Genomic DNA, 142,634 nt, shown 5'->3' on the forward strand with positions numbered 1-142,634 from the left:
TATCCAGGCCACTGAGGTGCTTAACAAACTGGCCATAATTTTTTTTGTGTGTGTGTGATTTAAGTTTGATGTGGAAACACTATTTTGTGAGACATATTGTTTGATAGTACTTCAAAATGTTTAGTGGGCACTTCTCTGTAACAAGTAAACTTGAAGCCATAGATTCCATTTTTACTGCATGTCTGATACACAGAATATATGTATTTGATAAATGTGTGTGTACCTATAATGCACAGCCGACACATGCCATGTAGAACTGTATGTAGTGTGTAATGTGCAAACACATCAGGACACATATTTAATCATTCAGAAGAAAAAATGTTCTCCACACTCTTCATTAACATTAATTTCTAGATATTTAGGGTTAGTTTATGGTTCCTAAGTGATAGACACATTCTTAGGAAATGTCATGAAGTGATTCTTTTTAAGTTTTTATATATGCCAAGTATTTGTCAAAACAAGTGTCAGCTGTTCTCTGCTGTTGTACATGCTTACGCTATGGAACCCTCCTTATTCTCTGTGTTCTTATTAACAAATAAATGATCCACTATTTTGTCTCCTAATACTCTGCATAAACCACCCTTACCGCTTTTCAGATGGCCTGTTGATGTGGAATAATTACTAGGTGTTTTCCAATGACATTCTGTTGGTTAATTAAATGTGAACAGTCTGCATGTTGTTTGTTTAACTGTCCTGGTTCCTGTAAGTAAGAATGTCCTTGTCTTGCCCTGACTGGAGAACGGCACCGCTGTATCGCAGGTGGGAAGGAAGAGGGAAACAAGGGGACTGTTCCTGTAACTGGCACTGACTTCTGATTCGGGTCATCTCAGATCAAATTCCAGTTACTACAAAGCCTTCAGCTGTGACTTTAACCAAATCCTTTTGTTCACTGTAGGTCTCTCAGAGATTGGACTCTTTTAGAATGGGGACTGACTCTTATTTTATGCCTTGGAAACAGGGCTGAGATTTTCCTGAGCTACTTTGCATCCTCCTTCAATGAAAAGAAAAAAAAGAAAAAAAAACCAGCAAGATTTCACTGAAGTACAAATGTTTCACTGAAACAGATAATTTCACGGTACTTCAGGTATTTATCATGTCTAACAAAGTGTCAGCACGACCCCCCGCCTGTATTAATGCCCCGAGGGTGTAAGCGCTGTTGAGCGTCCCTCACACGCTCCGGGCACAGCAGGCCCGTAGGTAGGCGGCCGGCCGGGCGGCCCGCTCCCGCTCCCTTCTGCCGCTCCCGCTCCCTTCTCCCGCTCCGCAGTGGATCGTGCCGTCCACACTAATCAGCAGCGGCTCCCGTCATTAAAGGGGCCGCCGCACCCTTCTCATTTCCCAGAGGAGGGGGCCCGGGTGTTCCGTCCCCGGGGATTCCGCAGCTCGGCACAGTCTGACCGGGGCCGCTCCGCCACCCTTTGTGCTGCAGGCTGCTTTAACCCCTTCTGCGCCCTTCAGAGTTGCAGCAGAGGCTTGTGGGGAATAATCCCAGCTGGTCCAGATTATTATTTATCGCTGATTTTGCAAAAGAAATTTACTTGTCTGATTGCCTTTTCATCCACACATTGTCCTTATCTGCACAGCATCTTGTTCTGACCTCCCTTCCTTCTCATCCCATGTCTCTTTCTAGCAGCCACAAAAAAATCCTTGCCTGTGATTCCTGCCCTTTTGTTTGGATTAAGCAGCTATTATTCCCCTTGTTTGAATACCATTTCTGCAAATTGTTAAACTTGTTGATCCAACCTAGGTAAGGCCCATATCTTTACCCTTTTGCTTTTCAGCCTTTCCTCAGTCTAATGACTTGCCTCTGCTGTTCATCCATCTGTTTTTACATGACCCTGGCAATCCTTTCACTTCCTTGCCTTGGTTTCACACGCAATTCACGGATGCGAACTGGCTTTGTATATTCATATAACACTGCTTTTAAAGGATTATGCTTACTGAGAGTGTAGAGAGTTTTCCTTTGTTAAAATCATTAGTTAAAGCCCATTATAAAGTTAATGGTGCAGTAAAGCCTAGAAACTAAGTCCTTTCTCTAAGCATGATTATTATATAGGTAATGCAGTGCTGTTTGCAAAATATGGTCTTTAATTAGAGGGTCTTCCTCTGCTAGAGCTGTCCTCACATCTTGCTCTCTGAGTTATCCTCTTGTTGAGCCCCTGTGATATATGGCCAGGGCAAGACCTGCCCTGGAGTTTGCTGGATGATACAAACTCTGATTTTCCAAGTACTTTCACATATGCCAAGAAAATTTTTACCTGCTGAATGATTAGAGAACTTAATTTCTGGGTGGAAACCATCACTGACGAATTTCAACTTGGTTAAGATCTGACACACTGCAGAACTTGAAGCTCTTACATATTATACTGAAATTATGAACTTTGACCTTTTGAACATTTCATGCCACAGATTTTTTAACATGCAGTGGATAAAACCATAGAATAAATTAGTATGAAAAGGTCTCATTTAGGTCAACTACTGTGCACTAAATGGTCAACTTCAAAGCTAGAAGGGCCATTTATAGATATCTTCTGAAGATCTCCAAGAATGATATTACTCAGTCTCTCTTGGCACTTCCTAATGACTGAATCACCCTCATAGAGAGAATGATTTTTTCCTTGAATGTAGCTGAAATTTTCCTTGGTGCAACCTGAATGTTGTCACTTGTCTTTTGCAGTGCCTATAGTGATGAACCTAGATGTCACTTCTGTGGAGGAGCTGCTTAATCTTTTCTGAATTGTGGCCATTCCAGTCTTCTCTGAAATTAGTAAGCAATCTCATAATTTCCTTTCTAATGAATTTTCCCTGTTGACAAATACCCAAAGTTATACTATCAAAATCTGTCCATTTCCCCAATTCATACAGTACTGACAGACAGATAAATTGATAAATGTTTCTGATATAATTAAGTTTTACTAGCAGGCAATTTAGGTCAAAGCTTTAATATAAACTGAGTTGTTATCTAAGGGCCCTGCAGAGAGACTGCTGCTGCACTGATGTCATGGGCCAGTTTAAAATTCAGTTGCTTGCAAAGGAGTCCTGCCATATCCCTTTTCCATTGTCCACTTGTTCCAGTCCCCTTCATTGCACCAGCATTCAGGATGTCGCCTGGACCTAAGTGGGGCTCTCCTGTGTCAGCATGGCATGGAGGCATCTCAAGCTGCTTATACAGCTGTACTGATGGACTCAGAGCTCTATATCCTTTCTGTGGCCCTGGGAGATAGTGAGGGTTAGTATCTCTGTGCCAGTTTATCCTTATGTGGAGCAGTGGTAATGACAGGAACCAATATCAGTAATGCATTGTGAGATATGCAAGTAACGGTGGCAAGGAAGTGGGAAGTGTTTGTATTTATATGGAAACAATTTCTTCTACAGTCTTGTTGGAACCCAGGAAATTCCTCTGGCTGCCCTGGAGGACTCGAGCCCCTGCCCGGGGGGCTCAGAGACCTTGGCACAGAGCCCAAGACCCCTGTGCCTTTGATCTTGACCCATGGAAAAACGATTACCAACCTTTATATGAAGAATTACAAGTCAAAAGAGTTTAAGTAGAATAATAGTTAGTTTGTCACAGGGTGAAAAATAGATTTTTTGAGGTTTTTAGAATGGGGATTCAGAGGACAAGATGGAGGAATCTGGTCATGTCCAGCCTTTCTCCATCTTTTTCTTGGCCTCCATCTTCTATTGTGATGTTGGCACTTTTAGATTGGTTTAGAGTAGAAGCTCGCTGTCTAACATAGGTGATAGGTATTGGAAAGCAATTGTAAATATTATAGTTTGTACTATAAAAAGATAACACGACCTCTGAGGGGGCAAAGTGCCTCTGACTGTCTTGCTGAGTGGACCTTGGCAGGCCAGGAGAAATAATTTTATAGGGAAGATACAATAAACAACCTTGAGACCGAGAAATGAAGAGCTCTGACTCCTTCTTCGACCGCTGGGCTGGGAAAAGAGACTTTCTAATGCATCTCGGGGTCACTATGACCAGCAGAGATTCTGAGAGAGTCTTTGCAGACAAATGGGAAGACCCAGTCAGTTTATAATCAAAGGGTGATTTAAAGCTTGTATGAAGGGCAGAGTGTTATAATTGTATTGATCAGGTTATGAATAATACTAATTTTTAGTATATAATACTAAATTGTATGCAGCATATAAATTGTATATATATTATATAATATGAATAATACTAAATTGTAAGATACCAAAATAGTCATACAGTTAGTCCAGTAAGAGTCTAATATTCTAAAAAATATAAATAAATCTATGCTCCTGTGTCTGTAGGTAGATGCACAGGTGTATCTACTGCTAACTGAAAAGCCAAAAATTACTGTTTTCTAATATTTATAATTCTGAATTTCTTAATGTTATTGAGTTTTACCATGTCTTGTTTTTAGTCTACTTCACTGGAAATAAATCTTACTTTAAACAGTCTGTCTGTGCCTTATATACCTGTGTACCATTATTCCTTTGTAACCTCTGGAATAGCTCTCTTTTACCAAAATTAGGGTATCACAGTCTCAAAGATAATTTGTTGATTTGATAATTTTCACAAAATTATGTTCTGATAACTTGATAATTATCACTTTGATAATTATCTCATCGAGCCTTTTTTTCTGTTATCTCAGAGACCTTTAAATTTAATTTAAATGGCCAACGAGGAAAAAAGATCCAAAGGAGGGAAAGGTTTCAAAGTGAACCTCATCAAAGATCCAGCACAAGAGATGGGTCTTGTAACTGCTCCAACAGCCTCAATTAGAGTTCTTGGACCTGGAACAACTGCACAAAACAAATCTTTGGGTATTTGTTGTTATTCCATCCATAGAACTTGGTGGTTCCAATGCTCATACGAAAACAAAAAGGTGATGAATTTTTCTTAATTTAAATTAAAACTTTCCCAGCCTGCAGAATTGTGGAGAAATGCTTGACAAAGCTTGATCTTTAAAGTTTTGAAAGTGAGAAGATAGTTGAAAACAACCAGAGTACCCTCTTAAAAAGTGTTGCTGGTCTTCAGGAGTTTTACTCATAACTGTAGTTGCAATACCAACGTTTTCTATTTGGCATTTTATTTTTAATGTAATTTCAGGATATTCTTCACTACTTCTGGTAAAATTCCTGCAGACATTTTTTTCAAAAGATGGGAAAAGTTAAATGGGGCAGAAAAGCCATGATGACCTACTGTTTGAGCACTCTGGCTGGTTGTTTTTTTTTTAATTTGTCTCTGTGGTGATTCTGGCACAGCTATGGTCATGGGAAGAATTAACACAACAAACTACTGTGATGTTTGAGGTGACACAGCAGGAGGATCCCCAGCAAACTGATGGCACTGGGATGATTCAGGGTGAGTTACAACAGTGTAAAATGGAGCAGTTAATTTGTCCTGGGATTTCAACCTAATTTTGCTGGGAGGCAGATCTAGAACATTCACACAGTTGTGGGCAGTAGCCCTCTACAAAGGCAAAATGCTTTAAATGCCTTGACCCAGGTCTGCCAGAACTCATTTTACCTTTGCCTAAGGCTGGTACCACGTAAGAATCCTTTAATTATCTACAAAAATTGTGACTGAAGAATCATTCCAACCCACAGATCAGTCTCATGATTCATGATTACCAAAAGCATCTACAGAAAGTACCATGTCATCCTGTCCCCTTAAATTATCCTCTCCTGTGCCTTTGCTATGGGACTAAATCAGTACTACGTAATCATGTTTCAGATTTTTCCAGTCTTCTACTTCCCCTTCCTGCTCTGATCTATACACATGAATTGGCATGACCCAGTTCACTGTCACCAAATAACAGTCATTATACTTGAGAAGACTAGGAAAATGTGCTTTTCTCTGGTTAAAAAAAAAAAAAAACAACAGAAAAAAACCAAAAAACCAAACCTAACAAAACCAAAAAACCTTCTTTCATTTTTAAAGGTCATCCCTGCAGGTCTGAGATTAGAAGCGCAGGGAGCAGGATGTGGATGTACAGAACTGCCTGTCTTCCACCTCTGGAGCTGCCAGTCTGTCCCCTTCTGCCAGGGCAAATCTTCTCTGCTTAAGAGCACAGCTGCTCCACAGGCTGGCAGTTCAATCGACAATGATCTCTAGTTTCAAGTGTGACAGCACCGACCTGCTCGATCTCCATTCAGCTGCAGGTGGGGGCAGCGGAAGAGAAAGGGAGGGAGGGAGAGGGAGGACACTGCAACCTACGTGAATAATTGATAGTGCAAGGAAGGGAGAGCAGCTGGGTTCCCTGTCTCCATCTGCTCACCAGCTGGGGATGAGAGATCCTTGCTCAGGTAGGGAATGAACAGCTTAGCTGCTTTTATTCTCGTCTTGCCTGCAATGCCAATTAAAAATATTTTGCATCTAGAAGGAATGGGAGCAAAGAGAGGTGGGGGAGGGTTGATCTAGATCTTCTCTGCTGCTTGTGTGGCGTTGTGTAATGATAGAGTTTGGGGCAGTTTCAGCCTCATCAGGGAAAGTGTGTGTGCTTTTTAGAAGACATTGTGCTATTCTGCATTGTGTAGAGAAGCAGTTGCAGAGAGAGAAATGGAGAGTGGAGGTGGGGAGAGCGGATGTCTGTGTAGGAAATGAAACAAACTAAAGGGATGGGGGGGCATGAGAGAGGGTCTGCCCAGACTCAAAGGAATCCCACCCTGATTATGTCAGTCCTGGACATAAAATGAGGAGTCCAAGTGCACTGCGGGAGGTGCTGTCTGTGCACACCCGGTGCTATATTTAGAAACTGTGTGCATAGATCTGTGGAAACAGCTGATGTGAGAACATGTGTGTTTCTGTCTGTGGATGCAGCTATGAGTTTGTGTAATATTGAAGTAAAACTTCAAAAAATACAGGTTTTGCCCTGAAGAGTTTACCCTTGAAGGATATACTGCTGTGTTTATGTGGTACTGCGCAGCTTCCGTGGAGCTGCTGATGTTCTTACAATGACTCAATTAACAGAATTGCAGGGACCAGTTTCTGTGTTACAGCTAATACAGACTTCTCCTATGTGAGCAAGAGAAAATGCTAGTGACATGAAACACACTGAAAAAATCTGCTAACAAAAATAGGAAAATACATAGCAAAAGGTATAGACAGCAATTACTGTAATACATATATTAATGTGCCTACAAGGATACCTGAAAGAACAAAAATTTATATCCCAGTCTCTAAACCACGTCATCACTATAAAATGCATAATGATCCATGCAGGTACGGACACATATAGGGATTAAAATCTGAGACTGTAAGTACACTGTATTAGTCATATAAGAACACAAGTATTAATAGGAGCTGAATCTACTTACTACAACAGAAGGCTTATAATAGGGAATATTTTTGTACCAGCAGGGTAAATAGTAACAATCGCTGGCTTGATTGTAAGTTGAGGAACAGAAAGCAGTCCTGTGATTTGCTTACATGTGATTTATTCATATTGCTATTGCTAAAGGAAGTTAATTAGAACAGTAATTAGGGTATTTAATAATTGTTTGCTGTTTTGCTTATGCATGTTGAGGGCTTTGTACACAACTGGAGTTACACAGAAGGTTAGGTAAAGCTGTGAGGCATCTATATGAAAGCTGAGTTCAGTGTGGTTTTGTATGTGAACAAAGTTGGCTCTTGTCTGTAGTGGCAAGCTGCCGAAGAACAAGAATGGCAGAAAGACCTGAGCCTCTCTGTATGCTTTGCTTTCACCATGGCCAGGCTTGATAGCGCTGCTGATAATGACCCTGAGATGGGGGAGGGCAGTAGTTACTGCTGGCAGCCCTCTCTAACAGCAAAAAATAATGTCTCTTCCTCCTTCCTAGATGCAGCAGAAATGGCAAGCTTGGCTCTTTGCCTTGGTCCAGTCACATCTCTACTCAGAGATTCAGGTGAATGAGTAAGACCTGCTTGTGCAGAGAGCAGCTGCTCTATTCAGTGCCCTGGCTCCATTTAGGAGGCATTTGAGTTGGAGTGAGGATGTAAGAATTGGCCCATGCATCAGATCTTCTGGGGAATTACAAAAGGTAGACAGAAGGAAATTGAGTCACCTTGTCTCTATGCAAGTTACTAAAAACAGCAAGTGGACCCTTTCTTTGTCAATTCAAAGTCATCACCTATCTTTGATTCCTTACTTGTTACAGTCTCTTTGCTCTCCCACAGATCCTTGAAGTCCCCATAATCATTTCTATCTAGGTCTTTTCAAGCGTAGAATTTATAGGAGGCATAAGGATGAAAATGGTGCATTCATCCCCAAAACTTTGAAATAACTCCTTGCTCTCTGCATTTTTCTTTTTCCCCCCATCTCTATCTGCTAGCTCATATTTTCTGCCTGGTTTGTCTGCATACTGTTTGCACTCTTCCTTACATCTTTTCCTAGCTCTCTGGCAAATTCTGCCTCCTATTCTGTGTTTCCTTATGTCTTCTTCATTAGTTAGGAAAAACCTAGTGTGAGGCTGACATTTGGCATAAGGCTGTAGTTGCTGTTTTTATAGGTCTTGATGTAAAGAGAATAAATGACATCATCCTGTGGAATGAAAGTGAGAAGCACAGGGAAAGAAAAAAAAACGTGTCCAGAAGAACTCTGTGTTGTCATTTAAACGCAGGTATATTCATATTCTTTCTATAGCAGACCATGTTCTTATGCTCAATTGTTTTTCTTTTTAATCAGGAATGACAATCTGTTGATGAGTGAATGGAAATACATGTGATTAAGGCATTTGTGACCTCTGAAAAATTGAGCCTCCCTAGTTTACACATTGCATCAAGGAGCTATTTCATAAGGGGTGCAGAGCCAAATTTCTGCGGTCCTTGATGTATGTCAGATCCAAATGACACGGATTTGGATTTAGTGGATGCAGTATCTTCCTAGCCTTCCCTTTAAAAGAATGGGGATTTGTGGAGAACTGCTTTGATGCTCACTTTCCTCACTGGACATTGAGAGCCTGAAGATGTGATGTTGTTCTACAGCAGAGTTGAATAAGTGAAACCCGTCTGCTGTCCCTGTCTAACGCCGCGCTTGTGTTACCCACACACAACCTGGAGAGCAGCGTCCCCGGCTCGGCTGTCCCAGCAGCCGCTCCTGCACGCTGTGCTGCATCCACGGGCTCCCACAGCGGGGGCTCCAGGGGAACCGCTCTGCCACAGCGGAGGAGGGGCAGAAGCCATCACCCCATCCCCCCTTGTCTCCTCGTCCTCCATCCCTCCTCCTCCTCCCCTCCGTGCTCTCCGGGGCCGCTGCCCGCCGGGCCCGGGCCCGGCCGTGCGGGTCCCTTCCCTTTCTATCCGGTGAATCCCGACCCGAGAGGAAGAGGAGGGGTGGGGGCGGGAGCCGGGGCTTCGCGGGGGGCCGGCAGGGAGCCTGTGCCCTTCTTCATGGCGAGGTCGGGGGAGAGCAAGCTCCCGAGGAGGGAACCGGGGAGCTGACTCAGCGGAGCAGTCCAGCATGTTTTCCCGGGAGCACGGCTTCCCTGCCGGAGCTAGCGGAGGGTAGGTACCGCCACCGGGACCGGTGCCGGCGGCAGTGGGGCCTGGGGCCCTGCCTTTCCCGGGCAGCCCGGGGACGGGGCAGGGCAGCGGCTGCCGGCGTTGGGATCGCAGTGCTGGAGCTGCCGGAAGAGCCCTGGCGGGTTGGCTGGAAGGGCGGAGACCCGGGAATGGGGAAGGCGATGGCCGTGCCCAGCCAGGCAGGTCCGGCTCTGGCTGTGGGCCCGGCCCTCGCTGCTCCCTCCCTCCGGCCCCGCTCCGGCCGCGGGAGGCGGGCCGTGGGGCGGCCGCGGTGCCCCTCTCCCTGGAAGGAAAGAGGGAGGCTCGGCAAGCTTTCTCCTGCCGTCCCGGGAGTGGGGGACCTCTCCTCTTGGGACTTCTCAGGAGGTGGGAGTGCGGGTTGGATGGCAAGATTAAATTCCCCCTGGAGTTCTCCTTTCTCCTGGCCCGCAAGGAGAGCTGGCGGGGAGAGTTCTCCGGGCCCTCCCGCTACCCTGCCCACCTCTTTGTGCGTGCACGAAGTCCTGAGCGCGGGCTGCCCACGAGTGGGAGCGGTGCCCCCCACGGGAGCTGCCCGGCAGCCAGAGGTGGGAGAGAGGTTCCTTGCAGGATGTCAAAAGTCTGTGGGCAGAAAGTTTGTGACCAGCTGAGAGCAAACTGCCTCTCATCTCTAGTGGTATCTTCCTAGTTCTGCTTCAATAATTCCTTCTCTTGAGCTCTAGGAATCCATGTGTAAGCAATTTTCAAAGCTGTATAGGGGTTCTGAGAGTAGGGCTATTCGTGTCATGTTTTCAGCTGTCTCCACCGAATAGCTGACAAATGTATGTGGTAAAGCAAATGCACCTTTCTAAGGCAGAAATAAGGGAGTGAAGGGCAGAAGCTGTCACTCAAGAGAAGTGGTTGCCCAGAGTTTTCCTTATGAGCATTTCAGGCCTGCTCTTGTCTCACATTACCTTCAGTTCTTCTGAATTGCCTGTCCCTTCTAGTGAGGGATTTAAAAATCATATTAGTGTCTCCCTGCAAGAAACTCTTATCAGGCTGGGACACCAGTTATTATGCTCACTGTTGCTCCACAGATAGCTGCAAATCACGCTGTGGTGTTTCTCCTATTGGAAGGCTTCCAGATGAGCAGAAGTATTTACAACAGCTATACACCTGCTTCCCTGTGAACTTTCAGGAAAACAGTTGTCTTAGGATTTGGGGCACTTGCCTTTTAGAGTGCAACAAATCCCCATTTGCTGTGGAATATATTTATGAAAGGGTGTATGAAATTCTGTCCAATTTGTGGTTTTTTTAGAGCAGATACTTGCATTGACTTGGTTATTGAACTGGCTCAGCTACAGCAGATAGCAATGATTTTGAAAGCTGGGTAGAGAGATCCTATCACTGAAATAGCAGAGGATGCTGCAAGACAGAATACAAGGCATGAGCAGAGTTGTAGTGGCTTAGAGATGTACAAAAGTTCTTGTTCCGTTTCAGAATTGAGAGTGGAATTTATCAATGGATCAGCAGTACCTAGATTTAGTTTGACTGCCTGCTTGAAATTAGTGTACTGGTTAGTGTCACTAGCAAATCCCAGTCTAGCCTTCAGCATTTTCTAGGCCCTATGCTTCCCCTTATTGCCATTTCCTAAGAATAAAGCTTCAGCAAGTATACATTTGCACATAAATATTCCTCTCCCAATCTGCAGAATTGCTTTCCTTTTTCAGAAGGATGACGTTCTTTTTTGTGGTCAAGGAGTTTAAAGTTCCAATTTGAAAAGAAGTATGTTCCCTTTTTATAATACAGTCTAGTGCTTTTCATTCCAGAAGTTCAAAGTTCCAGAAATAGAATGTGGACTTCAAAGTTATAATTACAATAGCACCAAATTTTTGTGATATTTTCTAAAAGATAATGTAAAATCTAAGGCATTCTCTTGGATTTTCAAAGGCCTGTGGCATATTCCTAATTTGGGATAATTACAGAATTGTGAACATCCCTGAATCTACAGTAAGGCTGGTGATTTTGGCATTTACTGGACTCATTTGGTCAATAGAACTGTGCTAGGATTCAATGGTAAAGAACAGTTTCTGCCTGAAGTTTTCCAGTCAGTCCAGAGTGTTGAGATGATTTTATGGTTAGAGGACAGGGGCAGGACTGGCCACACTGACCATGTAGGATTTCCATGATGCAGATGTGTATTTAACTCCTCTGAATGATGCAGCATTCACCTCAGTGACATGCCAAAGAAAACACTAGCATGAAACACGGCCCCAGGACATCCAGTTACACAAAAGGTTCTATTGTTACACTTCTTTCTGAAAAAGAGAATTTATCAAATTAAACTTGTGCCTTTTTAGGGCTTACAGAAAAGAATCTTCAGATTTTTAAGAGACAGGGAAAATGTTTCATGTACTGCCTTGGACATAAATTTTGCTCATCCCAAACATTCTTCAAGAAAATGAAGAGGATGATAAATAAAGCATGTATTAGTATAGTATTAATATTAATTTAAAATACATTTGCCATCAAACTATTTCAATATTTATTTGAGGTTGTCAGGACTAACTCCTGCATCTTCCCTCGCAGACATTTTATGGCATTAATTTCTGGATGCATTATACAGATCTCTCTCATTTGAATTTCAGGAGAAAATTGTGGGATGGAAGCATTGTGTGTTGATGAGCCCATATGCAAGTTAAATTATGCCATTGGGCCACTAAAATGAATTGTGAATTGTCAGAGAACTGGTGAGCATTAGGATTCTTGGAGCTTGTGACAGAGTAGTTTCAAGATTACAGAAATAAGTGGTACCTCCATAAAAGAGGGAATGTAGCCACTGCTTTCAAAGCAAGGGTCTGCATGACCACTCTCCTAGCATGGAAGCAGCAGCAGTCGTGCATCCAATAGCTACAGGACAGCAATTCTTGATTGCCTTGTAGGATTATTATGTGCCTTGTATGATGGATGCATGGCCAGTGGTGAGTGGTGTCTCTCAGGCTCTTGGACTCTTGTCTTGGGACTGGTGATCTTTGATATCTTTATCAGTGATGCAGGCAGTGGCACTGAGTGCACCCTCAGCAGGTTTGCAGGTGACACAGAACTGAGGGGTGTGGCTGACACAACAGAAGAAGGGACCATCCAGAGACACCCGTACAAACTTCAGAAGTGGTGGTCCTGTGAGAATCTCATGAAGTTCAACAAGTCCAAGTGCAATGTGCTGCACCTGGTTTGGGGCAGTCCCAGGTACGGGCACAGGCTGGGAGATGAACTCATTGAGAGCAGCCCCGTGGAGAAGGACTTGGAGGTTCTGGTAGATGAAGAGCTGGGCATGAGCCTGCAGTGTGCGCTTACAGCCCGGAAAGCCAAATGTACCCTGGGCTGCATCACAAGAGGAGTGGCCAGCAGGCTGAGAGAGGTGATTTTCCCTCTCTGCTCTGCTCTTGTGAGTATACATGTGGTATACTGCATCCAGCTCTGGGGTCCCCAGCACAAGAGAAATGTGAACCTCCCAGAATAGGTCTAGAGGAGGCCACAAAGATGTTCTGAGGGCTGGAGCTCCTACAAATATAGGCTGAGAGAGCTGGGGTTGTTCAGCTTGGAGAAAAGAAGAATCTAGTACTTAGAAGGAGCTTATTTAAAAGGGAGAGTGACTTTTACAGGACAGGTAGTAACAGGACAATGGGCAATGGTTTTAAACTAAAAGAGAAGAGATTCGTATTACATATTAGGAAGAAATAGGATAGAAAGAAGAAAGAGGATAGCAAAGCACTGGAACAGGTTGCCCAAGCTGTGGGTGGCCCACCTCTAGAAGTGTTCAAGGCCAGGTTGGATGGGCCCTGAGCAATCTGATGTAGTGGCTGACATCTGGCAGAGGGGTTGGGACTAGATGGTCTTTAAGGTCACTTCCAACCCAAACTGTTCTGTGATTCTGTGACCACCTAATAATCATTTTCATGATTTTAATACAAAGTGGATGAGTCCTGTGTCCTGTAAACCTGTGCATAGTTCCCAGCCCCACCTATGTGGCCTTCACCATGACTTAACCCCAGTTGTGACTGCTAGTAAAAACTGTGAGAGGTGTGGAATGTTCATAAACTAACAGTAGGAGAGGTGCAGCTGGCTATGGGGCTGGCTGTAGTGCCTTGGGCAATGCCAGATATGTCTTGTGAACTACAGTGTAGTATTTGTGTTGCTTTTTATTTTCTCTTCTATAAAATCAAATAAAGTCCTGCCGCTCTTTGTACCCACTGCTGCTCCAGCAGGGACCGTAGTAATAATATATTTTCCATAGCAGATGTGCAGACAAAGCTCACCTAATCTCCATGCTGCTGTACCAGCAGTGGTAACACAAAACAGTGCCTGCATCTCTGCAGGGTGTTACCGGTTCTGTTCTAGTGCCATCGCTGTTATGCTCCTGTCTTTGAGATTAATACCCAGGCTGTGGCAACTGGGGCTGTCCTTTTGGTGCTGATTTCAGTGATGGCTCAGAACTGCTTTCATCCTTTTTAATGCAGTTCTGTTTTGAGATCTGATTACAAGGCTTCTTATGAGATGTGTCTTAATTCTGCTCCAAATCCATGATGGAAGAGGAACTTGGCAAAGAAAAATCATTCAGCACTTCCATGACAGTTGTGAGGAAAATATTGTTATGTGAGCAGAGACAGAGCAGTCAGAAGCCAGAAAATTTTGCTGTTACATCCAGGATGTTTGAAAGTGGCAAGTGGTAAATTCAGCCACCTCAGGGATTCTCATAGGTAATGACAGCTTCCTTATAGGCAAGAAACGGCCTGGGGAGAGGAATAGTATGCAGAGGGCAAAGGAGGCACTGCAGGCAAGCACTGACATCTTGAATTCTCTTTAAGATTTAATTTTTTCTTTCTTTTGTTTTTCTCTTCCACCTCTGTCTGTTGCAGGAAGTCTGAGGAGGCGGTGCAGGGTTTTAGTGATGTTATAGACTCTCCCACTGAAGGCTTTCCATGTGTCCTCACTCCTGCTGTCCCCAACAAGGTAAAAGCAGTCCATGTTTGGCTCAGGGTTGGTGTATGCTTTGAGTTATGTGTGCAGAGGAATTGACTGAAATCAAGCTTGTGTGCATGTATGTCTTACAGCTGTAGTTGCCTCCCTCTGTGAGAATCCTAAACTTGCTAATTTGACCAGTTCTTATGCTATTCTATCTCAAGTCAACCTGACCCATTGAAACAGAGAAATTCCTGATACTTGACTGACCTGGATTCAGGTCAAGCTTTTGCAACACAAGCAGAAGACAATTTGGCCACTTGTGTTCTCCATGCTACAAATTAAGGAAGAACAATTTCATCAGGTCTTCAGCAAGCAAATAGTTTCTTTGCCAAAATATGGAAGGAGCTGTTGGCTCCTTCAATATCTGGGTTACCACAGAAGATAATGTTAGCTTCTGCAAATGTCAAATTGTTTTTCTGTGTTGTCTTTTCCTTTTCACAGACTGTGGACTTGTTTGAGATGATTGAAAAAATGCAGGTAAGGAGAAGTAATTCTGTCAAACTTTGGGATCTCTTAATTTTTTGTAGCAAACAAATAATCAGCTACTATTTGTCCTGTTGCTTCACTCAAAATTTCCTTTGTTGTGGGCTTACAGAATGTTTAGGGCTTCTAGGCTCAATCTCTTACTCTTCAATGGGATTTCAAAAGCATTTTTCTGTGTTCATTTTTCCATGTCAGCATGATGGAAGCAATAGACACAGGTTATTATAATCCTGTCTGTTCTTTTCAGAAGTGTGATTCTGAGAGAAAATCAAAGTTGCAGTAAGTTATCTCTGGCATCTTCTTCAGGAAACTCTGTTCTGCTGGGTAGCAGATATAATGACAGGTGATTAATGGGATGTTAACCTAACTGCATTTAGCAAGGTCAGACAGTTTAATAAATAACTACTGGAGGTCCTGTCTTTAACTTGTGCAAGAAGGAGGGACTCTGGCTTAATTCTTACACAGAAATACATGCATTTGGCTGCATATATTTTGTTATAAACTTAAAACAGGGCAGAGTTGTTTTTTTCCCCCTTTTACTGAATCAGATAAAGACATAATAATATGTTATATGTGTTAAATACCTAGCAGTGAAGTCTTCATATTTTTCAGATTATGTGTTCTCAGAGCATCCTTGCAGTATTTTCCCTGAGTGGTGCACCTTCTTTAAAGTGCTGGGGTTAACCTTGACCTAGCATAACACATAACATGGCACATAACTCCTGCCTTTTATTATGTACAGGAATTAAACTTACCAAAACAAATTAACTTCTTTTCTGGAATTTGAGTGATCAAATTATGAATATGAGGAAAATGTCAGAATTTGGTGAGACTACAACGGTGAGGAGATGGACGGTAGCGGCAAAATGCTGAATTTAGAGTTATGAGACTGAAGTACTTTTTGGCAGACTGGAGAGGAGGATGGGAGGGAGGGGCTGAAGGTGTATCTGCCATGTATTCATGCATCCATGTATTCTGTGCAGACAGACACAGACCTTGCAACCACTGCACTGACATCCATACTGTGTTTGGGATGTGTTCTCAGTGCTTTAGATTAGCAAGCTCTGTAAGTGTGCCTGGCTCATTTAACTGCAGGAAAGTAAGCTTGAGCAAGCAGTGCTGCTTCAATTCAAGCACATGTTCAAAGGCCGTGATAGTCCTTCCCAGGCCTTTAGAAATATGGATAAGGATGAGTCCCTACCAGGTGTCCCTCAGTGGAAGACTGGTGCTTAAGATTGTTAGTGTTTCAGCTTACCATGTGGAAAATCTGACTGGATTTGCACCTCTTTAGTTAGAGAGATAGCAGGGAGCTGATGGGAATCTCTAAGGCATGCAGTCTGCCTAATTTTGCATCTATGATGTTTTCTTAGCTGCCCACTATCAAGACTTTATAGCTTTTTTTTTTAAATTTAATCTTGTTTTGTCACCGAAGATGCACTAGGAGAATCATTAACTGCCATTTCAGTATAACAGATTTTTTTGAAAGTTAAGTGTTTTCCAAAAGAAAAAAAATTCTAATACTTATTATCTTTGTTTAGATTTTTACTAATTCTTTATTTTCTTTTGTTTGTTTTTGCTTTCCCTTTCCTTCCATTTGACTGTGACTGTCGTTTACATTTGTTGAATCATTCTTGTAAACAAAATCTGGGATTTTCCTTAGCAATCAAAGTGAGTGAAAACCAAAGCAGGAGACTTGAACATTTCTTCTGTAAAATAACAACAAAAAAGCCTCAGGATAGCATTGATTATTGAATACTTTACTATTGGATTGAAATATAATTGTTGGACTAAAAATTAGGAAAGCCATTTCACATTCTGTGTGATAAATTAACAGGTAAAGTTTTACTCTCTTTTTACACTGAAACAAATCCCAAGATCTGGGAAAGGAGTTTACCATTTTTTTCCCTTTCTCATTTTCTTTTTGTTTTTCTTTTTCTCTTCAATTTTGTTAATAATTTCTTGGAAATAAATGGCCTACGGGCCACTTTGTTCTGTGCTTACAGATCTAGTGAAGTCACTGTATATACTCTCTTAAGGACATTTAGTTACATGTTGATCCTTGATTGCTTTGCAGTGCAGGCAATTGAAAAACAAGGAAATTTTATTTCATCCAGTAAGCTCAGATATTTCAGGTCTTCGTATGTTTGCATAGCCAGTCCCCTTCACTTGACTGCTTTTGTTCACTCCCTCTGTTCTGCATTCTTACAATTTCTGCATATTCAGTTTTATTTTCTCACAAGTACTTTCATGGGTTTTTTCCCTGTGTCCCCTTTTGTATCCCAGTTGTCTGTTTTGAACTAGTCTCCTCAAGGCACTGCTCTTTCCCCATAAAATATGTGCATTATCTTAGCATTGTTATGCTACATTGGACCCTGACTCTGGGTCTGGACACCTTTTCCTCTGTCATTCGTTCTTTCATCCTGGTCAGGCCACGTGTTTACCCTGTGCAAGACCTTGGGCATATGAGATTCTCAGGCTGATATGAGCTTCCCAGAGTGATGCTGTGTCCAGTTAGCTACCCAGAGAAAATGGCAGTGCTGCAAGCCAAACCAGCTCAAGCCAGAAGGATGGTGTCTCAAAGGGTGGCTGAGACCGCTGCATTTTATTCCTCTCCCTTTTGAGGAATGATAGTAATCATCAAGCAGTTGTTCAGCCCATGCTTTGACTCTTCAGCAACTTGGGCTGCACATTTCTTGTGGTCCTGGTTACCCTTTAAAGTAAAGCTTTGGACTGTACAGCCCAGGGTTGCATTACTCTTACCTTAAGCTTTGCTCTAGAGGAGAAGCTGGTAGATTTAAACTTGTCTTCAGCTTCCAGGCTACCAGAAGCTTCCTTAACAGTGCTGAGTCTTGGAATCTGCTGGTACAGTCCTTTGCTCTCTGTAGAGGCTCTGATACAGAGCTCCTTTACAGCAGCCCAGAAAGTTTTCCCTCAGGCTTGCTGAGATACTGGTCTCCTACCAGGACCTCCTTTGAAACTGGAAAATTCTTGCAGTTATCAGATCTGCCAAAAATGCCAAGGAAGGAGAGAGAAATATTAGAAGATTGCAGTTTCCCAATCTCCATTTCTATCCCAGTACTTCCCCCAGTTTGTTGTGGAAGTCTGTGGCTGTTTTGTACCTGTGTGTCCATCATGCCTCAGCCCTGTTTTGACAGTGCGCAGGACTTTCTGGTAGTGACAGGACTTTCCGTCTCTTTTCCAAATCCCTGTTTCAGCACCTGGTCTTCCTTGTGATCTTCAGCTCAGTAGGTTGACAACTGAAACTCGAGACCACATCAACAAAGCACTTATTAGCACTTACATTCCATGAACTCAACTTTTTCACCTTTACAACTTCCCTAAATGCAAAATGGTTACTAACTACTTCTGCTAAAGATAAAGGTCACTTGTCAACCTGTGTTCCATCTTAATTTCATAACTTACCACATCCTGGTAATTGGTTATTCATCTTGTCAATGCTGTGTACTGACATCACAATTCAAAACATATTCTAAAGGTTTCCTATGAAGAACATTTCCAGGCTGGTATTTGTTTAGTCTCCATTGTTGAAAATACAAAAGGAAAACAATTTTTTAGGGGAGGGTATGTAACTTATGTAACTGACTTTAAACTCAGCTTTTGTAGTTTGATCTTGTGTCACCCTGTAGACAGCATGTGAAGCTTCTTTCTCCTAGTAGAGCTAAGGAAAACAATTTGGTTTTTTGTTACTTGCTCATCGTTCCTTGCTCACTTTACTGTGTTTCTATATTTAACCAATTAAAAGTTGTTGTTACTGCTACTTTTTGTGATTGAGCTCAGCTTCAGACTTCTGAAGAATGATCTCATGCATCTACTGTTAGTCTCCCTTACCCTGGAGTTGGCCATACTGTTTTACTTCTGATTTTTCTAAGAGTATTTTAAAGGTGTTAAGCATTTGTTATGTACTCAAGATCTGGCTCCTCATGATTTCATGAAGGTTTAAGTTTTTTTTATGGCTCCTTCTTAGGTTCTTTTAATAAACTTTCTCATTTTCCTAAAACCTTGTTTTTATGTGAAGTAGATGTGTTGGGTTTTTTTCTTTCCTTTTTTTTTTCCATTTGTTGCTCCTGCAAAGAGCATCCTGATTATTATGAATCCTCAGTAGTAAGGTTGCTGTTGCTCAGTGTTAGTGGTACTATGCTAGCAGTTTTTGCACCCTGTACAGCTGGAGCATTGCCCAAAACTTCTGTTCCTGAGTCTCCTAAGTCTCCACTGCAGAGCTCCTCTGAGATTTACCTATTTCTACCAGAATCTATTTGACAAGCTAGTTCCACTGTAGAATATGTGCACAGGCAGGGCTGTTAGAAATCCAATCCTGCTTATTTTCACGACAAAGTTAAGAGCTGCTTATCCTATCTGGAATCCCTGATTAGCCACGCCAGTAACTGATGGTATATAAAAATGAAGTCTCAGCATCGTGTTCCAGCATGGGAGTTACAAGATTTAGGTGACAGTAGTTGAATGCTCAGGTAGTGTGTGTAAGAGAAACCTGTGTTTTAAATTCTGGTCCTCACCTTCCTATCTGATGATGCAAATTCTGCTTCTTACTGTTCTGTCTGTGATGCCCACTTGGACTATGGCCTGTTGACCCTCATATCTTCTGGTCTGGGCCTCTGCTCAGTCTGTGTTGGGACTCTCCTCACTGAGATTGTCCTATTCCTCTGTGCTTCTGCTGCAGAGGTGTGGTGGAAGTGAGATACTTTGCCATGGTGAGGAGGCAGAGGGTAGAATAACCTTAAGGAGGAGATTCAAGTCTGGATGCCAGCTCCTGATTCAGGAGGAAATAAGGCAGCCTTTTGCCCTGTTTTTTCAACCCACCTCATAGTCATTCCATTTTTTCTTTTTGTTGCTTAGGATAGGAAGGAAGGTAGCAAGGACAGATTAGAGAATCAAGTAAGAAAATCAGTTTGGGAGGTTGTTTTTAATATCTGCCAGTTGTCTGCTTTTTAAGAGGTGTAAGCTTGGGGGTAGTTTTTCAGTTTTAATGCCAGATTAGGGGACTGACCAAGTTCTAGCTTTACTTTTCCTTTTTATTCCAATCTTCCAAAGTTGCTTAAATCGGCAGATTTTATAGAGGGATAAAATATGCATATTGAGGATATGGAGAAGGACACAGAGGGTAAGTGAAACAGACATGCTGAAATACAGGATTCACTGTCTGTGACTTTATGTTTCCAGGGGAGTCGTCTGGATGAACAAAGGTGTTCCCTTCCAGCTCCTCTCAAGGTCAGGCCAAGTTGTTGTTGCCTCCTAAATTGCTGAGAATGGCAGATAATTACTGACCTGGCTTGCAGTGTACTTTCATACTGGAATGAACAGGGAGTCTGCAAACATCCAAAAAACACATGCTTGCCTTTTTTATTTTCTTTTTTTTTCCTAGTTGCTCCAGAAGAGAATGAAAGTATGTAGCTGAAATAGAATTAACTTTTCCTTTTTCCAATTTAAGTGGCTCCAATAAGAGTTTATTGTTATTAAAAGTGTTAGTTTTGACTAAGTAATTTCTTAAATTTATTCAGTTTAAGAGCTGTAATAATATTTATGAAACCACATAGTATTTATTTCAGTAATCTGCTTGATGACTCAGAGATGCTACTAGAAAGTTTATCTGTTTTGCCAGTATTAAAACAGCAAGAACAGATTCCTATCTTTAAATCCTCAAGTTGAGGATTAAACTCCACTTCTTCAGTCTCAGCTCAGGCCTATTAACCTTAAAATCAAACCTGACCTTGACTTTTATCTTGGGATGACCTATAAAATAGCTACATCGAGAATTGATACAGCTTTACTCTGATGGAGATAGTCAGTGCTGTTTGTGGTGATGGAGGGGGCATCCAGCTGGCATAAATTGGCTCAGTTACTGCGTCTGTTCTCTGAGTCACACCTCGGCCTTGCTCAGATGAATACCACAGAGCAGCCATGGAGATGACACAGCCTCAATCTCACTGTAAATAACAGCACCTTTTCTGCCATTCCTACTGTCATCCCTTGTCAGCAGAAGGACAGAGGCTAAAGTGTGAAATGAAAGGAGAGAGGCTGCCACCCCTAACCACATCAAATTTGCCTATAGTTTGGCCACTTCCTCATTTTGCATGCCTGTATTCCCTGTAGTTTGGAGGAGGAGGGTGGGTAGAATCTGGCTCCTAAGTTTATTGTTCACAGAGTTCTTTATTATAATGCTGAGACCTTGGAAATGGAGTCTAACCTTAAGTCCTGAAGTAAAATTCTAAGGATGACCCAGGGCAGAGTAGAAGCTGAGGGCACAGTTTGCACAGAGAGCATAACACCTTTAAAGATGTCACATGTTTTTGCTAATGGCCTGTTCTGATTTCAGACAGAAGAGGAGTATATTCCTTATCCCAGCATCCATGAGGTGAGTTAGTACTGCTCTCTCCTCTCTCTGTTTGTCCTTGGATTTCATTGTTTTTTCAGCTTATTAGCTTTCCAGCTTACAGACCTGTCAGTTTTAATGCTTTCTGTCCTTCTGAATAGGTATTACAGAAAGGGTGGCCATATCCTCTCATTATCCTACCCCAGTTTGGGGGTTACTGGATTGAAGGGACCAGCCACAACCTCTCCAGCTTGAGTCCAACTCTGTCTGATGTACCCTTTTCCTGGAGTGGTAAAGTGAAACTGGAAAGTGACCCTACAGCCAAGCTGTACCGCAAACATTTTCTGGGAAAGGTAAGGGTGACCTTCAGAGCCTTCTTTGCCCACCCAGCCACAAGGCTGAAATGTTTCTCGGGCTTTTTTTGGTGGACTTAAAAATGTCTGCACTGCTGCTGCATTTCAGTTCCTTATGATGCCTTGAGCTGATGTAAATGAGGTACATACTAAGATACGGTCTGTAGTGTTTCAATTGGTTTTGTCTCCTTGTGAAATGTGCATCATCCTGTGCATTAATAGAAAGATTTGCATGGGAAATGCTTTTATTTAGTTAAGAAGGTCTTTTGAGGCTCCTATACGGATACCAACCTTGGGATAACAAGTGGACAGAAGTGTAATAGTATTGGAAGTGGAAATGGCATTATTTTTATAGGGGACTTCAGCACTGACAGTGCAAGCTCCTCAGTAGGAAGCAGACAGTCCTTTTCCCTCAGTATATGGTCATTACAAAATGTATGTGATGAAACCACACCATGTGTTTTATAGTTGTTGATACAAGTGAGTTTGGTGCTAAATGTTCCATGAATTTAAAAATTCCAGTTTGACACATAGGGAAACAGAGCAAGGCCTCATGAAGTGAATGTTTGCTGGCCAGCCATTAAGGTCCATCTGGGTGGGCCTGTTTAGGGAATTGGCTGATTACCAGACTGAATCTCCAGGATGATATTAGCCGTAAAGAACAAGTGAGAAACACACATGATGTTTTTTGAGATTTGGTTCATGGCATCAGGAGATAAGAAAGCTTGACAAGAATGCTCACACTGCATCTTACTCAGTGATCTCCCTTAGTGACAGCTGAATAAGTTCAAAACCAGGAGTAGGTGCTGCTTTGCACAATGCTGGGGACCTGTTCTGCAGTAGTTATTCTTGTCAGAGTGATCTTCTGTTCCAAAACAGTGGAAGATTATTAATATGATTTATAAATAATTAGGGAAAAAAAGGAAGCCTTCCTGGAGGCTTCCCCTCAAGACTCACAGATCTGCTGTGCAATCTGCTAATGGACATTTATCCTGTAACCTTCTGGAAGCTTTCAGTATGCCAACTGTAATTATTTTTCTGTCATGGTAAATTTAGGGTTGTGCTTGAATGCTTCCAGAGCCAGTCAGGACAAGAGGTAAATTTGGATATGGTTTTTCACTCCAATTGTAGGATTCACTGCTGATCTGATATCACAAAACAGTTGAGGTTGGAAGGGGCCTCTGGGGCTTATCTTGTCCAGACTCCTGCTCAAGCAAGGCCATATCATCATTGTTTCTTCCAAGTGAGATCCAGAACTTCCTCTATTGTGGAGCTTTGCATTTGCAAAGTGCCCAACCGTTAGCGCCTCTGTACTACAGAAAAACTCTCTCCTATATTCTTCCTTTTCTGGCGTCCTGTGTTTTATTCTTTGCCTTAGCTGACACAAATATGTGTCCGTGTTCAGTTAAACATGCAAGTTTTTGAGCAAGCCAGTGTCAGAAAAGATCAAGGTGAACAGGAGTCTTGTGTTACTGAAAACTCTACCCATGGCTAGAAAACTTCCCCCATGGTTTAAAAACGTAGTTAAGGAGAGAGCTCAGAGCTTTTCCACTAGAAGAGTATTTCTACAGTGCAACGTTAGCAGTGATTTTGATGCTGTGTTGGATCTTTTTCTTGTTGGTAACATGGGAAGGTTATTTCAACAATGTCAGGAAAGGTCTCTTTCATGCTTTGAATAACAGCAAACAGTTCTTAGCTGAAGAAGAGTCTGAAAGCATCACATGATGGGAGAGGCATAGCCAGTGGTTTAGGTAATATCCTTTAAGCAAGACAGGAGATCAAAGTATTGTGTGGTACTACAGACTTTTAAGTGCATGTCTGTGTTGTGGATGTGTGTATGTAGATTGCTCAAATGTGAACAATTCTGTGATAATTTTTACAGAGTATCTTACAGCAGACCCTATAAAACAACAATCAAAAGAAGTGCTAGAACATTCAGTTCCTTTTCCTTGCCTCATGATCTGTATTTTATATGACAATTACACAGTAAGATTTATTTAGCCTTTAGGATAAAGGCTGTAAAATCTTATGTCTTATACTGCGGGAATAATTTGATGTCTATGTTGTTTTTCAAGGCTGTAATAAAGAGAAATAGCCTGAAGCCAGGAAGGATTTAATAAACGTGTGCATTGTAACTGCCAGTCAAATAAACTTAGGGTCCAGTTTCTCAAGCATTTGAAGCTCTCAGTGCTGAGGGAGGAGCTTTCTTGCTATGCATTCATATGTAATCATGTATTTCTCCTTTATGCTGTCCTTTCTTTGTGCTGGTTAAAGTTGCTGCAGATGGCAGATGTCTTAGTAGTTTTAGAGCTTCTTGGGCAAACTGTCAGCATTCCTTGTGTTTTCTGTTAGTCTTTTCCCTTGGCCCATGGAAGATACTTAATTGTTTTTAGAGAGATCTATTTGAAATCCAGAACTACTTTTCAGACTATATTAAATGTTACAGAAACTGCTTCTGTGGCTGAACAGATTTGTACTTAATACATAGATCATCTTGGCTCCAGGGTATCCTGTCATCACTGACTTGCAGTCTTCAGTATCAACTGCAAAGCCTTTTGATGGTTCATCTCTAACTTCAGGACAGCTAACAATAAAGGCTGCTGTCCACTGCAGGAATATGAGTCTGATGTGTGTTGCCTGTGTGTTTGTACAGAGAAAGAAAATCATAAGGAGTAAATTATAGGTTTAGTCATACATACGATTGCTCAGATCTCAATTTAAACCTCATATCTTGGTTCAGGATCAAGCTACATAGCCAAATTCAGTTGTTTTAACATCTCCACTAATTCTGGTACCCATTCCCCTGTGAGGACTGCACCCATTTGTGCAGCTCTGCCTGGCTATGTCAGCTGCAGAGCTGATGGCCCAGTCTCCAAAGCAATTGAGATCCCCAGTATCAGACCTGCTGGCGTCTGGCTTAGAAGTCTCATCAAAAGGCATCTTAATTTCTGGTTCTGATTTTTGTTGGCATTATGCCCTCTTTTTCCTTAACAGGCTGTCTTGGCCATCCAGCCTGGCATTTGACTTCTTTGGTTTAAGGATTTGGATTCTAGACTTCCAACTGACCATGGAACATGGTCTTGCTTTGCTCCTTGAGTCTGTCTGTTCCTCAGCTACTCTGTCTTTCTGCCCTTGGTCACAGTGACTTACTGCACCTGATTCTTGTTCACATCCCAAGAATCTGTTAGTATCCTGAAACTCATGGTCAGGGGAAATTAACTGTCCTGTGTGGCTTCCTTTGATTTTAGCTTTTTTTCCCATGTACTGTCACTGACCAGTGTGACAAATCACACTGGACTTCTGTGATTTGAACACTGCAGCTAGAGGCCATATTATTCTGTTTACCTCTTGGCTGCTCTTAGACCTTACCTTTTTCAGATTGCCTTGTTTGATCAGCCATGGAACCTTTTGCCCAATATGAGGGCAGTTCTGGGTGTTGGGTGTTTTCTGTCTCAAAGAGGGGGTGAAGACAATGACATCTTTAATATTTGAAAAAGTTAGCTACATCATCACATTTTGGTTTAGGGTAGTGACTGTAGTCTTACTTATTCCTGTTTTTTGTTTCAAAGACAGGATTGGTTTATGTCTGTTAGCTTCAAGTTGGATGGGTCCACACAGATATCAGAGTATTTCACTAGATGTATCTTTATTTCTGACAGTGAGTCATAACAATGACTTATACAAAAAAGTCATACAAACTATGAATTTTGCTTTTAGACAGTGAAAGACAATCTTACCAGTGTTTTGAGAGAAGTTTTAATCCATCAGAGCCAGAGCAGACCTCCTAGGCATACTCCTAGGCATGTATATATTCTATATATTCTAGGCAAAAGACTGAGGAAGGAACTGACAGACTAGCAACCATTTTTTATCAGATTACACTTTGCTCCCACTGAGTTCTTCACTAATTTATTGTGCCTGGATTATTCCTTTCACAGAACATATTCCAAATCATGCAAGTTTTGACTGTACAACTGAAGACAACTTGCTGTCCCACTTCAGTGTCATGCATGAGGATGCTTTTCCCCTAGGATGATGGGAGTGATCAAGGCATTTCTGCACGATTTCACCTTAATGTTATTTTCATTCACATCCTGTGTCAAAAGGCTTTAACCTCTTGAGGTTAGAGATTATATAGTAATATGTATGATATAGCAATATACAAAATATACATTGCTGTACCTAGGCCACTGGAACATGGCTGTGTACCCAGGAGAAATGTATGGCCACAGCCACTTACAAATAGAGACTGTTTGCAGTATCTTTCATTGTTTGACTGCATGACTGTTCCAGGCACGCTCCACTAAAGCTCTGGCAGTGTTAGTGGCACTGCTGAGACCAGTCTTCATCTGCAAAACCTCTTTGCTTACTGACTGTATCCTTCCTGACATGTGAGCACTCTTGGAGTTCAGCCATTCACCATAATCCTGCCATTGCTCTTTAGATAGAGAATTTCCATGACCACATCCAGTTGAATGTCTGGTAGACACTGCTTAGTCAAGCAGAACCTGAATGGATGCAGGGAAAGTCCATGAAGGATACAATTTTATTTACAAGAAACTCAATTTCTTCAAAACTTGTTGCAGAATGTTCTAATACTATTCCCTCTCAGGAGCCCTTGTGATGTTGGACAGGTGAGGAGGAACTGAACTGACTGGATGCACTTTGACTGATATGCTCATGCACTGATGTTCAAGTGGGCTGGAAGACAATATACACACATCTGGAAACATGCTACTCCTAGTTGAATTAAAAATTAGCTAATCTTGAGTGACAGGTTGTGTGCAAAAAGAACAACTTGGAAAGCTTCTCCAGGAAGTGTGTTGGGGATAATGCATTTTGGTTTCCTATTTGCAGGAGCACCAGAACTTTTACTCCAGTGACATGTCCTTGGGCTACCTAGTACTTTCTGTGAAGTATGAACAGATTGAGAAACAGGAAAATCTCCGCCTGTTGCTGAGGTAACAGTGCCTGTTATTGGAGTGTGTGCTGCTGTGCTGTCTCTTGTGTTACCTTGCACTCCCTCTGCATAGATATGGTTGGGAATTTCATGTCTTTCTTCTGGAGAGAAAAGAAACTGCAAAAAAACCTTTGAGCTTTTTTTTCTTGCCTTCTGCTCTTGAGTTGCTCTCAGCAGTTTCCTTAAAGAAGATGATGTGGTGCTTACAGGTGCATCTTTCCAGTACCTGTGTGGAAAATACCTGCTCTTCCCTCAAATAGAAAGTTTTTCTGTTTATTCTGTCTACTTAGAGACATGTGAGTATACCCTAGGAGAATTTGGATTCCCTAATGGAGGACAGCCTAGCCCAGGCTTTGTACTTGAGACTAAGGTTCCCTTGAAGGTGATCTAGAACATCCCCTAGATTCCCAGGGCAGCCTATGAAGCCATAACCCTTGGAGAGGGTTATGAAGAGAGACATTACCTAGAGAGAGCTGCTGGATGAGCTACAGGAAGAACAGAGAAGCATCTTGTGTAGGTGAGAGGCCACTGGAGAGAAGCTTTTTACCACACTATGGGCTGGATGCACTCCCTGTAGGCAATGATACTGGAGCCAGGTGATGTACAGTTGCTACTGACAAGGATTTGTCCAGGACTGAGGGGCAAAAATGATTCCATAGGAATCAGCTACAAGAAAATCACTGGTGGGTTTTCTCCAGGGTCTGCAGAGAATGCTTCAGACTGCCAGCAGTAATCTGGGAATAAAGAGACAGCCTGTTTGTGAGCTGTGCCTGGGAATGTTTTTCTTCCTATGTGGAAGAGACCAGGGAAGAACAAAAGGCTAGTTATTCCTCTATTAAGATATTTTATTCTATGCAATACTTTTTGCTCAATAGCTTGTTTATAATGCTTTGAAGAGGCTTTTGACAGCCCAGTATTTCTTCTTCCTTAGAAAGATATTTCTCCTTAAATACACATACAAAGAGGAAGGCAGCTTTCCTCTGTTGGCTTTCTGGAGCAATGCTACACTAGTTTCTACCTCCTTTACTTTGCACAGATCTGCTTTCCTAGCTGCTTCTAACAGACCTTTTAGCAATCTTTCAAGCCCTCACTGATCATGGGAATCTCTTATTATTCTGTGTCCAAGAATTGTATTTTGACATTTGGATTTCTGTGAAAGAAAACTAGGGAGGATGGGGAGGGGGAAGCAGAATACTTCTTCAAGGCAGACAGGAGTGCAAAGGAGGAAAGACACCAAGGAATCCTGTTTTGTCTTCCTCTGATCACCACAACAAGTGATGGGTAGTAAGAAGTGAAAATACCTTGCTTTTCCAGTGATTCTATGCACCACAATTAAAATTAAGCCTCTGGAATTAACTGCTTTAACAATACTCTGGAGGAATGGCTACTCTTTCTTTAAAGATCCAGTGTTGCTTGTGTCTCCCTTCAGCCATCAGTCTCTAATGCCTTTTTTGTTCTATGTCAGGACTCGTACTGGCACCAAACATGATCTTATTCCAATTTCCTGTCTGAATGAATTTCCCAATGCTGTTCAGATGGCAAAGGTGAGATTCATGCTTGCCTATTTTTCTTAAGGCCTCATTCTTCAAGTTATTTTCACCTCTGTCCTTCCATTTCCCTCTTTTTCTACTATTCACCAGTAGAACTGTTATATAGTTCCCTCTTACCCTTCCATTTTGCCACCTTTTCTTTCTCTTCTGATTTTACCTCAGAATTTTTGCCTGAAGGGGCTCCTGTCAGATAATTATATACAGTACCTACACTGTCATGCCTGCAACAAGCCAGGGCACATGATAATCACACTTCTGTTTCCCTGTCTCTTTCACTCAACAGCTACTGTGTGAGGATGTGAACGTTGAACGCTTCTTTCCTGTCCTCTATCCCAAGGTAGTGTGTTCTGTTATGTCTGTATATCACTTTTCCATCAAGGTCTGGCTAATGACATCCAGGTGACAGTTTCTGTTTTCATTACTTCAGGCTTCACAGCTTATTGTTGCATTTGATGAACACGTCATAAGCAATAACTTCAAATTTGGGGTCATCTACCAAAAACCTGGACAGGTAAGACCCCTCAGATCCCGTGGTACTTGGGGCAAAATGAAGAGAGTCAGTTTTCCTAGCTTAAAGGATGTAATAACAAGGTCTGCACTGTCCAGAAGCAATGGCATGGAGGCAGCAGTGTTTGTGCAGTGCCATGGTTCCCTTGGCATGCCTCTTCCACCTGCAGTGTCTCTGGCAGTATAGGCTTTGTGAATTTCTGAATTCTAGCTCTAACCCTCATGGCAGCTTGGGGCTGAGGCACAGGATCCCAGCACCATGGGGGGGCTCAGATCAGAATCAGAAATGTATTCAAGCAGAGATGTTTGTTGGTTGAACTGTCTATAGAAATTACTGCCTGTTCTTTGTACTCCTTGTGCTTCTTACTACTTCTGCTTTCCTTCTGTAGACAACTGAAGAAGAAGTCTTCAGTAACACAGTAGAGAGTCAGGGTTTCCTGGAGTTCCTGGATTTCCTTGGTGACAAGATTCAGCTGCAGGATTTCCGTGGGTGCGTACACAGAGCAGCTGGAAAGCCAGATTAAGTTAGGGAACATCATGTGGTCGTAGACTGTGACCCTGTTGCAGCTCAGCTTCCAGAGAAGTGCTGTGTCTTCTGAATCCCAGTGCAGGTGAAGAAACCCCAGATACTTTTGTCAGCATAATGTCTGGGAACTAGTTGGAGCTTAGGTCTCTGCTGGTATTTTGATTTAAAGGTCTCCTGATATCTCAATCTGACCCATAGCATTAGCAAAGAATAATTTTACTTGGCAGTGCAAATACAAGTTTGTTTCATAGTGGTATGGGGCAGTATTGTTTCAGGCTCTTTCTCTGAGGCATCACATCCCTTCTGTAGTTCTAACATACAGAGTGTGTTTCTCAGAGGAATGCCAAAAAAGGTAGCTACTTTGAGGATCACTGGTTTAACTTCATGGCTTTTAACAAGCTGGTATGTTCACCAGCACAAACATGGTGCAGCTTCAGTCATTGCGTTGCTTTGGGGAAGACTTGGTGCCTCATTATCATTGCTTTCCTAAAAATCACCTTTGATAGTTCTTATGTAGTACTGTTACTGATGCTGTCTGTCTTCTCTCTGCTCTCTCATTCCTGCACTGCCTGACCTGTGGCGTGGTGTGGATTTGCTCAGGTTCCGGGGAGGCTTGGATGTTACCAGAGGTCAAACAGGCACCGAGTCAGTCTATACAAATTTCCGGGGGAAGGAGATCATGTTTCACGTGTCCACAAAGCTGCCCTTCACTGAGGGAGATTCCCAGCAGGTATCAGAAGGAGGAGTAAGGATTACAACAGCGTGGCTGGGAGAGGAGGGCTATTTGAAGAAGGACTGCATAGAGGGGAGAATGACTGACTGTATAGTGTTGGGAATTATGGCTGGAGTAATGGCAAAAGTAGTGATGAGGGGTTTGGTGAACAGATGGTTTTGTGATGTTTGGCAGACTGGTGTCGTAGGTCCCATCATAGTGTTCTGCTCTTTTTCACCTGCCTTCTCTCTTCATTATTTCTTTCCTCTCCAGCTTCAGCGGAAGCGTCACATTGGGAATGATATTGTAGCCATCATTTTCCAGGATGAAAGCACACCTTTTGTCCCTGATATGATTGCTTCTAATTTCCTTCATGCTTATGTGGTAGTTCAGCTCACTCATAGCACCACTGGGGACACTCTCTACAAGGTAACCAGGATCAATAGATTAGCCTGTACCGATTTTGGTCCTTGATGTGGAAACGGGTTCTTGGGCCTTTGGGAGAGGTGCAGATTTAGTCAGATGTCATCCTGATTTCTTGAGTGTCTACACCTGAAAGCTGAGTTAAGTGGTATGCTTTTCTAAGTAGCTGAATTATTTCTGAAGCTTAAAACTTTGGAATTGAAGCAGAAAGAATTCAGGTAAAAATTTTTGTTTACATCACAGAGCCCGAGCCATAATTGATTGCACTTTGGGGGTTGTCTTGCTTACATTGTGTAAGTCAGGTAAAATTCATGTCTACATTGCCCATGCTGCACAGCACAGTGCTTGCAGCTTGCACTGCCTGAGGCTGCAGGTCAGATAAAGCTGGTTGACCTAGCTATGGAATTCAAGCCCGCTACACCTGCTTTTGGGGATTCCAGAGCTGATGCCCATCTGGCAGGGATGTGTTACCTGTTAGGGCCTTCCAGCTGAAAGAATCCCTGCTAGAGCCCAGATTAATTATCTGCGGCCTTTGGACACAGCTTGTTCTCTCTCTGACATGTCTCTATGGATATCTGTATAACTTTATGTTCAACTTTCATTGATGCTGAGAGAGCAGAAAATACAAAGAAACTCGGATTTGCGATGGATTTTCCATTGTAGAAACATTTTAATCCCAAGTGGCATGTGTTGTATTATGTAGAGATTTTGAAATGGTGGTGATGAGTCCTTATCCCTTGGAGGTCTACAGGTACACCAAGAATATTGTAATTGGACAGTATCCCCATCATTAGGACAGTATCCCCATCTCCTCTTCCACCAAGAGGGTGTTGGTGGTGGAGCTGGCTCCTTCCCTTTTTCTCTATGCTTTGGGTAGCAAGGCTTTCATTACAAACCAGCTGGGGTTCCAGTTCTCCTCTTGCTCTCTGTTTTGTAGGGCACAAAAATTCACTGGACTTTTAAATGACAAGGAAAGAGCTGGGAAAACTTGCTATTTGTTGTGTGTCTTCCTGCCATTGTTTTCATCTTTGCCTGTCTGCAGTACGTTTTTTTGTTTGTTGTTGTTAGTGTAATAGGGCTGCTTCATTCCATAAAGAAGAAATCTTCCCAATAATCACCCTAGAGCCAATGCAGAGTTTTCTATAAAGGCTTTTCTAAAGGGGCTTTAACTGATGCTGCCTTGAGAGCACTGTAGTACACAAAAGACTGCCATTTGAAAGATTTCTTTGCCATCCCTTGTTCCATTTACTTAAGCTTTAGTGCATCCCGTTAAATTGGAGTATTAATGAAATTTATTTCACAGAATCAATTTTTGCAATCAGAAAAATAAAAATGCAAAGCAGGATTTTAACTGGTAGATATCTATTAGGAGAGAGATGGAGGCTTTGTAATTGGGGAAGGAAGGTGGCCTAAAATGTGAGAAGTCTTAATTAAATCCAGAGCCCATTTCCTTCTTCCTCTTATTAAACTCACACCTCTCAGTGGCTCTGTGACATTTATTTGTTGTTTTGGCAGTTGTGGTTGCTAGGACATTATTCCCTCTTGTATGAAAGGACAAATAATGGTTTTGTTTCATCTCAAACACGACAAAAAAACCCCTGTGAAGTATTGTGAAGTATTGTATGTATTTGATAAGATAGCTACATATAATTATGGGTAAGTGCTGTGAAGAAACAAGTGACAGTGTAAAAATTGGACTGCATTACAGTTACTTCTTTAGACGTTGGTATGTCAGGTGGGAGCATGCTGAAAATAAAACAAATGAAACCTATCTCTTACTGGCAAAATGCATTTCCATGTTTACCATCTGTGACTCCCAGAGGCAGAGGCACTGAGATACTCCCCTCAGTGTGCAGCGTATCTCCATCAAGGATTCTGTGTAAAAAACAATAGGTCAGTACAACCACACTGACAAAGGTTCTTTAGTGGAGGTTAATCTTGCAGGCTGAATAGGAGCATTTGTTTGTTCCTAAATATACTGGTTATAGTAGTTATTATTTAAAATATTTTTTAAAGAGCAGTCAGTTCAGCTTTTTTTACTGCTCTTTACTGTGTGCACATCTAGCTGGCTGAGTATCTGAGAGATAAATGAGCACATCCTTCCACTGAGTTCAGGAACAGAAGGATGCACAGGACACTATATTACATCTCATTTTTATAAGTAAATTATTTAGGAGGAATCAGATCTATCATAGTAGTTTGATGGTCTCACTTGTGTTCTGATACTCCTTTTTTTCTCCTTTTATTATTTCAGGTTTCAGTCACAGCCCGAGATGATGTCCCCTTCTTTGGACCGCCGCTGCCAAATCCAGCCATATTTAAAAAGGTTTGTTTCTCTGGTCCAGTGTTAGTTGGCAGGGAACACACACTTGTGTTCTGAGTTGGTATTGTCAGTCTGGCTAGAGCACTTTGGAGGTCCAAAGAGTAGTAAGCAGAGCTTTTATAATGGGATATTTTTACTAGCGTTTTGATCTCCTGTTTAGTCTAGTCTTCATCTTGTGTTGCAGAGTGCAGAGTTTCGTGAATTCCTTCTGGTCAAGCTCATCAACGCCGAGTACAGCTGCTACCGAGCTGAGAAATTTGCTAAATTAGAGGTGGGTCTTTTACCTACCTGCTTCAATTAAAAATAATACTTATTATCAGAAAAAGAAAATAAAGTAAAATTTCTGACTTCTAGTTTTGTGTTGTTTAAGAAAGGAAGATGAAATGTGATTTTCTACTCAGTTTTGGGATATTTACTTCATATTTCTTAGAAGGTGTGATAGAATATGAACGGGTACACTTTAATATAAAGATCTAATCCTCAAGTAAGGATGGGAATGTGATGCATATATTTTGCTGGAGGAAATTCTGTATTAGCTGAAATGCAGTATTATGCTGCAGGATGCATGCTGATATCACTGATTTTTGGTTTAAGGTACCACAATTCTTTTCCTGCCTCTGCTGTTATCTGATCTAGAAAAAAAACATGTCTCTATTTCATCATCTGTAAAGAAGTGTCCTTTATGATTTGCTTTAGACAGAGCTTGAAGGGGCTGGATATTACTGCTATATATTCTGTAACTATGCAGTTAAAGTCACTTCATACTGTTTAAAGTGATTTTCATGTGGTTTTGTTGTCATTGTTGGTCTTTTGGAGTTTCTTGTTTGCTTCTTGGGGTTTTTTTTAAGATGGATGGGAGACATTAAAAAAACAGGAAAAAAATCTCTCAGCTCTCAATAAAAGCTGTTCTGATTCCGAATGTTGATGCAGGAAAGAACACGGAGTGCCCTCTTGGAGAGCCTTTTTGAGGAGCTGCAGCTTCGCAGCCGCAGCATGATGGGGTTGCCTGTAGGGGAGGATGACAAGATAGAGAATGGCAGTGGGGGCTTCCTCGAGAACTTCAAGGTGAGCCTTTCTACATACCTGCAGTGTGGTCTAGAATTCCATACTGGCCCTTAGAAGCCAAACTCTTAATGCTTTGTGCTGGTGTCGTGTCATATGTGATTTATTCCATGACTTACAGAAGAAGGAGTCAGTGTTTGCAAGAGAAATTGTAAAAACTAGGAGCAAGGGGCTTTCCGTTCCTACAGCAGATCTCTTTCAATTCATTTTCATTATAACTGAAAGAATTGCAGGAGTCACTGCAAAAGTTTCTAACTTATCTCTGAGTGTACTGTCTAGAAAAACGGTGGTGCTTTCCTTACCCTCTCAAAGCCAGAGTTAATTTACCTTTTTCAGTGTATATGGCATGTTAGGGGGTTTTTATTGTTGATTTTTTTAAATAAACCAGGTGACAGAACTTTCTTTTAGAAGTGATAAAGATAATTCATGTGAGAAAGCAAAGGTTTTGTATGATTGGGAAACTGAGTTTTGAACTAGTTATACAGAGAGAATCTTTATTGCTTTCCTATTCTATCTACTTTCCCTTTTCCACTTAATATGGGAAGTGCCTTGCCACCTCTTTTATATAATAAGTTATCTCTTTGGAAAGAGAGATGTGTTACAAATAGCATTTCTTTAGATGACTTTATGGCTTTATATGGTGGGTCAATTAGAGATATTAAAGTCTGTAAAACTAACCTGTTCACAAATAGGTTTGGTAGCTGTGTGTGTAGCTTTGGTCTGCATTATTTGGATGCTTTGGTGAGGGTTATGTTTTTACATACAAACTGCCTTTGCTGCTAACCATTAATTTTAACACATCCATGTCTTACACTAATTTTTTCAAAGTGTCCTTTTATGACTTCTGGCAGATGCTGGGATTTGCACATCATGTACACCGATGATATTTGTAAATTGCTGGAAAAGGCTGAGTTAAATTAGAAAATGGCTTTTTAAAATGCTGCAGATTTTGACATGGCTGCTTTCCATTGAAACCAGAACGCAAGTTCATATGAGGCTGAACCTTACAGCCTTGAACAGGAGTTTGACTTTGTGTTTTATAGCCTGTTCTGGATAGGACTGCTCCAGGTGATGCTGTATAATCCGGTGTGCAGGGATACTGGTAGGAAACCTCTATTCATTGCAATAGGAGAAGGGAAGTGAAACTAGAGAATATACTTAATGAAGAGTTCTTCCCAGAGCTCCATGAATCAGCTAGGACCAATCTAAGGTGCTGCCTTCTAGGAGTTAGGATCTGTGTGGTTCTGGTGTCAGTCTGTCACAACTTCCCACTCAATCTGTGGTGCTTCTCACACTACCCTATCGTGTGCATGTCTATATGTGTATATCTGTGTTTGTCTGTTTCCCTGCCTCCCTCCTGTTCAGCGGGTGATCAGAGGCCGCAGCCAGAGCCTGGATACCATGGGGATATCCATGAGAAAGCAGCAGCCAGCCACCCTGCCCAGCCGCCCAGCTACAGCTGGCCTTGCCCTCAGCCAGAGTGTCGCCGAGGGCCCTAAGGCCATTGCTGCGGTAAGGTATTCGGGTGGGCTGTAAGAGAGAACCCGGCATACCTTTGTAACCACCCATACATTTCCTTTCCCTATTAGTTTGTCCTCTTGTCCCACTGTGAATCTTTTTGTTGTATCATCCCATTTCACAAGTGGTGACAGCATGTGTTGCAGTCTGTTTTGTCTGTGCCCATCTCTAGCCCCAGTTCATGTGTAAACTAGAGCTGAGATTGATGCAGACTGGGAGAAGAAAGCCAAACATGAATCTGCATCAGACATCTATCTCTGATATCCTGGATTAGATCTTGTACGGTGTGATGTGTTAAAAAATGTATGCACTGTGGTTTGGCTGGAATGGTACTGTATTGTCATATGGCAAGACCTGAGAACATAAGGACCCTAGAACTGTTTCATTTTCTTCGATTTCACCAATCAGACTGTTTTCTGTAATATAAACAGGTGCACAAGATATTCAAGGTGCTGTTTTGCTGTAAATAGAATTTGCATGTTGGGAACAAACAGCAGAATTAATAAAGTTTGGGGTGAGAAAAAGAATGAATATTTCTACTTACTATCAAAGCCTTTCTTATTTGATAGGGATACTAAATATATGTGACCAATGAATTAAAAATCTATCACAAATCTTTACAGAAAAGGATCCATCAGTTTCTGATACTGAAAATATGGTTACCTTGGCCAAAGCACATCCAACTGGTTGTGGTCTCTGCACTAGTGATGTCAATACAGGCAAACTACAAAAAAACCCATCCATCTCTGAGTAAGCCAAGAAAGTGCCCTTCAGTGTGAAGGTTTCTTGGTGACAGTTTAGTTGGTTGTATGCATTCTTTATGTCAATACAACGAAGTCATAGCATACTAATGACTTGGGTTTGCTGCCTCCTTCTCTCCGTTAACTTCTGGTTTTCTTTGCTTTCTGGTTCTGCCTCTCCTCTCACCATATGGGGATACCTCCCTTCCCAAGCCTGTTTCTCTGTATACTGGCTGTGTTCTGCCTTTGTTTCTTTATAACTCTGTGCCTTTCTCACACCACCTTTGTGAGCCCTGGCTGCTCTTGCTTGCTGACAGAAAGTATTCCTTGCACAGGTGGAGCTGAGTCTTGTATTGCAGCAAAGGAGAGGATCCGGACCCACGTTGCAAACTCTTCTCCTATGCTTTCAGCTCTCCACAGCTTTTCCTGTCTTGTTCCTCTCCTTTCTGTCATGCTTTCCTTTTTTCTAGTCTTTTGCCTTGCCTGGTAGGAGCCCATCCCGTACTCGAGCCAGCCGCTTCCACGGGCGACGGAGTAGTGCCATTGGCATTGAAAACATACAGGAGGAAAAGAGGTATGAGCTGTGGGGAGATGAGACAAAGAGGGTAAAAAAACTGAGAGGAGATGAGAAAAGGAACATAGGCACATATAGGCAGAGGGGGAACCATCAGGAATGAGAACTAAAATAGAAATTGTTGGAATGGGAAGAAAAGGGACTGATTATCGACTGATGGAGAAATGGACAAATAACAGAAACAGACAAAATTAAAAGAGGGTGTTTGGAATTGAAGAGATTCAGTATTTGAGTAAGAATGGAGGAAATGGGTGGAGGAACACTATAAGATCACTCTTAAATGTTGTGCAGTATTATCCAGGACTCCCGAGCTTCCTGCTCTTCACTGACCACTTCTAGAAGCGAGTCAGATGAAAGGCTGGTATTTGGGAAGGTGATGCTTGATTGTTTGTTTGTTTTCATGTTAAAATATTCAAATAGGCAAAACTTCTGGTAACTTACAGGATTTATGAAAAAAAGCTTTAAGTCCAAATGACTAGTGTTTAAAGTTAGATCATCTGAGAAATAATTATAATTAATGGATAATATACTGCTTCAAGGATTGATTTGGCATATTTAACAGAATTATAACCATTCAGAAGTTGTCTGCTGGTCACGAGATATTACTTAATTGAATTATACATTTCCTCTCAGCTCTAGCTGAGACATCTTTTTAAGATTATACAGTTTCAAAAGTCACGTGAATGCTCTGCATCTAATATGCAGTTTTCCCAGTTGCAGGAATTCCAGGAAACAGTTTAAAGACTGGGTGCAAAAGGGGGAAAGACATCTCTAAAGTGGAAACTAGTTATTTTAGGAGGAAATTTTACTGCATTTTCCCTTCTTTCTTAATGAGGTGCCTATGACCTAATCTGAATAAAAATAGAACTTTTGAGAAAAATTAAATCTTCAGAGACAGCTGCCCTGTAGTAGTCTAAGCTAGCACAGTAGCCACAGCTTCTCACTGCTTAAAATACTTTTGTATCTTAGGCAGCTGTGTCCTTCAGTCCATTACTTTGTGTACAACAACTGTTTCTATCTCCTTGAAGGATCTGTAAAACTTTCCTACTACAGGGAAAAGCCCTGGATTTATTTTTTTTTTCCCTGCTCTTTGCTTGGAGGGATCTGATGAACTAACTGGCTTATTTAGCTTTCTTTTGCTTACTTGTAAACTTAGATGTGAGGAACAGGGAGCCTTAGTTTGTATTTTCTGAAAGACTTCTTGGGTCACTCTTGAAGGTACAGTTTCACTAGCAACTGCTTTAACAGTTCATTGTTATTAAAAGCAGATGTGATACTTCCCTTCTGTCCCTTTCATCTACCCAGTCCTGACTATTCCTTGTGATGATTGCTCAGATCCCCAGTGGGCCTTTCATGGAACTGCTTCAGCCCAGTAATCAAATAGAAAAAGTATCAACTTTCTTTCACTGGATTAATTGTCTGCCAGGTTCTGCCATGAACTGGCTCGTGGAGAAGCCTGATGGGTACCAGGACTGGTGGAAAGTGCACTCAGCAAGAATGAAGGAGGCTGGAGCATGCTCTCTTTCTGGGAACAGTGAGCTCAAAGTGTCACCTGTGACTTCACCCTGAAGCTGTAATTTAATGATATGCAGGCTTTGCTGACAGAGTTGACCCAGTCCATCTCCCTTGTTAGTTTGTTGTAGGAGTTTCAGGGTTGTTTTAATTTTAGAGTTACTTTTTGTCAGGGTAATTTCCAGTCTCACAAACAATTGTATTAGCATAAGTGAGTGTATCAGAAACTGTCATGTGTGGGGCACAGGTAGGGTCAACTGACCAAGAGAGCAGAGGAAGAACTTTGTGACAAACTCCATCACTGAAGCCCTAAGAAATCCCCCAAAATCCCTTTGTTTTCCTTTCTTTAATTAAATGTACCTCTCATTTCAGTTACTCATACAGACAACTTTCTTCAGTGGTATCTTGACAAATCCTAGTAGCAATAACACTTTTGTAACCATCATCTTTATGCTCTCTATTAAATCCTGTAGCTTCTTAAGACCAGTGGAATGGGGAGGATAGAGGAAAAAGTTAACAAAATAAAGGTGACTACTGAAATTAATTCAGGCCTTTATATCAATTCAAAAGGAGCTTAAAGTTGGCCATTTCCAGATGTCACATGTGACATCAAAGAAGTCTGCCCTTTGCAGTGCAACTGTGTTTGCTTCCCTTTTACATGTATACAGGAGATGCAACTTTCTACTGTGGCTTGTAAGGGAATGTTAGAATAGATGGTAGTTAACTCTGGCCCTGGGGTATAGCTGGTTTCTCTTTTCTCCCAGCAGAGATACCACAGAGAGAATACAAAGGGTGTTGGACAGTCCAGGAACTTTCTTTGACCTGAAGTCTGATGGATCATCTAGTCCCAGCTCTCCAGAGTTCCCCAGCAGGAAGAGCAAGTGAGTTGAAAAGAAATTTTAGTATTTGAAAGATGCTCACTGTCTCTGGTATTGGCTTAAGTGTGGTGCATGTCTTGCTCTGTGGAAGGCTTTACTGAAATTGTCCACATCAGGCATTGTAGCATCTCCAAAGTTGGATGTCTGGCTGTGGCACAGTAATTCAGAGCCTGTCAGGAACTTGGCTTTCTTAAACAGACTGTGATGAAAGATTGAACCACTTGATTTTGGTTATATCTTTACTGTAATGTGAGCTTGCATCCAACAGGATACACAAAATCCTAGCTGTCCAGTTTTCCATGTTTACTCATTTGTATGTTTCCTCTGTAGTTTGCTCTGGAGTGATTTTGGAGCTTCATGGAGAAGCTTGGACAAGGGTATGTTGGGATGTTGGGTTGTACTCAAGTTCTGCCCCTTTAAGCAGGATTCATGCCGCTGCTCCCAACCAGCGTGAACTAACCTGTCTCCAGTCTCCCCAAAGTGTTACAGCAGGATTCCAGCACGGTCCCATGTGTTGCACCTATGTTTCATTGCTAAAGCACGCCATACCACACCCAGTGGTATGTGCAAAACACTCCATGCAGTAGTCTGCAAGTTAATTCTCCAGTTTCTGGTTGTCAAAAACTGGAAAAATGCAATTTCCTGGTAGTGGAGCTTTGCTGCTGCTAAGCTGTGTTATACTGGGATGTGATCCTACCTAGAACACTTCAGGGAAACCACCCATTTACATTTCCAAGACCTCAGAACAGCCTGTCTTTAAATCAAAGGCTGCAGCTGACTTTCTGGAACATTTTACTACACCTAATTTTTTTCAAGAGCTTGGATGAGACCTGTGGCAAGAAAGGTAGCAAGTACTTTGTATTAGGGCATTTCCCTTTCTCAGGACTGTGGAGAGTCTTAAAAAAAATTCAGGAGGTGCCCTAGGACTAGGCATCTATGGTTATAGTCGCTTCAGGTGCCAAATTTGACAGGGAAGGGCTGTCCTTCCAACTACACCCAATGCTCCCTAAGAATTACAAGCTGGTGACTATCTGCAGTAGTTCAGCTGCCCAGTTGTGTGCTGTAGGACTGCTCAGAATTTTGTCACAGCCAAGGTGCAGTGTTCTAGTTTTTGTGTGTGTACTAGTTTTTGGGTTGGATGAGTGCCCAGAATTTTGGTGTGGAGGAGGATGGGAGCACATCTAGGAGATACAGACCATCTAAGGTGCCAGCTCTGGCAGCTAAGGACTAGAGGGAATGCAGGACATGGAACATCAGTCAGCACCCCCCATCTTCCAGCATTCCCAAATCATTCCACCTTCCCTTCCTCATCCTGCCTGGGGCCTTGTTAGTGAACTAGAAGTTCCTGACAGGCATGTGTGAGGGACTCTTGCTCTGATTAGATAGCTGATTACCTTGCATAATCACCAAGAATTCTGCTTCCCCCACTTCCCACCCCCATTCTCCATCAGCTGAGGAGGTGAGCCAGCTGCAATGGCTGTTTCAAGTTGGTATCCACATGCTTTCAGAGAGCAAACATAGCATGGGATTTTACTAACAATACTTGCATGAATATTGTTTATGCACACTAGGCATGACCTGTATGATTTGTCAGTTTGTCTAGTTCTGTTCCCAGGATTCTTTTTCCAGTCATGGACTCAAAACCACTTAGGACCATGAGAAAAAAGAAGTATTTTCATATCTCTGGTGGTTTAGCCTATTCCTGGACAGTTCATTTACAAGGTGGGATGCAGCATGGAGTTTTGCACAATTAGTGATTAGTCAGAGTTAGAGTTGTGATATCAGAGTTAGGGACTAGCCCATGTGCAGCCATACTTTTTGCATGACACTGGGGACAGGGAATTAAGAACATGTAATTCCACCAGGTAAAGCACACCATTTTCAGCAAGACAGTATTAGCACAATATTGCAGGAGAAGGCTGGGAGTGTAAAGTCTGTCTTGGAGACACTTTATTGGCATTCTGCTGAAATAGCCTACCTGGTGTTCATCAGCTGTGAAACCAGGATCAAGATGCAGGCATACTTCCAATGCAGAGGAGTTCTGCCTTATTCTAGAATAATTTATGTAGTCCCTCTTAGATAACAGAATGGGCTGTCCCTGGGAGTATATCATCAGTCTATTCCTGGTTCTCTCCATAGAGTCACAAGAAATTTCTGTTACCTCAGAAATGTCCAGCATGATGCTACTGGTCTTACATAATAATTTCAGATTCAAAACTTGAATGGTCAACCCCTTCACCTGTGTTCTACTAAGAGCAACCTGGAAATAAATGCAAAGGGAACAACACATAAGTAATAGATGAATTATTTTACAGTAGAGGCAGAGCACGCTGCTGTGGTTAACAGATGTTTATACAGTGATCAGCCAGCAATCCATGAAACTGCATTGTTCACTTGAGCTAATGGTGTCTTCTCTCCCACAAACAGGGACAATTGTCCTTAGTTTTTCTGCTTTACTGTCCAGGTAGCCTTCCAAGTAATCCTTCTTCTCAAGGGACAGACTCAAAAGAATGAACCCAGCCTATGTAACCAAGTAGTAAAAGTCCTGAGGATCAGACGACTCTCTGGGTTGCATCTGAGAAATCAAGCACTGTACTGTGTATGTCCATATCCTAGGAAAAGTACATGGGTTTTTTGTATGTGTGTTTTCCCTCCTCAGACACATCTGAGTGGGGACATCAAGCCAATCAGGAGTGGACCGGATGCTACTCAGTCATTGGGTACCTCACTGAAGACACTGGCAAGACTTTTGGGGTGAAATCAGAGTCCTGGCTAAGAGGAGCATGAACGTACTTAGAGGACCTCAAGGACTGTGGAGAGACCGAGTGGCACCAAGTAACGCTCCACTGGCAGTTCCTGGAGCAGGAATTCTGTGAGAGGGAGATGGACAGATAGCTCCTGTTGGAGCATTTTGGCTCTGTGCCCTTCCCATTGCCAAATCAGCAGCCACTGAACCAACCTCTACTAGTGATGGGGAACGGAGGCCACCTTGAGTGCGACCCCTTCTCTTCCCTTCCTCTCCCCTCAGATGAGTGAGAATAGTTTGGCCTGCAGAATGCAAGAGCAGAAGAACACAACTCCACCTCTGTCTCTAGTGCCTTGACACAGGTCAAGAAATGCAGTGCAGAGGACAAGGATGGAGAAACCTGCTGAGGAAGGGTGCTGAGAGGGAGATACTTTGTGGAAATCTAGATCCCACTTCACTTAGATTCATGTTATTGATTTGCTCTGCTAAGGGAGAAGCATGTTGGCCTTCATTTCCTCCAAAATATATTTCCTAATCTCTTGAGGAAATATCTTTGGCCTTTATTGGCCCTGTCTTCACTGTTCTCCTTATTGCATGCTGGCATGTAATATGCCTGGGACTTTAGGTTTCACAACTGCTTGTAGGTCAAGACTGGCCACATTTTGCAGTGTTTCTGAAGGAATAAATATATTTAGTATGTTAAAGGTGTCTTATCTTTCTTGCCTCTCTTTTTTTTTTTTTTTTTTTTTGTTTCTTAACATTTTTAAGCTCTTAGTCTCTCTCTTACTAGCTGGTTTCTTATGCAGACAATGAGTATTTCACCATGAATTTGGGGCTTACATGCGGGGAGGAGAGCTATGTATCTCCTGAATGACTCTAAGCAGTGGATCCCAAATTCTCAGCTGGAAAGAGCTGACCTTAAGGATCTTCTTTGATGGATCTGAAACATGCACCAGGCTATCTCAATGTCTGTTCCATTTGATAAAATGGTGGTAAAGGGATCCAATACAGTTTGCTTTGAATGTCCCCTTTGAATGGCCTTGTTGGGAGCTAAATTTTAGTGGGACAGACCCACAGGAGTCAGTCTATTGGCAACTGGGTGCATGGAAAATCACCAAGATGGGAATCCTGACCTAGGTGTGTTCCTGTCTGTAAGCAGGAGGAAGGCTCTGACTTGTCTGTGCAGGAGCTTGGCACTTGATCCTACATAGTTTTACACTGAGACATCCTGCAATAATGCAGATCTCAGTAATGTGTTCCTACCTCCCCATTGCTTCCCTAAACTTTCTTAGTTAACTGTTCTGTAATACTGGTTAATGTGTGTCTGCTTTCCTGCTTCCTCCTGTTACAGCTATACAGAAAACAGCAGTAACAATTTATAAGCTCTATGACATGAAAAGTATGCTTTTTATGGTCCCTTTGTTCTGCCTGGAAGTTCACATAAAACAAAACATGATCGCCTGAGACCACCTGTGGAAATGGGTGGCCTAGACTGGACTGCACCTGCTCTTCACACTCAGTTTAACACCTCTTCCTTCTGTATTTAGGCTCTTAAAATCTCTGATATCCACAATAGGGCATCTGTTGATTTTAATGAATATCTAGATGTATTTAATACTTAAATGCAGGTGATTTGAGTCACTCCACTATATTACACTTAGGTCTGTGACTTAAAAATTCATTCAGACTTGTCCTTTCATACAGTTATCCAGAATGGAGACAGAGAATTGCTGTTTCTCCTAAGTGATGTAGCAACAAGAAATTAAGGTATGCATGCCAGTTCACCTGAATTCTGTTCCTAGGTGGAAAAACTAGCTGTGGATTAATAATATATTCTTACTGTTTCTGACTGCTGCATAATAAAGCTATGCCTCAAGAAGTTAAGCATATGTGTAACAATAAGCATGATCATGTTGAATGCTTGCATTTCACAGAATGCTCAGGAGTCAGACTTCAGGATACTGTGTGATGCAGCCACTCTCACGTTCATCATCCAGTGTAAGCAGTTGTTGTAGTGGATTGAGGGAAAATGGAACATCTGAGGAAGAGGAGAATGACAGGGTGGGTGTATGATCTCTAACAAACACAGGCTACCCTCCCTGAATTTTTACCAGGTGCATTATTAAAACACATCTTCTTTGCCCTCTCTAGGAGCTGACGTGCTCACTTAAGGGCCCTCCAAAACAGGATTCAATGGTTCAGAGTATGTGGCTGGATGACAGTGACTGCACACCCAGTACTTCTAGCACACCAGGTAAAAAAGAAAGAAAATAGAAAAAACCCTCTGCTTATGCTTCTAGAAGCGTATGAGAGGTTGAGCCAAATCTTTTGTATGCTATACTTAATATTTTAGAAGGACAGGTAGATGATAGCCCAGAAAAATGGGGAGAGCAGCTGCCATGCAAAGTTTAATTGGGAAAGAATTCTTCAGTGCCATGAATAAATAGTACTGTACATACTGCAAAAGGAGTTACAGTAGACTGCAAAAAATTAAAGAGTTCATGTTTTTTCTGTGGAGAGCTATGGTTGCATTTATGCAGTCCCTGTATAAACTAGATAGTTTGCTCCTAAGAAGGTGGGTAATCAGGAAGCCAACCTGCACTCAGAGTTTTTTTGTCAAGGTTGGGCTCTTTGTCTAGTACTTGATTAAACCTGAGATGTAGTTGGTTAAACTCAGCTTGGATCCATTCACTATAATGATCCATTCAGTGGGACTTGGATCCATTCACTATAATCATCCGTTCAAAGTTCTCTTCAGTCCTGTAGCAGGGACACCTGTTGTGTTTCCTGCTGTGGAGCTGGATCATCTGCCCTGATCTCAGACCCTGTTTGCAGTTGCATTTCACTTTTGTTAAAATGAACTGGTTTGGATTGAAGCATTTCTTGTTGAGCATCAGCCTCAAGCTAAAATTAGGGAAAGTTTAAATCAGTTTCAGTCTGGTTCTGAGAATGGGGCTGTGTAAGATTTTGGGAAAGTATGACTGAAAAGACTAAGCTTTTGAGTTTGGGAAGTCATTAGAAACTGTGAAAGGCAAAACACTTAACATTTGTTGCTGGAAGACTGGAAGAAGAGCATGTTGAGATGGTAAGAGATACTAGAGATTATGTGTATGGCAAGGAAGAGAGTTGGTTGAAATGAACCCTGAAATCTTTATAGGAATTGTGTGAGAAAGGATTGTTTGTAAAGATTACAAGGGTCAGAAAGTGGAGTCAACTTAATTTGAGAATAGAGTTAGGTCTCATTCCCCACAGCTGCCATATATGAGATATCAAGAATGGCCATTAGACAGATCCCTGCATAAAACTGTCTGTATCTTAGCAACAGCATTGAAGATGTGATACTGTCAGATATTCTGCAGAGATCTCTGTTCTATCAGATATTCCTCTTTTGTTGTGGATGCTGGAGGCAGGGATGCTTTCCATTGGCCCCTTCTGCTCTTCACAGATACCTTCTCTGCTGATTCTATTATCTTACAGTATATAAATCATTAATATGCATCACTGAGAATAATCATTACAGAGAATGCAATGTTTAGTTCAATGTAATTTTTAGGTTTTACAACCCTGGGGACAGAGAGCAATATCCTGGTGGTTTAGTTTTGCCTTTATTAAGTTATCTAGTAAGTATTCAGCCAAAGTTTATGCACTGTGTAAAATCAGACCAAACAAATTTTCTTTAATGGAGAAACCTAAGACAAGCCCACTGTGAGTCTAGATCCTACGCTGAATAAATCCAACATTCCTGATCCATGTACATATTCTTGGCTTCTCCAATTTGCCTTTCAGATTGAGAGAGCAAAATTACAGGGGAAAAAAAAAAGTCAGTCTGTGGTCATTATGCTCCCAGATGACGACATAGAGAACTGCCTTTGCCAAAATATTTTCTGACTTGGCTTTAAAGTACCAACATGTCTCATGTGCCAGTGCATGTCACATGAGGCAGAGGTGACTTTCTCCCTAGCCTCAAGGGCAGGATAAAAATTCAGCTATAACTCTCCTCAACACATAGACACTACCAGTACTGTTAGGTATATTTTTATTTAGTTAGTTGGCCTGTTAGTAACTTCCTACAAAAAACATACATCATTATTAAATTTTAGCATAGTGGAACTGGGATATATACAAAATAGAGAAGAACCCTCATATTGTAAATTCATATTGTTTAAAACCACAGTTTAGCAGCATTAGGCAGTGATTGACCAATTTTGATTTTAAATCTCAGTTTTAAATTACATAATGGCACTGGGAAAGGGGATAGTCTACCTTGGAAAAAGTGCTGAAACAATAATTGCAACTTATCTGTTTCCTAGAAAATACTGGTGTGATCACATATAAGTAAAAAAAAAAAAAAAAAAAAAGAAGAAAGAAAGAAGTGTTCCTGGGAAAAGCATCTGAGCTTACCACCTTAGCAGGAATCCCTCATTAGCTTTCTTCCTTTTCCTGATTGAATGATGGTTAGATATGCCGTCAGAGGTATTCACCTGTCCATTCTACCCCTTAGCACATTCCACACTAAACTCTTTAATTCAAACTCTTTCCATTTTCCTCTGATTTAAAGAAAAGATTTAGTATTTTATAATAGAGATTTATGTTGTGATGTAGCTATGCATAAACTCTCACAAACTGTACTGGTTGGAAATTAGCATATTTAGTAATTTTAACCATAGAATGGATAGAATGGAGGATCATCTAAGAGTAAATGTAGAATGGTTTAAGAAGGCTGTTATGTTAAAGACATCTTACTCATTTTTTGAGAAATGCGTATGGTAAATACAAGCTAATTACAGAAAGCAAAAGAATGCTTTTAATTTGTGAATTTTGCAAGCATTTAATCCCTGGTTTTGCCATGGTGTTGATATGTGATGAGAGGCAAATTCCTTAAACCCTGATCCCATTGTTCAGATATGGGAATCTCAAGGGAGGGGTCAGAGGGAGAAGGAGGAGAAACACTGTGAGAGCATAAGATTGGAGTCTGCTTCACAAATGTGTATCCTTGAGAATAAGGCATTCATATTGTCTGGAAACAGTGGCTGTTGACTATTTTTAAATGAAATTGAAGCAGTCACTTTCCTCATGTTTTGAGCTGGAATGAGAAACGGGTAGACAGGTAGAAGGTAAACCTAGTCAATTTGGGCACAGGTACACTCCTTTCACTCTTATCTGTGGATGAGCCACAGATCTGTGAAAACTTTGGAGTAAAACCAGCTATGTGTGCAGCTCCTGGGATACCTTCTTGATTATTTTTGTATTGTTCTGTGCTTGGTTCCCTTCTAGGAAGCAGGTTGCTTCCTTCCAGCAGTGTTGCTGGCTCCACTGGAAAAGGAAAAAGCAGCAAAGCAGAGGCTCAACACCATAATCCAGTAAGTGCTTTAATAAAATGTTTTCTCATTTGCACAGAGATAAGGACGGGAGAAAAGAGAGGCTTGATTTAGGTGTTGCTTGCTGAGGGTTGAAAGGGCAGTAGGAAGGCATTTGCAGGGGGAGGTTAAAGTGGTGCCTTGTTCTGCAGGCCTCCATTTTGTGCTGTGTGTGATGTCAGCGCTGGAGCACTGTCTGCTGCACACACGGTGAGGAGCACAGGTAATGGACACGGGGGAGGACAGCCACAGGCCCCTGGCCATCCCTGCCTCTCTGAGACAGTGCAGCAAGTGCTGTACAGCTTCTCAGGAAACAGAGTTAGTCCTTTACCTTCCTCCCCAAGCAATCTTCCGTGGGAAGTGACTCTGACCTGTCTGATTTACCTAAGCACTCCCTTTCCTGGCTGCCTCCTCCCTCTCAGGGAACAGCATTTCCCATTGAGATTCTGTTCTCTACCCTAATCTAGGCACAGTTTCTTCCTCTTCTTTGTCTTTCATTGTTCAGTTTCCTTTGCTCAGATACAACCTACCTTTCTCTGTGCCTAACCTCTGCTTTTTATAATAGTTTCATTACTTTGCAGAACCCCTTTTTGTTGCTCATTTTCTCATGTTGTGCCTATCTGTACACTTATTTGCTTTCAGCCTAGCATTGGTGGGACCTACTTGCCAAGTCAGTTTCACAGCTTTTCCAGACATGGGAAGTGGGATTGATTTCCTGATGAGGGAAAATGGGAACACCACTTCCAGGATTGTTCCCTAGAATTTGTAGTACAGTTTTGTCTGTGTTGTTGAGTCAATGTCCCTTTCCTTGCCCAGTATCTTCTCTGGCCTGACACTAATCAGCTGCCTTGAAAGTCGTGGGGATGTGAGGCTCTCAGGAACTAGTTTGGTACACAGCTGAGTAGAAGAGGATCACCTTTATGGAAGAAAATTCTTCCAGCTATTCCTAAACATTCCTAAATAGCTGGTAGTTCTTACTGTTTCTGTTCAGATCCTCAGCGCTCAAGTTTTAGCTGCCCTGCCACCTTGTGGCATTCAGAGCAGTCAGGTGCACAGTTCAGCTCCGTGAGGTGGTGGCCCTGGTGCCACAGCAGATCAGAGAGGGGAGCTGATACTCAGCACTGAGGCTGCTTCAGTGTGTGCCACAGCAGAGATCAGAACTGAGCGTGACAGCGCAGCTGCCAGCCACTGTTCACTGGGGTCATCCCCAGAGCTTTTGCCAAGAGCTTGTGCTCACAGCACGGCTCTGTAACACAGGAGCAAGGCTGTGTAAATGAGGGGCAGAACTCCCTCAAAGTTCTGCTCCCAAACAGGCACATTTTGCTCAGAATAGGTAGAAGGTCAGAATTGCAACAATCTGCAAACTCACTGATACAAAGGCAAAGGCTGTGGTTTTGCATTCACTGGTGGCTATTATAGGCAATAAGCAATGTATCTCAGTAGTACTCAAGTATGATTTTAGTAGCTAAGGTTTTGAGCATGTAATTTCCACTGATTTGAAGTAGGTCAAAGAGCATTTAAAATAATTTCATGAAATATATTGCAGTCTGTAGGATCCATGTCTTTTGGTTCATCTGCCAAATCAACAATTCTGCCACAAAGGCTGGTTATTTTCCAGTTGATCCAGCTCAAAGAACAAAGTTTCATGAGACCCTGCTTTTCACTGTGACATTATTTCCAGGTGTTCTTTGAATTCTCACCAGCTCCTACCAGAGCACATTATTTCCACAAAAGGGCATTTTACCCACTCCTGAGATAGCGCCACTGGCTTAAAGTGATGTTTTAGTCATTCCATTTTATCACAACCTCTGAATCAGTTTGATAGCACAGATTGGAGGCTAGCAAGTTTCAGGGGAGAAATGGTAAAAAATTTCTGTAACATGGCTTCAGGGGACTCAAAGAAACCTATGGCAGTCACATCCATGGTAACCTCCTTGTCATTCTAACTCCTCTTATCTCTCACAAAGTTTTCCTTAAGTTCCAGGCTGAATTTGCCCCGAGTAATGGGTGCACTGGTAAAAAGGAGGAAGGACTCCTCCAATCCTAGGGTATTTCCTGAAGAGCTGAAAGAAGTAAAAATTGTGGATGGGGGAACACACGATACTCCCACAACACTCAGAGGTGAAAGAACATGAAGTATGCAGATATTTTTTCTGATGCTTTGTTCTAGGATTTGCTGTTCAAGTGAAAATACGTGAATGTGCTTTACCCTAAAGTTCAGAAAAAGACAAAGAAGGGAATTCCAGCTGCTGCTGTTTCATTCAGTGATGCATCAGAGTGTGGAATCACTGTGAAATCAAACATCATATAAATCAAATTTCTGTGTGTCATTCCAATTCAGCCAATACAGGTCCAAGCTCAAACAGTTTCCATGTGAAATTTCTTATTTTAATTGTTTGCATACCTTTCCCTCTGCAGACTACATGCTTGGAAGTCCCTCACAGCCATATCCAAATCACCTTTGGATAGGCAGCAATTAGGGCATCCTTGAGGAAGCAAACCAGAGTCTACTTCAGTTACCAGCTGAACCTACAGTGGTGTTCACAACCATCCTCCAAAGACATTCCTGTAAAACCTGGATTAGTTAAAAACCCCTGCAAGGTTTGGGGTTGGTGCCCACAAATGCACGTGTATGGTGGTTTCCTCAAACATCAGTCACTGCAGGTGTACCAAATATTGTCCAGGATGGGGACAGTTCCTTTTAAAATACTTGATTGACTCGCTAGGCTCTTCTTTAGGCTTGAATTGTGTCCTTCCCAGCTGCCATGATGCAAAGTAAAAGGAAGCATTAATATCTTAGCCTTCTTATGTCTATGTAGTACACTGGACTTAAAATAAAAGGAAATGTGGCCAGCTTCTCTTAGGTTTTATGTGTGTGTGTGTTTGTAAAGGACTAACAGGAAAACATAAGAAACGCGGAGATCACAGTCCAGTTACTGCGTAATCCTCATGTGTTCAGGGTAAAGGAAAGAAAACCAACCAGGGAAGAATGTTCACTCTGCAAGAAGTTAAATCTTTAATGGTAATCTTTGATCTGTTGAAAGAAAGGAAGCACATTTGTATTGGTAAACACCTCACCAGGCTGGTAATACTGGCAAACCTTGATATTTTTCAAAATTACAGATGAGACCAAGCAGTAAAGTTAACTATTAAGGATGAGAAAGGCATCTCTCCATGAAATTGAATACATTCAGATAACCACTGAAGACTGACATATATATATTTTCCTTCCTATATATTTCCCCAGGGCTTTTCACAGCTTAGGGCTTGGAACTGGTCCCAGCCACTTTTCACCTGCAAGACAAACCAGCACAAAAGAGATATATTAAAATGTGATCCATACAAGTAATTGCCTGGTCATTTTTCTGCAGCAGGATTATTGTTCCTACTCTGAACAGTAGGTGAAGGGTAGCTACTGGTGATGGAATACAGATTTATATCTTGTTTGGTGTGATACAGCTAGCTCCATAAATCTTTCACTGTCTAGTCACAACTGAAAGTGTACAGAAGAATTATTTTCCTCCATTACAGATGAGATGTTCTGCAGGTCAGGGATATTCCACATGAGGGAGAAATCAGTTCTTTTTAGGACTCATTTTGCAGGGGGGAGTGGGGGTTAAAAAAAAGCAAAAAAAGGGTGCAAGGCTGCAGAGTCAGAGAATCAAAAAGAAAATCTGATTAAGTCCTTGGAGTTGAGACCAGAAACCAGGCCACAGCATTTCAGTCAGTATTAGTGACTGCTGTAGTAAGTGTTGGGTACTCTTCTTCCTCACTCTCATGTTCATCAAGAATATTTTATAGAATCAGAAACTCATCCAGACTCCTAAAAAAGAAAACCTCAAAAAATTTCCATTCTGCTTAAGCCTATGACTAATACATATTTGCATTAATTAATACTTTCTGTTGAATGTTTTTCACAAATGCATGAGCTAATTGTGTGCATAACTCTTTCTAGAGACACTCTCTCAAGTGCCAGATCTTGAGATGAATAGTCAAATGCCCTGCAACTCATAAAAACAGGTAACTTTAGTTTTTTATCACAACCTACTTCAATCTCTTAAAGAATTTAAAGTGTGTATTCTGTTAATAGAAAAATGAAAAGAAGGATGGTCAATATATGACCAACCTAAACAGCTGTGTAAGTCGACACAAGTTATGGACTGGGGAGCTGTAATAATGTGCTCTTAATAAGAAGGAACAGATATAAAATGAAAATGTTAGAACAACAACAACAAAAAAACAGTACCAGCCATAGTCATAGTCTTAGCCAAGGTCTATGGTCCAGTACCAAAAGGTTACATATGGATATTTTGAGATTGGCAAATGGAACACAAAGCCTTGGAACACACCAAGAGAGGGTATGTGAGAGAGAGAACTCAAGTCACTTCTAGTCTGGAAAAGGATCATTTGGTCATTTTAAGTGTACTGGGACAGATTTCAGTCAGCAGTTTCATTCCAGGAGAAGGATAACCAACATTATTTAACATTTGAAAGCCCTTAGGAGTGTTTTACTCAGCTGCATTACGTATTTTGTTCCAAGAGGGTGAAAGCATGAAACCAAAGTGATGAAATGAGGCAGACTCACCTATAATGCTGCCTAGCAGCTCTAAACGATCAGAGCCAAAAAACAGATGAGGTTTCCCATCATAATGTGCCACAACAGCAGGCATCCCAAATGCCTATTGACACCATGGAGATGAAACAGAGAATGTTATAATGGGAGAATTTCTTGCAGTCATATCACCATCTTCAGGAATAAATACCAACAACTTTTTACTTTTTTTCCTCCCCTTCTTTTTACCTTCTTCATTCTTAAAGATAAGCCTAATGAAGCCATCTAAAAATGGGTGACTCTCCAGAGCCTGTGTGCCCCTTTTGAAGGAGCATAAAAAACAACCTGATTAATCCACAGTTCTATTCCAAATAGCAATAAATGGTATCTCTCAGTAAAATGGTATCTCTCAGTAGAAAAAAGGTTCTGTCCTTGGAATGAGTGGGTCAACCTTGTTTTCCCAGATGACAGTAAGATAAACTACCAGCAACAGTGAGGTGACTTTCACACACTGGAAAACAAGAAGTCTGTATGGTGCTTTCTATAATCATCACTCTCATTGTTCCCTGCTTCCCTGTATTCTTAAGGGGGAAGGAATGCAGAGCTGTGAAGCCCAGTGCCATTGGAAGCATCTCACCCCATGTTTCAGTGCTTCAGTTGTTGTGTCTTTCAGTCGGTCCTTCACTGGAGGGGATGAAGCCATTTCAAGTGCCTTCTGGGAGAGCTCTGCTGAGAGCCCAGCCTGTCGGGCAATCTGTGAAAAGATGATTTAATTACGAATACTCTAAAAGTAAATATTCCAGTTCCCACTCTGGTATAATTAATTTAATCTTCAGTCTATTAACAAAAAAATTCAAAATACTCTTGAAGCACTTGCACAACTCTCTTGCTGTATTCCCAACCTATTCATCATTTAACAACTCTCAGATACAAAGTGGAAGAGACATTTTAAATCTTCCAAGTCCCAAATCTGCACTTTTTTTCCCCAGGAGTTCCTAAACCAAAGAAAAAAAAAACAACAAAAGAACCTTAGATACAACGACTCATCAGATAACTTACAAAAAAACTCAAACTGGTGTTATGAAAAGTAAAATCTCATAAGTGATGCTGTATGAAAGACACCAAATCACAGAGGTTTAACAGTGGCTGGTGTTACTGCTGGATCTTACTCACCTCCCTTGAGCCTCTGCCACACCGGAATGAGACAAAGTAGCCAAATTTAAACATCCAGTGTTTACCTGGTAACAATGACTTACAAGTACTCTGAATAAAGTGTTTCACAAAAAGAGAGAAAAAAAAAGAAAGAAATGCAGTATTGCACATGGAGAAGTAATCCTGCACATGCAGGTGTTAATGACTTTTTCAATTACTTTTTTTGTTTAGCACCAACATTTTCATGTGCCTTCTCCTGCTAACACATCAGGAAAATGAGGAGCTCTTTTTGACTGTGCTTGAAGAGGAGGTTAAACAAGTGTACCACTGGACTAGAACAAAATGCTTGGTAGCCACAGTATTTAGAGTGCAATATTGACACTGTGAAGTAGTATCTGGTCCTCACCATTTCAGGGCAGAAAGAGGATTTAAGTGGACTGGGGCAGAATTCAGACCACACATTGCTGATATAGCAATTTACGTGAAGCTGCTTTTGATTAAATAAAGAAGTAAAAGAATACTAAGGAATTATTATCAGGTTTTAAAAGTACCATTTTTCTGACTGATGTGTAAAATAAATCCACCTGTAAATACTCAGATGATTGGCTGGGACCTCTCAGCCACCTTTGGATGACAAATTTCCAGAAAAGTCTAGTACTTGTTGCAGGAGTGAATGAAAACAGACACAAGCAGACAAGGGGACACCTCCCTCTCTGCATTGATGCACGGGAGGGATACTCATCGACTGCCAAACTGTGACTAAATTGGAGATTGTTCTGAGTATGAAGCGCTGAAGTTCTGCATGTCCTTGTTTATTTAAATAATGATGGATTCAGAGACAATGTGACAACGTTCTGTATATGTTTATGTATTGGGTCTAGCTGGAATGGAGCTACTTTGCTTCACAGCAGCTCCTATGGTTTTGTGTTTCAGATCTGTGACCAAAACAATGCTGATAACATCCTAATTATTTTAGCTATTGATGAATGGCGTTTGCACAGTGTCGAGGCAGTCTCTGGTTCTCACTCTCCCCCCACAGTGAATAACGTGGGGCTTCACCAGAGGCTGGGAGATGACCTGAACTAACCCAAGAGACAGACCATGCCATATGCCATGCTCAGCAGTAATTGATGAGGAGGGGGTTTAGGCAGGTTAAGCTTTTTCTTGGGAACTGGCTGAGCATCAGTCTATGTGTAGGGATTCTTTGTTTTCTTTCACTCTGCTCCTCGTTCTCTTTTGTTTATTAAGTAATTTTATCTCAACCCACAAGTTTTCTGGCTTTTATTCTTCTTTTCCTCTTCTCCTGTCCTTCTGGGCAGTGGGAGGAAGCAAGTAGGCACCTGTGTGGTGCCTACCAGGGTAAAAGTACCACTTTAATTATATCTTTAGCTATAGGTACAGTTAATTAATTAAATTATATGTTTAAATAAAAAAATAACTTTATTTATATCTTTCAAATCTTGCTTCTTAAAAAGGCAAAGTGCACACCTTTGCTGAAACTTTGGTAAAAAAGCTACACTAAGATGAAGCTGAAGTGCGAGAACTAGACTTAGGGAGGAACAGCAAGACTACAAGCCAAGCTTCAGATTTCAGCTAGGGATGTTGGATAGGAGACACCAGTCATCTCCTCTCTTTTCTCCAGATTCCAAGAACTTATAAAAGGAGAGACCTTCAAGAGGATCTGCTGGTATACTACCTTACACGCTATTACAGCTTTTGCTATAATAAACAAAATTGAAATAGCAAAAGAAAAAACATCAGGAGTATAATTTCCAGGTATATAAAAGGGCAATATAGGACTGAGCTTAATAGAAAACCTGACTCCATCACTCTAAGGAAAGTCACCTTCCCCAAGTGTTGCATTACAGCTGAACATTTCATATAGCATCAATGCCTCAATGCAGAAACTATTTATTTACTCATAAAAATGAGTTTTAATGACATAGGATCAATAGGTAACTCATTGTCCAGCCTGGGTATCTTGCCACATGAATTAACAAAAAAACAAACAAAAAAAAGTGTACTCTGGTTCTGAAAAAAAAAAAAAAAAAAAAAATCCAAACAGAGCTTCAAGGGAATTTAAATCAATTTTTCCTCAAAGTCATCAATAAGAATATCTATCAGAAATGCAGAAGCACCAAGAAAAAGGAAACACTTACAGCCAATATGTTCTCTGGCTGACTGATGTCTTCATGCTGGTAAAAGAATAAAATAAGTAAATCAGTATTTATGAAACAAAAACTCATCTCTGGATTTTTAAAAGCAAGTTTTCTAAGAAAACAAAAATAAACTCAATACTAATTGCTGGAGAAATTACCTCCTAAAAGGTCTTAAGTCACCTAATCTAGGAATTTATTAAAGTGTTTTCTGATAGGAACCACTGATCCACTGGTCAAGCCTGTTGGACTCACCATATATACCTAAAAGAAGGCAAGTAAGGCCGATTATAAGCTCGTGGCTTCTGAACCACTGTGACCTTAAATTCCTGCAATGACTTTTCATTAAAAGACATTTTCTTCCTCTTGCTGGAATTCCACATTTGAATGATGCAGGACAGGGAATGTGACAGAAAGGGTCAAGAAGCTGGCTGAACGAAGTACTGACCTGTGACCAAAAGCGCATCCAGAACTGCCTGGATAAGGGCTCCAGGTACTGTGGGTTTGTCATGTCAATGGCTGTGATAAAGCGCATGGCCGTCAGGCTGCCTGCATTCGTGGGAGACAGAGGAACACTCAGACAAGGCACAGCAGCAGGAGCAGGTGTGGTCTGCATGACTGCTGCCTAAGAGCAGTGTGATCTTCCCTGCAACAGCCCTGAGAAACCCAGAGTCTGTACAGTTAAGCTCACGTTGATCCACAGTTATCTCCTGTGCTAGTATCATTCACAGCCACATTTCTCCAGAAATCTCCTTCATGGCTATGAATACAGACTTCATACTGCTCACAGGTTCAGGAAAAGGCTGCACACAGGGACTTCATCATAGGGAGAACTGGAACCAGAAGTGCTAGGGATGAGAAATAGCTGCTAAGACTCTTACTTGTGCCCATGATGTGCTGGAAGGCATCTGGGGACATGCGTAAAGGCACCTGGTAGTACTTTGCCATCCTTTTCATATCCTTCAGCAAGTATTCTCCTCGCTTTGGTAACATTGCTGGCGGCTTGTTACCTTTTAGGAAAAAGTTCTGTTGAGATTTCCAGCTGTATTATAGTAATACTGAACAAACAAACTAACACTGGAAAAATTATGCCTCATATGTACATATACCTAAGGAAGAGTCTAATTTCATAGTATAATTTCATGTTGGTTTACTGAAACATACTTGGCTTTTCCAAAGATAATGCTACGATTTAAACATGGTTTATTTCAGTTTTGCACTGATTAAACCTTTAGGATAGCTGAATCAGTTTTAAACCAAGGTACAAATGTCCTAGCAGGGATTTATGTTGATTCAGACAGATGACTTTTAAGCTAACTCCTAATGCATGGGTAAACCAATGTAAAGACTTGTTAATTGACGATTTATGCATTGTAAGTCTTGGTGATCCAATTAAGGCCATAAGTACTGTCTCAGGACATAATTGTATCCTTCCTGCATATTACAAAGTGCAAGTGTTCCACAAATTAATTCTGGTTTAAAATCTAACTCTAGAAAAACACTCCCTGTCAAGTTGTTATTATTATTATTTATTTATTGTATTTTAGAACAGATGGACTTTGGCACAGACTGACTGTGTAGTTGCAACAGTGTGAAATTCCTTGTGACTAATTTCTCAATCTCTTTGAGGCTCCACAGTGCTGTAGTTAATCTGTTACTGGCGCCATAACTTAGTTCAGAGCTGGCTGTGTGTCGGCTCTGCACACACCCAGGGCCTGCAGACTGAGTACTCTGCTAGTGACGAAGGTGTCTTCACTGAGCCCTGCAGAGCCCTGCAAAGCTCATCTCCCTGTACTCCATACCAGTTTGTTGCATTATGCCACCGAGGAAAGCTGGACGGAAGCGCAGCTCAATATTCCAGATGTGCCGGTACCGGCAGAGAGCCTGCAACATGAAAAAGAGTAGTGAGGGATTCAGTGTCAGAGGTGTCTATAGAGCTGTGTGCAGCTTAGGCAGTAAGTACTACAGATAAATCCTTCCCTATTGTATTAGGGGTAGTCTTTCTAAAGCCTTTCCTGGATGCTGCCAGAGAACTCTGGTCTCAGAAAACCTGAGGGGTCTCTATTCGTGTCACGACTATCCAAGGCTAAGCAGCGGTAAGTATGGGACAGGTCAGGCTCATGTCATGATCAGGACACCTGCACTTTTTAAATATGAAAGCTACGCCAGAAGCAAAACGTTCAGCACTAACTCCTGCACTGCCGTTTGGCTGGGATACGCTTCCCTGGTGTTCCTGGATTTCAACAGGCACCCCTTAGAGGCGAGAGAAAAATTAACTTCACGGCGCAAAGGGCGCTGCCTGCAGCCAGCCGGCCGAGCTGCCCTTGAGCGGCCCTTCCGAAGGGGAGGCGGCGGCGGGACCGGCCGGGTGCCAGCGCCGCTCGGGCACCGCGGAGACCGGGAAGGGCCTCCCTCCCTGTGCCACCGCTCACCTCAAACGCCAGCCACGAGTACGGGGAGATCACATCGTAAAACAGCTCCACGAGCGTCCGGCCCATGCTGGCCTCGTCCCGTGCCGTGCTGCCGCTCCGCAGCGTCCGGCGGCCGCAGCACCGCCCCCCCGGCACGGAACGGCAGCAGCAGCGGCAGCGGGGCGGCCCTTCCGCCACCGCCCCTCCGCTCCGGCTCCGCCTCGCCGCGGCTGCCGCTCGCTCGCCCCCGCCGTGCTGCTCGCTTCGCTGGCTGCCCGGAGAGTGCCGGCTCGGGAGGAAGAGCAGGGCTGGGATCGCAGGGGCCGGCAGGGAGCCCGTGCCCTTGGCCATGGCGAGGCCGGGGGAGAGCAAGCTCCCGAGGAGGGAGCCCGGGAGCTGACTCGGCGGGGCGGTCCAGCATGTTTTCCCGGGCGCACGGCGTCCCTGCCGGATCAGCAAGCAATTTACGTGCCACTGGCCCTTATATCCCCCTGCCCTCCATTTTCGCCGCACTTGTTTGTTCCTCCTCCATTCACCTAAGCCCTCCCCTTTCACCGCCTTTACTTCCTCCCCTGCTGCCCGTCCCACAGAAGCGCTGTGCAATCCCAAACCGCTCTAGCTGTGCCACGGTTCCCTCCCCACCGCAACAACGCCCTTTAGTCCTGGATGTCATCGGGAACGTGCTCCTGGATCCCTCCTCTGGCTGTAATCTTGATTTTGCTTTTTAGCAAAGCGGTTTACTGATTTGCTAGTTTACCAATTTACTGAAATTTACTAATTTACTGAATTATGAGTAACTTTAACTCAAGAATGAAAAATCCGAATGCCAACAACAGTTTGTGACCCCTCCCTGAAGTCTTTCGTAACACATAAGTACGGGGCTGCGAGCCAATCGTTAAAAGATTTGGGAGAGAGCTGGGAAACTTAAGCGTGAAGACTTTACCAACCATATTAGTGGCAAAAAAAGAATAAATGAGTGACTGAATAAAAATTCTATTTAGGAAACTTGGTAGGATTTCTCCAAAGGGGAATCCTGCCTTACGTTTTTCTCAAGGAGTCAAAAATACTGCAGAGTGTGACTTAAGGAGTTGCAATGAGTCACTGCCTCAGGCATCCTCTGGGGTCTGTGGGTTCCTCTCTTCGGGCCACTGGAGCCTGCGGATGTGACTGCTGCTTTCCCAAGTGCTGGTTCAGGCAGCAGTGAGGCTGTGTGTCCCAGAGAGATAAATTTGTACACACAGAGGTGACTCCAACACAGCTGGCTACACCGACTGCAAAAAGCACTGCTGCTTGTAACCCCACTCACAACCAACCTCCGTTGTACCTACTTTTTCAAAAGTTTGAAAGATAAATTTGTAATGAGTTCAGCTGTAGCCTGATTCTCTAGGATTTCATCCTGTATGCATCTGTTTTTGTCCCTTAGAAGAGAAACTTTGCCTGACAGATCCCACAGTTAAGCCATTTTACATCTTTTATTAATCTTGTTAATTGTTAATATGCTTTTAATCCAATTACTCCAATTATCCTAAACATTTCCTTGTGCAGGTGCCATTCAGGTGCAGTCAGGATGCTGTAAGAGTTTGGCTACAAATTTTAACACATTCCCAATGTCAGTCCACTTAGTCACGCTGAGGATTATATAACCCAGTCACCTGGAGAGCACTCAGCTCAACTGGATAATGCCTGTGACATCAGTTGTTGTCATCTCTGAGTCTCCAGGGATTCCTTCTTCCTGGTCACTGCCTGGTGCACCTGGAGAGGAGGAGTTCTGTCCCATGCAGATAGTTCTGACAGGGATAAATAGTTTGCTACACCTTATTTTAGCATAACATTTGTTGCTCCTGATGGTTTCTGCTGCCTTTTACTATTCCTTGCAAAAGCTTTCTACTTTCCCAGTTTTCCTGTTAGTGAGCCAGGAAAAGTAGATTGTATGATGCAGTTAAATCCCATGGGTGTATGTGTTTCCCTCCTTCTGTGCCTCATAGCATGCCTGCAGCACACGTGTCAGATCTTGTTGATGTTGCTGCAGAAGCAATCAGCAAGAATTCCTTTCTCACAAGACTTGGCTGAAACAGAATTTTGATGATTTTCTTGCAGTTCAATCTCCATTCCAAATAATTACCAGAAGCTGTCCCCATATATCTGGGAGAAAAAGCATAAATTTGAGATCTTTGGACAGTTTCTAATAAGAAAAATCATAATTTTAAAATTAACTCAAAAAAAAAAAAAAGTGTCCACTAAGTCTTAACAACAAGAAATTTTAAGAGAAATTTCAAAGCTGCTCTTAACCACCATGCTTCCTAAATTTTACGTATATAATCTCTTCTTGGGAAATAACCAAAACTTATGCAAGCTAGTCCTAAATTCAGGTTGGTCTGGTTCTGCTAGTACAGGATTAGCATTTTATGAACAGTGGTGTATTTCCAGAAGAAGTCAGTGCAGCTCAGCAGTCTGTCAGTGCCCCAGCTCTTCAATGTCGTCATAGCCTGTATCCTCAAGAGCAGGGGATGAGGATCTCTCAGCTTCAGAGGTCCTGTTTCTGGGAATCCAGTCTGAAAACATGAAGGGAAGAACACTGAGATAGATAAATGCACATCCTGTATGTATTACCTCTGTGTGGTTGTGCAGCTGCCAGTTGTCTCCTCCAGAAATTAGAACCTTGGATAGGAGTGACTGTGAAAGACCTGAGAAATGTTTATGTCACTCTGCCTTCTGCAGTGTGTATACATATCCAAGGATCAAGCTTTATACACAATATTAAAAGGAATGTATTCATGGACTGTGAAAAAAACATTCTTTAATGTCTCTCTAGTTACTTTGAGTCCTGTATTTTGATTATTTTCCACATCTCAAATAGGCCAGAAATATTTATCACTACCCCAAAAAGTAGAGTTCAGATCAAGTGTTCCACAGTTCTATTAAATACACTGATAAAGAAAAGTCTGTCAAATATTTGCTGTTAATTCTTACTGAATTATATGGGCCAGGTTAAAAATTTAGTGCCAGGTTAAAAATGCAGCTGAATCCATCCTCTATGGACATAGAATGAGATCTACTAAGGACACTAAAGAGACTACACATGAAAGGAGAAACAGTCAATTGCATAATTTGAAAAACACATGTCTAATGATATGTAGTATTTTACAAGGCATTATTTGAAGCTATGTCAGGCATTGAGCCCTCTCAAGCCTGTCATGTTGATGGAAAAAGGGGAAGTATCACACGAGCATCCATAAACAGAAGGATATGGTGTAAGAGCTGGTCCTTCTGCTTGACCTGACACTAGTAAGATCTCAATACCATGCTGTAAAGAAATACCTTAAAGTTTTGGGGTTTAAGCAATTTTTGAAAGACACAGGCCTACAGACATGGACTGAGTGGAGACACATCATGGGCAGAGTGTAGTTTACAAGGCCTAAGTAGAAAGCTGACTAAATTGTGGCTGTGTAGAGAAACAAAATAACAGAACAGGACTGAGGATAGGTATGTGAACAAACTGTTATCAGTCTTCAGGTACTTAAAAGGCTGTTATGAAGATGACTGCAACCCTCTGTCCCCATGGTCATTCTAATGAGAAGTAACAATTTTAATTTGCAGCAGTGGAAACTTAGGTTGGGTTGGCCATAGGCAAGAATTTTATGCCAGTGGGGAAAGCAGAGCAGAGGTATAGATTAGCTGGATGTAAGAACAGAACAGAACAGCACTGCTCTTCTAGCCTCACCTGTCTGGGAGTCCTTGTTTCTGTCACTTTCTCCAGGGATCCCAATGATTTTCTGTTCATTCTGCTCAGAAAGAGAAGCATCTCTAGGTCCAGGGGCCTCTGTTGCATCATCATAATCATCTTCCAGAGCATTTTCAGGCAGTGGAGAGGCCTCTGGAAGAGTAGGGGTATTAATTTCCACTAGGGAAAGCAGTAGCTGATAATCAGCAACACAGGGCTGTAATACTGACATGTCTGTACTTAACTGGAATCCGTCCTTCAGCAAATGTTACTGTGCACAGTTTTATTGTAAATACTTCTGCTTACCAATGATACATGTATAAACAGAAAAGTAAATCAAAGTACTCCTGTTTCACTTTTTACCTAGAAATCAATCTGAATAACAGAAAGAGAAATTATTTAGAATAATTGTCTTCTCTATAAGCACTTCAAAGCTTTTTGTTTATTTTTTAGCTTTTGGTTTGTAAGGAAAAGCTTTTAGTTTGTTTTTTAACTTAAAAAGTCCTTAATATAAGAACAGCAGTAGAAAATAAAGACATGGTGCAGCACAGTATGGGATATGGGCAACTGAGGTTCAGAACTGCTTGTGCCTTTGGCAGTTGATCTCTTGGACAGCAGACAATGGCTAACAGAGATTTTTGATCAGCTCTAGGAAAATGCAGTTCTTCTCCAAACACTTGCTCTCCTTCATCTATTTCAAATTATAAAAAAAACCCCAAGCTACAAACCACATGTACCCCCCCAGGCAAACCCCACAGCTAGGAATCAGTATTTTCTTCAGATCACTTGGATTAAGATCCCTTGATCAGCTCAAATTGTACACCAGTGTTCTTATTTGGAATATGTCTTTCCTCTGTTTTAATTCTCCCATCTGTCTCAGAAATAAGGTAACAGTTTACAAGCTATTATGGTTGCAATGTCTGGGAGAAGCAGTTGTCACATTGTTGGATTCATGTGACTGGATCCTGTGAAGTGTCTGCAGAACTACCAGCAAATATTTATTTTGAATTTCTCATATAGAAGAGAAAACTAGCACTTGTGTATGAGATTGTATGACACTCTTCCACCACAAGAGTTACACAGAAGATTTTCCATCACTAGGAAACATCACTAGGACATGAAATGAAAGTCTTAGTCACTCATAATGCTTTGGATATTAAAAATTACCCTGATTTAGGATCTCTTTCTTTGTACAAACCCTTTTTCACATTACCTTGAGTTGCTCCAGGACCATTTTCTTCGTCACTGCCTGCTCTATAAAACTGTTCCTTTGGTTTTGAGCTCTCTAAATAAGAATCTAGGCAAATGAGAAAGAGCATGATGCCAGATTAAACTCTCTTTAAGTGCTGAAACTGCACCATGAGAAAAAGAGCAGTAATAGCATCCAAGATCAGCATGTTCTTTGACAGTCAGTATTACTTCTGCAAGGCTTACAATGGAATTACCAAGAATCCCTCAGGGGACCCCATAACACCTCTCATGGGTCATGGGGGAGGCACTCCACAAAGGGAGAAAAGCAATCTATGGGTGGAAACCTACAGGGACCCAGCTGCTGTGAGGGAGATGCAAATAATTCCTTTATTTGTTCCTGCTTTAAATAATTGAAGCAAAAGGATTTTGTTTGTTTGTTTGTTTGACCTATACTGATCTATGGTCTGTGGCTGCAGTGAGAACTGCACTCAACAAATTGTCCCTAGGAAAGGAATTGACAGAGTCCACTGGGCAGGAAACTCCTCTCCTCAAATCCAGGAATTTTAAATTTCCCAGTAGATTTGGGACCTGTAAGGTATCAGATTGGGATCAGAAAGGAGGAGCTTTCCCTTGAGAAAAGCAAGAAATACACACAGACCTGAGAGGAAAGTCACTCCCTGCTTTTCCCTCATCAGGTTATAATCAATCTCTTCATAGACAGCCTCGGAGAAGGGGTCATAGGATAGTCTGGAGCCTGAAAGTAAAAGGTAATGATGACTTTCACAGTCTCTGCTTATATTCAGGCTGGAGTCTTGAAAAGGAGAAGCGCCTTACAGGGGCCTACATGGCCTGGTTGGTACCTAGAAAGGCACCAAGAGGTGCTGTCTGAGGATAAGCACCTCTGGGCTCTTTCACTGCCAGGAAGTCATGAAAAATCTCAGTGTATCAACAGATTCAGTTCATCTCAGTCACCCATCCCCACTGCCTCCCCAGCCAACTAAACATCTGGGGCCATGTAAAGGAGGCATTTCATACCAGTCCTGAGAAACTCACCTCTCTGCTGTGCCCTGGCACGTCGGATCTGCCCAGCAAGAATGGCAAGGACTAGGCAGAGGAGGGTCCCCAGGATGATGCAGAGGATGACAGGCACTGAAAGCCTCGTGCTGCCTGTGGCAGGGCGGCGGGGGCGATCTGAGGGGAAACCAAAAGGAAACAGGTAGAGAATCACATGTCCCAAAGGGCTGCTCCTCTGCAGCCCCTTGCTGTGCCCATGAGGGCACAGCAGGGTGAGGCAGGGCACCTGCTGCTCTGCTATGGGTCCTGCTCAGCAGGTAAAATTCAGCAGCTGGGGGTGGTGCCTCTCAGTGTTCCTTTATGAAAGGCTAGGTGAAGTGCTTTCTGATGAGCGGAAATAAACTGCTGTTTTATCTGTTAAGTATCAGGGACATTAAATTGTCATTTGATGGAAGAAAGAAAAGAGAGAGAAAGAATTTACCTGCTCTCGTGGGTGATGCTGTTGTTTCTGTCACACCTGCAAAAGGAAGGTGAGTCCAGATTAAGAGGCAAGTGTGAAAAATAGGGAGAACATCTTCATATAATTTGTGATGCTTTAACAGTCAAAATTACGAAAGGGCTAGTCACTGGGAAGTACAATTGGCATAATGCGCCCCTACCCACCTTCACAGACCTGTGTAATAAAGGACCAGTCACTAACCAGAGCAATTCACAGCAGCATCTTCCTTATGATCACAGTTTTTGCCAAACAAAGGTTTGGCAGGACAGTCCCAAAGAGACAGCTCTGTTCCTTTACAGTGCACCTTCTCCAACCAGATGGGACCAGTCCCTTCCCCAAAGGCAGCCTCACTCAGAGCAGACACAGCAGATCCACAGCCCAGCTGCCTGCATACAACACTGGCATCTGCCACGTCCCAGGTGTCATCGCAGATTGTTCCCCAGGAACCTTGGTGCCACATCTCCACTCTGCCTGAACATTCATCCTCTCCTCCCATGACTCGTAACTTCTCCCTGTCTGCAAAACACAGAAACCTTCTGTTTTACTGAAACAACAGGAAAGTCCACAGGGACCAATAAGGAAAAACAAAGAAGTGAAGGTACCTGAACAACTTGTGGAGTTTGGACACTCAGCAAATGCAGCTGGAGATGTTGCCTCTTGTCCTCCTGCAGAATTTAAATATTGAAGTAAATAATTTAATTATTCTCTGAAAAAAAATGAGGAAGTGTTAAATAGCTGAAAATTAAACATCAGGTTAATTATTTCCTGAAATATGTGTATAGCCCGTTTAGTTCTTGGCAGATGGCTGCTTGGCTGTTGCTTTGAGTAATAATCTTCCTGATGGTTATGCTTTCCTTCTTCTCATGAGGCGGTTGCAATCCCTTTCAGGATATCTGAATGTCACATAGATTTCATTTTTATTATATTTTATATTTCATTTATATTTTATATTTTATATTTTAATTTAATTTAATATTTCTTATTATATTTTATTATGTATGAATGCAGATATTGATACACATAGGTGTGAAATACTGTCATAAGAGCAGGTATTAGAAATGAACCTTTACAACCAAATGGATTTGTACACTTGTCCAAGGCTATGTGTATACACAGATATGCCTGCTTACATGTAGAAACATAAACTTGGCTCTAGACCTCTTGGAAAGTCTCACACTAGCTCAGATCTCACAGACTGACTGTGTATCATAGATTTTTGCACTAAAAAATATGCAATGGGACCATCCCATTAGGGAATTCCTTAGGATTTCACTGGGCCAAAGCACTCTGATAATCTTGTAGTTTTAATTCACTCGTTTAAGTCAATGATTTAGACCAAAAAAATGTTGCTGTCATTTTCATGAAACTAGAAACAATATACACCAGCTAACAAGTGCACACAAAGTAATTGCTGTCATGTCCATATGTGCATACATAGGTTAATGTACATGTCTGGCCACATATAAATACATTTCTGATTACCAGTGCAAGTAATGTGGGTCTCTTCAGCTCGGTTGCTGCACGACTGAGGGTCCCAGGGGTCTGACTGACATTGCCAGAGCGAGCTGTGCTCCTCAGTGCACTCAATGTGGTCCAGCCACGTGGGCCCAGACCCTCTGCCGTACTTGAAGTCCGTGGCTATTCCTCCTCCGTCTCCACAGCCCAGGTGTTTGCACATGGTTGCTGCGGTGAGCAGGGACATGCGGTTGGAACAAACGCTCCCCCACGTCCCGTTGTAGAAAACCTCTACACGCCCAGCACAGTCGTTGCCATTCACCACCCTCAGAGCCAGGAAATCTGGAAGTGGAGGCATAAAAATGGAATTAGTGCCACAGAGTTCTTGTGATGTTTCTTTCCTGTGTATGTGATAACACTTTTTTTACAGTGTTAACTAGCTGTATTGGTCCTACCTATGTTGTGAAGCATGGGTACTCCAGAGGCTGCAGTCCTTTCAGGGGCTCTAACAGGCCCTAATTCCCTTCAGGGGTCATCTGTATTTTTTTCTACTTCTCTTTCATTTCTCCTCTCTCTTGCTGCTGCCTTTCTGTCTTAAATATGTGTGAGCAGAGCCACCATAAGCTACTTGGATTGCCTGATGCTGTAGTGCACAGTGGGTTGTTCCCGTTGGTTTCAGAGCCAGTTGTAACTGACTGGAAGGAACACACAGCCCCTTGCTGTGGAAATCTTTACAAATTCCTAAAATTTATGCCCCAAATATCCTACTATACCACAGACTTTTTTTTTTCATGTGTGTGTGTGTGTGTGTGTGTTGGTGCATAATATGGGCTTCTGTAGATCCTTTGCTTCTTGGTAGGACCAAGAAGATGTGCTGACCGACCATGCTGGTCATCAAGACAGGAGGAGGCTGTCCAAGCAGTCACTACTGTTCTTGACTTCCCTTTTATACAACCCTCCTAGTTGAACCCACAGGCTCAGAAAAGGGTTTTCCAAACACACCTGAGCACAGGACTCCAGCATCCTCTTTGTGTTGGCAGTTGTGGTGGCCCCACGCCCTAGAGGGGCATGCCCAGAGGTCAGATTCAGCCCCAGTGCAATTCACATCATCCAGCCAGATCTGCCCTGACCCTTCACCGTAATGAGCAGATACAAATGCCTCGATGGCATGCCCACATCCAAGCTGTTTGCAAACAACATTGGCATCTGATAGATCCCAGTTATCATCACAGATGGTGCCCCAGATGCCACGATGATAAAGCTCTACTCTCCCGGCACAGCGATTTGTTCCATTCACCAGCCTCATCTGTCTGCTGCCTGTAAGAGGAAAATCCAAATGTCAGCATGCAACACAACTATAATGCATAGATCAGCATAATGGCAATGTTTTTAAAGCACTTTTAAGACATCATGTTCTTGTTAAATCCCAATTCTTCTGCTATGGTTGCTTGGACAGAGGTCCTGTGAGGCTAAAACTGCATAAAGGGAAAGGCCTACTCCTGCATCAGGTGAATGTTTGAATAATTCTGGTGAGATATTGCTAGCCATAAGAGTATAATCATACCAAGTAAATGCAGAGGTCACCTTATCTTAGAAAGCCAGACAACCTGTTTTCTGTCTGTACTCATTTACTTAGAGGCAGACACTGTTCCTGTTACAGATGGGTTGCAAAATCAGAGAAGAGTAGAAACAGTTGTAATATTCTGTAGAATAGCTGCAAGTATCTATAAATATAGAAATGTCACAAAATGGAAGCTGTTTAATTCTCAAGTGGCAGTAAGAATGCTTGGAAATCATAGCCAAATTAGTGTTCTTATGGCTTCTGTGTTCTAATAGTTCTTTTTGACTCTGGAAGATAATTCTGTAAGAAATTCAGATGAAGAAAACATTGTGTAAATTACACTTGCTTCCTTAACTATCATCAAGCTCAGACTCATGCCAACTTAAGATCTGTGACACCACAGCACAACATGGGCTGGAGAAATTCTAGGAAACCTGTACCTTTCACACAGTGACTCACCTGAACAAATCACACCAACATCTTCAGAAACTCCTGTTGGCACTGTCTGATAATAGGAGGTGTTGCAGAGCATCAGCTGAGTCTCGTTTCCAGTACACTGGACACTCCTTAGGCCAACGAGACCCGTGCCTCGCTCAGACTTTGGAAGGTAATAGGCTTTCTCAGCAGTTCCACACTGGAGCTGTGTGCACACCACATGGGCATCCCTAATGTCCCAGTTGTCATCCAGGACTCTGCTCCACACACCATGGAGGGAGATCTCAACTCGCCCAGCACAGCGGCTCTCACCCCCTGAGAGTCTGAGTGATTCAGCAAGACCTGGGCTCAAGAGAGTTGGGAAATATATTGAGTGACATCTACTTATCTCACTGCAGTAGAAATAACTTGCAGGAAGGCTGTGGAAGACAAATTTCTGTGCTGGCAAAGTATTGATTCTCACCACTGGTGAAGGAGACTGCCCCTGTTAAGGCTTTGTTTGCTTTCATGCACACAAGGGCCTACAAAGGGAAGCAAGAAAGGCTTCCCCACCTAAAAGACTAGATCCTATCAGTGAGGTCACCAGCACTGCTTTGGTCAGAAGTTCTACCACCCATAAAAGGCCCCTCCTGACTTACCTGAGCAAGTTACAGTGGCTGCTTCTTTGGCTGAACAGGTTGGATTGCCCAAAGTCACTTGAACACAATCCCATAGGCAGGACTCTGTCCCTTTACAGTGAAAAGCATCTCTCCATATAGGCCCATTTCCATCCACAAAACCATCTTCCATCTGGATTGATTTTGCATAGCCACAGTTCAGCTGATGGCAGAGAACACTGGCAGCTTGTAAATTCCAGTGGGAGTGGCAGAGTCTTCCCCACGTGTCTCCATGACGGATCTCCACTATGCCAGAGCACGTGGTGCCATTCACCAGCCTGCCCCCTGGACACCCTGAATGTAAGAGAAAGGGAATATTGGAGTGTTACATTTACTCATGGGCAGGACCTGGAAGTGACTGGGAAACAGGAATGAGTTGTCTTTATCATTCAGTTGTAAAAATGACTTAAGTGGGCCATACTCATCACTAGAAACTTTCATACCCATAACTAGACTTCAGTCCAGCCTGTTTTACTGAGAAGAATGACTAGAACTCAGGATTACATCCCATTTGCAATTTTTAAAATCAGGGCATTAGGAGTTGGGGGTTTGGGTCAAACAATAGACTAATTTTTCAGACCAATATCACTGAGGGCCTACAGCTCTGCATCCTTCAACTGCTGGTCCAAGTCCTCACTTACACCTGGACCAGGAATTCAATCCTGCCTCAAGTACATGACAGGGGTAACCGTCTCCAGTCTTATCTCGTGCTATGTATGCCTGGCTGCTCTCTCCAGCCAGACCCTACACCTCTTTGTTTGCTTTGACTTCTCTGGGACTGCTCACAGACCTTATTACCAGCACCTTCCTCTGCCCTCTCTGCAGATGCTTTGGATTGTGTCTTGGTGGCAAGGACTCTGCCTGTGCTGTGCTCAGCCTCTGTGCCCAGCTCATCCTGGCTTATGCAGCAGCCCTGCTCTTGCTGTTTCCCTACACTAAGAGCATTTCAGAGAGAGCAGCCTTGTGGTATAGTTGAAGTGTAGCCTTGCCTCCTGTTGCAGCAGTCAAACGACAGAGCCTGACTCCACATATGCTCTCTGAATTTTGAGTCCATATTTTTCCTCAAGGAAGGAGTTTTTCAGTTCTCTTCTTAGACCTTTCCACTGCTTACCTGAACATACCACACGAGCCTCTTTTTCAGCAGGGCATTCATCCTGACCTAGAGCATGCACGGGACAGTCTCTCAGGAGTGATCCATTCTGCTGGCATCTGAATGTGGCATTCCAGACAGATCCATTTCCTTCCCCAAAGGACTGTCCACTTGGGATCAGTAGTGCAACTCCACAGTCTAGCTGCTGGCAGAGGATATTGGCAGCTGGTAAATCCCACAGGTAGTCACACAGGGTTCCCCATGTGCCTCCGTGAAGAAGCTCTACTCTCCCTGAACATGTGGTGTTGCCGTTTGCCAGCCTGTACCCACCGTAGCCTGCAGAAAGAATAAAGGAGCTTAGCAGTTACTTTTGGGCATTTGTGCTTCTGCGCTGGAAACTGTAAGAGAGCTCTCTCTATCTGCAAGAAACTAGCACTCATTTTTGTGTCGGGTTACTGGAAAGAATCTTAGAACAGGATGCTCATAAGCCAGCTCTTAAAGTCTCTATTGTCCATGTTGTAGCCTGCACTGTATGATTAAAAGTCTTTTGACTCTTTGTGTCTCCTCTCTGCTCTCCTCCCTCCTCCCCTCACAATACTGCTGCTACCTTACAACATCTTCTCTTGCAGAGGCAGTTTCAGCACTGCCTCGCATGTGAGGAACTCAGGGTAGGAGCAACTGGTATCACTCTCTCTCCCAGTAGTTGGTCATGTCACATTTCCTGGTAAGCAGAAACTGAGTGGGGGATTCTCAGCTTTCATCCATGCCACAGAGCAAAGCTCTGAACACCCCAGGCCATACTCATCAGCATATTGGCAATAAATAAAGGGCAGGGTGGATGGCACTGTGGTGTCCTACTGCCAGCCCCATGCAGTCCCTCTCTCTTCTCACACTGTTACTTTCTGCCCTTACCTTGTCCTTGCACTGTACCCCTAATGAGTGCAGGATTTCAGCTCTGAGCCAAGACTATTGCAAGATAGAGGCAGGAGCCAAGGCCTGTTAGATGCCTTAGCTGCGGTGTTTGGCTGCCACTGATCACAGTATCCAAGGCTGTCTTGAAACAGACTCTAGCCCTTTGGGCAGGAAATGGACATGAGCTCCAGCCCTTTTCCAGGCTTGTTTTGTGTCGAACTGTTGCCAAGAGCTCTGCCCCAGGTTTAGTTTACCTCTTTAGAACTGTGGCCTCAGGAAAAAGTTGTTTGTTAGGCCTAATCTTCGCTTTTTCAGTGGGTGGCAATACACAGCTCTATTCAGAGCAGCCATGACTTTGTGGAGTTCTTAAGAAGGGTTAGCATAAAAGAAATAGCAGCCCTTTTGAGATCTCTTTGTGGTAGTGAACTGATTAGAACAGCCCATGTTAGATGCAGATTCTCAGTAGAGTGAGTGAGACATTGTGGGACTGCTCTCTGTTATTTTCTGGCCCTCCTTGAATGGCTCAAGGCATGGTAGGGGAAACATCCAAGGATCCTGAGGACCACAGAAGTGTACAGATGCTATGAACTGTGGGTTAACACAAAAAAGCATATAGAACATGAGTGAATTATGTCCATCGGTCCAAAGTCTCACCTGAACACACAACAATGGCATCATGAGTGCACGTGTTAGTATGGTGCATGCTCCTGGGACAGTCTGCAAGGTGAGCCTCATTTCCTACACAGTGAAACTCCTCTTGCCAGATCAGCTCATGTCTGTCTCCAAAGTGAGTTCCTCTCAAGGTATCCACAGCCTGGCCACACTTTAACTCATTACATATAACAGAGGCAGTTTTGAAATTAATATGTGAGAAACAGACAGTGGCCCAAGTTTCTTCTTTCTTTACTTTCAGATGTCCTGAGCAGGCAGTGTCCCCTCCAGTCAGATGCATATCAGAGAAGCCTGGGAAAAAACCCAAAACCCAAGAAATCTAGCATCAAGAGTTGGTTGTACTGACCTATTTTTATAGCTCCTTAATGGGCAAGACACATTTTACTGCTCTGAGGACCACTGATGCTTTTGAATTGTGACTGGGGCAATTCCTGTATAGCACTGATAAAGAAGAAAATGGTGTATGAGGTTGCTTATTTCTCAATATGTGAAAATACTAAATCCTTGGGAAAGAAGGAAGGAAACTTTGAGCATCTGCCAATGACTGAGAAGTAACAGTCCCCAAATAGATAAATAGAAAAATAGCCATTTACTAGTGTGTGTCCTTGAGACCTCATTATTTCAATGAATAGAAAGCTGAAGCACCCCAGGAAGAGGAAACAGGAAATGTTGTACCCAGTTTCAGAAATTGCTAAAAAGACAGTCTAGAGATCTGCAGGCTGAGAGGCCTCACTTAGGTACTTGAAAAAAAGATGGAGTGATACTTGTAGAAACTTATTTGTGAGCATAAGGATATAAATGGGAAGAGTCAGTATGATTTTATCAAGCATGTATCATGCCTGTGGGACTGTAATGCTTTCTCTGATTAAAATGGTTTTATGGATGAGGACACAGCAACACATGCCATTTACCTCACATTTAGCACTACCATTCACACTGTCTTGCACAATATTCTTATGTCCAAGAACTAGGATGTTGCTGTCTGGTTGGAAGGACAACATGGTTAACCAGCTGATTGAATGCTCAGGCTCAGTCATTAGTGAATTGCACCTACCTGAAGACTGTCAGCAAGTGGAATTTCACTTGTTGGGTCTTTCCAGGGGCCTGTTCTGCTCAGTGTCTTATCTTCATGGAGGTGGTGATGGAGTACACTCTTATGATTTTGGGGGGTGGGGACACAGCCACAAGGCCAGACCTGCCTTTCAGAGAGATCTAGACAGGCTAGACTAATGGGCTGACAGAAACCTCACAACAATCATAAAAGGACAAATGTAAAGTCCTGAAGCTGGGAAAGAAAAACTTCTTGCAGTGGTTCTTTTTCCGAAGGGTAAAACCATGCACATCTTGCACAGGAAGCAGCCAAACAGGTATTGGTCTTTTTTTGCCAGTGCAGACTGTCCTGTCTTAGCCTAGCTAAAGATCTGGAGAAGAAGGGCAGTTGTATGACATAACATTGCATTTTCTTGCTTCTCTACCTACATCTGATTTTTTAGCCCCAATTCCTTGTCAAAGACAAGTTCAGTACTGCTCTCCTGTTACCTGGGAGAGCTGTGGTAGAAACAAATAGTTGGTTGATTTTTTTTCTGTTCTATGTAATTTAATATGCTCATTGGATGTCGTTGCTGTGCCCAGGCAAAGTCAGCTTGCACTCATAGTCAGCAGAAAACTTAATGCTGGAGCAACTTGCTTTGGATGAGTAGAGGGAGTACTTGGCTTTATTGAACTAGGACAAAGTTTGATCCTAGGCTCATATCTTTTTTCTGTTGTACAAGGCTGGATCACTTCTTACCTGAGCAGATCACTCCAATATCAAAGAAATGAGGGCAGGTAAAAGCACCCCATCCTGTATGTGAGCAGTTCCAGAGAGCAGATTCATTACCACGGCAATCAACTCGGTACAACCACGTTGGTCCAGTTCCTTGTCCAAAAGGAGCTCGATTTAGGGCCTTAACAGCAGATCCACATTGTAGTTGCTTACAGACAACCTCAGCATCCCTTATGGTCCAGTCACCATCACACACGGTTCCCCACTGCTCCTCATGTTTTACTTCCACTCTCCCAGAGCAGGGGCCAGTTCCGTTCGACAGCCTCAATTCGTCAGTGCCTTCAGACAGAGCAAGGTTATAGAAAGGACAGAGCTTAATCATGATTATCTACTGCAGATGTTAATGAGATCATTACTGCTCCTAATTTACTCTTACATCACACTTATTTGCTTCATCTTTCTGAAGAGTCCAACTTAAAAAGTGTTTTTTGCAAGGAGTAATGTCTGTATTTACAAGTTTGAGCTAACTGCACTGCTAAAATGTAAATTATTTCTAATGACAGGCAAACTTTCTCTTTTACTGACTCACCAGGGCTGGAAAATGCTGAGTAATGTCCCTACTTTGTGATTCACAAAGTCTGCTACAATAAACACTGGCAACTGGAGTGGGTGAGGAGACTGCCTATCAGTGCTTGATTGCTACAATAGATCAAGCTTCCTTATCCTGTGAATTAATTGTCCTGAAAGCCAAATTTGTGTGTCTTTGGGAGTGATATAACTGGAGGAGCTGGCTACCAGAGGGGCCAGGCCAGCCACTGGAGAGCTGGTAAGGTCAGGGGTTCTACTTGAAGACTCAGCTCAAAGTTGGCTTTCTGGGCTGCAGGGGCACATTGCTGGCTCATGTCCAATTTGCCCCCACCAGTATCCCCAAGTCCTTCTCCATGGAGCTGTTCTCATACACAGGCAAAGGCTTTACCTCTTTGCTAACACTGCTGGATTTCCTCACAATTTCCTACCTATCATTTAAGTTTGGAAACAAACAAACAAAAAAAAGGTGGTTATTCAAGTGACTGACAATTATTAATTTCCAAAACATTTTTTTTTCTGTAAAATATCCTCTCTCCTCAAGTCTTCTGAGTAAGAAAGTCACGTGCATAGTACAATTCTTAGGTAACTAGAAAACCACTTTCTGCCTGCAACATGTTGTCTCAGAGGGGGCATAATCTTTCTGTAATAAGAAAGATATTCTGGAGAACAACCCCCAGAGTATTTGAAGAACATAGTCCAAAAAAAGAGTTTTCTCAGCTATAATACTTATTTGTTTAAAAGGGTAATGAAGTCTAAGAAAAGTTGAATTCCTAATACATTTTTAAACAAACTAGATAACCAATTTCTACTAGCCATATCCAAGGACAAAACAAACATCTCTTCACTCGACTGTATGACCTCTGTGCACTTGAATTTTTAAATAATTGTACATCTGATGTTTTCAATGTATAACAGCATGCAAGACTGACTGGATGCAGAGGTAGGCATAAGCCAATTGACAGATTTAAATATTTCCTAATAAAAGCTATCATTTGGTGTAATCCCTGTTCTGTGAATTTTTAATGATACATACAGGTACAATTTTTATTTCCTCACATTCCACAGCATGTTCCCCAAGTACCTTCACTGAATTCAGTGATTTGGTGTTCTGCTTGGCTGAGAAAGCATGAGATTTTTCTTGCTCCAGCTGAAAACCCGGTTCTTCTCATAGGAAAAGGTGAGGGTGCGCCATGCATTCCTGTATCCAGGCCCTAAGAGGAGTTTTCCAGCCCAGGCTGGCTGCCTCAGGGGCAGATTTCCAGCTCACTCCTAGAGAGTTGTGACTCCTGCACTGCTCTGCACAGTGCTCTGTGCCTGGGGAACATCAGAACACCTGTAGCAGCATGGAGAGTGCAAGTGCTGCCAGATCAGAGATGAGGGTGATAGGGTGCTGATGATGGTGTCATTGTAAAGCTACTGTTGTCTGCATCTTCCAGTCAGTTACTGTTCCCTGATATTAACAAGAAGTTGGCAGACAAGTCACTCTCATTTCTGCAGTACAGCTCAGCTGACACTAAAACATCACTACAAAGGTGTCTAAATAAAAATAGTTTCATATTATGAAAATGTACATCAAGAGTGCCTCCCGTTCCCTGCCCTGAACTTTGACTGCACCCACACAACTGGTGAGAACTTTCAAGACTTAGGGCCATGCTATAGCAAAACATCAACTCCGAAGTCTTGTTCTCATCATATGGGGATGAGACAACCACCACAATGCCTTAATGTCACCTCCATGTGTGGAGAGAAAAAAATGAGATTTCCAAAATCTGTCTCTCATCACCAGCATCAAGCATGTACACACAGCTCCAGAGACAAATGATGATAAGCCTCATATACAGAGGAACAACTGAGGAGATGTTGTGTTACCCAAACTCCACCGGGCACACAGGTAGAGCTACATCATTTTAACTGGTGTTGAATAAAGACCTGGAATCATTAATTTCATCTACAAAGAGCTCAGCAGGAGAGATAAGACCGTAGTAAGAATACTCAGCTGGTTTTTAGTACAGCTAAACTCTTTACAAAATTTGGACTTGAATTCTTATGAGAATGCCAGTCACTGATACCTGAGTAAAATACCAAACTTTTAGAAAAGGCTTACCCTTACTCATCTCAGGATTATGAAGGAGATTGAATTAAAGACAGAAACATACTTAAATACCATTTTGTCACTTTGCTTTAGAAATTGGTAGAAGAACAACCTATTTATATTAAATTTGCATACTTTTTTTATCTCACTGCCTCATGCAAAATAAAGTATGTACTTACCCAGGGAGACCTGAATGGAGAGGAGAATCAACCACAGCACTGGAGCAGAAAGGAGTCCTTCTGTTGCCATCCTGACTGCAGATGGATGAAACTTAACTCTCCAGGCACTGCCTAGCTAAAACTCTGGCTGGGCATTCTGGTATCTCAAAAACGACTACGAAGGAGGAAATATATAGATTCACGTGCCAGCATGAGTTACCTGAAGGAACCAATAGAAACATTGTTCACCTTTTTAGACGTTATCAGCAGATTCATCTCCAATCTGAAGGAGCCAAAACCTCCAATAAAATTCAAAAAGTGTACTTGTGACCTTATATGAAGGATGATTGCGTATCTGATGTCATCATCGGAATTGTTTTACTGTGGGACCAATGCTGGTGGCACAGGCTGAGCACAGTGCAAAGTGGTTATTTCTCACCTGAAAAAGGAGTATGAAAGTGTAGAACACTGGTCATTTATGAATCTCTTCAGAAGAAAAAAGGGAAAGAAAATTCCTTTAATTTGTAGCTTACCTGTCATATTGGAAGAAATTGCACTCCAATCAACAGAAATGGTGTTTATCACTAGAGGTGAGTAAAAAGTGATACCCTCTCTGTATCTGGGGTAGGCTTAAGGCTTCCTTATTTGGGCATAACTTTTTGGGCAGAAGCTCTTAAAAAAGATCTTCCTTAGGATTCAAATTACAGGCCTTCCTGTTTCCTCTGCTGAGTTTCTTCTCGTTTCAGGTGACCACTGCTAGTAATTCTATCCGCACTCTCATTCACTCAAGAATGGCAACCTTAGGGAAATAAAGGCTGTTGTTAATTAAATAGTGGCTACTTGACTAATTTTGACAGCTGAAACAAATTGCAGAATGCTGTTTGCACCAGTCTAAACACACATTCCCCTTTATGACACTGACAGCACCCTCCTTTAGTCTGATGGTATCTATCTGCTCTTTATCCAGAATTCTGAGTTCAGTAACCCATGCGGTTGGGTCCTTAGAACACCAATCTTTGCTACCTCTTCCCCTTCTCACTGGGCTTTGCTTGTTCAAGTTCTGTGTAATTTTGCAGTAGAATAGCCCAGCAGGGTCAGACTGCTGCAGAGAGAGATGAGAGGAAGAGCAGAGAGTCTGGCCAGAGGCTGCTTGTTCTTAGCTCAGGACCTCAGACACTTGCCTGTGGTCTCTGCTAGAGCTACAGGGCAGCCAGGCTGGGGTCTGGCCATGAATTTGGCTGATAGCTGACCCTGATCTGCTGACTTGACTTTATGGCTTGATCTTGGCTTTTTCAGAATTGCCTGCACTACTGGCTTAACCTTGCTGCTGTTGCTGACCTGTTCTGGAGGTTTTTTTGTTCAGGTACTATGGGATTGCAACTCTTGTGAGGACCTTGCTTCATGACTGGTTTGCTGTCAGCTTCAGTTCCTGGCTGACCTTCCTTTGCAGAGCATCCTGCTTCTGCTACCTGATAGAGACCTCTGAAAACAAGAAAGTCACTGCCACTCCTTTGGAAATGTGGTCAGGGTGGGGGAAATCCCACTACAGATGTGCTAATGAGAGTTAGGTAAGGTATCCATTGTCATGTTGGTTCCTATGCTGAGGTTCAGTGGTTTCACTTAGCACTATTCTTTGCTGATAGGTGTCCACCAACTGAATTCTCACTGACATTTTAAACCCATTCTAGGAAGCCTTAGAGTAAGATCTGTTTCTCAGCATACAGGCCCTTGATGACCAGAGTTTCTTTTATGGGCACTGTGTACTCGTAGCCAGGTATGTGCCAGTGCCCACAGATGTTAGAACAGACAGCATGAAAGAAAATTACCTCATGTTGTGCTAGAGGAGGCTCAGGTGAGATATTGGGAAAAAATGTTTCACTGGCAGGGTTGTCAAACGCTGGGACAGACTCCCCAGGGAAGTGGTTGAGTTGCTATCCACAGATTTATTTCAAAGATATGTAGATGAGGCACTTAGGGCCACAGGCCATTAGATTTAGTGCTGGGTTAATGGTTGGACTTGATATTAAAATATTTGCTAACTAAAATGGTGCTATGATTCTGGGAAAATCATGCAGGAAACAGCAGAAAAACTCTGAGATATTTTGCTTATGAAACTGAACACAACACTTACCAAAATGATGTGCTAGAGTTGGAACAATATGAAGAACGTCTTCATGGATCATCAGGTGACTACGAAGTCCATTTTACAGTCAGAAGGTAGAGACTTCAAAAAGTTGTCAGTCTAGCAAAACAAACTTTTGCTTCTAAGAATTTTGAGACACTAACTGGAATATGGACTATATAATGTAAAGAAAAGAATAAAGTATATCACAAGGGGGTTTCTATCAATAAGAAAATAAGGCTGTGGAATTAGGTCTGAGTAAAATGGTGACAGAAAACTTCTGCAGTAATGACCAAGGTCATAATTACTGAAAGGAGCTATTGGGCATGTTTCATTCTGTTAACACCAATGTCGATTTGGTGACTCCAATGGTCCCCTTAAATCCCTTCTCTGTTGTTCAGGAATTACCACAACAGACCCTCTGAATAAATCATCCTTTTGCTGCAGATGCAAGAGAAGATTGCTGCAGAGCAGACAGAAAGGCCTCACTCCATAGTAACCATATAGCATTTTAATCTGGTACTTGACAATGAACTCTGCCCTGAGGATATGCAACATCTCAGGCTTCCCTATACTATGATCAACACAGTGCAAAGTATGCAGATTAGTGAAGGGATGATGAGCAGGATTAGTGGAATAGGTATTGGTCAGTGAGATACAGATTGGGCTCGGGCAGGCAGCCATTAATGAGCCCGTATTAGTCCCAGAGAGTCAAGCAAGGATGTGATGGTTTCATGAGTAAATTTGCAAATTTTCCTGGTTGGTATTAAAGTCAGGAGAGAAAAAGATCACAATTAATGCCTATTAGATCACTTCTTACTAGTTAGGCTATTAGTAGACTCCAGCTGTTATTATTAATGGCAGATACCAAATCACACTTTGGTTATTGACTCACACTCAGACACTCACCCACTGTTACCTGGTATCACAAGGTGCTTGTGGCCTTGAGAGACTGGAGAATCTTGATGTTCTGAGTTTTTCTGTTCTTGTGAATCCGCAGGACTGAGAGTCTCCTGACCTTATGTATTCTTAGGAGAGTTTCACTTGTCTCTCAGCACCTACCAATTCTTTCTTTGATCTGGTTTCTGGTATCACATGCACAGGCCCTGCTCTTTCATGCAAATTCACCCCATGTGGGCTTTTATGACAGAAATGCAGAGCCAGAGTTGATCCAAAAGCCATTATGTGTCCCACAGGACACTGTCCTGTCCCAAGATTTGGGACAGGACAGCAGTAATCTTTACCTCCAATCCCTCTGAACACAGTTCTTTTGTATCTATGGGAAATTTATACCTTTACTGCTGCACATTATAAATAGAATTTCAAAGTACAACACTGCAAGACAACTAAGAGAAAAACCACTCTTGCCTAATTGTTTCAATTCAGAGTATGAGCCCCTTTGTTCAGAGGCCGTACACATTTCTGAAGGCTTCCTCCAGGTCTTACGACTGTCAGTCCCATACGCCTGTGAAAATGAGAAAGATAAGCACACCCAAATGCGTGTCTTGTGGTCTGAAGTTAATACAGGCTGCTCCAACACTTGGTTTGGGGCTGTGTAAGTACATGTGCCTTTGAACTGCCGTTATCTTGAAACAAAACATAGATGGAGTTAAGAGATGAAGGTAATACACTGAGTGCTAAGGTAAAGAAGGGGCTGCCTGAAGGAAAGCAAGCAGTTAGGAAGGAAACCACTTTCTTCCTTACTCGGGCTGGGCTGGAGGGATTTTGAGTTTCAGAGAAATGAGATGCATCCTGTGGTTAAGATAAACCTGAGCTTGGAGATGGATTAATCTCCGTATCTCAAACTGACAATGGTTTAAACAGACATCTGAAATGAAGTTACCTGGAGTGGTATTTACCTTTGTGTTAACTTTATGAATGTATTTGTCAAAGCCTTCCAAGAGCTAGTTATATATTTACTGTCTTGTGAGCCCAAATGCTTTTGGAGAAGTGTCAGTCAGAAATTTTTCAGCAAAAGTATCACTTGAAGAAAGTGGACTCTAAGGAAATATTAATATTTGACAAAATTTGGTTTCAGGGAGGCTTCAAGAGTGAGCCAATATGATTTTTATTGTAAGAAAAGATAAGATGTATTTCGTTTCAGAATAAACTATATTTTGATCTTATGACCCATTGAATGAAGAGTTAAACAAATAGAAAGTAAAGTTTTAATGACTTCTTTTAATTGTGGTCTAAGGCATATGTTTTCAGTGCACTTCCACTGAGACATTTTAATTTATACATACATTTATACAGGGGTCTTTTTTTGTGATATTGCTGCTTTCTGTACCATTTTACCTCAATAACTTTAAAAAATCTTTTTATGTGATTCTCTGTTACTTTTCCCCCCTCAAGTTTTGTTAATTCCAAGTAATTATTAAATCACTATTTATTCAAACCATGTGTATTAAAATTAAATGTCTAGGATTTCATGTTAAGTGTGCAGTCAGCTAACAATGGAACAACTGATACAATGGCCACTGAAAATTTGCATAAATTGTGGCAGATTATGCTCTGACCTTTGCTTGAGAGATTTGTGAGGAGTAGTTTTTAATTAAATGCCAACATCTCAGTTCTCAAGATCTAAATGATTGAAGTTTCAGTAGGAACCAGGTGATGTGTATGTCTGTGTTTATCCTTTTTTGTAAGATAAGGTTTCTAAACTTTTCCTCTGAATATTTAAATCTTTCATCTCTGAATTTGAAGATACAAGTTAAAAACAGTGGACCAGGTCTCTCTGGTAGCTGGTTTCCAAGCCCACAATTTCTTCAGACCAAACCAGCATAACACCACAATTCTAGCTTAAGCTGCATCTTAGGGATGCAAATAACTCATTAATCAACATTGCTGCTTGCAATGTTTGTATATTTTCTTCCTTCAGCACTGTGATTGTTTATTGCTAATAATTTAAATCTGTTTTCCTTTTGTAATTCAATTACAGGTTACTATGAGTGTGTGTGTGGGCATGTGAGACGGAGAAAGTGGGAACTGTGCAAGTGTATTTGCTTTGTGAATAGCTATTGATCTAAAATGTGTGGTAAAAAATAGTCTCCTCATTAATAAAAGACATAAAGATAAATATTTTTTGCGCTCTTCTGCATGGCAGAATCTTTTGTCAAGGAAAATGGAATTTGCAGTAAACATTATGTCTCATGTCTTGATACATAAAGGAGAAAATCTGTTCAAGAGTTGCCAGGTCTGTTATTATGTACAGCTGATTGAATCCTTAAATTTTCATATTTGGAAAACAGAAGAATGACTATATCTTTACAAGGAAATAATTTCAAAACTGAAAATTTAGGCATCAGATGTGATTAGTCACTTTTTACTAATGTTTGGAGGGTTTTATAATTTTTCATTATAATAAATGTATTAGGCATATTTTCAATATGCTATGTTAAAGTTATTTGTTACGTTTCACAAGTATCATCTGCGTATTGGCATTAATCAAACTAAAATCAGGATGGTAGTATTGCTGGTAAGGTATATATCCAGAAAAAGACAAAGCTGTGGATGTCCAGGAAAGCCTTAAAAATGCAATAGGATTTTCCATTTCTCTTAGCTGAGGATAGAACGCTTTGATTGTAAAAGCCCACCAGCAGTTACAGGGATGCAAACTACAGTGAATAGCTGTCTGCATGTTCTGTTAGTTGCTGCATTTAACTCTTTCTGTGTTAAATGAATAGATCCTGTGGATCATCCTCCTTTGCATTTCCATATTGTGCCAAGAAATAACAGGCAATTAAAAAAGAATGAATACAGTACAAGCTGTGTCAATTAAACTGCATCAGCTTTGTGACTGCTGTCTGAAGAGATTACAAAAGAAAAAGTGAGCATCATACACATAAACTAGAGTCAGCCTAAGTATTACCAAAAACCAAAGCTATGGAGATTGTATGAAATTGACTTGGTAAAGCAAAGTGATTGGATCCCCTTAGGGATACATAATGTGTCCTTATGCTTCTACCTCTGATTGGAAGGAATGTGTCAAACACTGAAGACTCTGATGATATTGCCTGTCCAGGAGTTGAAAATTGTGGTTGTATCCAACATAAATGATGAACAAACACGTAGTTGAATGCTGAGATACAGCAATAGATAATTAAGGAAAGCTTAAGGAAACACCAATTAATTAGTTTATTAATTCCCTTTGTACTGCTGGTCTCTTGCACTTGTACCCAGTTATACAATAGTCTATGTTGTTCCCTTCATTTTTTCTCAGACCCTTTTCTTCCCTTGCTTCTGCACCAAGAGTGCGCATAACATTCATCTGCCCTTTCAACCCTCTTCCCACATTTGAGAGTGCAAGTTATTCTGTGTCTTATAATTACACAGTGGGATCTTCTCAGCGTTTGTCAAGACAAGGCTGGGAAAGAATTTGGTAGCTCTTTCCTCTTAGACTATTTAAGCTGCTGTCTGTGACTTCAGCTTTCTACTGGCTGTGCTGGTTTATCCACCAGCCCCTGCCCTTTCAGGCCACACTGCGATCTGAGGAATGCTCGTTAGGCCTCGGCCTTGATGAGCAGCCCTCGGGCCCAGCTCCTCTTGAGCTCGTCAGAAACACCGTCTGCTCCCGGAAACTTGCGCTGCCTAATGAGCTCCTGGAATTTTTATGAACAACCGTGGAAACTTTTTTTCTTGCCTGAATGGTGTAACATTCTTATTCTCTCACTCTCAAGGAAGGGGCGCTGACCCGAAGCCTGGCCAGGTTGGAACATTGTTATGACTAAGGCCCGCTCACTTGCGGCCCACAAACAGCGCTCCAAAATGAGACCCTTGGAGCTCTCCTGGGCCACAGTGGCTGTCACCAGCTACCTCCCTCTGGGCCAGCAAACTTTCTTTTGCTGCACTTGGAGATCACCAAAAAACAATGGATCCTGGGCTGACATCCCCACTCCTAGAGGCCTCTTTGGCCATTGAGGAGATGCAAAGGCATCCCAAGTGAGTATTTTGTTACCTTCGTGTAGGAATGTGCCCCCTGTTGATTGAGTGACAAGACTATCCTTTGTCTCTTTTAAAAGGAAAAAAGCCCAGATGTTTCTTTCCTCGATTAGGTAAAAAGGCACCTCATAGGATCTGGGGGACTTCACCTCAAACTTAATGATAGCCAATTGGACAGAAGCCAAAAAGCAATTTACTAGAAAAAGAAGAGAACAAAGAAACTAATTGCTTTTGTGAGGTGTTTTACCAGGAGCAAGAACCTCTTGCCATGGCTCAGTTTTTCTCTGTAAAGAGGTTTGTTATTGTGCCTTTTATTAAAACTTTTCTGTTTCCAACACTACCACAGAAGCCATCCTGCTGATTTTATGCCTTCTAAGGTAGCTGAGCTATCTTGGGTGTGATATAGATCTCCAAGAGCTTCTGAGACCTCACTCAAGGAGACCATATATCACCTTTGAGGGGAATTTTTCACAAGCACCTTGCACTGACTCTTTATGTCTGTGTGCATACAAGTGTGGATAGCTATGGCAAAACAGGAGAAATGCTGCTCTCTCAGGTGCTTTAAGTATCTTAGGTATCTAAGTAAATTAGGCCTGTAAGTAACTTTAAGCTATAAGCTAAGTTAAATACTGTCGAGTGCTATTCCTTTGCTAAATTTTTAAGTTTAAGGTATAATTTAAGTTATGTTAAATGCTGTTCAGTGTTGTTCCATTACTAAATTGTCAAGTTTAAGGTACAAGTAAGGTACTGTTAAGTTGGAGGGCTATTAAGCTTTTATGCTGTATTTCTTTTTATCCTTGCCCTTTCCATCCTTTTATCACACACAGCTAAACACACACACACACAAATAGATAGTACTTGGTTAATTTCTGTTTAGATTGAGTGGATTTTTTTTGTTGCTTTTTTACCTCTGGTGTGCCTTAACCATCTAGTAAATAGTAGAGTGAACCTTGCCAATGACCTTTGTCATGGTGTTGCTTAGTATTAAATCTGATTTTTACTGATACCCTTGCTGGTGTTTTTTTAAGCAATCTCAACTTTCAAAACACTGAATAATGAGGTTTTCTATTCAGATCTCCTTTTTTCCCCGATAAGTGATCTGGGAATCCATGAGTGTAAGATGTACTTATGGATACAACCTTTCTGTGACTATGGTAAAAACGAAGAGTGATTTGCTGACAACTCCCTTAAGCAGAAATTTCCTTTGTTTTTTGAGCAACTGACATTAACTCCTCCTGGACTTTCACAAACACATATATGCAGTCATAGCTGAACTGAAATTTCTGCCCATTCTGCATTTTAGGTTAATTCAACACACATTTACATATGTGTGAAACTACTTGAAGATAATAGAATATTTGTTTTTCAACTCTGAGCTTAGTGTAGTGTTCCATTCCATTTCATGGGATAGATGAAAATAATTCAAAAGCTAAGTGCAGATATCATAAGTTTAATGTCCTATCATTAAAGAAAGATAGTTTTCTAAGAGATTTCACTGCATATGTAAAAGGTGCAAAAAGAGCTCAGTGAATTGGCCTGAATACACAACAAATTTTGGCTTGTGAAAGACTCTTGCAGCTCAGCCATGAGTAAGACTTGCATTTCCATATCTCAACAAACTAAACTCCTCTGAGATGAAAAAATAAGGAATTTTGGTTAAGAAATTGTCCATTTAATAGATGTGTATTTTGGTGTATGACTCTATCCAGTTAGATGTTCCATTCCTGCCTTTCATTTCAATATGCACATGCAGAGTAATAAGGGACCATCAGATAATGTGCCCAACTGCCAATTGTACATGTGCTGCCAATTCTTAAATCATGTTCTGGTGGGCACTGAAAGCAGAGTCCATCAGCTGTTGTCCAGAATTTCCATAATGATGAAAATTCCAGGCATGCTTATAGGAATGCAAATCAGAGAAGGATCCTGTAGTCATCTCTCATCTAGATGTTTGCATTTCATGCATTGAGCTAAGGATTCTAATCAAATTACTGTTTTTTCACTTGGAAAAGACTGTGCTTTAGAAAAGAAATGGAGTCTATTCTCTTTTTTGAATTGCTCACTGATGACTTTTTTCATCATTAAATTACAGTCATATAGAAAAGTACTTTTAACAGATAAGGGCTTTGTTTAAAATGCTGACCTCATTGCTTTATGTTACGTGTGTGCAGTTTCCTAGAAAATCTTGTGTTTTCCTGGATGCTCAATGTGAAGAGCTACAGGACAAGATGATTTGCATGATGTCTTTCAGCAATGTTAGAGCAGGATGAGCTTTGAATTTTGTTCCTTTCCTGATTTGATTCACCGTACCAGACGTGAATCTAGCTGCCATTGCAGTAATGTGACATTGGTGTGTGTGGAAATAGTTTGTATGTTTCAGAAGGGTCTGATTCCATGACTTCCAAAGCTTCTTCAGGTTGCAAACTGGCAGGTTTAAGGTGAAGGGAACAAATCACCTTTACATTACAAAGAGAACAGAGAAAAGAGAAATTGCCTGCTCTCAGACAAGATACATGTCTTCAGAGCATCCTAAGCCCAAGAAATATAATTCTTCTATTAATACAGGAGTTACAACTTTCCTTCCCAGAACAAATCCCTTGTCAAACTCATCTTATAATTTATCCAATAGAATGCAGGGATTTAGTAGATGGTGTATATAATGCATGTTAAAGATATTTTTCTTCATATGGCCAGAGTTAGTTAGGAGGTTAGTTACCGAAAGAAAGGTCTCCCAGAAGACTGACCCTATGAGGAGCCTTCCAATATTTCTTTTGGCTTTCCCTCTTAGATTTCCAAACATATGCTAAAAAACTGGTAACTACTTGATGAAATTTTATTGAAAGGAAGCTTTGGAGGAAAGATGTACTTATAGAGGCAGGAAAACAGCACAAGAACTGCTTTTGAATCCCATGTGCATGAGGAATGTGGAGTAAGGGAACATAAAACCAAATGGTGTGAGAGCAGCTGTTCAGGGTGTCCCTGCTGAGCAGCCGTGTGCCTCAGAGCTCAGGCAGGAGCAGGACAGCACACACGGGTTGTGGGTTGAGCACAGCCCACGTGTTCTGCCTGTTGGTGTGGTCAGAGAGCTCTGAGGTTTGTTCCTGAAGGCCGGTGAGGGGAGAGCAGGGAAGGGCAGAGGATGGACCAACCCTCCCAACACGGGTGTCTCATGGTGCTGGGCTGGGAACCAGCATGGTGACAATGCATGGTGCTGACAATGGCATGTCAGGGTGCCACTGCTGTGGGCTCAACTTCTACCATCCCTGTTAAATGGCATAAAAATGTTAATGGAAGCCAGTGGTGTCACCTGTGGCACAGTTTATGTCATGAGGGAAAGAAAGACTCCATCTCAAGTTATGATTTGACTTGTTATTTATTAATTTGTAAAATAAAGCAATTCAGTCACAGACCTCAGCTCAAGTACAGGTACATTGCTTCAAACAGATTGACAACATCCATCGAGACACATTGATTCAGTATGGGCATAATCAATATAAGGCTCAGGTCAAGTATGTTTCAGTGACAGTCACTTTAAAAGTAAATAAAATCCCAGTGCAGCTGGAAAGGATTCTAAAGCTCCAGTCCTACTGTACCAAGAATGTAGTGAGATTTTCCTATTAGCTGCGATCACAGGACTTTGGCGAATCCTCCAGTGCATCATTTCACTGGAAACACAGACACTGGTCACTCCTTCAGCAAGAGCAAGGAAGCTCAAATGTCTATGTCATTTCATACCGAACCTCGCTGGAGTTTTAAAGACACTTTTAGAGTCTACAACCTTTTTATCTACAATTCAGCAGTAGTGAAATATTATGAGTAAGATATTCCCATCTTATTAGGAATTTTTCAGCATCATCTTTAGGAGCTTGTATTAACCAGAAACAGCATTCAAGCATCATATTCCCAAATTAAATGTGAGCATGCTTGTGATCAAGCAGGGGTGATCTGCTTGTATAATGAATTAGTAACTTTAAGCATTTCAAGAGGGATTACAGTCTGGTCTGAATCTTGTCCATGATTTTCTGCTGTCTTAAAGAGACTGGAATTTTCAAGGAAAGAAGAGTAAATAGGAGGCAATTGTCACCTTCTTCATAACTCAAGATTAGTAATCTAATCTACCCATTTCAGTTTCTATTACTTTATAACTCTTTTGGTTTAAAATAAGTTCACTGACAACTCAACTAGACAGTCCAGGATAAATCATGATATTTTACATGGATGTAATTCTGACAGAACAGTTAATGTGGTGCCAAATCCGAGCTGGCAGCTTTTGAAATTTGGGATTGCTCCAAATTAAGACCAATGTGTGTGCTGTAGGGCAGGCAGCCATTACAGCTATACATATGGATTTTGGGGTGCTAAAACGTAAAAACAAATTGTATAAAAGAAAAGTGAAAGCTACGAAATATGTAACATAAAAGATAAGTAAGGAGCAGACTGACTTGATGGCTTTCATATGGGCTTCTAAGCTGCGATCCCTGAAGCCACTTGCATTATTTTGCATGCGTCTGGTGTGGATCCACAGAGACCAAATCAGCAGTACACTTGAAACAACAGACAGTATTAAAGGCATAGCTACACCAGCAATATAAAGAAGAATTAATAAACCAGAGCTGTCTTTCCTTGTGGTTGTCCATGCTGAAGAGTTTGTCATGGATGAAGGAGCAGTGATGTTCTCGTGCACACTGTGGACATCCCAGGCGAAGGGAGCTGCAGTTGTGAGGGAGAAGAGCCATGATGTGAGCAGCATCCAGGGCACCAGCCTGGCAATTCTCAGCTTCAGCCAGATGAAGAAAGACTGCGTAAAACTGGCAACCTTGATGCAATAGAAGACACTAAGCCAGGCTCCAAACCAGAGGCTGGAGTAGTTCAGAAACATATAGCCTGTCTTGATAAATCCAAAGATATTTTCTTCAAAATAGGAGGGTTCATAAAATATAGTTAAGAATAAATCCAGTATAATCCAGCATTGCAATGTAATTTTAGATGAACTCAACAAGATCATGATCATATCATATGGGAGCCAGATTTTGCTCCCAATGCAGCTCGATGAACTGACAGCCAAGATTATTCCATTTCCCAGAATTCCTGCCAGGGATTCAATTATAGCAATTGACAGACAAAGGAGAGCAAAAGATGTCATCCTTGCAACTGAAGAGCTTGTGATCATTACTCAGCTTCTCCTGGGCTCCTGAAAGTCTCAGATCTGGCAGGCACTCCAATGCCAGGGAGCTGTTATTGGCAATGATCACCTATTTATCTCAGGGGCAGAAGTATCCTAATGTCATTTAACATTTCTGCTGTTTTACATCTTGTTTTGGGGTTGGTAGCTCAAATGATTTGTCTAAGCATGCAAATGAGGTCAAGATTCAATTACACAGCTTTCATTTTGCTGAAAGAATTTGCATTGGAAGGGTTATGGAGCAGGTGAATTGTGGTGTTTACAAATGTGGATTTGCACTCCAGGGTCTGGTGTACATCATGCCTAGATTTTTGTTTTATAGTTGATGCCTTCATGTCTCCCTTTGCTGCACTGTAATCTCTTTAGGGTTTTTGAGATATACTTGACATGGCCTCTTCTCTTTATCAGATATTTTCAAATTTGTCCTGCAAAGAGGATTATCATGTTTTTCTTTTGTGTTTGGAGATATTAAAGCATTATAATTTTCCAATAGAACAGAGGGATTTCATAGTTGGTGTATATAATATGTGTTGAAGATAGTTTTATTGTTATGAGAATAGTTAATTAGCTGGTCAGTTGCAGACAGAAAGGTCTCCCAGAAGACTGACCCTATGAGGAGCCTTCCAATATTTCTTTTGGCTTTCCCTCTTAGATTTCCAAACATATGCTAAAAAACTGGTAACTACTTGATGAAATTTTATTGAAAGGAAGCTTTGGAGGAAAGATGTACTTATAGAGGCAGGAAAACAGCACAAGAACTGCTTTTGAATCCCATGTGCATGAGGAATGTGGAGTAAGGGAACATAAAACCAAATGGTGTGAGAGCAGCTGTTCAGGGTGTCCCTGCTGAGCAGCCGTGTGCCTCAGAGCTCAGGCAGGAGCAGGACAGCACACACGGGTTGTGGGTTGAGCACAGCCCACGTGTTCTGCCTGTTGGTGTGGTCAGAGAGCTCTGAGGTTTGTTCCTGAAGGCCGGTGAGGGGAGAGCAGGGAAGGGCAGAGGATGGACCAACCCTCCCAACACGGGTGTCTCATGGTGCTGGGCTGGGAACCAGCATGGTGACAATGCATGGTGCTGACAATGGCATGTCAGGGTGCCACTGCTGTGGGCTCAACTTTCAGCATGTCTGTAAAATGGCATAAAAAATGTTAATGGAAGCCAGTGGTGTCACCTGTGGCACAGTTTATGTCATAAGGGAAAGGAAGACTTCATCTCAAGTTATTCTTTGACGTGGAATATTTTAATTTGCAGAATAGAGCAATTCAGGCACAGACTCAGCTCAAGTACAGGTACATTGCTTCACACAGATGGACAACATCCAAATGAGACATATTGAACTAGGATGGGCACAGTGAACACAAGGCCGAAGTCATGTATGTATCTGTGTCAGTTACTTTAGAAGCATGCAAAATCCCCCTGCACCTGAAAAGGGTCATGAAGCTCCAGTTCTGATGTAACAATATTGCAGTGACACAGATCATTATTTCAGCAAGAGGAGAAATATCAAAAGGAGGAATCTCAAAAGGCCATGTCATTCTTTCCTGAACCATGCTGGAATGTTAAAAACACCTTTAGAATCAGCAGATATTTTGCTAGAATTCAATCAGATTTGAAAATGATGAATGAGATATTCTGAAAATATTGGGAATTCCTCAGAATCCTCTTGAGAAGGTTTTAGTAACCAGAAACCACTTTGAAGCCTTATGTTCACGGAATGTGTCCGTGCCTGTGCTTATACATGTCTATTCTATTTGTATCAGGTGTTGTAACTTCAAGCATTCCAAGAGATTCCGATGTAGTCTGAGCCTTGGCCCTGATTTTCTGCTGCCTTAGGGAAACTGTGATGATTTCCAAGGAAATTAGAGCAGACAGTAGACAACATACACAATTATTCTTAACAAGACTGACATCTACATAAAGCAAATTCCTACCTTCCTATTGAATGCTGATCAAGGCCCTAATATACTCATTCCAACATCTATTATTTATTCCTATGATGATTTCAATTTAATTGTACTGGATCTAAACTAGAAAGTCCAGGCTAAGCGATTGTCTTTTACATGGATGCAGTTCTGCCATGACAGTTAGTGTGGTTCCAAATCCTAGGTGGCAGCTTTTGAAATTTGGGATTGCTCCAAATTAAGACCAATGTGTGTCCTGTAGGGCAGGCAGCCGTTAAAACAATACAGATTGAGTCTGCATTGCTTAAAGCTGAAAAAACATTGAAAACGATGATAAGGACACAAATAAAGTATATAATGTAGAGGAAAAGGAAGGAGCAGACTGACTTGATGGCTTTCATATGGGCCTCTAAGCTGGGATCCCTGAAGCCACTTGCATTGTTTTGCATGCATCTGGTGTGGATCCACAGAGACCGAATCAGCAGTACACTTGAAACAACAGACAGTATTAAAGGCATAGCTATACCAGCATTACAGATAAGGATTAATAAACCCAAATTGTCTTTCCTTGTGGTTGTCCATGCTGAAGAGTTTGTCATGGATGAAGGAGCAGTGATGTTCTCGTGCACACTGTAGACATCCCAGGTGAAGGGAATTGCAGCTGTGAAGGAGCAGAGCCATGATGTGAGCAGCATCCAGGGCACCAGCCTGGCAATTCTCAGCTTCAGCCAGATGAAGAAAGACTGTGTAAAACTGGCAACCTTGATGCAATAGAAGACACTAAGCCAGGCTCCAAACCAGAGGCTGGAGTAGCTCAGAAATGTAAACATTGTCTTGGCTGCTTTTAGCAGGTTTTCTTTGTAAAAGAAGTCCTCATAAAATATATTCATTAAGTAATCCAGTGTATTCCATGACTGCAAAATGAATCTAGATGAACTCAGCGAGATCATGATCATATCATATGGGAGCCAGATTTTGCTCCCAATGCAGCTCGATGAACTGGCAGCCAAGATAATTCCATTTCCCAGAATTCCTGCTAGGGATTCAATTATAGCAATTGACAGACAAAGGAGAGCAAAAGATGTCATCCTTGCAACTGAAGAGCTTGTGATTATTACTCAGCTTCTCCTGGGCTCCTGAGAGCCTCAGATCTGGCGGGAACTCCAATGCCAAGGAGCTGTTATCGACAATGGTCACCTATTTATCTCAGGGGCGAAAGTATCCTAATACCATGTAATAATTCTCCTGTTTTACATCTTGTTTTCTGGGTTGATGTCTCAGCTGCTTTGTCTTAGCATGCAAATGTGGTTGGGATTCAATTACATAGGTTTCATTTTTGTGGAAGTATATGTATTGGAAGAGTTCTGGAGTGTGTTTACAAATGTGATTTTGCACTCCAGTGTCTGGTGTACTTCTTTACATATCTAGATTTGCTTTTCTGTCTAATGCCTTAATGTCTCCCTTTGTTGCTCTGTTATCTCTTTAGGGTTTCTGAGACAAACTTGCCATGGCCTCTTTTAATAGTTGTGTTGGTCTTCTATTTATCAGATATTTTCAAGTTAAAATGTTTTTCTTCTGTCTATGGAAAATTTTTTGCTGTATAATTTTCATTGAATTCTTCCTCTAAGTGTCCCAGTGGAGAAAAATAAATTTCTGTTGGAAGATCAGAACAGAGAAAATGAAACTAATTTGACAGAGTTCCTCACTGGTACAATTTTCACCCGCCTCCAGAACAGATGTGGAATTTGCCTAACGAATTTAAGATCTGGGAATATACAACATTACATACAGGGCAATGTCACAAGGGTTATTTGAGGCACAATTTTGCTCCCCTTTGGAATATGCATGTTTTTGAAGTTCTGTTATATATGCTAAATGAGTGAATTCAAACACTTTCCACATCCAAGGTGATACAGGTCTTCTAAGTAAGTGGAGAGGCTTGGATTCCTTAAAAGGAGGCTTTGGAACTCGGGTTTCATGTGTAGCCCAGAATACAGAAGGAAGCACACCAAGGCTCTTCAGAAACACAGTGGCACAAGTAGCTGTCAGTAGCACAGAAAGAAGCTGTAGGGAGTGATCAAATGGGAAATTCTGAGATGTTTTCAAGGTGGTTTCTTTGAGTAGTTTGAAATTTCCTAGTGCTATGATGGCCTAGGGGAGTGATCGAGCATTTTTGATCATGCACTCATAGGAGTAAAACTTCATGAGCATTCACCTCGGATTTATGTACATTTGTTTATATATTTTTTGTGTAGTAATGTATGTATTATGTATATATAAGGAACAGATACTAATTATTTAAAAATATATTCTAAGAAAAAGATTGACATAATTGAAGACCAAATAAAGATATTTTAAGCATTATTTCATTTTAGTATTGCTACAAACTATTTTTCTCTTCTTACAAATAATCTTATTAATAATTATTTTTATTAAAAGCAACATGATTGCATATGTTTCTTTTTTGTTTATTAATCTGGGCTTATCACTTTGTGACACAGTGATTCAGAGACCTCACTCTATGTTCAGTTTTGTTTGATACATGCTGTGAATGGCTTTGCCACTATCACATCGGCAAAGTTCTTTATTGAAATTCAGTTGAAATCGCCAATTTCCTTCTTGTCAAAATTTGCATACTACTCACCTATTCTTTTGGTTTTATATGTTTACCAAATGAATTCAAAATTCACAGAAGTCTTGCTTTAGAGCTTTTAAAAGAGTTTAGAACATTCAGCTTCTAAATTTTGCAAGCGCACCTGTATGGGAGATTTTGAAGTTCTCACACTTATACAATTTTTGGCACAAAAATCTTTTGAAAAAAAGTCCCTTTCTCATCCATTTTAAAATCTCATTTTCTAAATGAGCCTTGCTTGGTCGTATCCTATGCAAGCTGTTACAGCTCCAGAGCTCAGTCCCCAAGGGGACTGGGTGCCAGAAGCCAGCTCGCTCTCAGACCAAGGCCGCGGGTCAGCCCCTAGCAAGCAGGGAGATATTCAGCTCTTAGTGATTAGGCAGCTCTTGTGATTTCAGCTTTGCTTGCTAGGTAGCTTTTCCCTTGGCTTAAGGCTCCAGCAGACGGTAGAGAGAGGAGAAGGAGAAGACGCTGGCTGTTCCACGAGTATGGCTTTATTGTAGGGGTCCGTGAAGGGTCTCGGCACTTCTTCTTCCGAGTCAGTAGGGGTACAGTATGCTACTTTTATACCCTTGGCCTGGATCCAATCCTGACCAATGGCTAAGGTGTTAGGGTGACTGTAAGTGACCAATAGTAGGGTTTAACACAATATTGCCTTCCATGGCTATAGGGATAAGGTACAAGGCGGATGTCCCTGGAGACAGGAAACTTCTTTGCCGCTGTGTCAGCATTCTATTCTCCAAGGGGCCCTGGCTAAACCTGAGGGGTTTACTACAATGTTCACCTTGAAGAAATATAAAAGTGTGTTTGGTTTTTTGACAGGAACAGCTCTGTAGCATGCTATTGACAGACACATCCAAGAGAAAAAGGTGAGCAAATATGTATCACTTCCCTTTTAGTAAAAGAAACCTGTGGAGCTGCTGTTTAAATTCAACTCATTAAATTCAGCTCTTTTAAGCTCACTCATGGAATCACAGAATCACAGAAAGGTTTGAGTTGAAGGGAGCATTAAAGACCATTCAGTTCCAACCCCCTTCCCTAGGCAGGGACACCTTCCTGTAGAGCAGGCAACTCAAAGCCCATTCAGCACTGAGCCTGAGCCTCTTGCCACAAGACAACCAGCAAATGTCTGTGTGATCTGTGTGGGCTTTACGGGCAAGGTTTTGGCAGCTGGGAGGCTGCAGGGGTGGTTTGTGTGGGAAGAGACCAGAACGTGCCCCTGTGTCACACAGAACCAGTCCCTGTTACCCCCAAAAGTGATGCACCATTGGCCAAGGCTCTGCCCACCAGTGCTGCCGGTGACATCTGTGTGACAACTCATTTAAGGAAGGGTAAAGACCAGTGCACAGCAACTGTGAGTGAGAGGACAGAGAGAGAAATGTGAGGGAAACTGCCTTGCAGACAGCCAGGTCAGTGAAGAAGGAAGGGGACAAATGCTCCAGGCACCAGGGCAAACATTGCCATGCTTTCCCTGGAGAGGACCATGCTCATGTAGACTGAACCCTGCAGGCCCTAGCAGGGTGACACTGCATCAGATATCCACACTGCAGCCTGAGCAGAGCCCACTTGGCAGCAGGTGATAGTGCCCTGAAGGAAGCTGCATCCTGTGGAGATCCCACCATGGAGAAGGCTCATGGCAGGGGCTGCAGCCTCAGGGGATCCCGTGCTGCAGCAGTTTGTTCCTGGAAGATTGCACCTTGTGGAGAGGATCCCCCCTGCAGTCTCCATTCCCTGTTCCCCGGCCCTGCTCAGGGAGGGAGAAGATGGAAGCATGAAGAGGCAGGGATGGGGGGAAAAGGTTTCTGGTTTTGTTCTTTTTTTCTTTCTTTCTCACTCCCCTAGTCTGTTATTGATTGGGAATCTCTTATGGATTGGAAATAAATTCAATTATTTTGCCCATGTTGAAGGGATCCCCAGAAGGCAAGGCAAAGACAGTGAGGGCACTGTCAGGCCTGCAGTCCACCTACAATGTGGGCAAGGACAGCAGATAAGCTCTGTGAGAACAATTAGGGACAGGCACAAGTCCAGGGATTGCCAGCCATATCCAGAATGAAAAGACATGCCCAGGATCAAGCCAGTAATTCCAACCTGCAGGCCAGGATCCGTATCCAGTGAGCTAAGCAGGTGGAAAGGCCCAGGCAAAGCTGCAGCACAGCTCAAGGAGAGACCAAGGTTGACCAGCAAGCTTAGGGGCAGCTCCTGAATGTAGAGGACTCCAAGCCCCACTGAGGCTTCCCTCAGCAATTTGCTAAAAGGCCAGTCAGGTGGACTGTGGAAGCTGGCTCTTAAACAAGGCAGCCATACCCCCAAAAGCAAGGCCTTACTTTCAGCAGAATGTCCATTCATAGCTTTTTGTCTTTCCCTGATCCCACATATACAGAAAAGTAGCACAGCCTGGCCCACAGGTTTTATTTTTTAAAAAATCCTGCTATGATGGGCACTGAAAATTGACTCCATTGCATGTTGTCCTGAATGTGAATGATGAAAATTGCAGACATGCTTATAGGAATGGAAATCAGAGAAGGATCCTGAAGTGATCTCTCATGTAGATATTTGCATTTCTTGCTTTGAGCTAAGGACTCTAATCAGATTACTGTTTTTGTTTTTCTTGGAAGAGACTGTGCTTTGGAAAAAGAATGGGGATGGCTTTTTTCTTTCTTCCTCTGAATTACACACTGGTGTTTGTTTTTTTTTATCACTAAATTCTGGAAATCTGGAATGGTGTTTTTAATAGGAAAGGGTTCTGTTGTCCTCATTGTTTTATGTTGCATGTGAGCATCTTATAAATTCTTGTGAGGTTTACCTGGATCTTCAATGGAAAGAGCTACATGACAAGATGATTTGCATGATGTCCTTCTGGCAATGTTAGAGCAAGATGAGCTTTGAATTTGGTTTGTTTCATGATTTGATTCACTGTACCAGACTTGAATCTAGCTGCCATTCCAGTAATGTGACTCTGGTGGGTGCAGAAACAGTTCATATGTTTAGAAAGGGTATGATTCCATGACTTCCAGAACTTCTTCAGGTTGCAAACTGGTAGTTTTAAGGTGGAGTGAACCAATCCACCTTTATATTACAAAGAGAAGAGAAGAAAGAGAAAAATGCCTACAGTCAGACATGATTCATATCTTCAGAGGATCCTAAGCCCAAGAAATATCACATTCCTACTAATACAGGAGTTTCTACTTTCCTTCCCGGAGCAAATCCCTGTCAAACTTATAATTTGTCCAATAGAACACAGTGATTTAATAGTTGGTGTACATAACGCACGTTGAAGATATTTTTCTTCATATGGCCGGAGTAGGTTAGCAGGTCACTTACAGACAGAAAGGTCTCCCAGGAGAGTGACCCTATGAGGAGCCTTCCAATATTTCTGTTGGCTTTCACTCTTAGATCCATGAATTCACGTGAATGAATTGGAAACCATTTGATTTTATTTTAGAGAACGAAATCTTTGGAGGGAAGATGTACTTATAGAGGCAGGAAAACAGCACAAGAACTGCTTTTGAATCCCATGTGCATGAGGAATGTGGAGTAAGGGAACATAAAACCAAATGGTGTGAGAGCAGCTGTTCAGGGTGTCCCTGCTGAGCAGCCGTGTGCCTCAGAGCTCAGGCAGGAGCAGGACAGCACACATGGGTTGTGGGTTGAGCACAGCCCACGTGTTCTGCCTGTTGGTGTGGTCAGAGAGCTCTGAGGTTTGTTCCTGAAGGCCGGTGAGGGGAGAGCAGGGAAGGGCAGAGGATGGACCAACCCTCCCAACACGGGTGTCTCATGGTGCTGGGCTGGGAACCAGCATGGTGACAATGCATGGTGCTGACAATGGCATGTCAGGGTGCCATTGCTGTGGGCTCAACTTTCAGCATGTCTGTAAAATGGCATAAAAATGTTAATGGAAGCCAGTGGTGCCACCTGTGGCCAAGTTTGTGTCATGAGGGAAAGGAAGGCTCCACCCCAAGTTATCCTTTGACTAGTTAGATTTTAAGTTTTTTGAAAAAAGCAACACAGATACAGACTCAAAACAATTACAGATACATTGTTTCAAACAGATTGACAACATCCAAACCAGACACATTGAATCAGGATGAGCTTAATGAACACAAGACCCAAGTCATGTATGTTTCTGCGTCAATTACTTTAGCAGTATCTAAAATCCCCCTGCAGCTGGAAAGGATTCTGAACCTCCAGTTCTGATCTAACAATAATGCACTGACAAAGGTCACTATTTCAGCAAGAGGAGGAATCTGAAAAGGCCCTAACATTCATCCCTGAACCATTCTGGAATGTCATATACACCCATAGAATCAGCAAATATTTTACAAGAATTCAACCAGATTTGAAAATAATGAATGAGATATTCTGAAAATATTGGGAATTCCTCAGAATCTTCTTGAGAAGGTTTTAGTAACCAGAAACCGGATTAAAGCCTTATGTTCACAGAATGTGTCCATGCCTGTGCTTAAACCAGTCTATCATATTTGTATCAGGTGTTCTAACCTCAATCATTTCGAGGGATTCCATACTAGTCTGAGTCTTGGCCCTGATTTTCTGCTGCCTTAGGGAAACTGTGATGATTTCCAAGGAAAGTACAGCTGATAATAGACAACATACACAATTATTCTTAACAAGACTGACATCTACATAAAGCAAATTCCTACCTTCCTATTGAATGCTGATCAAGGCCCTAATATACTCATTCCAACATCTGTTATTTATCCCTCTGATGATTTCAATTTACTTGTTCTGGATCTAAACTAGATAGTCCAGGCTAAGGCACTGTCTTTTACATGGATGCAGTTCTGCCATGACAGTTAGTGTGGTTCCAAATCCTAGGTGGCAGCTTTTGAAATTTGGGATTGCTCCAAATTAAGACCAATGTGTGTCCTGTAGGGCAGGCAGCTATTAAAACGACACAAATCATTTCTCCATTGCTTAAACGTGAAAAAATGTTAAATAAGATGACAAGAACACAAATAAAATATATAATGTAGAGGAAAAGGAAGGAGCAGACTGACTTGATGGCTTTCATATGGGCCTCTAAGCTGGGATCCCTGAAGCCACTTGCATTATTTTGCATGCGTCTGGTGTGGATCCACAGAGACCGAATCAGCAGTACACTTGAAACAACAGACAGTATTAAAGGCATAGCTATACCAGCATTACAGATAAGGATTAATAAACCCAAATTGTCTTTCCTTGTGGTTGTCCATGCTGAAGAGTTTGTCATGGATGAAGGAGTAGTGATGTTCTCGTGCACACTGTGGTCATCCCAGGCGAAGGGAATTGCAGCTGTGAAGGAGCAGAGCCATGATGTGAGCAGCATCCAGGGAATCAGCCTGGCAATTCTCAGCTTCAGCCAGATGAAGAAAGACTGCGTAAAACTGGCAACCTTGATGCAATAGAAGACACTAAGCCAGGCTCCAAACCAGAGGCTGGAGTAGTTCAGTAAGGTAAAAATTGTCTTGGCAACTACGTACACGTTTTCTGTATAAAAGAAGTTTTCATAAAATATACTCATTAATGAATCCAGTGTAGTCCATGACTGCAAAATGAATTTAGATGAACTCAGTGAGATCATGATCATATCATATGGGGGCCATGTTTTGCTCCCAATGCAGCTCAATGAACTGGCAGCCAAGATAATTCCATTTCCCAGAATTCCTGCTAGGGATTCAATTATAGCAATTGATAGACAAAGGAGAACAAAAGATGTCTTCATTTGAACTGATGAGCTTGTGATTATTACTCAGCTTCCTCTGGGCTCCTGAGAGCCTCAAATCTGGCAGGCACTCCAATTCCAAGGAACTGTTATCAGCAATGCTCCCCTATTTATCTCAGGGGAAGAGGTATCCTAATGACATTTCATATTTCTGGAATTTTGCATTTTGTTTTCTGGGTTGATGTCTCAGCTGATTTGTCTAAGCATGCAAATGGGGTCAGGATTCAATTACATAGGTTTCATTTTTGTTGAATGATATGCATTGGAAGGGCTATTGAGCAGGTGAACTGTGGTGTTTACAAATGTGGGTTTCCACTCCAGTGTCTGGTGTACATCTTTGCATATCTAGATTTGCTTTTTAATCTAATGCCTTAATGTCTCCCTTTGGTGCACTGTTATCTCTTCAGGGTTTCTAAGACAAAGTTGCCATGGCCTCTTTATAATAGTTGTGTTGGTGTTCTCTTTATCAGATATTTTCAAGTTACTGCTGCAAAGACAATTGCCATGTTTTTCTTTTGTCTATGGAAAATTTAAAGCATTTTAATTATCAGTGCATGCTTCCCCTAAGTGTCCCAGTAGAGAACGATAAATTGCTGTGGAAGATCAGAACAGAGAAAATGAAACTAATTTGACAGAGTTCCTCACTGGTACATTTTTCACCCGCCTCCAGAATAGATGTGGAATTTGCCTAACGAATTTAAGATCTGGGAATATACAACATTACATACAGGGGCAATATCACAAGCATTATTTGAGGCACAATTTTGCTCCCCTTTGGAATATGCATGTTTTTGAAGTTCTGTTATATATGCTAAAAGAAGTGAATTCAAACACTTTCCATATCCAAGGTGATACAGGTCTTCTAAGTAAGTGGAGAGGCTTGGATTCCTTAAAAGGCTTTGGAACTCGGGTTTCATGTGTAGCCCAGAATACAGAAGGAAGCACACCAAGGCTCTTCAGAAACACAGTGGCACAAGTAGCTGTCAGTAGCACAGAAAGAAGCTGTAGGGAGTGATCAAATGGGAAATTCTGAGATGTTTTCAAGGTGGTTTCTTTGAGTAGTTTGAAATTTCCTAGTGCTTAATGTAATCTATGATGGCCTAGGAGAGTGATCGAGCATTTTTGATCATGCACTCATAGGAGTAAAACTTCATGAGCATTCACCTCAGATTTATGTACATTTGTTTATATTTTTTATATGTGTAGTACTGTATGTATTATGTAACATATAAGGAACAGATACTTATTATTTGAAAATATACACCAAGAAAAAGATTGTCATAATTGAAGACCAAATAAAAATATTTTAAAGATTATTTCACTTGAGCATTGCTACAAACTCTTTTTCTCTTCTCACGAAGAATATTATTAATAATTATTTTAAGTGAGAGCAACATGATTGCATATGCTTCATTTTTGTTTTTTAATCTGGGCTTATCACTTTGTGACACAGTGATTCAGAGACCTCACTCTATGTTCAGTTTTGTTTGATACATGCTGTGAATGGCTTTCCCGCTATCACATGGGCAAAGTTCTTTGTTGAAATTCAGTTGAAATTGCCAATTTCCCTCTTGTCAAAACTTGCATACTACTCACCTATTCTTCTGGTTCTATATGTTTACCAAACAGATTCAAAACTCACAAAAGCTCTTGTTTTGGAGGTTTTTAAAGAGTTTAGAACATTCTGCTTCCAAATTTTGCAAGTGTACCTGTATGAGATTTTTCCAGTTGTCACACTTATACAATTTTTGGCAAAAAATCTTTGAAAAGCAGTCCCTTTCTCATCCATTTTAAAATTTCATTTTCTAAATGAGCCTTGCTTGGTCGTATCCTATGCAAGCTGTTACAGCTCCAGAGCTCAGTCCCCAAGGGGACTGGGTGCTAGAAGCCAGCTCGCTCTCAGACCAAGGCCGCGGGTCAGCCCCTAGCAAGCAGGGAGATATTCAGCTCTTAGTGATTAGGCAGCTCTTGTGATTTCAGCTTTGCTTGCTAGGTAGCTTTTCCCTTGGCCTAAGGCTCCAGCAGACGGTAGAGAGAGGAGAAGCAGAAGACGCTGGCTGTTCCACGAGTATGGCTTTATTGTAGGGTCCGTGAAGGGTCTCAGCTCTTCTTCTTCCGAGTTAGTAGGGGTACAGTATGCTACTTTTATACCCTTGGCCTGGATCCAATCCTGACCAATGGCAAAGGTGTTAGGGTGACCATAAGTGACCAATAGTAGGGTTTAACACAATATTGCCTTACATGGCTATAGGGATAAGGTACAAGGCGGATGTCCCTGGAAACAGGAAACTTCTTTGCCACTGTGTCAGCATTCTATTCTCCAAGGGGCCCTGGCTAAACCTGAGGGTTTACTACAATGTTCACCTTGAAGAAATATAAAAGTGTGTTTGGTTTTTTGACAGGAACAGCTCTGTAGCATGCTATTGACAGACACATCCAAGAGAAAAAGGTGAGCAAATATGTATCACTTCCCTTTTAGTAAAAGAAACCTGTGGAGCTGCTGTTTAAATTCAACTCAATAAATTCAGCTCTTTTAAGCTCACTCATGGAATCACAGAATTACAGAATCACAGAAAGGTTTGAGTTGAAGGGGGCCTTAAAGACCATTCAGTTTCAGCCCCCTGCCCTAGGCAGGGACACCTTCCTGTAGAGCAGGCAACTCAAAGCCCATTCAGCACTGAGCCTGAGCCTCTTGCCACAAGACAACCAGCAAATGTCTGTGTGATCTGTGTGGGCTTTACGGGCAAGGTTTTGGCAGCTGGGAGGCTGCAGGGGTGGTTTGTGTGGGAAGAGACCAGAACGTGCCCCTGTGTCACACAGAACCAGTCCCTGTTACCCCCAAAAGTGATGCACCATTGGCCAAGGCTCTGCCCACCAGTGCTGCCGGTGACATCTGTGTGACAACTCATTTAAAGAAGAGCAGTGATCAGTGCAAGCAACTGTGAGTGAGAGGACAGAGAGAGAAATGTGAGTGAAACAGCCTTGCAGACAGCCAGGTCAGTGAAGAAGGAAGGGGACAAATGCTCCAGGCACCAGAGCACACATTGCCATGCTTTCCCTGGAGAGGACCATGCTCATGTAGACTGAACCCTGCAGGCCCTAGCAGGGTGACACTGCATCAGATATCCACACTGCAGCCTGAGCAGAGCCCCCTTGGCAGCAGGTGATAATGCCCTGAAGGAAGCTGCATCCTGTGGAGATCCCACCATGGAGAAGGCTCATGGCAGTGGCTGCAGCCTGTGGGGATCCTGTGCTGCAGCAGTTTGTTCCTGGAAGATTGCACCTTGTGGAGAGGATTCCCCCTGCAGTCCCCATTCCCTGTTCCACGGCCTTGCTCAGGGAGGGAGAAGATGGAAGCGTGGACAGGCAGGGATGGGGGAAAAAGGTTTCTGGTTTTGTTCTTTCTTTCTTTCTCACTCCCCTAGTCTGTTATTGATTGGGAATCTCTTATGGATTGGAAATAAATTCAATTATTTTGCCCATGTTGAAGGGATCCCCAGAAGGCAAGGCAAAGACAGTGAGGGCACTGTCAGGCCTGCAGTCCACCTACAATGTGGGCAAGGACAGCAGATAAGCTCTGTGAGAACAATTAGGGACAGGCACAAGTCCAGGGATTGCCAGCCATATCCAGAATGAAAAGACATGCCCAGGATCAAGCCAGTAATTCCAACCTGCAGGCCAGGATCCGTATCCAGTGAGCTAAGCAGGTGGAAAGGCCCAGGCAAAGCTGCAGCACAGCTCAAGGAGAGACCAAGGTTGACCAGCAAGCTTAGGGGCAGCTCCTGAATGTAGAGGACTCCAAGCCCCACTGAGGCTTCCCTCAGCAATTTGCTAAAAGGCCAGTCAGGTGGACTGTGGAAGCTGGCTCTTAAACAAGGCAGCCACACCCCCAAAAGCAAGGCCTTACTTTCAGCAGAATGTCCATTCATAGCTTTTTGTCTTTCCCTGACCCCACATATACAGAAAAGTAGTATGGCCTGGCCCACAGGTTTTATTTTTTTTAAAATCCTGCTATGATGGGCACTGAAAATTGACTCCATTGCCTGTTGTCCTGAATGTCAGTGATGAAAATTGACATTCATTTCATCGGAATGCAAATAAGAGAAGGATCCTGAAGTGATCTCTCATGTAGATATTTGCATTTCTTGCTTTGAGCTAAGGACTCTAATCAGATTACTGTTTTTGTTTTTCTTGGAAGAGACTGTGCTTTGGAAAAAGAATGGGGATGGCTTTTTTCTTTCTTCCTCTGAATTGCACACAGGCAATTTTTTCGTCATTAAATCTGGAAAGGTGTTTTTAATAGGAAATGGCTTTTTGGCCTCATTGTTTTATGTTGCATTTGAGCATGTTATAAATTCTTGTGAGGTTTACCTGGATCTTCAATGGAAAGAGCTACATGACAAGATGATTTGCATGATGTCCTTCTGACAATGTTAGAGCAAGATGAGTTTGAATTTGGTTTGTTTTATGATTTGATTCACCATACCGAACTTGAATCAAGCTGCAAGAGGGTCTGAGTAGCATTGGTGGGTATGCAAATCATTCATATATGTTAGCTGGGTCTGAGTCCATGACTTTAAAATTCTTTCAGGTTGATATATGGTTAATGAAAATGTAGGAATCAAACCAATTTCCATCTTATGGAAAAACAGACAAAAAGAGAAAAATGTCTACTTTCAAGCAAGATGTGTGATATCAGAGAAAACCAACTGCTGTAATTCTCATCTTCTTACCAGTACAGAGGCTGTTACTTTTGTTTTTCAAAACAGGTGTTTATCAAATTTATTTATTAACTTATCCAGTAGAACACAGGGATTAAGTAGATGGTGTATATAATGCATGTTGAAGATATTTTTATTCATGTGAAAATAATTAGTTGGGTGGTCCTTTGCATGAAGGAACATCTAGCAGGAGATTGGCCCTATGAGTTGCCTTCCAATATCTTTGCCAGTGTTCCCTCTTAGATCCCCAAATTCATGTCAGTGAACTGGATAACTATTTGGTTTCATTTTATGGAAAGGAAGTTTTGGAGGGAAGGTGTACTTAAAGAAGCAGGAAAATAGCACAAGAACTGCTTTTGAATGCCATGTGCATGAGGAATGTGGAATAAGGGAACATAAAACCAAATGGTGTGAGAGCAGCTGTTCAGGGTGTCCCTGCTAAGCAGCCGTGTGCCTCAGAGCTCAGGCAGGAGCAGGACAGCACACATGGGTTGTGAGTTGAGCACAGCCCACGTGTTCTGCCTGTTGGTGTGGTCAGAGAGCTCTGAGGTTTGTTCCTGAAGGCCGGTGAGGGGAGAGCAGGGAAGGGCAGAGGATGGACCAACCCTCCCAACACGGGTGTCTCATGGTGCTGGGCTGGGAACCAGCATGGTGACAATGCATGGTGCTGACAATGGCATGTCAGGGTGCCACTGCTGTTGGCTCAACTTCTACCATCCCTGTTAAATGGCATAAAAATGTTAATGGAAGCCAGTGGTGTCACCTGTGGCATAGTTTCTGTCATAAGAGAAAGGACAACTCCATCTCAAGTTATGGTTTGACTTGTTATTTATTAATTTGTAAAATAAAGCAATTCAGGCACAGGCTCAGCTCAAGTACAGGTACATTGCTTCACACAGATGGACAACATCCAAACCAGACACATTGAATCAGGGTGGGCACAGTGAACACAAGGCTCAAGTCATGTATCTTTCAGTGACAGTTTCTTTAAAAGTGAATATACTCCCCCTGCAGCTGGAAAAGGGTCGTGGAGCTCCAATGCTGATGTAACAATAATGCACTGACAACAATCATTACTTCAGGAAGAGCAGCAGATCAAAAGGCTGTTTTCTTCTTTACTAAATCATACTGGAATCTGAGTCTTGGCCTTGTTTTTCTCTTGTTCCAGAGCAACCATGACAATTTCCAAGGAAAATGTAGCAAATAGGAGACAACTTGTAGAATTTTTCAAAATAAGACTCATATACAACTAAAGCAAATTTGCACTCTTCATGATTCCAGATCAAGGCCCTAATCTATTAATTCCGGTGCCTATTATTTTATATTTCTGACAACTTCGTTTTAATTGATTTGGATCTAAACTAGAAAGTCAAGGCAAAATCAGATCTTTTATATGGATATAGATCTGACAGGACAGTTAATGTGGTCCCAAATCCTAGCTAGCAGCTCTCGAAATTTGGGATTGCTCCAAATTAAAACCATTGTGTGTCCTGTAGGACAGGCAGCTAATATAACTACACACATGCATTCCTCATCACTTAAATGTGAAAAAACTCTGGTGTAGAGGAGAAGCAAGCAAATAAAATACGTAATGTAGAAGATAAGGAAGGAGCAGACTGACTTGATGGCTTTCATATGGGCCTCTAAGCTGGGATCCCTGAAGCCACTTGCATTATTTTGCATCTGTCTGGTGTGGATCCACAGAGACTGAATCAGCAAAACACTTGAAACAACAGACAATGTTAAAGGCAAAGGTGTACTTGCATTCCAGAGATAAATCAATAAAGTCAGTCTGTCATTCCTTGTGGATCTCTTTGCTGAAGAGTTTGTCGTGGATGAAGGAGCAGTGATGTTCTCGTGCTCACTGTAGACATGCCAGGTGAAGGGAATTGCAGCTGTGAAGGAGCAGAGCCATGATGTGAGCAGCATCCAGGGAATCAGCCTGGCAATTCTCAGCTTCAGCCAGATGAAGAAAGACTGTGTAAAACTGGCAACCTTGATGCAATAGAAGACACTAAGCCAGGCTCCAAACCAGAGGCTGGAGTAGTTCAGAAAGGTAAATATTGTCTGGGAAGCTATGTGCACGTTTTCTGTATAAATGAAGGGTTTGTAAAATATAGTCATTAGGAAATTCAGTGTAATCCATGACTGCAAAATGAATCTAGATGAACTCAGTGAGATCATGATCATATCATATGGGGGCCATGTTTTGCTCCCAATGCAGCTCAATGAACTGGCAGCCAAGATAATTCCATTTCCCAGAATTCCTGCCAGGGATTCAATTATAGCAATTGATAGACAAAGAAGAGCAAAAGATGTCATCATTGCAACTCAAGGGCTTGTGATTATTACTCAGCTTCTCCCGGGCTCCTGAAAGCCTCAGACCTAGCACTGCCAATTCCAAGTATTGTTATGGGCAATGCTCCCCTATTTATCTCAGGCGCAGAAGTAACCTATTGTCATTTAATATTTCTGCTGTTTTACATCTTGTTTTCTAGGCTGATAGCTCATCTGATTTGTCTAAGCATGCAAATGGGATCAAGATTCAATTACATAGGTTTCATTTTTGTGGAAGGATTTGCATTGTAAAGCTATGGAGCAGCTCAGCTGGGGTTTCTAGAACTGTGGATTTGCACTACAGTATCTGATGCCCTGCTTTACATGCCTAGATTTGTTTTTTTAAAAATATCTTAGACCTTTATCTCTCCCTGTCTTGCGTGGTCCTGTCTTCTTTGTTTATGAGAGTAATCTCTGTGGCTTCTTCTAATACTGAAGCAGGTCTTTATCAGATGTATTCAAATATCTGCTAACAGGCTTGGTGGGCATGCGACAGCCAATCAAGGTATAAAGGATTTTCGTCATCTCTCCCCTGTCATTGCACAGTATTGTAAAGGTTCTAATATTTCAAGTTCTTGTTTTTATGAAGTAAACCAAACTGTTGACGTCCTGTAGCACCTTTTGGAGGTCTGGCTCCAGTTTCTTTGCTGTAATAACTCATCTATGGATATTGCAGTGAACGAATTCCAGGTGTAGTGATGATTACAAAACCCTACCACCCAATCCTTCTCTTATGCCAGTCAAAGCAGCTGTTTCACTGGTCTTTACACTTGCACAGCTCTTACAGAAAACATTTTTATTAAATAAATAATTTTCTGTGGAAAATACAGGTTCTGTGGTAAATCTTCCCTTCAGTGGCTTACAGAAGGTAGCTCTTCATTTATTTCACTACTGAAACAGAATTTGTCAAATACCTTAATCTGAGGCAATATAGAAACATTTGTACTTTCACCCACTCAGGAATCCTCTTCCACTATGTAACTTGTGTTTATACTTGTCTCTTCAAGACTTTAGCAGTATTTTCTATGTGTCTTCTTGCAGTGTTTGCTGATAACAGAATGCATTTTAGTTTGCTGCTCTATTGCTTTCTGTGTATTTTCTCTATAGCTTTCTGTGTATTATCCCAGCCATTTTTACTTTTTATGGCAGAAAGAATAAGTGTTTATCTGGTCCTATGTGACATTTTTTCTTTTGCTGTGAAGCAAGAAACTTCAAAGGAGGCTTCTCTACACATTTGTCATAAAGTTTGGTGAAATTTTGTAAAGTACTGAATTGAATGTCACGTGGCTTGAAACATGGCTGAAAAAATTGTAGGGGTTTGTCTTTGTGCTCTGGATGCTTAGATTTTAAATATCTTGCTAATTCTGATGGCTTCATAGTGACATTAGCTAAATTTTCAAAGCATTCTCAAAGTAAAATTTTCAAGTACTTCCTGGCCAGGTGATGTGCCTGGCCAGCTGTGTGCAACTTTATATTATCCTGGTAACCCACACCAGGGAATGACCTTTGTTTCCATGGCTAAGAGACCCAGGGTGACTCATGTGCCTCTACTCACTGCAAACCTCAAAAGCCAAGCCAAGCCAAGCCTACCCTATCTGGCAATGGTCTGACAATCTGAGTGACACTGCTGCCATTCCAGGTGCTGGATTTGATTCTGCTGCTGTATTCTCAATTATGCTCATGCTCAGGAATTATCTAGAAAGTACTGGAGCAATCTTTTTCTCCAGGAAGGGTCAAAGGAAGCTGCGAATGGGTAGATAATTCCTTCACCCTGTGAAAAATGACCATTCATTCCTGGGATCATATTGTGCTGTGCACTTTGGTGGAACAGCAGGAAGTGACGCATTTTGACCTGAAAAGGGTCAGTTTAATGTTCTATGTAGTGATCTCATGCCTGTCACGGTCACCATATCACATTCTGGACACCAGCACCTGAGAAGAAGGTGCTCCATTGCATTTTGCAGCCTTACTCCCTTGATACAGATTGTCAGGCACCCAGTCCGAGTCCATGGTGCAGATGGACACAAAGGTCTCTCAGGCCGTCTTCCAGAATGTCTACCCATGTGTCAAAATCAACGTCAGCAGGGTGCTAGCTGAACCTAAACACCTCATTCTCATGGAGTCAACTAACAAAGTACGTATATATCCCCATACACAGTTTAGAGAAAGGCTACTATAGAAGCCTAGTAGTCAACTATTTCAAAAGCTGCTCAACACCATGTAAGCCCACAAGGGAGAATTATGGTTGAAGCATAGATTACAATGGTCATGTCAAGGAGCAGCAGGAGGAGCTCTTCCATAAAGAAATGAGATCCAAAAAGGCAGCATCACCACAAGGCAGGCAAGGATGTCAAGCCTGCAGTCCCACCTCCTATAAGCAAGCATAGCTGAGAAGCTCTGTGATGGGTCAGCCAACAGTCCAGTAATACCAGATATGTCCATAGTGATACAACATGTCCAAGATCAAGACAGTTAATTCCAATTTGTAGACCAGGATCAGTATCCAGGTCAGCTAGGCAGGTGGAAAGACTCAGGCAAAGCTGCAGCACAGCTCAGTGAGAGAGCAAGGGTGAACACCCAGCTTAGAAATAGCTCCCAAAATGAGAGGGGGCTGAGCCCTGCTGAGCCATCTCCAGCAATCTGTTTTAAGGTCAGTCAGCTGTGCTGTGGAAGTTGGCTCTGAAACTCAGCAGCCAAAACTCCAAAAGAAGTATAGAGCCCCTAACTGTACTCACCATAGCAGTACCTGGGAACTTTATATCAGTCCCGCCTTTTTATCGTCTGGTGGTAAAATTAATTATATTAGCAGTATTCAACACAAGTAGATTCCAAGGGCTTGACAAAGAAATCAGAATTAACTACCACAGTAGATAGGTAGCTAAGTACATAAAATAGTTCAGTAAATGTCTAGAGAATAAGTATACAGTGTACAGCATTCTGATCTGGTTTACCAGGAGAACAGCCAGTAGATTAAGGAAAGTGATTCTCTTCCTTAACACTTTTTAAGGTGATATCTGGAGTATTGCATCCAGTATTTGGGGGGAATTTTATTTTTCTGGTGACTGGACACTACTGAATTTACACACAACACCAGTCTTAGGCTGACCACAAAGTTCTGGAAGACAGATTCAGAATTCAAAATCATTTTGGCAAGCTGGAGATGCAGTCTGATAAAATAGGGACAAATGCCTACAGACATGAATAAACACATGCATATATAAATTTGTGAAGAAAGCAGTAATAAAAATAGATGCTATACTGGGAGATGCAACCAAAAATTTTTGTTTGTTGCATAAATTAAGGCATTGTACTCTTGTATGTGGCTCTAATAAAGTTGTATTTCAGAACTATAAAAATTGGATACAACAGCCTTTTTTAGTTTAGAAAGAAGAAATCTGCAAAAGGGCTAACAAACATGAAAAAATAGCTCTGAAAAGACAGGAATAAACTCTTAAAGTGCATTGTGAAGAGGGCAAGGAGTGGCTGGTTTCATAATTACAAAGCCAGATCCTTTTTTACAATTAGTCTTAAAACCTGGAGAAAAAGAAACCACATGTATATTTTCATTGCAAACTTTTTTAAAAAGTTTGAACAAGAAGATTCTGGAGAGTCCCAGAAGAAGATGATCCTGCCTTGGATAAGAGAAGTAAATGAAAGCAAAGCTTATTCATCTAACTATATAGAAATCTACTAAAAATACATTTCTTTCCATTTCATTAGTCTGGAAGAAAATCTCTTCCAGCTAATTTGACTGCTTGGTGAACTAAAGTGTTTGGTACTTAATAATACCTCATAGTGGCACAGGAAATTATTTCGTTCAATTCAAAATATGCCATGTTGCTGGCCAAATGCAAACAACTCCATTTTACAGATGCAATGGCAAGTTACCTGATGACTAAAAACCTCATATTACAACAGAATCAAAGATACAAAATGGAACTTGAAATCTCCAGTATTCTAAGTTTAAGCCTTAACATCTGAAACACACTGCAATAACTGGAGATACTGAGGAGGATGAAAAGGCTAAGAAGAGGAGACATAAAATGAAACTGTGGTGGAAATACAGAAGAAAGAAATTTAGTGTTCTGCTCAGAAGAGATGAGGTAATTTTAGGGGTTTTTTAAATTTTTTTTTTATTTCACAAGAATTACTTTGTGATATTGCAATGTGAAGAGCTTTAGTGTCTAAATTGGATCTAAACCACAAATGAGGACAGCAGATTTAGGGGCTGAACCAAAGAGAATTTTTGTGACTGATGACACTTCACTGTCTTGTCCACAGATGTAACTAATGGTAGATATGATGGATGTACTTCTAGCAAAAAAATACTTAAAAACAATATCTTGCTGATACTTTCTACAGTATTGTGAATGACCATGAAGTTCATACAGGTTTAAATTTAGCTGTAAATGCTGTGCTTCCATATAGTTCCTTGTTGCAGCATTACAATTAAAATACACATTTGGAGACATAAATCTGCGTTGTGGTCAAGTGGCTATTGCATCGTAACATCCATGATTCGAGTGATTTTGCAGCAGAAGAACATTATCAACATGTGAAATATAAATAATTCTGCTTGATAAACCCATAATCTCTGAAATTCAAGGCCATTTTCACCTCACACATTGGCACACATAATTCAGGTTATAAGGCTTTGTTCTATTTTGTTGTCACCAAGCGTAGCAATTAACCTGAGTTTTCCATAAGTAGGTACAACTCCACATCTCACACAAGGTTGTCTTTCATCTAAATTACATCTGTAGGGCTAATACAGTAAAGCACCGGACATACCTTTTATGTTATGAAATTCACAGCTTTTGATTATGTTGCCTATGACTATGTTTCATATTATATGAAAGGGTATTTTTGTTATGGTCACCTTTCACAATCAGAACGGAGTTTTACAGGAAATGTCCCTCTACATGAGCCTGTAAGCAATTGTAAAAAACAGAGCAGAGAGCAAGCACTTTAAAGAGCTATGGAAAATGGTTTTCTAGGATGTATTTTGGAAGATGGTGCACTGTGAAGAAGCAAGAACAGAGTTGATACACACTTAATTGTAAGAGAAGCCCCCTGGCAGCCTGCTGGACTCAGATATTTCATTTGCCTTGGCATGCCTCCTCAGTACAAGGCCTTGTGGCTGCTTATGCAGGGATTAGGCTTTTATTCTTTTTTGCTCTCCTTGATGTTAAATAAATGCTTCAGAGACTAGGACTTGCTTTTCTGAATGGAAAACTATGCCTCATGGTTGTTTTGGAATGGTTTCACAGGGAATGTCTGAATGCATAAAGAGATATACAACTGCAAAAATATTTTTTTTAATATCAGTCTTTACCCTGTTGCAGAGAAACAAAAATCAAGATCTCACTAGTACAGTAACAACAAAAAAACTACAAAATCTTTAACAATAGCCTGAGGTGAGATTCTAATTATGCTATTTATTCTTAGAGGTTGTGCCCAATGAAGCAACAAATGAGATATTAAAGTAACACAGAAAATAATAGAAGGCATTCATGTACGATAGGGTTATGATCAGGGAAACTCATGTACATTCATGTAGGAGAGGGAAAAACAAGGTGTTTTTCAGTTCCAATGTCAGTGGTTTTTGCCATTCTTCTTTTCACTGCTTCTCCTGTCTTTCTTACCTAATCTTCTCTACCTTCTTACCCTTCATTCTCAGATTTTCCTTCCCTAGTACCTGAAACCAACTCCTTTTCTATCCTGTCATCAAGAATATCCTTCCTGTCTACCTTCCAGTTCACATATCTTGTATCCATTCTATCCACCTGAATCCCAGGTTTGAGTATAGTCTTGCTTATGCGTGGACTGGTGAATCTTCAATTCGAAGGAGTCACAGAGGTCAGGCTATTCCTCTTTTTTCCCCATTGTCTTTAACAAATTTATCCAGGTAAGTGAATTGCCGCACATTGAGTGGTTAAAAACGTTGGTCTCTCCCCTTCTTCCTTCCTCCTCTGAACCTAAAGTCTATTAACTGGTGGCTGTGGTTAGAAGTAACAATTACTTTTCTGTCCTTTTTTTCCTGAATAAAGGTGTCCCAGAAAGCTGGAAGGACAGGTTGCCCGGGGAAGTGCGGGATGTCCCCTCACTAGAAGTATTGAGGGCCTGGACAGAGATTAAGCAGCCTGACCACGGTGGGTTGGTTGAACTGGATGATTTTTAAAAGGTGCCTTCTAACCAAGGCATTCTCTGAGTCTTTGAGTTTGTGTACTGATCGACTGGTGCTAGATGAGCAAGAAAGTTTTTGGTGGATAAAAGAGTGAAAAGTTGCCATGTGTGAAGTTGCCATGCGAAAAGTTGCTGCATATGTGATTTGAGAGTGTCTGAGAACACTTTTGTCCCAGAAGGGATCTCTCTCTGTCACCTGCAGGGCAGTTAGAACACTCTGCTAGATCCCTGACTGACAGCTCCAATTATGGGTTGTTTAAAGTGAATTTATCCCGTCATCAGTCCTCCAATCTACAACGGAATATTATGTCTCTCAGGCTATCCTGCCTCCAGTTTTCTGAACTTCTTTAGTGAAGGAACAAGTGCTACAGTGTTCTGATGTCCTCAGACCAAATTTGTGCTTTTGATGGTTGCCAAAATTATTACTAACCTTTAGCAGACAGTCTTTCATATCAAGGAGATTTTCTTCCATGTTGTTTTAATCCTCAAGTCACACCGCTCAGTAGTAGTATCACCAGGGACCATTTGAGGTAGAAGAGCTTGAGTTAAACAAGGTTTTTTTAAACCTAAGTGCAGTCTCTTTGTTAGTGGTAGCCTTTTTACAAGAGTTTTCAAGATGCCAGTGTCATTAACATTGCCTCAGCATGTTTTTCTAATGCTCTTTTTAAAAGAGCAATCTTTCGTGCAGTCTGTGATACATATATATTTTGGGAGGCTGAAGATGGAATATCAATCCATCCAGCAGAACTTCAGTCTACCAAACTGTTGCAGTGGAATTTCCTATTCACATAATGTAGAAGATCAAAGTCCCAATTCAATTTCACTTCAGGACAGATATTAGAAAAATAATTTGCTGAAACCTGCTTTTGATTCCAAACCATTTGAAATACTAACAATTTAAAATTGCCATAATAAATACTTGCAACATCTGTCAAATGCATGCCAACACACTTAATATGTCCATATTTCTTTGAAACATATGTTTATTTAATTCTAAGAGGTATCTAAAAGATAATTGCTGTTAAGCATTTTTATGTGTAACAGCTGGAAGGCATGCTGAACATTATATTTTTTTCAATCTGCTGATCAGTTAGATTTGGAAGAAGCTAATGCACTGTACAGAGGAGAGAAAATGTCTCTCCCAGAGAAAAAAGCCAGAGGTTCTCTTACTAATTTGCGGACTCAAGGGAGCAGAGCTGTCATATGTGCCTTAAAGATAAGAAAGGAATGAGTTGATAAGGATTACTTGTGACGTCTTCTCCCTCCCTGCCCTCCCTCCCTCCCTCCCCCAAGCCCCTCTTCCTGCTTCTGTAATTAGAAAAGTTTTACAGGGAAACTTTTTGTCTTTGCTTTCTGTAGGTGAGAAAAGTGTCTTCAAAGAAACCTACATGCTAGCAGGAAAAACAACAGCACCATTTTCATGTATATGTGAAGACTTCACACATTCAGCTCTCAAAATACCCAAAGCTCTACAGGTTGTATATTCAAAACCCCATCAGAGTATTTACAATGCCATAATGCAGTCCTCTCCAAGGCAGAGCTTTTTCAAGCCTTAAATATACATACAGACTGTCACTTTCAAACCGAAAGTGCTACTGTCCTGTGGCACACAATCTGAAAGAAATTTCCATATCCAGTTGGTGATATGGAAAATGTAAGTCATGCTTTACTGACTTATTGCTACCAGATGCAAATATGCTCTATCTTTACCCTGACAGATGCAAGAAATTCTCCTTAAAAACATACATAACTACAGCGTATGAATTACTTTGCAACAGCCAAACAGATTTTTCTGAAATGTGGATCATATCATTTCAGATAAAATTTATCTTATACCTGGATATCTCAGACCATAGTCACAGTCATAGCATCTACATGAAATAAATCCACATTTTTCCAATGAGATACACAAATTTTAGAATAAATAAAAATTTTAACAGCTTAATTCTCTCCATAGCAGCTCAACTTTGCTACTGAATTACTGAACTCAAAACCCAATGTCCACTACAGCAGAATATTACTCAGGAGCATACTTTTACAGAACACTATTGGGAATCCAATAATAATGTCTGTTAGATCCAACATATGATGTTACTATGGTATGTAATGCCTTCATAGAAGAAATATCACCACCACACTAGATCTTGCAAGGCAGCTTTCTCAGCATCACAGCACCATTGAAACATGTAATTCAAAGAGCTGTGCTCTTCATTGAGAAAGAGAGGGTTTCTCAGGTTTCCTTTCCTGAAACATCCCATGCACTCTTGAAATGAAGCTGAGATCCATCTACTGTTAAGGATGTGTCCTGATTAGTTTACAAGTCTGCTAAAAATCATCCATACATACACATTCAAAGCATTTCTAGCTAGCATGTGTGGGACAATCCATTTCTAGTTAGCATGTGTGGCAATATCAATGTAATGTTTTGCCAAATTTTGTGGTAAAATTTCATTTAATCAAGAGGAAATGAGAATACCTGTTTAATAGCTACTGGTATATGAAATGACATTAATGTCAATCATTTCCTCCCAGCATATTGACCAAAGGCTTTTTTTGTCTTCTCAAGTGTTATTTTAAAAGTGAATACTTCAGTCAAGCTTTTATTACTTGCTCTAATTTTAATAACATTGTGTTCAAAAACATCATAACCATTTTATAATCAAAAAAGGCAATAAATTCCTTGCCCAGGTAAGTTTTAAACTCTTTTCATAGAGAAAAGAGAAGTAAAATTTACTTCATTTCATAAAACTTGGCAGCTGTTAGATGCTGTAATTATGAAGGTGGAAGAGTTCAGATACAGTTAAGACAGATAAATAAACTCAATATTGTCATGAACAAATTTGTCCATATAGTTTACAAAGATCTCTTCACTGTGAGATCTCAATTGTGGCTAACAAAAGACTGTTTTGTTGCTTTCATTAAGTCAAATCTCAATTTAAGCGAGAAGTATTTGCAAAATGGATTCTGATAAGGTGAAGTGACACGCTGCAAGGAAAGAAAGGTCAGTAGGGACCTTTTTGTCAGTATGCAAGAACTTTCTTACTGTATTTAGAGCTGTTTGGTAAATATAGAAATATATAGCTACCAGTAACCTGAATGCTAAAAAGAACTGGGAGTAAGTAACTAATTTCAGCCATATAAGAAATCTGTTGTGATAGTAAAGTGTTAAATTATGCAAGCACTACAGAAATAGGGAAAAATCAGGTTGATAGGAGCTCTGAACAACTGAGCAGATATCAAATTATCTTCAGACTAGTGAACCAAGATATCACATTCTCCACAGAGACTTGCAGCCTGGGGAGGCAAACAGTCCCATCCTGGTGTTCTGCTTGTTTCAAGCACTTTGGAAGCTGATACCAAGTTGGTCCCCACTACCTCAGCTCACAGCTGCCAATTGGGAAGGTCTCAAATCCCAATGTCTCACTCTCCTACTCAGTTTTTACTTCAGAGAAGTAATCTGGGTTCCCAGTCCTCAAAGCAGAGAAACCTCCCTCCCAAATCTTCCCAATACTCCTCCTTAAATAAGCAAAGACACATAGGCTGGCCAACTTCCAAGAAGCAATGAACAACTGTAAATAGAATCAGTACTTAATGATTTTCTTTTACTATGACTCTTAATGGGAAAGAGAAAAAGCCAGATGTGTTCACTCCTTGAATGGACACTAGGGCGCAGATGAGAGAGCGAGAGCAAGAAGCAAGTCGGCACCTTGGCTTTTCCTCGTGGGAGGAGGAGCACTAGGATCCCTAGTCCACACTATCTAGCAATAGGCAGAAGCCTGCGGGCCCCAAGGCAACAGCAGGTTGAAACAGGCTAGTGGCAGGGAGAATATCAGACCGAAACAGGCTTGTTGGGTGGGCAGGATAGTGAGGCTGCTGGAGAGAAAAGAAACAGTGACTAGCTGAGAAGAGGCTGAGGGAGATAGAGAATCACATACTTCTGTTCAAAAAGATTTCGGTGGAGCTCCAAGAGACAGAAAGGCAGGTGGGTCATAGAGACACAGAAGGGGGGGGGGGGAATCCTTTTATGAGAAGTAGAGGTGTTAAGATGTTAAGGTGTTAAGTTAAGGTGGGTGGAGAGTTGCAGAAACAACATTTCCCTCCCTCCCATTTTCTCTAAGGGTGTTTGTCTCTGAGCTTTTCTTCTCACTTCTCCTCCCCACAGCAAACAGCCAAGCTGGGAAGAAGAGATTGTCTCTGGACTCGGCAGAGTGTGTGGGCACAGAAGACTGATAGCAACCAAGTAAACAGAGTTCACAACTGTGGTAGCCACAGGAGCAAAACCTGCTGGGGTGACAAGCATGAGCACTGTTCCACAGGTAAGGAAATGGGTCTGTCTTGTAATCTGCTGAGGGAGCTTCATTGCACACCTCTCTTTTCCTTCCCCTTTCATAGCTACACTGCTTATTGCCTTGGGAGACTGAGGTAGTTGAGTTTTTCACAGTTTGTATCCAGAAAGGTCTTGTCCGGGTCTCAGAATTAATGATTTGGGATATGGTGTGATGATTTAGGGGTTCTTGCCCTTCCTGTTAGTCACCCTAATGGCTGTTCCGAGCGCTGTTTGAAGTACTGACCAACAAGTAATAATAGTAATAGTAAAACTATTAGTAGTAGTAATAATGATAACAACAACAACAATAATAATAAAAATTATAATGACATATTTTATTATCCTATCTCCATTTTTTCCAGCAAGGTTTTATAAGAAAGTACTTACATAGAAATGTGCAGTTTCCCCCCTCTAAATAGTTGTGGGTACGCAAGGCATAGTTTTTGGAATGTGAGAATGACATGGTGAGCCTAATTGCTTCCCATGTAGCGTGGTGTCCTTTTTCTGCTTTGATGTCTTATATAAATAGCTAGCAAAGTCTTAATTGCATATTTACAGACAAATTGCATTGAACTGAACTGTTAGCTCAAGATTGCTGAAAAAGTACAAAACATTCAAGGGCAACAGAGATAAATGAAGTGTTCTGTGTTACTAAATAATACAATCACTGAAATGTGCGTGTGTTCTTACATTGAGATCTGTTCAGTGTGACCATGGCTGTAATGCAAACAGTCACTTATATTTATCTTGTCTGCGTTTTTATAGTTGAAGAATTTGCAGAAATGTTTGTTTTGTATATCCGTTCCAAAATTTCTGTGTGATGAAGATCAAACCATAATCATAATTTCAGTTGTTGGCCATGGTTTTGCTTCACAATTTTAGTACTCCAGAATACAATTCAGCAACCTTTCTGTTTCATATTTAATTTGAGCGGTTTGAAACACAGGCTAAAATATTTCTCAAATGGCATTTAATGGGCTCAATTTATGTGCTTAAATAATTTGCTGACAAAAGATGAATTTAGAAAATGAAGGTTTTTGTGATATTGGGGTATTAGTCTGAAAATATGCCATCCATGTGAGTAATGTGATAAACAAGATTTGGGTAACAGCCAAAATTAGTAATTCATGAATAATCTACTGGCTGAAAAATAATACTGCTACATTATCTGGTAAACAGTTATGAAAAATAACTTCATTTCTCTCTTCCTTTGATCTCTTTTTTAAAATTTACTGTATTTTCATGAAAGCTAGATGCTTATCTTTCTGTAATAGCACTAAACACTGTGAAAATGCAAGGTGAGAAAGAATTAGGGAGAGTAACTTCAACCTCACTTCAGAATTCAGGAACAGCTCACAAACAGAAAGAAGGAGATGCTCAAGGAAAATCAAATTCTTTGGCTGATTTAGTTGTATCAAACAGTTCTTGCTTTAGTGATAACAGTACTTGTCATGCTATCCCAAGTCATGCTTGCATTTGAGTCAGATGATACATATAGTACATTAATTTTAAGTCATAAATTTTTATGATTTACAGCTATTAGAATTAATCTTTTAATGATTTTATGGACATTTGTTCTCACTTAGCCATAGTGAACACATTAAATTTGACCATTTGCACATGCTTAAAAACATGAAAGGACTGAAACTGTAGTGGAAATTGCATTCATCTTTATGCTAATACTGATTATTCTTCTCACCCATAACTGAGGCCTATAAGGAAAAACCCTGTCAGAGTTTGAAGTCTTTTTATCTTTTTCCACTGGCTTGTTCAAACCATTCACTTGTATCTTTATATGGTGCTTGCTGGATGAAGCAACCAGGTCTCAAAACATACCACAATAAAGTGCTGCTGCTTCCTGTAAGCTATGTAATGTTCCTGTATCCTGTGCCCTGGAAGTGTTGGTATGCCACTTCTGGGTCCATCTAGTTAAATTCACACCTCTGCTTTGGCCAAAAATCACTGCCTTAGGTCTGTATTTTAGTGCCTGTGAACCACCTAATCCATTGTGGCATAAAAGTGAAATTCATTCTAGATCAAGAATCTGACAGGGATTTTGCACTGGTCAGTATCTGTCTAAGAGTACTGAAAAAGCAGGTATTTGTCTGTCTAGATTTGTTTAAGCGGTTGGCATGAAAAAGACATAAAGGAGGACTAAATATGACTGTCCTCCTCTTTTTTCTCTGTTTATGTATGTCCACAGTTTCTCTCAAATCCCACCCCAGTTAGAGAGGCAAGATTAGAAAGGTATTTATTGTGGAAGGTGAAGTGTTTCAAGAGCAGTTTTTATGCTTATAGTTCACATAACACAGACCATAATCCAGTTTCTACATAGAGGTCCACAACCAATTTCCACTACCCTGTCATTTGTTTTGTGCTGTGTTATTATTTTGGGCATGCTGCTCTCAGCCAGGTACTTCTCTAGTTGTTTCACAATGGAGATTTGAGGGGGGCAGTGCTGTTTCTCTTAGACATTTTTAAAACTCTCGTATTTGATGCATTTTGGATTTCAAAATAAACATCATGCATAGGCCTGAAATAGGCCAACTGTTAACCAAAAATTCATAAGAAATTCAACAGAGAGTCTTGAAATTCCAGTTTCTTGCTAGTATCTCCACAGTCATGCCATTTATGACTCAAAAGAGAGAAACAGATGTCTTCTGATAGCATGAAACCAAATAATTGCAAAATTGTTACTATTTCATTATAGGAATAGGCCAAATTTTCTGTGTTAAAAAAAAGAAGTTTATTGCAGCTGAGAAGTCAAGAGAATTGTGAATGTAAATCATTCAATCTTTCCTAAATGGTGAAAGATGAAGGCTTGCATGCCAAAGAGTGGTTTTTGTATTTCCTTTATCAGCTAAGCTAGTTTTCTTTCACTCAGTTGCTGTACAGTTACTCTCTTACTCCAGGAGTAAAACAAGTGTTTTGCTACAGGGACTTATGAAAGGAATTTGGATTTCGTCCTTTGCAGTTTGTACACTGTACTTTGCCAGTATGATCGTGTTCTGTATCTAGCAACTTCTAATGTCACTTGTATCTACTTGCTCTCCATTTGATTATTCTGTATCTTTCCTGAAGAAATCAGAAGAATAGGATTTTAAAGGAGAAAAGCATTAGGCACTCAACTCTTGTTAGTAATTTCCAGGAGCTGAAAGCCTTTGAAAGGTTTTTATTCAAGATTGAATAAAATTCACATTTGAAAGATTAGAAAATGATGAGGTCTGTTTTTCTATTGCTTATTTTTGTTTTCCCTTCTAATAATGTTTTTGTGCAGAAGTCATAAATCGTATATTAGTCCAGATGATTAACAGCAGACTCATTCATTTCCTTAATGTTCCCTTAGGAGAAGGGCATATACTGTGACATACTTACATTCCTGTAAAGATTTTGCTCCATTTCCTGTGATTTTTGTCAAGATCCATGTTTCCTGGTTTTGTGGCAAAGAACATAGATACCGAGAGTGGTGACAAATGCAGTTTAGCTGCTGCATGTAAGGGAGCAGCAAAGGCAGAAGAGAGGTGACAATCTGAAACCTGAGAGTCATGACAAGGCAGGCAAGAAGCAATGACTTAAAAAGCAAGGGGTGCACCCCTCAGTATGGGCATGAGGGGTGTAAGGTAGGACTGGTGACAGGGCCCAGGGTCAACCAAGAGTGCAGATTGCCAGGCAAGTCCCTTGTGAGGAGACAGGTCCAAGGGCAAACCTGCAGAATCAAGTCTGTAGGTGATGGTCAGGATCCAGATCGATGGCATGCCTGTCCAGACAAAGGAATGGCTGCCATTGCAGCAGAGCTCAGATGGAGACCACACGGGAGAGCTGCAGACAGCCAAGTGAAGAAGTGGGCATGTGCACTAAGGATGCTTTTTGCCTTTCCTCAATGAGTTCCAAGGCCTGATGAAGTTTCTCAAACAGATTTTTTTTATCAAAGAATCAGGATAGAACAGGGAGATAAACTTGAACCTGTAGGGACAGTACAGGCCAGGCTGTGTCAGTGACATGTAGGATTTTCCCAATAGCACTTCCATCAGCTTTCACAGCTGTGAGATTTTCTCCTGTTTGCTACAGCTGAGGTTTTCCATTATCTTCTGGTTTTTCTCCCCTTCTGCCTCCCTTTTATCATTATATACTCCTATTCAGTCATTTCACTTTTCATTTTTTTTCAGTTCTTTCCCTTTCCTTATATATCACCAGTATGCATTCCAGTGTCGGTTCTTTCATAAACTGCTGTTCTCCAGTGTTATGTACATCAAAGTATGCAGAAGGAGACAAAATGTCCTACTATCTAACTATATCCAGGTAGATGTTAGGGGTATATTTTATGATAGTCATCTAGCTTCCTTTTCAGCCCACAGAGAAAAGGACAAATAACTCTGGAGAATGTTTCAGCTCATTCTAAAACAGATATCTAAAACAGAAGGTGTACTCATTATGTCTCTAGCCTGTTCCACAGACAAAATGATACATCTAGATTATGAAGAAAACTAAATTTAAGTGACATAAAGCCTGTCTCTATATAAGATCTCAGCAATTTACAGTTTACTTCAGTTTGTAGAATAGAACAAATCTTTTCTCTCACTTGAATTGGACTAGAGGGCTTTGGATACAGTACTTTATTTCTTGAAGAGAAATCTGAAATTAGTGCTGAGATTACCAGAGTCTAGCAGAATAAAGGACTACCAGTCATAGCCATCCTATTATTAGCTTTATAGATTCAAAAAGGCTTTGATATCTTCAGGAAGTATATGCAAGGTGATTCCATAAACCAGAATGAACCATGGAGGGAGAAGTCTCCTCATAGCAAGCTGGATTGTCAATGAGTAATTCATAATTACTGTGCAACAGTTATAGCTTGAAAAAATGGGGAAGTGAAGAGAGAAAGCCCATGGGAATACAGACATGTAGATGTCTTGGATGACTTTTGGTATTTTGGCACTAGTCGTGTGAATGATTTTCTAGTAGATTAGGTGGGAGATGGAGTATGTTATTAGTGCTAACCTTAACATGAATTTTTCTTTCTTGATTTTTTTTTGTCTCTTCAGACCTGTGACCAGGAGCTGAGAACAGGTGCCAAGAAAGAACGATGCCTTCAGGGGAAAAGCCTACTTCTGTGTGCACTTCTAGTCAGTACTCTCCTTGGCTTTACATTGCTTATCACCTACCTCGTGATGACTTGTGCTCTAGGTATAAATGAGATATCCTTTTCCATTCTTCCTCATCCACCCCATTTTTAAGATCCCTTTCTCTCTTACCTGTCTCCACTGAGTTTTAAGGTTAACATCAGTATTAAGAACCACACTTACAGAATCTCCAGGAATCATAGCACCTTTTGCTAAAAAGGTACATTTTTCTACCTCTTCCTTGAGTCACAGTGAGAAGAGATCCTCCATGTCTATCCTTCTCTGCCTGCTATTTAATATGCCTGAGCCCAGTTTTGAGGGAGAACAGCATTATATTGTATTGCACCTCATCAGTCTGTTCTGCCCTCTCTGCAGTCAAGAAACTGAACTGAATCTGAGACTTGGAGCTCCTCTTTTGCCTTTCTATCTCTGACTTAAGTCCAGTCCTGGTTTTCTAGCCCAGATCAGTGCAGTCATAGAGTAAAAGCAAAAGTCAGAGTTTCTTGCTAATGGAGAAGCTGGGAGTATAGACCAGAAACATTAATTTGCCTTCCAAATTTGCTAAAGAACTATCTGCAGAGTGGTTCATGTGAATATCTCTGCATATAGAAAGCTCAGTACAGAAGGTGCATTTATATTGGTGGATACAGACATTCCCTGCTCCAAAATAAGCACTGTTGAATCTTTACCTAGCTTTTTTCTTTAGTTCTTGTTATATGCTAAAGACTGCAGAGACCAAGGAAAATCTGTTTAGATCTAGTCCTTTTCCACTCTGCCTACCTTCTCCCATGTCAACTTTGAAACCATAGTATGGGAAGACTTACCTTGATTTACAGGTGGATTATTTCAGTAAATAATTGATCTGATCTGTTGTTGATATAAGATGCTGAACTAAAATGACAATGCATAGCCAGCAATTTGAAGCAGTTTAGAAAAAGAAAATTATAGATCAAAGCAAGATATTCTAGAAATATCCTTGTCCTCTTTTGACAAATGTCATGCTGAAAAATATTTCCCATACTTGAAAAAACACATTTTAATCTGATCTCATTTCTTTCTCTGTGCTATGTCCTTCTCTTACATCATATATTGACACCATCAGTTGCTTTCTTGTTTATCATGTGGCCAAATTTGGCTGATTCAGAGGAAAGACTTTGAGAAGACAGAATAATCCAGCCTGTGGCTGCCTAGATAGTACAAACAGAGGACAGTCTTCCTGGGATGTGAAAGAGAGAACACACTTCCTTTCCATTCAGCAATATCTTACAAAGAATTCAACACGGCATGCAAAGGAGCTTGTACCAAAAATAAGTTTTTTGGGGTAAATGTCCCCTAAAAGATTTTTGTTTGGAGTTATTCTCACTCTCTACTGTTACTTCTCAGTTCTCTCTTATTTACTTCCTCTTCAGGATCCTGTGATGCTGAGTCAGATCCTGCTCTGTTGGAAAGACTTCTGAATTCTAGGAATGACACTGTTAACCCCTGTGAGAACTTCTACAAATATGCCTGTGGCAGATGGGAAGGCAAACAGTCAAGTAGAACCAGAGAAGAATCACTAAATGTATTTGATGTGTTGTTGGAAGAAAACCTGTTGATCCTGAAAAGGCTTTTAGGTAGGGTCAGATGATTGGTGTGTTACCTTCAGCATCTGCCTTGGTCAGATCTGACAATAGTAGTGACTGAGAGCAAAATCATTCCTAACAGGGACTGAGTCCCCTCTCTTCGTTCTTCTATCATTACAGGTACAGATTTATTTTTTGAGCATGTCATGTTACAGTAGCTGTATTTTAAACATTTTAGTTCCTCTTGCCAAGTGTAACAGATGAAAGTCGTGCTTAAAATTCTGACAGCAACCCAAGCCATTTTCCTGTTACCTTGTCAAAGTAGGCCATTGTTGCTGTGCTAGTCTGAATGTGCACTCTGGTGATGTGTCCTGCCTCCATGGGGGACTGAAGCCTAGATATGCACCAGCTTCCTGTTATGCTCCTGGTTCCATGCAAAAAACCTCACATATTTGGCCTCAGGAAGAGTTGTGGTGCTAGAAGGTCCCTTGCTTTGGGTCACTGCGGGAAATGTGGATGCATTTGTAAAATGTTCTTAAAACTGTTCTCTGCTCCAATGCTGTCCCAGCTTCTTTCTAAATTGCTTTTTAAAATTTTAAATCTGCTTTTTTCTTCAGAAAGTCCACAGTTTGGGATAAGAGGCTCAGCCAAGGAGAAAGCAATACGATTTTATCGTTCCTGCATGGATACTGAACGAATAGAATCCCAAGGAGCTCAGCCATTGAAGGACCTCCTAAATGAGGTGAATGTTTGTGCTGTTTACTCTCCCATAGGAAGAGAATTCCAGCAGGGAGAAGGAAAGTGGGCAAGTGTGGTCATACATTCCTGTATGATGTAACTTTCATAGAATCTGGCCCTAGTCATGGTTCACAGCACAACTTCCAAGTGATAAATCTTCTAGCTTAAAATGCTGTTTTAAGAACTTTTTAAGAACTGATTTTCTAACATCAGGTACCTGAATCTCTCCTCATAACCTTATATATTACTGAAGGATGGTAAAAAAATCAAGTCTACAGAGAGAGGTTCTGTTTCATCTCAGAAGTTTGGTTCAGTAGGATCTGACTCACAGATTGGGGCGCATCTTGCAAATGGATGAAATTTTTGTGTCTAAAATGACATGATCATTCAGTAATCCAGGCTGCCAGGAGAGCTTGTTTAAAGGAGAAAATCTTCTCTTTCCATTCTGAGAGACTCCTCTTGGTGCCAGGGAGGGCTGGGCATCTTCCTTCCAGCAAAGAGCACTTATGCCCTGTGTCCAAAGAGGATGCAGAACCTTCCAGCAAAAGGAACAGAGACTACAGGCCCACCTGTGAATCTGCTTGTCAAGGAGGTGGGACCTGTAATCACTGATCCCTGTTTGTCCTTCCAGATGGCTTCAGAAAAATGACACCTATTTCCTGTCTCCTGCTTATCAGCATTTTTTTCCTGCACACCTTACTCTGTTATTAATTACGATTCCTTTTCCTTGTCATTTTGCAGTTCATTGCTTTGCTTAAGGGAAAGTGTCAGGTCATTCTAAAGCCAGCAGGGTGTGTAGAACACCTCATGAGTTTCCCCTGGTGCTTTTGCTCTGTTGCTTCTTAGTTATCAGAATGACTAAACTTATAGGTGTAAAAGGAAAAAAATTGTAAGTACAGATCCAACCAGTTTTTCTCACTTGCAGCCTTTCTGTCTTTTTCTAGGTTGGTGGATGGCATAACACAGGTGTGGGGGAAACAAAAGATTTTAATGAAACTCTTCAGATTCTCATGAGCAGATACAGCACCTTTCCATTTTTTAGAGTACATGTGGGACCTACTCCTTTTGACCCCAAGACCAATATTATCCAGGTGAGCATGCTAAAGAAAGAGCATTATTAAGGAAGCATTGTGAGTAAAAAGTCAGACCAAGACTTGCTCAAGTTAAGCCTGTGTCCTTCTTTGAAGAACTAAGCAAGCATTTTCCAAAAGTAAAAGGAAGCTAATAGCATCTCAAATTCCATGATACAGAAAATACCAAAATATCCTCACATTTGCATTTCTGAAAATGTTTTTTCTTTACTCCTTCTTGCAGATTGACCATCCTGAGTTTGATATTCCACTTGAGAGTGAATTCAAAGAGAAAAATTATCTTGAGGTAACATATCAGAGGCTGAAGAAAGGTAAAAATAGCTATTTGATGTAGGGATCTCCTTGAATTGCCTCCTGGTTCAGAGTGGTCTGTTTCCATGGGTTACGGTCAGTGACCTCTGAAAATGCCTCCAGAAAGAATTCTTTACAAAACTCAACTTTTCCAAAGGATAGATTGTAAAATGTAACCCATTTTAGCCACCAGGTTTAAAACTTCAAGTTTAGAATGTTATAGTTACAATTTTTTATAGTTTTTATAGTTACAATTTTTTCTGAACCTGGGCTTCCTTTTAGTGTTTGCCTTGAATGAATGTTTTTAAAAAATGTTTTTGTCCAAAATACGGCTTTATAACAAAATTTGTGTATTGCAGGGAGGGATATCTAGCATTTTTCAGCTTATTTTAAAGTGTTTGAACATATTTTGGGGGAACAAGTTCTTTGACCTTGGGACATTGTAACAAAATGCACTTTGTCGTTTCTGAACTTCATGAAAACTGAGTTATGTCAGTTTCTCAATCAGAGCCTTTCAGAAAAATCATCCCAAAACCTCCTGAGTTATCATATCTGAAAGTTTATGAAAATAGAAACAAGAAGTTGACATTTTCTGTCCATTAAAATGCTGGCTCATTATATCACTGAATTTCTCTCCTCTGACTCCAGAGATATAGGCCTACATTTCTAAAGTTATTCTAGTATTTGAAGTAATTTTGAGCTGACAGAAAAAGAATCATTAGGGAATTCACTGCTCTTCACTGAGAGTGGAGCTGTACTTGGCAAAGGGTATCCCACATGAACAATTAAATAAGGATGTTGCAGCAAGAGGGCAGTTTTAGGGATGGGGTGCTCTGCAGTAGTTTTGAAAGATTGAAGTTTATATGGTCAAGATGGAGGGATGGGTGGATGGATGGATGGATGGATGGATGGATGGATGGATGGATGGATGGATGGAGTGACTAATTTTCGGTCACATATCTTCCATTGAAGATATGCTCTGTATTGCAGGTTCTCCGTGTGTATCTTTCGTATTTGAAGAAAGTGGGGGTCCTGCTTGGAAGGACAGAGGATGGTCCTCCTGACTCCTTTTCCCTGACCTTGTCCTTCATCTCTAACCTCCAGCGATTTGTCACTCCACTGCAGAAAAGACAGCAGAGGGGGATGCTGTTCTTTCGCACTACCATTAGGGAGCTGCAGGTATCTGTGCCTTCAAGCTTGAGCAACACAATTACATGTGACTTTCAGGACTTCATTCTGAAGATCCAGATCAAAAGAGATATGAGATGCTTTGTTTAAATGCCATTGTCTTGCAAATTACACTTGGAGCCTGTTGAGCTTTAAATAACCCAGTAACTTATGTTCTTTTACTCACAGAGTTTTTTCAGGCCCACAACTCTCTCCCCTCCCCAGTGCTAATTCCCTTTAAAAAAAGTCAGTTCTCATCTTCAAGATGCATATTATAAAAACAATTTAACTTGTGGAAAGTATCTCTTGACATTATTGGGAAGACTATCCTGGTTTCCCTATTATTTCTTGTGAGTCAGTTTAGATTCATAGTTCATCATGTAAGCTTTGTTTTACTTGCAGGAGAAGGCACCTGCTATCGACTGGCTGGCGTGTCTCAAGGCTGTGTTCCATCCTGCACCAATGGACCTCTCTCAGCCAATTGCAGTGCATGACATGGATTACTTAAGCAACATGTCAAAGCTCATCGAGAAATGGCACAAGGGAAGGTAGGAGCCAATATCTATGGTTGCAGTTTTTCGTGCCCCAAGAAATACTTTCTTCAAATACCATAGGTTTAATAGATTAGAGGCTGCTGTGGTGGAGGCTGCTGGATCCAGTAGTCTAACAATTGCAAGGCTTATATCCACAGATTTGGCCAGTGCTATGGCTTAGCATATATTCCCAATAGGTTTCTATATGCATGCACCATGTATGAACACACATCTAAAATAGTATATTAATGTGTGTCACACAGAGAGGGAACACAGTGTCTTGACTGGCACCCAAAGCACTCATATCAACATGAGCACAGAACTGATTCTATTCCGCAGCTCCAGCTGATCGGGATTGGTCAGTACTAGTGAAATATGTCTGTGCACATATTGGCTCACTCCAAGAGCTGGTCTTGGATATTTAGTCTTCTGTAGAGAAGCTGGCCAAGATCTCCTGGTGTTCACTTGGATATATCCCATGAATATATGACCCCCTGGGTCTTGCAGCCCTACTTTGGTTGCTGGTACTCTGGTGTCTTCCTGTTACAAGCACACCTATACTGTCAGGTCTCTTCAGTACCTGCTCCTAACCACTAGTATTCCCAATAGCCAGCTCTTAGACTGCTGCTCTCTCCAGAAGCTAGCTGGATCCAAAGTCCCTCCAACAGTCAACTCTCAGACTTGTCATCTCTCCAGCATTCAGTTCCATCTTCACACACAGTGACTAGAATGTTACTTAACAATAGCATTTAATAAGATAGGAGGACAAATCCTGGTTTCCATGTGCAGAGCTCAGTCGGGCAGACACCCTGGCAAGCAGTTTACACTCAACCATTCCTTCTTATCGGCTTTCCTCTCCCTTTTCCCACATATATTCTCCCAGTCCACTATGATCCTTCCCTTTCTCTGCCTTTGGTCCTTCCCATAAACATGCCATCATAAATCTTACATAATCCCACAGACCTCTCATAATATTCTGTATGTTTCACCCAGTCCTAAAAAGTATCCTTCTCCAGCTTCCCATAAAGAATCCTGTGCCCCAGCAGGGAGTTACCCCTTAAGTCTCCACAGTGTTTTGGGGAGTTTCTGTATTCAACTCATATCAATCATCCCTCTTTGATAGCCCCAGGTGTATTCCATTCAGAGTTCTTTGTTGTCATTGTTCAGGTTCCTAGGATTTCTCTGCCTCAAGTTACTCCTCTGACACTTGCCTCTCTTCTGTGTTTATGGTTACCAGCCTTCAATCTTCTGTCTACAGGGTCCTTCACATTTATATGATTGTTTGTCTGGTTGGGAATCTCTCCCCAGCCCTTGACAGTCAATTCCAAGATGCACGCCTGGAGCTGTATAAGATCCTTTATGGAAAAATGGGATCTAGAATGGTGAGTTAGCGTTTTATCAGTTTCTTCAGCCTCCCCAACAGCTGAACACTGTAGCTCATGCCTTCTGAATGTTCTCTTGATACCTTAGACGGATGGAGTTCTTAGATCTGGGGAGAAAAACTACTCTCTCATGGTCATAAAGAGCTTCTTTTTTCTCAAAAGAAATGTGTGAGTAGATATGACCCTCAAAAGTTTAGAGAGCTGAGTGTCCTGTATCATGGAGTAGGGAAAAATATATAGATGGTCACCTTTCTTCTGTGGCTTTTTCTCTGCTAATATACAAATACTTGAGAGAAAGTAAGTGGAGTAAATCGTAAGGAAATAAATATTTTACTAGAAGTTTTTATTGTGGGAGCTTAAATAGAACTACATTACTTTTTCAGTTTTAGACAGTGCTACTGTCAATTTCAGACAGTGCTACTGTCCACATATCTACATATAATTTTAATGATTTCCTAGTGCTTTGTCCTCACTCTCACATGTCTCCACTTCTTTGTTCCTACAGATCCCAGCTGAGCGCTGGAGGAAGTGCTTGACTGATACCAGCTCTTTCTTTGAGCCAGTTCTAGGGAAGATGATTGTGCAAGAAATTTTCCCTGAGCAGACCAAGAAATTTGTAGGTATTCATCATCTTAAACCCCTAAGCAGAGTTCAGCTTCACCTCTTTCTTTTTTTGACATGCCACCTTAACACCACATTAAGGCAGCAAAATCACTTGTGGGTTTCCTACCTTTTAACCCACTGCCTATGCACTTCCCTTCCTATTTTGGGAATATGTCAGAACAAGACACTGATGTCATTTTAAAAGAATCAGTGCTAAATACCAGCTATTATCTTTGTCTCAACTGTTAGAAAAGTCCTATGTGCAGCACCAATAGCTATGATAGCCCTACAAATGCATGCAAACTCCCTAGAATGAGTATTAACAGTATTCATCACCAATGTGATATATCTCAATGAGATTTTCAATTGCAAAGATATTAAGCAGTCATTTTAAAATATTCTGAGTGGATCCACGGTAAAAAGAACACTTGCCTGCAGTGTGGAAAAGATTTGCTGTTTGAGAAGGGTTGAATCAGATTGCCATAATTTTGAAAAGGGAGACACCAGCAAGAAATACTTGTGGATACTGAATTTTCATTGCCTCCTCAAGAGGGGAGGCAATTATTCAATACTGAATGAGAAGGACTTGTCTTCCTCTTAATTACTGTGAGAGGCCAGATGAAAAGGTGTGTGGGAGAGAATGGTGAGCCCTGTGAGGAAAAACTGGATGCCAGATAACTTAAGGCTAAATCACTGTAGAAAATGAAATCTCTCATCACGCACACACAAAATGGAATCTTGTTGAATTGCTAGAACATGGGAAGATGGTAACTAAGAGTGAGCAATGTCTTCGTGCAATTGTGACCATGCCTTCTTTTCTCCATGGCAGGCTGAGCAGATGTTCTCTGTGATCCAAGATGCCCTCTGTGACCGCCTGGATCAGGTGGAGTGGATGGATGAACAGACTCGCCGAAACGCTAAAGCCTTGGTGCGTGCAGAAGGCAGACATTACTGAGGCTTTCCTTTCCTTGAAGCCTCTGGAGAAGGAATGGAAGAGACCTACACCTTTATGTATTCCTACCTGAATCTACAGGCACACAGTCTTAAACAGATGTCTTATTCATACTAAAAACTGAAGGCGGTTTTATAAGTGTCAGCAGGCATGGGGACATATGTTGATAGAGTGGCTCCATTTTTGTCTGTCCATGAATACTCTGAATAATTTTATTGAGATATAATTAAATTTTATACATCTAGTAAGGTTAAAAGCTAAAAAGCTGAATGGCAGAAGACAATACAAAGAAAAAGAATAGAACAACATCAGGCCTTAGGTTGTAGAGTTGAGAAAGCAGAGCAGCAGGACAAGATGTCTTCTTGAAACAAGCTGTCCTTTTGAAGGGCTGACTCACAGATCATGCTCACGTTGGTTAGAAATAGCCTTTAAAAGGACTTGCAGAAGCCTCCTATTGATAAAGTTTCTTTAAGTTTGTTTGTTTGTTTGTTATTATTTTAGGTATCCAAACTACACGTGGAGATTGGTTATCCAGCTCATATACTCCAGACTGACAAAGTGAACCTGGAATACCAGAAAGTGAGCTATATAATGTAAACATGCCTGCCTCATTATTGGCAGTTTACCTGTATCAACTGCTGTCTTGTCTGCTTACAAAAGAGGTTATGACCTCTAGAGCACATTTCCTATAGTTCATTTTTTGGGAACATATGGGACCACAGAGCCATTATCTGTTGCTTCTATATTGTTGCCTATACTGTTTCCTATTTAGACCTGTTGGCCTGATAAAAGTAATTTTTTACCTGTTTGTATGTTCTGTTTGGCCTTCAGATAACATTCCTGTCATACTTTAAATTGAAGGTCTTTAGAAATGGGAGAGAATAAACTACAAGTATCCCATTGGTTTCTCTTCTGATTAACCCTTTTTTGATCCATGGGTCTTTTCTTTTTTTTACTTTTTCTTTTTCTCAATTGCTCAATTCGTTCCTCACTTATGCCCTATGACAGTCACATCCCCTGTCTCTTCCCTCAGCTGGAGATAAATGAAGACACTTTCTTCCTCAATGTGGTGGCTTGCTTGAAAGTACTGAGGGAAAATTCCTACCTGAAGCTCCTTCAGCATAACCCACAGAAAAAGTAAGTCAGATAGTGATCTGAAAAATATAACAAAATCACATACTTGTGAACCAGCTGAGGTTGGAAGGGACCTGTGGAGATCACCTAATTCAATCCTCCTGCTCAAAGCAGGATTAATTAGAGTAGGTCACTCAGAACTGTGATAACTGTATATCTCTCTTTTACTGTGGAAGAGGAGGAAGGGCAGGTGGGAGCCAGTGGGCAGAATTGGATTCAATACCTCTGAAAGTGGTTTCATCAGTTCTGAATGTTGCTGCAAGTCTGCCTTGCTGCATCCTGCTTTAAAGAAACGTTGAATCTGGCAGGCTGTCCTTCATTGAGCCTGAGCAACTCTACCAAAGTACCCATCATTGTGAAGAGAGCACCTCTGAAAAAAACCCACTTTTTTGACCATGCACCCTTAATTAAGGGGGATAGCTGGTTCTCCTGGACTTCTTAACAAAGCCAACAGCAAGGCACCATGATGACAGGAATGCTGGTGGAGTCACCTCAAAGGCAGGACATAGGATGCTTTAGAAGGAAGGCAGCATTGACAGATGGGTTTACACCTCCTGCACATTATTCCATGCACAACTTCACAGGAGGTTACTAATCCTAATTTACTTGACAGAGAAATTATGAGGGAGAATGTCTATGAAAACTAAGCTACTAGTTCTGATCATCTGTAAACAACTGAAGATTTATTTCAAACAAATAAACTCTAGAGAATGTGAATTTCATCATTTGCTGGTGCTGTGTGAACAGCTGAGCTTTTTTTGCAAGCTCAGTGAAGGAAAGGATCAAAGTGTGAGATAAGGCGTTAGTACATTCTCTAATTTCTCTTTTTATTTTGCTTCTAGCTGGCATGTGCACCCCTGGAGTGTGCATTCATACTATTCAATAAGCCACCACATGGTGGTCTTTCCAGCTGGAATGTTCCGCAGTCCTTTTTTCCACATGGAGTTTCCCAGGTATGGAGGGGCATCAGAGGTGCAAGTTGAATGTAGTCCCTGGGCTGCACCATGCTTCCAGGAGGAATCTTAGCAGGCAGTCTGTCCCTAATTTCTTTCTCTCACTGCATCCCAGAAAGACACAGGAAAGGGGGGAAGCCCGGCTTTTTCTAAAGCCACATGGATACTGCTTGATGCATTCTGAGAGAGAGAGTGATCATTGACTCTGCTGAAGCAAAATCAGAATCTATGTGAAACTCAACTGACACAAAGATATTACTCCAGAGCAAAGAGGCAGAAGTCACATGTAGGTTAACTTCCACCTTTGCCTCTCATTTTCTAAATTCCAAGGATTCCTGAAATCTGACCCAGAGAACATAGGAGCCTCACAGAGCAACTTCTTGTCAGAAGTCTTTTTCAAATGTGTCACAGATCTTCTATCTTTGTTTTAAAGAAACCCTTTCTAGTAAGCAAATAGACTTTTAACTCTGAGTCTTCCCCTGCAATAACAACACTTCTCAAGACCATACTCCTCTGGTTCTGTTCTTTCATCATATGGAACAGATCTCTTAAGCAATATTTTTTCTGATAATAAAAGCACTCCAAACAGTTGACTGTAAACATATAATTCTATATTCTTTTCGCCTACAGTGGATAGATACTTGTTCTAGTACCATTGTACTGAAAAATAAGCTCACATTGTGGCAAGAGGCTGAAGTTCAAAAGAAATATATTTCAGTTAAAACTAATTATTTTCTCAATGGTGATCTTCTAGTGCTTGCAGTATTTAATTAATTTATTATAGAATGAAGAAAAGGACATCTCAAAAGAATAGTAGAAAAGAAAATTTTTTCCAGTGGCATGGGCTGTCACTATATTTCTCTGTGAAAAAGTGTCTATGCCTTCTTATTCCTATTGTATTCAGGTTAGTAAAGTACATTTTTCTCGCTGTCACCTCAGGTGAGTGGACTGATAAGTAAAACTTTATCAGCTTTTGGTGAGTTGGTACAATAGCATTTTCTCAAATGATGCTCCAGAGTTTAAACTTCACTGGCAAAAGCCAATTCAGGTGACTGTGAAGATAATTTTTAAAATAAGAGCTCAGCAAAGCAGTACAATTGTTATAGAATCGTAAAAAGGTTTGGGTTGGAAGGGACCTTTAAAGATTGTCTAGTTCCTCCCCCCTGCCATGGGCAGGGACACCTTCCACTAGACCAGGTTGCTCAGAGCTCCATCCAGTCTGGCCCTGAACACTTCTGGGGGCGGACCATTCACAGCTTCTCTGGGTAAAATTTATAAATTATCACCTACAGAGCTACTACTGAGTTCCCAGTGATGGAACAATGATCTAGTACAAAAATTTCATGCTTCAACAGTGTTAACCAGTGCATGGGAAGAAAGAATAAGCCCACAATTTCATATAATGGAAATGCATTTTCAGTGTTCTCTACCTTGTGATGGTATTGGTAAATTCATTGCATAGAACCATAGAAATTCCATTTGGAGGTTTCTAGGACAACTTCTTGGTTGTAGCAAGATTGCCAATGCTAGACCAGAGTAACTGCAGTCAGAACATCATGATTTTAATTTGCCTTGCCAGTTTTATGTATCCTTTCTCACTAGACAAAAGTTGCAAGATTGCTTCTCCAAACATCCTGCTTTTTGTGTAGTTACTGTTGTAGTTGCTGTTTGTGCAGCAGTTCAGACAGTAGAGGTTCAATAAGGACATAAATCAACAACAACAACAACCTGTCATTACTAATGAGCTAATAAAGGTAGAATCTCATTCATAGACTCTTGTTATGATGGCTTATTAGCAGCAAATACTTTAAAGTAAGCCCATAGTCAGTTTTAAGCATACGTAGGATAATTCGCACTGGTCTTTGCACTTTTACATGCCTGAGTGACAATACATAGAATGTTTCTGTGTGGTCCCAGAGTAGAACACTCCTGTGGAGCACACAGTTGTGCTCAGTATAAGACTGCTCCTCTGCCCTCTTTTTCTTTCCAAAAGCACTCTTTTCATCTTTATTTTTCAGCGCTGTGAATTTTGGAGCCATCGGGGTCTTCATGGCACATGAAATTCTTCACTCATTCTATGGTTATGGTGGGTACTGGCTGTGGTGTCTTCATTTACTCTTCTAGGTCCCACTGGTACTTCCCCTTAGAGGATCTGAATTCCTTGTCCTTACATCAATATATACATATATTATTAAGGTAGATGAACTTAAGGAAAACATATTTCAGTCCATGCTGGCTACTAGGAATAATCAGTGATTAGAACGAGGAACACAGGTGAATGCCATAAATAGCTTTACTTCTAGGACTTTTTTCCCCCACAGTGTTGCCTGAGGGCTGTCCTGCGTGCAACAGGAGTGCACTACAAAGCTCTATAGACTGCTTGGTTGAGCAGTATGAAAGCTACAGCTCTAATGTCAATGGCACCTTCACACTGTTGGAGAATACAGCTGACACTGGAGGGCTCGCCGTTGCTTACCAGGTATTGTGATTTACTTCTGCAATCTCATGGTCTGACTACATAACACACAAGATTGCCCTGCTGCTTCTTTCTCCCATGTTCCCCTCCAGCTCCAGATTTCTTGCACACATGTGCCAGTGGAGCAAGAGCCCAGCATGTCCTCTGTTAGCTCAGAGAGAGGTTCCTCACAAAGCTTAGCTCATAGTCTCAATATGTCCGTGTAAGACAACTTGTTCCCTTCACCACCTTTACTTCCCTGTTTAAATCATGCATGCAAAAGCATGCTATTGTATATATGTTTATGTTATACTTGAGGAAATAAGCTGAGATATGAAACAGAATTTTGTGTGATGGTGAAATGACTCCATAGCAAGGTTTTCAGCAGTACCTTAGAGAGAATTTTTTGTTTCTTCATGCAGTACTTCAGTTTACCTGCTGAGGGTGGTGTGAGATACCTAGGTCTAAAATAGTACTTGTTACATTCTTTCATGAAGAACATTGGGAAGCAGAAAGTCTTTAATTTATAATCAAATACTTGTGATTTTTTTTAGATAATTTTCATTCTCTCATAGTATAATTACCACATCCTATGACAATGTGTATTGGTATTGGTATCTGTGTAGCAGCATCTGAAATGGTAAGGAAAGTAATTATGTAATATTCTCCCACTTTAGATTTATTAAGGGCATGGGCAGCAGCAGAGAGCCTCAGAATGAGGAGAGAGATACAAACTTGCTAATTTATTAAATATATATTAGATTGATAGATTTCACTGACAGAAGACATGAGCCTGTGATACTGTCTAAGAAAGACTTATAATTATCCATTTTATCTCTCCACAGGCCTATAAGAATTGGCTGAAAATGCACAAAGAAGAGGATTTACCTAAGATTGGACTTTCACATGATCAACTTTTCTACCTCAGTTTTGCTCATGTAATGAATTCTAGTCATGTGTCTTTTTCATTCTTCATTTCCTCCACACCCTTACAGTTTGTCTTTCTCAATATTCAATCACTTTCCCTCCTCTTCACAGAACTGAGAATGACCAATGATTCTGTGAGATACAGAATCTTATTTAGAAGCTAAAAATCATATTTGCAGCTCCTAACCTGTTACGGATCTCAAGCTAACAAAAGGCCTGTCTGCAAATATATCTTTTACAAAGCGCTGAATTCCACCAAAATTAGGTTGTAGCAGACAACTGTGTCAAGGAAAGCAAGCTTCTTTGCCAGCCTCTGAGTATTTTTTTGCTGTTGTGAGCAATCTTTTGCATGGACAGTAAAATCTAACTGTAAAAGTTATGTTTCTGTCCCTCCCTTCCTTCATTCACTTCTCTGCCATGGTGCATAGCTGGATGTCACATCACTCTGATTGACTGATAGTGAAAAAAAATGTTTCAAATGTTATTCAGAGACAAAGAACTAGAAGTACATGCACCCTTAGTTTGCTGTTTCTGTGGGAAGCTGCAGTAAATTGCGCAGCCATGCACAGCTGTGCTGCCAAGTTCCCCATGATAAGAGGGTGGGATTTCTGTGCTCAGAAAATCACATCCTTATAAGTCACTCTATTTGTGCAAAGGGAGAGGTTTTGTGTGTTTATTAAGTCAGAGCAGTGCATGAAAAAAAACAGCTTATTGGGTCTTTTAGAGTCTAAATGGCAGCTGCATCATTTGTTGATAAAAAATGACGGAAATCCTGAGAATGAATACTTGGATTGCTAGTTTAACACCAGTAAAGTCACATAATCCTCCCCAAGTCTCTAGAGTAGTAATGGGATTTTGTGTAAGTGCACTCCTTTGTGGATGAGCACTCACTGATTTCACTTAGAAGCTGAATCTAGATACTGAGACATCTTTACCACTTTTTAGATAGAGTCCAAGGCTGCATGAGCCTAGCCAGGGTGGTCTAAATTTTCTGTTTTCTGGACTGTGCAGTATAGAAAAAGTGCAGATGACTTGTCAGAGAGTGAAATGGGGAGAGAGAAGTTTAAGGAAAGAGAAAACAATCCGAAGAAAATCTTGTTGTCAGCCATGTATGCACATTTCCTTGTTTTCTCTAGTGCCCTCTGACACGTGCACAGGCATGAGGAACCCTAAGTCTTGTTCACATGAGGACTTTCAGCCAGACTGACTCTTCTATTTTTCTTCCCTTCAGGCAATGTGTGGACACCAGGATCCAGAGAAGCTCCAGTCTTCCCTGAACACAGATCCACATAGTCCCTTGCCACTTCGTGTCTCTGGGCCTGTCAGCAATAGCCAGGACTTTTCCAAGAGCTTCCAGTGTCCCAGTGGAGCCCCAATGAACCCAGACAACAAATGCCGCATCTGGTAGCGTGCATGGAAGAGGAGGAAGAGAGATGTGATCCCAGGGAGAGGAAGGCCTGACACATGGAAATATGACCATCTTCTCAGGGCCTCTAGGGTGGCATGGTGCTCTTATTCACTCCTTTGCCTTCCTTTTCTTGTTATCCTTTCCTCAGCATTTGATGGCAGGGAAATTCTTAAACTGATCTCACAAGGAAGGGGTCTCCTCCAAGGCTCTCAGCGCTCTGTCCCAGATGTGTGACAAGTCCCAGGGCAGCAAGGTGACTGGGCAGTTTCCAGTAGGCAACAGCTTGTGAGGAGTTGTGAACAGAAAGACTGCTACATTAGTAGGCCCTCTGTTTAGTGCATTTACCTGTCTGCTCCAGCAGCCCCACAGTCCTGTAGAAAGGGCAAGTCAATAAACAGGAGCTGTAAGACTTGTTCGTATCTTACAATAGCTCTTGGGGAAATCCTGTGGGTTACTGTGCAAACCACATGTAACTTACAAGAGAGGGAAGAATCCTCTTCTCTTCTCTTGCTAATAAATGGAGACAGGTGCTAGGAAAGACTCAGTGGCTACAGCTTGTAGGCTGAAAGGTAAGTGACTTAATAATGAAGTTTACTGGAGGCCTTCTCTGCTCTGTTTTTGTTTCATCAGCAAAACTCAGACATAAGAGAAAAGAGGAAGGCTCCCCCATTAATGGGAGGGTAACTGCGGAGCTGGGAACAGATTATATTTCTTTTCCAACAAAATCCTCTTTTTTAAAGTGTCTAGGGTTGAGGATATGGTAGAGGATGCAGTATGGGAGAGTCACAAAGGTTTCTAGAAGTTTCTGAAGGTTGAACAACTAGAATTCTAAGAGCTTCTCTGCATCCTGAACCTGGTTCTCTTCCTACATTTGTAAATATTTACCATCCAAGCAGAGGCATAGAATTGTTGCAGGGTTTTACTTTCTACTTGAAATTAAATTTTGGGTATTTTTTAAAATTTGCTTTAGAGCAAAAACAGAGTAAGAAACAACATGATCTGGGGTAGCAGAAGTGCCTAAAGTACATTCTTAAGAGCAATGTAATAATTACATCTATTTCAGGCTCTCATAATTAGAAAATTTATACCAATGTTCTAAACTTTACTGATGTTAATAAGTATACAAAATACTTACACCTTTTGCATACTCTTCAGACTGTTCTTGTTTATGGGAACATTTTTATTTTATTTATTATATTGGCAGCCGGGGATTGTTTGTGGAATAGATGATGGCAAGTGGAAACATCCCTTATCAATGTAAGCATTTTAAAAATAACTGTGTTAATCCTTTTCAAGTACTGACAAATACAGCAAAATGTTTCCCAAGCATGGACTGTTCAGAGATATTGTTTTCATTAACTAACGAAAATAGTAATAAAGTGTTTGCTTCTGAAAAAAAATTTACTTTGATTGCAAATGCTTTATTATCAGGCCTTTATCTTTTTTCTGTATTTGTACTGTTCAAAACTTGTCTGATGCTCTTAGTTGAACTTCACAGGTAATAAATGCAAATACTAAAATAATTTGAATTATTTACCATCATAAAAGTAACAAAATTAAGCTTGTACTTATCATTGCCATGTAAACAGTGTATAGTCTTCCTTCCCTTCACTCATTCAATTATTTTCTCCTAGCAGCATGTCCAGGCAAGTTTTTTTTTAAGATGCTTAAAGCAAATAACTTTAAAGCATAACACTAAGTGTATGATATTGACATTATTTCAGTGTTCTGAGTCTACTTGGTTTCTGTGTTTATTGTGTTTAAAAAAAGCAAAAGGTACTGACAATATGCATTTCGAGGAGTATAACTTTTCTTGTATCTATCTTGTTAATCATATGGGGAGGTACAGTTCCCTGGAATATGCTTTATTTTTTCTTGTTCTTTCAATATATGTTGGATTTAATAATATTCTGTTTAAAAGACAGGGTCACTGGTGAAATTGGTGAGTTGAATAATTCTTGTTATTAGCTATGATGTTTTTACGCAAGGAACGTATGGGAAGTGCAAGAAGGGAAGTCTGGCTTAGAAAAAATTACTGAGAATTTGTTATTTATTTACTTGTTTGTTTGTTTGTTTCTCAAGAAGCAAGAAAGAAGAAAAGAAAAAACGCTTTCAGTATGTGCACAGGGTCCTTGCCCTTGTCTCCAGTGTTCTAGTTCAGTTCCCTGGGACATGGTTGGTGAAGAAAAGCTGTGTTGTCCAGAAGGTGATCATGAAACACAGGTAGATGTTCAAATTGTCATAATTCATGATCACAAAAATTATTTCAAGCTCTAGCTCATGCATAAAAAAACCCAAAAAACAATCCTGAGGAGAAGAGCCAGATCCAGAAGCAGATCCTTCACCGCTGAATTGTTCAGTATCTCTGAGCCCTCATGTTCCACCATATCGATCACCTCCATTCCTTCCCCTGTTGATGAGGCCACAAATGACTCCTCCATTTCCTCCCAGACTGTAAATGAGGGGAAAAGGGAACAACATAACCTTTCTTCTTGCTCACTTCTTTAATACTTGAAGGCTTTTTACCCCTGCGTCCCTCCTATTTTATTCTCCCTGCTTTCTGAACTTTCAAATTCTCTTCACCTTCACTGTATATTCATTTTCTCCTTCACCCCAAGCAGCTTTTCATTTGTACCTCTTTCCTCTCTCTGCTTTTGTCCTTTTGTTTCTGTGATTCTGATTTTGAAATATTTTTTTTAGTAATCCCTTTTTCTTCACTCCTCTTTGCATCTCATGTTTTTCTCCTTTCCTATATTTTCCATTACAAAAGTTACCCCAGATGCATTCTTTTATCTTTTCAGGGCATGAGCAATAAGCTGTAACAGCCCTTAAAAGCCTTGGCTGGAGCCTTCACCTGAATTCCATGGGTCTGAGAGCTGCATTTAAGCTCTGGTCTGGGTCTCAGATCTCTATTTGTGGTCTGCTGTAAATATACTTATCTCCAGCTCCATCTCTATCACAGCTGTGCCTGAACTCTGCTATTGTGGATCCTGACCTGCAAATTGACTCCTGCTTTGACCTTGAATGTGCCTTGTTACTACAGACTTGCTTGGTAGTCATGGGACTGTGTCTGATGCTATTTTCTTTCATTATTTCACCCTGGTCTCCAGGAGTGTCCTGGACCTTTCCTTTCAGATCTCGGTAGGGTGTGAGGGGACAGCTGAGACAGGAGGCTGCAGTCAGGGCTGCAGGTGATCTAGGAGGCTTTAACAGCTATGACTGGCCTGAATTTGTGTGTCCCTCATTTCCTCTGCCTCGTGCGAGAGTAGGATTGGGCTCTCACTGGACTGTGTCTGACCCTGGTCATCATCATGGGTCTGGTCCTCACACTGACTGGTATTCCTCCTTGAACTAGAACTTGTCTCAACATTATGGACCTCCCTGGTGACCTCTTATCTGACCCTGACTGGCATCCCCAGGCCTGTCCTGTTTAGGCCTGTGGGATAGCCTTGCTATCCCACTCCTTTGAAGGCTCCCTATTCCTTAGGGATCATCTGACCTCCACTTCCCCTTGACATATATCTTGTTGTTCTTCCTCTGATTTTCCTTTTACAAAAAGAAAATTTTTTTCTTTGATGTCCACACCTAATCTCATTTCCTGCCCTTAGCTGCTCTCCAAGCCCCTTATTTCTCATCTTCTCTCTTCAGCCCATCCTCTCACCTGCTGTTGGACTGCTTTCCTCTTCCTGTTCATTCTCGGCAGTGCGAATCATGCTCTGACTTTTCACTGGTACTGAGCAGTAAGTGCCCGGGAACAAACTCATCAGATAGATGGCAAATCCCAGGAAAATTATCAGCTTGACATTAACCTCCATCTTATTTTGCTGTCTAGCACAAGACACTTTTCAGGTAATGGAGTCTGGACGTAGCTACCACCACAGTCTTGTTTGGGGCACATTGTGACATCATGACAGCATCTGACATACAAAGGTGTTGCATGCTTGTTAGGCAGAAACACTGTGGACTTTCACCCTGTGTAGCTAAGAAGACCCCAAAGCAAGGAAAGAGGGTGAAAACTTTTGGGAATAATTGAAAAAAAAGTATGTCTCTGCTGAAAGATAAAAAAGAGAATGAAGGGGATAGGATCATAACAATAGGACACTACCTAATGTGAAAAAATCACACTTAATCCTGAATATTTCTGTATCTGACAATTAACTTAAACTGAACAAGAAGTGTTCTATAAAACTGGTAGAAGTGGAGTGGAAAATGTAATGAATTTCCCACTTCAGTGCTTAAGCAATTATTAGTAATTTGTGCTGTTTGGCTCAAACAGCCTTAGTAAATAGAAATAAAATTTTGTTTTAAATCCAGTTCGAATGACAAGCATGTGTTTTAAATGACCTCTAGATGGTGATCTAACAACATCAATGTAGAAACAGCTCATCTTGCAAAGCACCTATTCCACGGAGGAAAAAACCCATCTCATGTCTTATTAACCTTTGCCATTGACTTTGCCAGACCAAAATGCCCACTCTAATTAAATCTCTGTCCAGACTGCATTTTAGAACTCTGATGATGACTTTTCACCACATAGTGTAGAAGACAATTTTCTAGTTATTTTCAAACTCACATTTAAACCCAACTATTATTTGCTATACTAAATTTCTTTCATACTCCTGAAATTTACATACAGATTTATGTTAAGATCCCTTAGATTTTACTTTCATTTTGTTTGATTTTGTGTTGATTTTCATTTGTGTTGGTTTTGTTTGGAGGGTTTTTTGGTGGTCTTGGGGCATGGTTGTGATTTCTTGCTTGTGGGGTTTTTTCCCCTTTTCTACTATTAGCAATAGTCCTTACATTCAAGATCTTCACATTTATTTTCTAGATGCCAAAAGGCCGGGTGGGGAAATTAGCTCCTCAAATCAAGATAATAATTAGCCTGGGACTATGATGGCTGCTACAGACTTAAGCACATGCAAGGATATATATGTATTCTGATTTATAGGCATTTTTACACCAGAGATTTTTACACCAGGTCTTAGGTGAGCTTCAGCTTGCTGTCCAAGACATTCAGCCATCTTTTTTCCTGCTTTTCTTGAGAATATTTTACATTCAGCCCAGAAAGTACTCATTAGAAGTATACTTCAGGAAGTTAGAAGATCAATTTTTCAGAAATACTCATTGAGTGGAATTGTTGAATGTTATGTTCAACAAATAAATAATGTGTTTGGCTGTCAAATAAATTTCTGCTCTACTGGCTTCTACTGAATGGTGTAATAATCCCCAGTCCAATACACTGGGTGCCAGGAGGTATATAATCTAACACAAGAGTAGGACTGAAGCTTCAACAGATCTGCATCAGAAAGGGTAAGAGGGAGTGGGACTGGAAAGTGGAATTTTCAGTCCTGCAGAGCAATTAGTAAAGCAGCTTCAAGGGGCATATTCCCTACAGAGATCTCTGCATCTGAAGTAATCTGTACCCAAATCAGCATAAGATTGTACTTCAAAGGTGTTCTGCATTCCTCTCAGGGAGTGTGGGATACTTTCAAGTCCTCACCTGCACCTCTGAAATTCTTTATTTCACTGAAGTAGGTAAGTAAATAGATGCTAGATGTGAAAACTCTTACTATGACTGAGGTCATGATGACATATTCATTCTGGCATAAGTTCACACTCTGCCTCAGCAAGGGCTCCTGCCACAGGATGTTTGCTCCTACATCTTTTCCTTTGCTGACACTAGTGCTGGTATGGCTCAGTTAGTGGGGTGTATTAGGTGACAAAACCATTTTAAACATGCTTTTATTAGGTCAGTTTTCTATTGAGTGAGTTTTTGATGCAGTTAACTGTGGAGTTACACAAATGCTACTCTGCAGTGAGCCAGCAGAAACAAAGGATTGGGGTGGGACAGAGGAAGGCTGGACTGCCCTTTACTGAGTGACAGATACTCCAAATTCAAAAGAAGCCATGGCCTTGAAAAGAAACAGTGACTATGCAATCCCTGCCTGAGTACAGAGTTCTGACTCCTGTTTTGCTTTGTTTGTGGTTATGTATGTTCCCTAGCAAAGTATACATAATTAAAATAGGAAAAGTGTGAAATGCAAAATGAGAAGATTTAAGCTTTGAAAAGAAAGATTCAAGTTTAAAAAAAATATTTAAGCACTACTCTTTAAACACCACTCCGTCCCTGAAGAGTTCTTAAAATCAAACTGCAAAAATTTTTCTTAAAAAGAAAAATAAATATGGAAAACCACACTGTCTGCCTAATGTTTTTTTTTTCTCTGTGTGGCTGACAGTAATAGAATATTTATCTGACCATCTCAGACCTTGTATACATATTTCTCTGTTTTGCATGTGTGAATGCAAGTATGTGTGAAAATTTCAATTTGTATGCATCTCGCACAATAGAGAAAAAAAGGTTGAAAGAATCAAATTAATAATTACTTTTTTCTGCCCTGCTTCATCTCTGTTTCTAGAATGAAATCATCCTTTGCCAGTATTACCACCCCATTGATTGTACTACACTGTTGAAATCTGTCCTCAATAAACTGTTTTGCTTTAAATGATATTGGATATTGGGCCTAAGTTGGATGTATTTAAAACTCTTTCTTTGCTTTGGCTCTCCTGGCCTTCACATTATTAGGCTAACCTCACTTCTCACTTCTGAAGAGGAATGACCCCCTCTCCAAAACCTCACTTCACATGGCCTGGTCCTTCCCTGGAATCCTCATGGTCCTTTCTGTTGATTGTCACACTGACTGCAGTGGAAAACTGATTCCTACCTAAGGCCGTGCTTTTCTAGCCAGACTAAGAGATACAGGTTCATTTCTGTAGGAAAGGGAATGGATTTTAATGTGGTCCAAAGGACTGCCCTTGGGCTCGTTTGAAGCTGAGGCTCCAAGGTAGAAAAGGACAGTGAAAATGGATTTTCCTGTCCATAAAATGGCAGAGAATGAGCAGGATATGAGAAAGATGAATACACTGAAACACTTGGATAAACCACTTAGAGCAATAATTTCTCTTTCTAGGGATTGTGACTCAGTATTTCACATATTCCTTCCTTAGCAAATTCTGCAACACGACTCAGTGTGGCGCAAAGACGATGAAAATACCCAAGGCAGAACAGCACATGGGCCACTGCTCTCAGGCTGGGCTGAGGGAGGGGGATAAAGCAGACTAGTTAATGTATGCTTTCTCCCTCATC

The 142,634-nt window shown here is 41.3% G+C and overlaps 8 protein-coding genes across 29 annotated transcripts; 2 read left to right on the plus strand and 6 right to left on the minus strand.

Moving 5' to 3' along the window:
* Nucleotides 1–5,920: 5,920 nt before the first annotated feature.
* On the plus strand, nt 5,921–49,880 carry LOC135453226 (rap1 GTPase-activating protein 1-like). 22 transcript variants are annotated; one of them, XM_064724125.1, is made up of 24 exons: nt 5,921–6,135; nt 14,347–14,440; nt 14,894–14,929; nt 20,132–20,179; nt 21,285–21,323; nt 21,443–21,634; nt 26,492–26,595; nt 28,060–28,138; nt 28,428–28,481; nt 28,572–28,655; nt 29,041–29,141; nt 29,778–29,907; nt 30,163–30,318; nt 32,567–32,638; nt 32,820–32,906; nt 33,566–33,700; nt 35,063–35,209; nt 36,426–36,529; nt 38,809–38,922; nt 43,600–43,726; nt 43,817–43,919; nt 46,940–47,025; nt 47,175–47,245; nt 49,441–49,880. In XM_064724125.1, the coding sequence occupies exons 3-23, from the start codon at nt 14,912–14,914 to the stop codon at nt 47,196–47,198; spliced, it is 2,004 nt and encodes a 667-aa protein (XP_064580195.1). In that variant the 5' UTR covers nt 5,921–6,135; nt 14,347–14,440; nt 14,894–14,911; the 3' UTR covers nt 47,199–47,245; nt 49,441–49,880. The 22 variants fall into 22 exon arrangements, with proteins under 22 accessions (XP_064580195.1, XP_064580213.1, XP_064580272.1 ...); XM_064724083.1 differs by having other exon boundaries at nt 5,998–6,135; nt 38,806–38,922; nt 49,441–49,577; XM_064724116.1 differs by lacking the exon at nt 5,921–6,135 and adding an exon at nt 6,179–6,279.
* Nucleotides 49,881–50,014: 134 nt separating this feature from the next.
* Nucleotides 50,015–57,808, minus strand: GSTK1 (glutathione S-transferase kappa 1). The gene is made up of 8 exons (XM_064724220.1): nt 57,315–57,808; nt 56,685–56,766; nt 55,764–55,892; nt 55,331–55,431; nt 54,886–54,921; nt 52,212–52,328; nt 51,608–51,701; nt 50,015–50,316 (listed from the first exon to the last, which is right to left on the minus strand). The coding sequence occupies exons 1-8, from the start codon at nt 57,642–57,644 to the stop codon at nt 50,276–50,278; spliced, it is 930 nt and encodes a 309-aa protein (XP_064580290.1). The 5' UTR covers nt 57,645–57,808; the 3' UTR covers nt 50,015–50,275.
* A 1,939-nt stretch (nt 57,809–59,747) lies between these two features.
* LOC135441972 (antigen WC1.1-like) lies at nt 59,748–75,193 on the minus strand. Its single transcript, XM_064701556.1, has 16 exons — nt 75,124–75,193; nt 72,289–72,603; nt 70,482–70,790; nt 68,937–69,251; nt 67,808–68,119; nt 67,194–67,511; nt 66,176–66,490; nt 65,201–65,515; nt 64,321–64,383; nt 63,920–64,234; nt 63,701–63,736; nt 63,255–63,396; nt 62,856–62,952; nt 62,228–62,297; nt 61,015–61,167; nt 59,748–59,845 (listed from the first exon to the last, which is right to left on the minus strand). The coding sequence occupies exons 1-16, from the start codon at nt 75,191–75,193 to the stop codon at nt 59,748–59,750; spliced, it is 3,243 nt and encodes a 1,080-aa protein (XP_064557626.1).
* An 11,182-nt stretch (nt 75,194–86,375) lies between these two features.
* LOC135442765 (taste receptor type 2 member 40-like) lies at nt 86,376–87,308 on the minus strand. The gene has a single exon (XM_064702948.1). The coding sequence runs from the start codon at nt 87,306–87,308 to the stop codon at nt 86,376–86,378; it is 933 nt and encodes a 310-aa protein (XP_064559018.1).
* Nucleotides 87,309–89,404: 2,096 nt separating this feature from the next.
* LOC135442770 (taste receptor type 2 member 40-like) lies at nt 89,405–90,337 on the minus strand. Its single transcript, XM_064702963.1, has one exon. The coding sequence runs from the start codon at nt 90,335–90,337 to the stop codon at nt 89,405–89,407; it is 933 nt and encodes a 310-aa protein (XP_064559033.1).
* Nucleotides 90,338–96,664: 6,327 nt separating this feature from the next.
* LOC135442775 (taste receptor type 2 member 40-like) lies at nt 96,665–97,600 on the minus strand. Its single transcript, XM_064702975.1, has one exon. It carries the CDS (start codon nt 97,598–97,600, stop codon nt 96,665–96,667), a length of 936 nt encoding a protein of 311 aa, XP_064559045.1.
* Nucleotides 97,601–103,710: 6,110 nt separating this feature from the next.
* On the minus strand, nt 103,711–104,646 carry LOC135442782 (taste receptor type 2 member 40-like). Its single transcript, XM_064702988.1, has one exon. The coding sequence runs from the start codon at nt 104,644–104,646 to the stop codon at nt 103,711–103,713; it is 936 nt and encodes a 311-aa protein (XP_064559058.1).
* Nucleotides 104,647–115,039: 10,393 nt separating this feature from the next.
* Nucleotides 115,040–136,393, plus strand: KEL (Kell metallo-endopeptidase (Kell blood group)). The gene is made up of 18 exons (XM_064703003.1): nt 115,040–115,160; nt 120,214–120,355; nt 121,701–121,904; nt 122,471–122,595; nt 123,536–123,682; nt 123,906–123,968; nt 124,964–125,152; nt 125,543–125,688; nt 126,932–127,055; nt 127,561–127,671; nt 128,488–128,586; nt 129,112–129,189; nt 129,644–129,747; nt 130,587–130,697; nt 132,716–132,783; nt 133,019–133,176; nt 133,998–134,090; nt 135,311–136,393. The coding sequence occupies exons 1-18, from the start codon at nt 115,143–115,145 to the stop codon at nt 135,485–135,487; spliced, it is 2,157 nt and encodes a 718-aa protein (XP_064559073.1). The 5' UTR covers nt 115,040–115,142; the 3' UTR covers nt 135,488–136,393.
* The last annotated feature ends 6,241 nt before the right edge of the window (nt 136,394–142,634 follow it).

The sequence above is a fragment of the Zonotrichia leucophrys genome, chromosome 1 (genome assembly GCF_028769735.1).
Source record: "Zonotrichia leucophrys gambelii isolate GWCS_2022_RI chromosome 1, RI_Zleu_2.0, whole genome shotgun sequence".
Taxonomy (NCBI): domain Eukaryota; kingdom Metazoa; phylum Chordata; class Aves; order Passeriformes; family Passerellidae; genus Zonotrichia; species Zonotrichia leucophrys.

Bases quoted from the DNA above. Each gene is read 5' to 3' on its own strand.
- LOC135442775 (XM_064702975.1), bottom strand. From the start codon at position 97,600: ATGAAGACATCTTTTGTTCTCCTTTGTCTATCAATTGCTATAATTGAA.
- LOC135441972 (XM_064701556.1), bottom strand. From the start codon at position 75,193: ATGGCAACAGAAGGACTCCTTTCTGCTCCAGTGCTGTGGTTGATTCTC. The intron at 66,491-67,193 runs GTGAGTCACTGT...TTCCTCTTACAG, and splicing joins TGTTGGTGTGATTTGTTCAG to GCAGCAGACAGATGAGGCTG. The intron at 59,846-61,014 runs GTGAGGCTAGAA...TCATGTTTTCAG, and splicing joins AAACAAGGACTCCCAGACAG to ACTGGATTCCCAGAAACAGG.
- GSTK1 (XM_064724220.1), bottom strand. From the start codon at position 57,644: ATGGCCAAGGGCACGGGCTCCCTGCCGGCCCCTGCGATCCCAGCCCTG. The intron at 56,767-57,314 runs GTGAGCGGTGGC...TTCATGTTGCAG, and splicing joins ACTCGTGGCTGGCGTTTGAG to GCTCTCTGCCGGTACCGGCA. The intron at 55,893-56,684 runs GTATGGAGTACA...TTTTCCTAAAAG, and splicing joins TGGCATAATGCAACAAACTG to GTAACAAGCCGCCAGCAATG.
- LOC135442765 (XM_064702948.1), bottom strand. From the start codon at position 87,308: ATGACATCTTTTGCTCTCCTTTGTCTGTCAATTGCTATAATTGAATCC.
- LOC135442782 (XM_064702988.1), bottom strand. From the start codon at position 104,646: ATGATGACATCTTTTGCTCTTCTTTGTCTATCAATTGCTATAATTGAA.
- LOC135442770 (XM_064702963.1), bottom strand. From the start codon at position 90,337: ATGACATCTTTTGCTCTCCTTTGTCTGTCAATTGCTATAATTGAATCC.
- LOC135453226 (XM_064724055.1), top strand. From the start codon at position 9,411: ATGTTTTCCCGGGAGCACGGCTTCCCTGCCGGAGCTAGCGGAGG. The intron at 14,441-14,893 runs GTAAAAGCAGTC...TCCTTTTCACAG, and splicing joins CTCCTGCTGTCCCCAACAAG to ACTGTGGACTTGTTTGAGAT. The intron at 32,907-33,565 runs GTGGGTCTTTTA...ATGTTGATGCAG, and splicing joins AGAAATTTGCTAAATTAGAG to GAAAGAACACGGAGTGCCCT.
- KEL (XM_064703003.1), top strand. The intron at 122,596-123,535 runs GTGAATGTTTGT...GTCTTTTTCTAG, and splicing joins TGAAGGACCTCCTAAATGAG to GTTGGTGGATGGCATAACAC. The intron at 129,748-130,586 runs GTAAGTCAGATA...TTTTGCTTCTAG, and splicing joins CAGCATAACCCACAGAAAAA to CTGGCATGTGCACCCCTGGA.